The sequence below is a fragment of the Poecile atricapillus genome, chromosome 3, assembly GCF_030490865.1.
Source record: "Poecile atricapillus isolate bPoeAtr1 chromosome 3, bPoeAtr1.hap1, whole genome shotgun sequence".
In the NCBI taxonomy this organism is placed as follows: Eukaryota; Metazoa; Chordata; class Aves; order Passeriformes; family Paridae; genus Poecile; species Poecile atricapillus.
Genome location: NC_081251.1, coordinates 55,525,404 through 55,662,017, shown reverse-complemented (window position 1 = coordinate 55,662,017; position 136,614 = coordinate 55,525,404). Strand labels below are relative to the sequence as shown.

Sequence of the window (136,614 nt, the reverse complement as noted above, 5' to 3'; positions counted from 1 at the left end):
GAGGCTGTGCGGGGCCGGAGGACACCGCGCTGCTCCGAAATAGCGTCCGGGGGAGGGCGCCGGGCCGTGTTTACCAGGGAGCGCGGAGAAAGTTTCCGCTGCCCGATGTCCGGGCGGAGGCGGTGTGTCGGCTGTCCCCGAAGCCGCCCGGCGGCGGTGGCACAGGTGTGCCCGGGGGCGGGGGGCCCGCTCCCACTGCCGGGGCTGCCAGAGGTCCGCGTTTGCACCCAGAGCGCTGCCGGCTGCTGGGCTCCTTCGCAAGGTGCTTCCCTCCGTCCCTACCTGCAGTTCTTCGCCCCTTCCCGAGGAGGTTTTCCGCCCCCGCCCGAGAGTGCCTGCGGGATGCCCCCGGAACCCCCCCACGGGGGACATCACCCAGCCGAGTGCCCGCACACCGGGGGCACAGCGCAGCAGGCGGCTTCATCTCCTGCCCAGGGGACACTGAGACCCCTTTGGGGTGATTTGGGCTGTTCAGCCAGGAGAAGAGGGGACTGAGGGGAGACCTCATCCCAGTTTACAACTTCCTCGTGAGGGGAAGAGGAGAGGCAGGCACTGATCTCTTCTCTCTGCTGACCAGGACTCAGGGAAATGGCCTGAAGATGTGTCAGGGGAGGTTCAAGTTGGGAATCAGGAACAGGTTCTTCACCCAGAGGGTGGCAGGGCACTGGAAAAGGCTCCCCAGGGAAGTGGTTACAGCACCAGCCTGACAGAGTTCGAGAAACTTTTGGTGTGACTGTTGGGGATGGTGCTGCGCCAGGTCAGGAGTTACACTTGATAATCCATGTGGGTCCCTTCCAACTCAGCATATTCTCTGATTCTATGACTTGGGGCTGCCCCCAAGCCAGGCCCTGCTCAGAGGTCGGGTGTTGCTGGGATGAAATCCATGTTTGGTGCCCTTTGGGGTCCTTTTTTGGGACTGGCACAATCTGGCTCCAAGGTGTCACTTCCCACTCATTCCCACTAAATTCAGCCCTGCTTGTTTGGCAAGAGAGAGGTGTTTGTACACAGTCTGACTGTCCATGGGGAAAGGCTGTTCACCTCATGTGTATAGGCACAGTCCTGACTTCAGGGCTGGCTCCAGATGTGGGTCATTCCTCCTTACTGTAATAGATCCGTGAGTGTTGAGTAGCATCAAGACTTGCAAAGTATACCTAAGCTTAAAATTACTAAAAGTATCTCATTCTCCATAATTTGTTAAGTTTTTATACTATATACAGCTATGTATGTTGACATTAGGCTTAGTCTTTCTAGTTCTAGGGCTTCAGGAGTCTTTGTCAGCTTTATTTAAACTGTCAATGTACTCAGAAAGGAGTGGCCCTTGTGTAGTTTCTGATAAAAATCCATATTTTCTAAAAACCCGCTTCTAGTGAAATGAAAATTTCCTTTTGGAAGTGATCTTGATCCCTGTTGAAATGCTGTTGCTCTGCTTTCTGTTTCAGTTGACTTGCAAGAGCAAGCTGTCAGTACAACTTCCCATTAACAACAATTGCAAAGATGCAGCATGTACATTACATGCTGCAGCTCACAGCATGCTGAGGGTCACTGCAGGGCTGCTTCCACGTGCCTGTCATCATCTAATAAGGTTCCATAGGTGCAGTCTTAAGAATTTCTACACTAATGTTTCACTTGCTAGCAAAGGAAAGGCAACAGAAACTGTGAAAACCAAGCCCTTGAGCCTACATTAAAAATCTCCTTTATCCCATTAATGTGGCATTTCAAACGGCTGTCCAGCTGAGCAGTTTATTATACGCTCAAGGATTTTGGCATGTGAAGATTGCAAATCGAATACTGATTGCTCAATAATTTTAAAACTCTCATAAAAACTGACATAGTCAACTTGTTTTGGTTTTGGTTTTAGTTGGGCTTTTTTCAGTGAAAGCAGCTTTAGTAATTAACATAAGTGGCAGTAGAACCCTCACTTTTATTTTTCTTTTCTTTTATAAAAATGAAAGATACTGCAATCATGTGTTTAAGTTCAGATAATTTCTTTCTCCATTTCCAGTCACACTAGCAAGAAAGTAAATGCTTTCTCTCTACAAACAACAATAACAAAAAAGATAAATTAAAAGTTTACAGGGTTCTTTACAAATAACATTTATTTTTTCATTTAATTATTTTTGTATGTAGAAACATATTTTCTCAATTCATTGTTAAGTTAAATAGAAATCTTTCTTGTCCTAAGTGTCACCCACTCTAAAATTTGAATAGCACATATTGTATAATGATGATTTAATGGCAATTATGTGTAACTACATTGCAAACAAAAAGGTATCCTTTTTTTTCCTAAAGAAAGAAAAGATATTCTGCAGCTGGAGCTAACTTCTGATTTTTTCATTCATTAATCATTAACCATTACTCTTCTGTGTACAAATATTCATGAAACAGCATGAATTTTATAATTTCACAATATATTTGACAATATAAATAGTTAAGGTACTTCAGGCTAGGTGTGGGAAATAATTAACCAGCATAGAAAATAATTAACCTAACAGTGAGAAGTTAGCTTATTTCAGCTGACTGACAGGGTGTCAAAGTGATCTAGACAAGAGAGTCTGGAAAACCAAACAGGACCAAGTTTTGATGCTGAATATGTCAAATGTATCTGAATAAATCTATTGAATACTGGGGGAAAAGGCAAAACATTCCCAATATTAAACCTTCAAAAATCCACATCTGCTTGGTCTCCTTGGGGTGAGGTTGTTAAACGGGAGTCAATACCATTTTAACAAATCTGTGACAAAAACATCATTGTGCAGCAAATTAATTGCAGAGATCACTGAGGTTGCAAATCCAAATTCCAAAAATTGGCTGCAACCATTTCAACAGAGACTGAGGAAGCTTTTGAGGAAGCGAGGGCTGCTGCCAGCACAGCTGCCAGCTCCAGCAGTAACTGTATCAAGCTGTCCAACCAAGGGAGAACAGCAGTGACACCAGCTTCATGTTTGCAGGCCTTATCTGTGAAGGGAGCCATCAGGGATTATCAATTTTAATTTGCTGTTCATCTTTTACTGGCTGCAGCAAAGATAAACAGGCATAAACTATGTAGTAGGAGAAAAAATGTAAACACGGGAAGTTTTCCATGCTCCTGCATGTCACAGCTTGTGATGTTTTCTCCTCGCATTTTTTCACCTCGACAAAATCTCCACCAAATATCTGTTTTTGGAAAGACCTGAGCAAACACCAAGTGCTCTCGTCTGGCCCCTGTGTGTGAGGTGGCTGTGGCCCACTTAGGAGTTGTGGTTAGTGACAGGGGTTGTAAATTGCACCATCTTGCATGATTGGACCATCCACCAGCCAGAGTTGGGAGGCCCTTGCTGCTCTCACAGCAGGGGGACAGACTGAGCTTGCAGGCAGAGGAGCATCATCTTGTGAGGTTGCCAGTGATAATCAGCTCCAGGCTGGCTGAGTCTTGACCCTTACATTGCAATAGAAACCAATTTGGTTGGTGGTTGTGGCAAGTATTTCCTGTTGCATTGCCTCTAATCCACAGCAAAATTCCCGTAACTGTGAAAAAGACCAGGAGCCCTAGGAAGGTCTGAAGCTGCTTGTTAAAGTCCATTGCTCATCTGTGTAACACTGGACTACATTATAGGAGCTAATTGAAGCTGCTTCTCCGATTCTGCTATAAGAACTTCTCTGGAACTTCATTGCTGTATGAGTGTTGCATTGTAAACTAGTTTAGAAATCATAGAAAAATTAGCAGTTATGGTAGTTTCTGAAATATCCTTATGGGTACTTTCATTTAGCATTCAAAATGTGTCTAAAACTTTACCAAAATGCAAGAAGTCCTTAATGAAGGGAACAAATGAAACTGGAGGTGTATCTCAAAACTGTTTTATTATGTCTGGGAGTAATGCCTAAGATGAAGTCAGAAATTCCATGGCGTTTTTGGGCATATCAAACTGTGTGGACTGAACAGTTTTCATCAAAGGATGGTATGTAACCAAGCAATGATCCAAGACACAAGGGCAAGGTAGAGTTTCAAGGAACATGTTTCAAGTCACAAGTTCTGAACTTGGCATCAAGATGCCTCTTTGTCAGGAAAAATTAATTAGTCCTTTATAATTACTTGCTTCAAAATCTATTAATTTTACTCCCCAACATTTCCCTTTAAATAAGTACAGAAAGAAAATTGTTTCTGCCAATAATTACCCATTTTTTGGTTGTTTTGCTGGGCTCAAAAAATAAAAAATCTATAGATGATAAACTGATAATCTAGTATTTCCTGTATAATTGAAAAATGGCACAATTGTTCCTCCTTTCAGTCTTGATTTGGCATAAATTATTGGAAATAACTGTTAAGATAACAGTTGTTAGATTGCTGGCAACAGTAGAAGAAAAGTCCTTTAGCAATAGGAAATAATTGCTTTACAGTGATTTCCTGTCTCTCTAAACTGTATAAAAAATGCCTCTATTTGATTTTAGAAAAAATGCCTATAGTCCTTTAAACTGTAAAATCCTGATATGATGACAACATATTGGCAAGATTTGTTGGGAAGCAGACTGTAAGATGTTTGAAGAAGCAAGCAGACATTCATTATGCTCTTCTCAGCATAATCTCTCTAGCAAACACAATTGCAATACCTAACCTGCCAACCATATCTAAGTGGTCTGCACAATCAAGCCTATTATCAGGAAGAATACTTTGGTACCTATGGTGGAAAAATTGTAAGATATTCACAAAAAAAAATAAGCAGGGGTGGGGATGGGGAATACATTATTAGAGTAAACACTCTTGTGGCTCCTTGATGACCTGAAAGGTTAATGCAGTAGTATATTAGTAGTAGTAATATTAAAATCAGTGCTTATCAATCTGGGAGGAGTCCAGAGTGAAGCGATAGTGTAGGTACTGCAACATCCACTGCAGCTAGAGGGTGATTCAAAGAAGATAAGATGTTCTTTCACAAGTTAAATGTTGTCTTACGATTTATGTTAGAGATCCCCTTACCTCTCATTGATTTTTGACATCTTGAAGTGAACATGATTCAACACAAACCAGGATGGGAAGAAAAAAGGCTTTTAAAATAGATTGTCAGTTGGGGGCAGAGATTTGGAAAAAATGCATAAGGAATTTAACAATGGGCATATGGCAGCTCCATACAAATTTATATTCTAAATCCACTTTTATTTCATCCCTAGAAGTACAACTGCTCTATTAAATTGGGATAGACAGTGTCAAAGACCTGCAGCTGAGATTTTTGCACCAGAGGGAAGGTCTCCTGCTAAATACTGTTCAAGATAACTTTTCATCATGTCTAACCACTTTTTGAACACATACATATTTAAGGATCTACTAAATATAGGTCTACTAATACTACTAATACTGTAGTACAAAATCTTGCATTCTAATTTTTGGTGAAGAAATACCTCCTTAAATTTTACTATATTGTTATCACCATGTAAAATATATAGGTCAATGTAATTTGAGGAAGTTCTGTGTCCTGTATAGTAGCTTTACCTTTCAGATGCTGCATGTCTCCTTTTCAACAGCTTACAGGCATTGGCATTCACTACCTTTTTACTGGAAACAAGTGCATGGAATGCCAAGTTTGTATTCCACTGCTGGAACAAAACCTATTTTATATATATGAACCTACTAAAATGTCATGAAAACAAGATTCTGGAAGAAGTCTTTACTTCTAAAAAATCCCTGGAATGAGGCTTTAATTGCATCATTCTAAATTAATGTGAAAAAAATTTGTGCTGCACTGAATTAGTATGGAAAAAAAAAAATTGTGATTTCCACAATGCAAGTTGTTTCTTCCGGTGTTTCAACAAACCACAAATGATCCAGGAACTTGTTGCACATTTAAGGAAACATCTGGTATTTTAAAATATGATATTACTCAGTACACAAAATTATAATACTGCACACAGGGATAATAAGAGAAAAAAACATGTGTTCTTAAAAAAAATAAAAGAAGGCATAAGATGGGAATTTAACATTATTGACATCAATATTAACATTATTATCATCAATACAAAAATTATTAACATTAATGTTACAGTTGATAAGTATAATGTTAAGGCTAACTGGAAAACTCATGAGATAAAACTCAAAGATCTCAAAGAGGGAGGGAGGAGTGGACAGACAGAGGGGAGTACCTGGATGTAAAGGAAGAGGTAAGTTTTATCTTTGTTTTTTAGTGGTGTAGATGCTGTTTCTCATCCCTCTGAATTTTAGTGCCTTGTGTGCAAACATTTTAAGTTTAACAGATGATCCCGTTCAATAGAAAAAAACCCTAATGAAAAAGTTGTGTTATTTGAATCAAATTTCCTCTCCATAAAAAGGACATCCATAAAGCTTCCAAGTAACTTGAATAGTTGTGGTATTTCTGTTCTTCAGAACTGTGACAGCAATAAATACTCCATGTTTCTGAATATTTGACTATCACAGCCTTTACTGGACAGCTGGTTTTATGATCCTGAGAGACCTCTGCACAAACACTTTTGAAAGCTTAAACACTGCTTAAGAGTAACAACTGCATATAAATTTTAAATAAAACATGAATTTCAGAGCTAATAATCTCCAAGAAAGCTGTCTAGAATGATGTTTTCTCAGGGAGACTAATTTTTCCAATGTAATTATGAAACATTGAAGTCTTACATGTTGTTAACTGTCAGAAATTAATGCTTGTGCTTGGACTTCCAAGTCAGTCTGTGCCTGAGCTGCTCGTTGGCACACACCTCTTGCTCACCCCATTCTGCTTTTGTGCTTCTTCTGACTTGATGCACATGTAGAAAAATCCACCAAGAAGGTGAATATGGTCTTGTGATAGGAAAAGTTCACACTCCCCTCTCCAAACAGTGTGAGTGGTTGTGACCAGCACCTTAGCTCACAGTACTCCCTCAAACCTGGAGTCTTCCAAGTTTGCCTTGTCACCCAGCTAACCTGTGCTGCCTCCTTTTGGGATCTCATGACAAAAAAATGCCCAGAGAGATGCTGCGAGAATATTTAAATATTATTATTTTGGGGTCCATTCTCTGTTTACAAAAGCAGATACTAGAAATATATACAAAAGTACAAGAGGATGAAAAATTGTTTCTGGCAAAGCTTCTCTGGTGTAATAAAATGAAACCACTTTTTGGGATATGTCCCAGGAAAGAAGCCCACCAAAGGAAACAATGCATGCTTAAATAATTATTTTTGGAGTCTCCAGCAGGGTGCCTACTGCTGAATCCCTGCTGCCTTATGGCCTGGGCATATTATGCCTGACCCAGGCATCATTAAAAGACTGTCTAGAGATTCACTGGAGCTAGGTGTCAGGAAGTACAGCTACTTCTGACTGTGGAGAATACCAGGAAGTGCATTCTTCCAAGTTTGATACCAGGTCTATGCAACACACCCCAGACAGGATCTTCAGAAGCCAAGAATTTCACAAGGGCAATCAATTCCTTGATGAAATAAAAATGTGCTTTAGCTGAGTGTCAGAAGTCATTGCCCGTATTCTCCTTGCCATTGAAACTCAACTCATTGCTTTGCTTACAGAGCAGAATTTGAGTTTGTTTTTAAGAGTCACGATATTGCTGGTGGACAAAAAGTCTACAGGTGAGGCTGACAGACCCCATCTAGGGAACCTGTGCTAAACCAGTCCTGAAGAGACACGTGGTCAGTACTGACACCACAATTAGTATATAGGAATACTAAAAACATAAACCTTCCAGTCTCTACTCTTCTTCTTTCATACCTTCATGTAGCCCATAAGAGAAGTGGAAGGCAATACTCCTGCATCTATTCAGGAAAACCAGGTTATTAATAAGCAATTATTAATCATTATTATTGTTAATTATGAATTATTATTATTAATTATTAAAAATTAATAAGCATAATCCTCTGCTGACCTGAAGACAGCACTAGCTATTTCAGGCAGCAGGCTCTTGAGCCCATTCACTACTCAATCCACTCTTTGTTTCAGCTTAATATGCAAATGAATCTTCTGAGGACTAGAGTTAAGCACCCTTTATAAAACTCCCAAATCATTTATGTCAAGTGTGTTTTTTGCAGATGTCTACATGAAACTTAATCAGTAATTCCCCTATGTGGACATGCCACAGCCAGATTATATTGAGATGTCAGAGAAAGATTTGCTCATTCCATATTTGCTTCCCTTGGTGAGGCTTGTTTGTCCCCAGTTTCTCAGTAGTCCCTCACTTATGAGAGAGCATCACTCACTGTAGGTAATGCAGACATAGTGTTGCCTTCTCATAGGAGTTCTTCCTGCTAGGACTTAGAAGCTGGAAAAAAGGAAAAATATCTCAAAAGGCAGATGGATGAAATTTACCTGACAAACAACTCCTCCAGAGCAAAGCTTAAAAGCCAGCTTTTATATTAAGTTTTCATGTTTTTGTAAGAAGATACGAAGAAAAAACCCAAACTGATTTCATCATCAGCTTTTGTAGGGTTTCTTAAGACTGTCAGTGTTTAAAAACTAATATGTTCAAGCAAACCAAACTATATATTTGACTTTAGGGAGGTTGAATTGACTCAACCAGGATGTTAGTGGTGTCTAAAAGTCATTTTATCCTCACCCCAAAAAGAAACATGATGTGTTTTTAGTTAATGTTTATTTTTGTCTGGGGTTCCTTTTTCATGGAAAGTTCCAAGAGCTCTACATACCAGATATGTTAAAAACATAGTTTACAAATTGTTGGTAAATCAGTTTGTCTCTGAAGAATTGCTTGTCTTTGGAAGGTACCTTTCTGTAACTCTTTCAGGATGTTAACTAACTGTGGGGTTGCTGAACTTAGTTACCCTGAAGGTTACTCTTATCTTCTGAACTGCAGAATAATTTGCAGAGGAAGCATATGAACAGTGGTGACTGCTGGCATTTTGAACATGGCACAGCACTTGTGCTAAGGTATTTCTCTGTTAGAAATGTTTAGTGTTGGTGATCACAGTAGCGTTCACTGACAGCAAGCTGGCTCATAGTGATGCCCTATAGCACACAGAGCTGCTCAACAAAGAGCTAGATGAGAATTAATGTTTTGAGCTTCAAAATCTGGTTTCAATTTAGCCTATTTAGAAAGAGGTCAAGAGTATATTTTTCATTGCTCTCCATGGAGAAGAGGGATAGGGCAACCAGTTCCTTAAGATGAAGTAACGATGTGATTTAATTGAGAGTCAGAAGTCTTTGCCTGTATTCTTCTGGTTTAGCAATCCACCATGCCCCATGGGCTTTCAGATCATGTACAAAGAATTATGAAACAAGAAAAACTGTGGGCATAGCTCCATGTTCTTCCTGGCATTCTTAGAGAGCAATGGGAGTGTCTAAGAAGATTCAGTAAATGCAGATTAATTTTTCCACAAAAACAACACAGAGAATTTCTCCATGTAGACAAGTCATAGTTTCTTTGCCTGTTACCTCACAGAAGCATTTCCTCTGGCTTTTGTTGCAGCCCTCTTCACTAGCACAATGTATAGTACAGGAGCCCCACAGCTCTCACTTTCCATTCTCTCAAGAGGAAATCCAACTCAACAACCTGATATCAATCAGGAAGACCGACCTGATAAGGAGGCTGACTCACACAAGACCAACACCTGGGGCTCCCACTGTGACCTGATCTCTTATTACAACCACCAGTTTCAAAAAATAATAATCAGGTGGCACCAGGTGATAGTTTTGGGATGAATCCCAAACACAATCCCAGCAGTGCTGTTGCCTTTGTACTCCATTCAACCTGTACTTTGTTTACAAAAGCCTACATGTTAGCAAGTATTTTTATTTTCAGATTCTCCACTAATTATTGGAAGATAGATATTAATGGAATGAATTTTGAGGAAGCAAGGAAGATATTATTATGCTTCTTCCTTTATGTCAGCTTAAGGCCTCAAAGTACATCCCACACATCAATCTTTTTACAAGTTTTATATGAGGAAGTGAGACAAGTAAGCATTTATTGTAGCCTAAGAACAACATAAGTACTGAATCCTTGCGTGGTTTACATGAAAATCATTTGGATTAATAGTTTTAATGTTAAAAGCTAAAATGCCATAAATCTGCTCATTCTTCCCCTTTATGGTATAAAAATACAAAGCCCCATTCTAGCAGTTTACCTCATACATCAGCTCAAGCATATAAAAATTTTTCCCTCTGATCTTTTTTTCTGAGGTCATATATCAGCAATTGGTGTTTATCTCATGCATTGCATATCCCCAAGATTAGTGAAAGGTGGACAGAAAGGTAGAATATTTTTTTCACCTACTCTGGAACTCTGCAAATTATAAAACAGGCCGGTCAAACATATTAGGATAAGAGTTAAGTAGTTTTCTGTCACTAATGAAATCATGATACTGATGAACAGTGATGAACTGCTGCATGCTGCATCCAAAATAACAAAAGGTGTAGGGACCATGCTATTCTGGCAGTTGCCGTACAATCACTGTCATTGTATCTCACACCTAGGAAATTTAATATGTATAATTGCCTTTGGGCTCCTGCAGTTCTTCTGTATCTTCTGACTGCTCTCATTAGATATAAATAGAAATGACCTGCAAGGCAACTTCTCTGACATGAAAGTTTCTGAGCAGACCACATCCTCTGTCATGTGCCTGTTCTCCTTTTAGCCAGACTGCATTGCCCAGTCCCTGCATAAGTTCCAACCAAAATTCATATATCTTTTTCTTATGAGGAACTGGAATAGGATTTGGCAAAGCAAGCAAGGACAACAGCATGAGTTTTGGATATGCTGAAGAGGAGAGTCATGGCAGAAATGCTGCACTGGAAAAAATTTCCTGCCCTCAGGGAATTTTTAAGACTTCAAAACCTCTCACATTCCACACCAGGTCAGAGCCATCTTTCAGGTGTGGGGACCCATCAGACAGAAGAACAGCAAAACAATTAGCAGGTTGGTTATTGAGACACTCACTTAAGTTGTGCAAAATCTGGCATCAAGTTCATGCCTGCAAGCTACTCCAGCTCTGGATTTTGTCACCTCAGCAGGCTGTGGAGCAATATGGCTCTCATCCAGGATTCAATGAGTTCAGGTTGTTTGTCAGCTTGGGAGAAGCCTGAAAGAAAAAGTCATGGAGATGATGTGTTGGCATCTAACCTTGTTCTGAAAATTGTCTGGCTGACACAGCTGTATTGGGACACCACTGAAAGCAAATTCAGACTCTGCAAAATTATTTAATTTCATGGATCTGACTAATTCATCAAAAAAAAAAAAAAAAAAAAAAAAAGCCAACACCAAAAACCACTAAAACCCAAATAAGTTTTATTAGGATTTTTTCTGACCAACTCTATCCATGCCTTTTTCCTCCTAGCTAGTCAAAAGCACTTTGTACAGACATTTTCTGGCCCAGCATGACATCTCCTGTCATTCTTCCCAACCTCACAAACACAGCTGAAAGTAAAGCAAGTAGGCAATATGGTTTTCCTATCCACATGTTCAGTAATATGATTCACAAGCAACCAGAGCAGAGCATGAGCTAGGACTGATGAAATGGCAGCACCAGTAGAGCTCATACAAATCCTGGCCACACAGATGCTTTTTATTTAAATTGCAGTAAACCAAGGCAAGTTCCTCAAGTTACTGGTTGGCAAGGGCTTGAGGTGTTAATTTCATCATTAATCACTGTCTCAATCAAACAGGTCTTGCATTATTAACTTCCTTAAGTAAAAATACCTTCTTTTTCTTTCACTTAATCATTATTCGCTGAGGCAAAGAACCAAGTGAGTCATTGAGGTTCATGGATAGCAGTTGCCTGCTATCGTGGGTAACTCTGCAATTCAGCCTGATTCAGAGGTTGACCAAGCTCTTTACTTTAAAGTATTTTTGTTCAACCCTTGGAATTTTCATAGAATAGCTGTTCCAGAAGCCTACTGGTGAAAATCTGTCTTCTGATTTCCTGCTGGAATCTACAGCTCGCAAATTTATGTATCATTTTTATTATTTGGTGCTAACATTTTTCACTATTATAAATGACTCTCCTTTTTTCTTTCTCTGCTGATCATCACTACTATCACTCCTAGCAATACAGCTAGAAAGAGTAGTTAATCTCCTCTCAGGTTGTGGGTTTGCTCTGCTAAACAAGAGAAGATTTAAAATCTCTTGTTGTTTGTGAAGAGATTAAAGTAGTTAAGCATATAAGGATTTTTTTCCATATGATATCAGAGCCTTCTGTTGCTTTTGCTCCAAAATGAAGTCACCCAATACCTATATGGTATTACAGTGTCCCTTATATTTTGGAGTCTCTTTCTTGTACTAAAAAGCAACAAAAATGTATCATCAGTATGTATTTGCTAGCCTTACATGAGCTCCACTCTGTTTCTACCTCCAACAACAACCTCTGAAAGCCATGTGGGTCACTGTTTGTCAAGCTGTTTAACTGTCAATCTGTCCAATCCAGGACAATGGCAGTCACACCCTTTTTCACTTTGAAGCAACTTTTCTGTCACATAAGAGCTTTCTGAAGCGCTGTGTGCACTCTGTACAGGCTTCAGGATGTCTAAGACCACATTATTGGAAGTTTCACTGCCACTGATGGTCATCCCAGGTCTACACACAATCTTTGTGCTCCCTGGTCTGAGCTGCCCAAACCTACAAGTAGCTATATGTGAAACTCTTCAGAGTTAATATCTGAAGAAGCAATGATACCATTCTTCATTTTCTCCCCTCTCTTTGGCCATTAGGGCATCACCACAGTTCCTCAGCGCAGCCAAGCACCTGTGGCCATAAAAACACCAACGCAGATGGGACACCTCATTTCCATTCAAAGTAATGAGTACAAGTTGACAGTAGTTCAAAAAGGACTTTGACCAGTTAAAAAGCAAATGGGGTATCAGAGACGAGGAGGAAATCACAGTTTTCTTCAGTTTAACCTCAAACCTCAGTAAACAAACCAAGATGTCACACAGGAAAAACCTTGAGCATAAACAGGACACTGATGTGTCATGTCCCATATGTCATTATCCCATGCTATAGCTGTCCAGAATAGCTGTGCAGCTTGGTTGGACAAGAAGTGGATTGTGGATTCAGTGATTCATAAAGCAGAAGCTTCAGCCAGAACAAACTTTGTTCAGTGCTATTTTATGGCGAAGTTATTCTGTATTAATCACAGTAGAGAAACACGTAATAGAGAACAGAAAATCAATTCCTGTGAAAAAAATATAATTTCTCTTACAGTGGGTTTCATAAAGTTCCTGAATTGTTCAGATTTCCTTTTGATTTTATGTCATGTAGCAATTTTGTTTCAAAAGGTGCCATTTTTTACAGCCATCAATTAGCAAATTTGTCAAGTAATATTGCAGCATTATGCCTATGGTTGTATTAGGTTATTCATAGCTGGAAAAGTGGGAACTTTCTATAATTGCACTAACAGCAGATAGTAATTTCTCCCTGCTGCTTTGAAATACATGCTGGTTATTATGCAAGATACAAAAATATTTTTTTCTATTTTTATTTCTCTATAAAGTTTTCACATTGCTTTTATGCACATTTTTGGCAATACTTAGAAACTTTTAATAATAGACAGAATGGTTGGCAGTACTACTGACAACATTTCTGCTGAATTATTTCTCTTAAGCATTTTTCTTGTGAGGAAGACATTAAGAGAAGAACTATGTAAACTTCTGTAATCCATACAGATTTGCAGTATTTCTCATGCAATGGTGTTTACTTAGAAGTTCTCAAATGCAAATTGTTCAGACCAACAGAAATTTTCTATCTAAGGGTCTATATACAAGTACATTAAATTCAATCTGTACCTCGGAGAACAGTTATGATGCCATGTAAGTTATCATAAAATGTAAAAGTTTTTTGGGATGGAAAAATGTTTATTCCTGGGTTTCCCATAGCCCATTCTATTCCTTTGTGTGATTTTAATGACTGAATTCATTACTTCTACATTAAACATTCTGAAAATCCTGAGTTGCAGAAACAATATGAATTTTGGTCAGAGAAAGCATGGGTGGCAGTGGTCATAGTCCCAAAGACTGAGCATGAAATTAGTTCATATAGTGGCTTTATTCCAAAGTAATAGTTTAGGAAGTGTGGTTGGCACTTGAGCAGTGCAACCATATGCTAAGGGCCAAGTTGGAGAAAGGAGCTGAAACTTCTTTCTTTGCAAGTGTCAGCAGCTAGAGAAGAGCAAGATCACACTGAGACACAGATGATGGGGAGAAACGTGACCAAGGCTGGGAAGAGACAAAGACGCACGCTGGAGCAAGAGAATGATGACCAGGAACCATGGGAAAGATGTTGGACAGCAGACACAGCCAGTAATGCATCACACAAAAAAAACCCCAGGAACTTAGGTGGTTTCTTCTTCTGCCCAATATTGTAGGTCAACTACAAAGAGAAGTCACTGACCAGTCCTTGTGCCCTCCACAGCCCTTATTTTCCTAAGCAAACATTACTGCTCCTTTTAGAAACATGCTTCCCTGCCATCTCCCTTCCCATCACACAGCATCCTGTTTGCTGTCACTCTGCCTGACTTTAGGAATCAAGATTACCTTTAGGAATCGAGATTACAGGGAATTATTTGCTGCCAAACCACCAAAGACAAATTTGATACATCAAACAGCACCTACAAATTGTTGGAAATGTTCACAAATTAAAATTTTATGAAACAAAATTAAAATTTTCTGAAACAAATATGAGCTCATATCATGTGTTTCCTCAGCCTATGCACCTAAACTGTTTCCAAAACTTTGTATTACCGGTAAGACTGAGTTGCATATCACATAAAATGTGATCTAACTCATAACTGAGTAAAGGAAATGAGGTTAAGATTTCTCATTCTGTGGAAAGAATTAGAGTAAGCAACAGCTTGAACTCATCTTTCCCATGGGTCTGCATTTAAGCTTTTAAAAACATAAAGAAAAATTTCAATATTTTTGTTTTTTCTGCATTAAGACAGTGGGTTTTTTCTGATCTTTCTCCTCTTTGTAACTGCAGGCTCATTTGCAGCTTAATGATGCTAGGGAGATATCCAGCATCTGTAATATGAACAAAAATTTAAAAATAATATAAACTAATGAGGTGAAAAGATGCAGACAATGACCTTTGGAGAACAGTGGAGAGAAGGGCTGCAAACTGATGTCTTTGGAATATGCTACCTCATGACATGTGTTCACAGATGCAGAAAAGGCATCCTTTTGCCTAAAAGGAAGGAGAAATTCATAATGAGAAATTAAAACTTACTATCATTTCTGAATCATGTTTTGCATTCTTGGCTGATGGAGATATCCTTCAAATGTTCCAGAAATGATAGAAATGGTATTCACAGATGTAGTTTTGGTAGCTAGACACAATTCCATCAGCTAAATAGGAATGAAGAAAAAGTCCAAATCAGCACAGCTGAACAGATGGAAATTACATTCACTAGCCTGCCTGAAAAGCAAACAGCTTTCTTTTTCAAAATGTTTTTTTTCTCAGCAATTCCCCGTAAATCCTCTTTCTTCCCTGGGAAGAACCAGCCTGGGAGAGCTGGTTACTCCTGAGATTCAAGAGAGAATTGTGTGGTATGACCTGTATATGATATAAAGAGAAGGGTAGAAAGATTGTTAGTTCCCATAGTTGTTATGGAAATTTTTTTGGTTGACCAAATTAAGTCTTTTATGTTTACAGTTGACTGACACAGCTTTCAGCTGTGCTGACGAGTGTTAAGTGGCTCATACAAAAAAGTCTGACATATCTGAACTGCAGGACTATAAGAAAACTTTTATCCTGCCTGCAGAATAACAAGCTTGTATTCTGCCACTAACAAAAAAAAAATAAAAATCAGAGCAATATATAAAGTACTTCAAAAAGCATTCCTGAAAAAGCACAAATCTTAGCCTTGGCCCTTTGAGGCATTTCCATTGCTGAGTAGACACTAGAGGTCTATACTGCCTCCACTAGTGTCCAACATATCCGATGGGTCAGAGTGTACCCTCAGCAAGTTTGGGTGGGTTTTATCAAGGTGTACAAATACCTGAAGGGAGGGTGCAAAGAGGATGGAGTCAGGCTATTTTCAGTGGTACTCAGTGACATGATGAGAGGCAATGGACACAAGCTGAAACACAGGAGATTCAACTTAAACATAAGAAAAAAGCTTTGGTGTATTAAGATCCACTATGTTTGCAGTGATCTGTAAAATGCATCTAGACTAGCATTCAAGTTGTATACAGGTCTTTTCAGATTTTGCCTCCTATAACTAGACTTTGTAGGCATTCAGAGATCCTCTTGAATTAATGTGGATATCCTTTCTTGAGCAGACAAACACAGGTTACTGAAGAGGAATAAGGGAGAAAAAAATGGGGGTTTTGATTTAAGGAATTTACAGAACTTTGGTTCATACCCCCACCAAAATGTGGAGCCAGACCTAAAGACCATTTTTATTTCAGCTATGTGGCACCAGACAGTCATGTAACTTTTTAAACTCAGTTGTCTTTTCTGTGTGGTTTGCAAGCACAGTTGGATTTAGTATGGTTGGCAAATCTGTTTGTGAATTGTTGAAGTCACAATGTGGCCAAAATTTACTTATCCGGCCCTGGTCTTCCTGAGAGAATGGTTTCTAAATCATCTCCTACTGCCATTGTAACTGTGATTGTGGGACCTGTTGTTAAGGTACAACCAGGCAGAGAAATGGCATCCTTACTGCCAAATATCAGATTAGTTAAGCCTCTTCTTTGGCAGGAAGGAGAGACTGTGCCCGCCACCTGCCCAGATGAGGTTGCCCTGCCTTTTGGTTTGTACACTCTGTACAGTCCTTCATCTTGTACAAAAACACACATCCCTTTAGGGAGTTGTTCCATCTGTTAGGCAGCAATCTGACTCACTGTTAAGAGGCAAGCTAGATGCCAAACAAAGCTCTGAATTTTTGTCTTTCCTTTAAAAACCTCTGGAAAACCGAAGTACTCTTCCTCCCAGTCATGCTTCTCTCATGTAGGGTTAGACCTGGAGAAATGCGCTTCTTTGCAGCCAGTCTTAGGAAGCACTCGCTCTCCTTCCAACTCCCAGCCATTACAGGCCAAGCAGGCTGTGGCTGAGCTTCCTGGACAGTGGGCAGGTTGCTTTAAGGGACACATCAGTAGCCAAGTCTCCTTGATGTGCATTCATAAGCAACTGGTGTCCTTGGCACTTCTCCTGCTTTAAGTCTAGTTGATGTCAAACCCAATGCTGTCTCAAGTCCTGACCCTGACTAATACCAACTTGAATTCCAGCCAGCACTTTTCATCCTTCAGAGAACACTCCCATTCTTTGGTTCATGCTTCAGGGTCTGGGAAGGATTTGTATTTCCTGCGACTTTCAGACTATGGTAAGGAAAGTCATGCCAGTAGTCTTCACTTCTCCCTCCCCAGGGAAATTGTGGTGGGAGAGGCAAGTGCTGCTCTAAGAGGACACTTCTGAGCCTCCACTTTTCTCAACACTTTGGATCCAGAGGCATGAAAGATTTGCTTGCCCTCCTATTGACAGCCTTTCACCCAGAGGTAGTAACTCCCCCACTTCACATAAATGGCACAGTAAGGATAGGAAAAAATCCGTACTTACAAACACAATTGCACATGTTGCATATGAAAAATGCCATCATCCTGTGTACAAACACTGCAGGACCAGTGCAGGACGTGGTTTTTAAAAGCAGCCTTTTCTATATATATCCACTGACACTACTTCCCTTAAGGGAGGATGTCCAAGGCAAAGGGTATTCTGTGCCACTTCAGTGTCTGCACTCAGCTTTGAAGGTACTTCAGGGAGGTACTGACAAAAAGCCAGCAGTCTCAATAATAAATCTTAAGTGGAAAAGAAAGGTTGACAGTCTCACAGAGCCAGGGTGTGGTGCTGGGGAAACAGTAACCCTTCCTGAAAAAGCATCAGTTAAGCTTTTCTTTGCTCTGCCTTTTCTGGAGCAGGGTAGGCTGCTTCCCTTGCTTACTTTCTTTCATTATTACTCTGCCTTGCTACAGACTGCGTATAGGTAGTGCCAAGATTCTGTATTTGCTTAGAGGTTTGGTTCTAATACTCTAAAAGTTAAAAGCACCCAAGCATAAGAGAGGGAAGCAGCACGTTCTCCAGAGCTCAGATTTTCAATCTCTACAGGAGCACTCAGTTTCTTAGCTTCAATAATGCTCTGTGGAAAATCATGTTTTACAGAATTCACATTTTTAATTCTCACATGGAAGATGGCTCTGAGAGCTGAGACTTGGCAACATCTGCTTTTACAGTCAGCAGATTAATTTGTGGCTATTCCACTTCAGCTTTGGGAGTTTCAGAACTGGCTGAAATACACAGAGAAAAAGGGTTTTCCAGTTTGGGAAAGCTATACTCACATCCCCTAGGAAACAGAAGTTTGAAATATTCAGAAACAGCATAATTTCTTAGATCTTAGGACAAAGCAGAATGATTAACAAAGGAGGATTATGTTTTTAAATTAAATATAGTGTGCTTATTTTGTGTTTTCTATTTGTTGTTACTTTAACTTTTGAATTTCTCAGCATTTCAAAGTAAAATAAACCAAATCTATTTTATACATTTAATCACTGTTCTTTTGTCCCACTCTTCTACAGTAAGAGCATAGATATTTCTTCTTGAGATAGGGTATGATTTACCATGAAGTGAAAAAAACAGTTGTGTTCTTAATTGGGGCAGTTTATCAGAAGTCTCTGATTTAGGTGGGCAGACTTAGATGTCGCAACACTGTAGGGTGGCCAACTATAACTCTGTGATGCTGTAATGGTTTCACTGAGATAAAAATCTTTATGTTCCCTTTGGTCCCATATCATGATTTTAAGATCAGTTTTGCTAAACTCTGGTGTGTGGGCATACACTGATCATCTTGGGGACTTGGGGAAAAAAATGCCCTGTGGTGGGTTTGGATTTTTGTGCAGGAAAGGTTGGAAGTTTAAAGTTTCCTTCTTTAAACAGGCATAGCTCCTTCAGTCCATAGTTAATTTTACATATTGAAACACACTCTGACATGTTTCTTTAAAATGCCACCACTGTGCCTATAAATCAAATGGTCAATTTTCTGCTGTTTTCCTTTCATGAATATCATGTTATTCAAAAATGCACTCAGAAACATTTGTAGCGGAGTAGCTCATCTCAACATTTATTACCGGGTGACATTTTTTATTATTGGGTGTCACTATTACTGGGTGACATTTTTGTGTTAGCATAATCTGGGAATTTCCACTGTCTTGTCCAATTTACCTGTCCTCAGTAATAATCTCTGTACAGCACAGTGTTACAGAGTATCTATGTACAAAGTCTCTACAGAAAGAGTAACTATTTATTTTGGATGTTACTACTAATTCTGTGCTCTAATCTCAAATTTATCTATTTAAAAATAGACACAAACATTTCGTCATCACCAAGCATTTGTAAACCATTGCAAATACAGGCAAATATCAAGACAAAATACTTCTGTGTAGAGAATTTCTTTTACCTCTTCATGTTCAGAATAGTTTAAGATTTCTGAAGGGTACAAGAATATAACTCATTCACTTCACTTGTTACTAGCATAATGAATTAATCCAAGTGGAAAAGACAGGTGATGATCATTTGCACTACATACAAACTTTTTGTGACTCTGAATATGTTTCCATGTGAATTAATGGGTGAGAAAGAGAAATTCAGAACATTTGAGGACATGCTTGTGTTAGAGAACCATAACCTCTCTGATAAACACAAGGGAAAAACCACACACACTCCTCTTAAGCTATTTAATTTTTCAGCTCCATTGTACAAGTATTTTATATACTATTTACAATTCTGGTGTCTCTGTAGTATAAAATATGTTCCTTTTGCATTTTTGTTTAATCATTACTACTAGTATCATGTATATAATATAAAATAACAAATGTCATGTATTTTTATAGTAATATCATATATTAGTTTTTACATAATAAAAATATATTCTGTGTTTTGAAAGCCTGGCTCAACCATGATTCAATTCACTTTGGATAATTTTATGTATAACTTTTATTCAAATTTTGTTGGCACAAAAAACTTGACTGAAAAACACAAATTTAAAAAATACTCCCACATACTTAAGCAAGGAAATAAGTGAAATCACTTAAATTTTCTTTCTTCCAAGCACTGACCCCTTTTTCAAAGATGATCATTCAGTCTGAAATATTGGCAAAAATGTCTTTAGCCGCAAGATCTCAGAGACGGATTCATTTCTTTCCTGGTAAAAGTCAAGCCCAGTTAACAGCTCCACATCCCGAACACGTGCAGAATGAGCCTGAACTCTTTCTTCAACCCATTCGGCCAGTGTCTTATTTTCCTGTCAAAACAAACAAGAACAATGTTCAAACACATAAAAGGCCCTCTGTTGTTTGGTGGCAGTGTAAGGCAATTACCAGTGTTTGACAGACTAAAGGCCTCCAGCGGGTAAAACTTCTTTCAGGCTTTCCTAGGCATTTTTACAGCCTTGCCTTCAGGGTTCTCATTTAAACAGAATCAAGAACTCAGTCTTGATTGCTGGACAGCAACAATAGCTGCTGGTAAGATGGGGAAAACAATGGAAATGTTTTCTAATCAATCAAAAATATTTTCTGATCTTTTACTACAAGGGTTTTTTTTTTTTACAAACAGATGGTAATTTTCTTTTTCATTAACAATATCTGCTTCTGACACAATTGCTCCATTAAATTTATGTTACTGCCAAACATGATTAATATAAACTTCAAAGATATTTAGGGTTTACTTCTAAACTTTAGATATTACACTCAATTTCTAAAGTTTAGTGACTCATTCATTCTAATAATTAGTCAACCCTCAACTACAAAAAAGATCTCACTGGGAAGTTGTGGATTATCCACACTACAAATGGGGAAGCACAGAAGTTGTTTCCAAGTAGGGGAAGCTTGCACCTGTCTGGAGTTATGAGTTCAAAGTTATAAATAAACTAAAGTCTGTGAGGACCAGTTGAAGTCTGTGCAGCCGTACTTGTGCAATATATACACACTGAGTTTAGGAACCTTCTGCAACCCACAGTTTGTGGAATAGAAAAAACTCAAATGCCTCAACAATACATGTTACACTCAGATAATGTATTTTGTTTGCTACAAGGCATAGGAGTTACACTGTTAGTGGTAAGCAGAGATTTTATTTAATTCAAGTATGAATTTTAATTGCAGGACCATCCATCCAAATGCCTGCTGTCTAATTTCTCATAGAGGTGGAATAAGCAACTGAAGGAATTTTCTAGCAACTGAAGGGAATAACACTCCAAGTCCTCTGATACTTCTGGATTAAGTTTATCCTGCAGTCTTCCATAAGATACCTACCTTCCATGAGATACCTATCTCATCTCCCTGCTGCCTGTGCTGCTGTTCTCAGCCCTTCTCAGGTGACAGCATTTCCTAGTCCTCTTATCTCACCTTCCTTTCTTCTTCCTTGCCTCGTATCAGCTCATTAGTTTCCAGCTACCCCTCCTGGAGCTCCTTGCTCTTCTGGTGATTGCTTTAACTCTCAGCTCACTCCCAGCTCATGGGGAGTGAGTTAATTTCACAGGCTGATAAAGATTCCCTGGATGACTAGATCCCAGTGGGAGTCAGTTCACAAAGTTCATTTGCACACAGGAACATAGAATTATACTTACAGCACAGCTTTCAGAGTTGTCAGGTCTATGAGGAATGATGAAAGACAAAGCATCCAAGGACCCTGAGCAGTTCAGTGGAGTATAGGATGTGTTCTTGCAGCTTGTCAGAATCACATAGTAATGGGTTGGGACAGGGATTTTTGTATTGTTTACATACCTACAAAACAAACATTAATTAAGGTATTTACTGAGATAGCAAGTACTAACACCACTGAGGCAATTAGAAACCTATAGAATTTATCTCAGCATATATCTTCCAATACTATATGACTTAAACTTCTTTTGGAATTGAAAAAAAGTATCTGATGGGATAAACAGCCTCACCATTTATTTCATGAACAGTCAAACATACATGGGTTACTCTGTGTGCTACAAGCAGTCCCACTGAAACAGGACTGCTTAATATGGTCAATACTCTATTTTGCCAAAGCCAGAGATCTCTACATCTGGAAGACTGAGAATAGAGCATCATATTTACCCTTCATTATGCTAAGAATTTCAACCACGTGGATTGGAGGAGAGTGATGAGAAAATTAGCTTCTGTCTCCTTGTCATTGAGAAATGCCAGAACAGTGATTTGTGGCCGTGTGCTGTAGAAACCAGTTTAGGATACTCAGTTGAAAATGTCTTTGCTGCCATTTTCTGACTATCCTGCAAACATGGTCACGCTTGTCTATAAGGAGCTGAATATTTCCTAAGTTTTTTAGTTCAAAAAATAAAAAAAAAAACCAAAACAAAATAAAATCACTGAAATTATTATACTGCTTTGTATGACTGCCTAACCATGCTGACTGAAACATGCTTATTCCAAACTGGAGGCAGCATTATGTGGTCAACTGGGTATTACAGCATTCTGCTAGGAAGGAAGTTGTAGTCTCTCCTCCCTTCCACCCTCTTACTACGTGGCAGGCTGATTTTCCCATTCTCAAACCATTTTTAACAGATGTGGTCAAGTCTAGCCTGAATAAAACATCTCCAGTGACAGATTCAGCTGTGCAGATTTCCCAGCACATTTCTACTCCATAAATGCTCTTACTCTCACAAGGTATTTTCCCTAATCTAAGTTGTTCTAATTCTGTTTTTATTTCCTTCTATCCTTATTCACTGACATAAATAATTGGCATTTATAACTGATGCATAAATATGTCAGATGTTGCAGTGAGCTGTGTAAGCCATAGTTATGCAAAAGGTACTGCTCGGGAATGTTACATTTTGCATTTCCAGTCATGTGATTCAGTGAAGGCAAACACACAAATCTGACCTTTGATGAAACACATCAGTTTGAGACAATAGGAAAAAACAACAAACAGGTGAGTGAGCACAACATGAAAGTGAGAAAATTATGCTTAAGCATGTCTCCTGCATGTTTAAATGTCATATATTCTCCCAGCATTTCTGATGCAGAGGCCCAAAATCTAAAATCTAGGCATAATCTTGGTAAAATAGTTACTAGCCTGTACCTGTGTATGTGTGTAGAGATACACATGTAACTGCACAGCTTTTTTACTCTTTACTTGAACTTCAACTTCTATGGCCCTGTATCTGTTTGCAAGAGCATTTCCTGTTGTATGAGTAATAGTGGATGTAGGATTACAAAGAGAATACTGCATTCTCCATGATACTTGTTTCTTGGTCTTCTTAAATAATAGTTTGTGTGGAAACACAGTGATTTAGAGTTTGACTTCTGACTGTTCCATGTACTTACTGCTTAATTTCATCAGGGCTATCAAAATGGCCATCATAATTGTAATCGAACACTGGTCCACTGATAACGTTTACCCCATTCCTTTCTCTAGCATACTTCTGAAGAAGCACATTATGGAAATAGTCCCATATGTCTGTCATAAAAAGAAAATAAAAGCAAAATTAATATCAATTGAAAGTAATTTCACTGCTGAAGAAAAATAGCGTATTTCTATTTTCACCTTGTTTTAAAAAAAATGTTCAGAATTAAACTGCCCATAAAATCAACTTTTTGTTACACAAAACTTGGATTTCATCAGAAGGGACGTACTCCCACCTGCCATTGAAAGAGGTGCTGAAAATGCTATTATAGTCCTGCAAGGAAAATTGCAATACTGGAGTGGACAATGATTCAGTCTAAAGTTGAAGCTACAAACCTACAGATAAGAGGTCTTTCATTTCCACCTGATCTGCCTGTGCCTGCAGTGTGACAAATAGTAGGAACTGACAAAATGGTTTTGTGAGAGGAATACTCACCACCTGAGCGTTAGATTAACTGTACAGAACTCCTACCAAACATCACTAGACAATTTGGCTTATTTCACAGATGTCATTCGAGAAAATACAGTTTGTAGGATATAAACTACTGAGATTATTCAAATATTTTCAACTGGCATGGCAAAAAAACCTGATGGGTTTGGGGCATCGAGGGCATCTCCTATTGATTGTTTATGGTATATAGAATATTCTTGCGGTTTTCCTTGAAAAATTAGATTTTTCAGTCTGTGATTTACTCAGAAGATTAAAAACATTTAAGTCTTCTGTATCCCTGGTTTTTTTCATATGAGTGAATGGATAAATGAGGTCTGAATGTATTAGAAAGGTAGTTACATAATCAGATTGTTTCCAACTTTTTCCTTACATAATTCCTCTTTTTATGCATTTTCTAAGAAAATAAGCCTAGGCCTAAGAGTAAAATGGGATCATAAGCAGTTATAGAGAATTTCTTATCAATGATTACAAACAAATGCGAGTCAGGCTGAATAGGAAGAGCTCACCACACTTGCATAATAAAAACATCTATTATAGAAGTAGTATTGCAAAATTAATATTCTTGAGGTCTTCTCTTCAGATTTCCAAAAAAATAAAAGTGTCATTTTCATTCACCTTAAGCATTTTCCCAAGGGAAATTTTTATGACAGTCTCATAGCTAATGTTTCATATTAGGACAACATAGAGGAGATGAAGAGCAAATTCAAAAGCAAACAGGTAAACAGAGATAAGCAGAAATTAGATGGGACCATATAAAGAAAAAGAAAAGAAAACCCATATAATTGTGTTATAAAATTTCAAATATCTACTTTTAAAATGTTTTAAGCATATTTTCAAAAAATCTGGATATACAGCAGGCCATGCATTAATGTTTCAAATTTTTGTGATAGCTTTATCAAGTCCAGAACAATAATTATAGAAAATTAATCATATTTAATCAAAATTTTGCAACCTACCTTTGAAAGCTCTATACATGGGAACAATATTGCTGGTGAGTAAGGCATCATACTGTTCAAAATCAGATGAATTGTAATCTATATGAAAAGACCAAAATATAAGTGAATGGAATACTATACAAAGACCAAATGGTTCATGTGTCACTATAAATTGTAGGTACATGTAATTCAATTACATTTGAGCATGAGTGTGTGATTCTACTGCAAACATATCTCCAAATTCGTTCAAGAAATCTACTCAATAAATAATAATTATCAAATTTGAAAATAGGAAATAAATATTTATGCAGAGGAAGAGGGACAGCCTTTCCTTCCAAGCCTTTACATCATTCCAACCAGTTTTCACCACATTCAAGTTGTTCCATTTTTTAAAAAAAACCCTTGAATGTCCTAAACCAAAAATATTTAAATACAAGTAGCAGCTGCCCTCCTTTTGGTCAGTCTGTGAACACTGGAAACCTTTTTCTGCCCAACATGCTGATCCAAAGAAGTTTGTTTTGGTGTTTGGGTATATGTTTAAACATAAACCCACATCCAGCTGATTAAGACTTTCTAAGGTCTCTCTATAAAAAGAACCATGCTCACTGGGAGGATAGAGGAAACTGTGGGTCAAGTTCAGCTCTTCTGGGTAGTCAGAACAATTTTGGCTCCAAGCAACGGGGATTCTAACATCAGGCCGCAGACAGTCTGAAACAGTGGGAGGAAGAGGAGATGTGTTTTCCTGTGAAAAGGAAAAAAAATCTTACACCCACGGCTGTGGCTAAGCCAATGCTTTGTATGGTTTTAACTTTCTAGAATGGACTTGATTGAATCTTCCCCTATTTTCATAGTGAATCAGGTCAATGCAAGTAATGGACACTAATGTTTTCTGGGTAGTGTTTTTCTTCTACTTCTGTTTTTAGGTAATTCAGGGAAATCCGTATGCACCATGTAAAATTGTAGCAGCAAAATAAGGTTATACCTTAGACAAAAACAGGTTTCACATTTGACTCATTTGTCACTTTTACATATTTCTGGAAACACAAACTCAATGTCACATCCTCCTGGAAAGCAGCTAGTATATAAAAATGACACCATCACCTCATCTTGACATCTGAGAATGCAGTCTCCATAAGAATCTGTGCTGCTGAAGAGCTACAGATCAAGAAATCCACAGTAAATTTAGTACATTTTACTGCCTTTACTAACTTCACCAAAACATGTTAACATGCTAAGATCTGGCTAAAAGTGATTCTGATGACTATAATTCTTTCTATAACCTTCACTCTTTTTTTTTTTTCTGTAACCTTTTCTACACATTTTTTCATAATTTTACAATAGCACCTGTTTTTTTGTGTTTAACTTTTGTTTTCATGCTCATTTACATGTAACTTATTTTCATTTTGGTAAGACTGGAATATATTTTGCATTATACCTTTGTAAACAGAAGTTAAACATCTAATTTGATTTTCAGTACATTGCTTATTTTGATCAATTAAAACCAAGCAAAAATAAAGAACTGGAATATTCTCCTTATGCCTCTTTGTACTCCTTGATTTAATTTCTTTAGTTACTTTTATCAGAATTCAAGTAGATGTTATATTATGGTCAGGTTGTATATTAATGGAAAACATATATACCACATTGAATGAAATATAAAAACCAAAAGTCTTTCTTTGACTCCTGAGCAGATAATATGTCAGGGGAAAAAAAAAAAATACCTCATCACCAATTTGGATCTTCCTATTGCAGGTCAAAATATCATAATATTTCCTGAAGGAAGCAGTTAAAACTAAAAATTGGCTGTGCCAATTGCATCATGGATTGTCCTTATTGATGTGTATTATTGCTTTTTGATAAGCCAGTAATTAATGTCAGGAAGCATGAGTTATTTGCATTACATAACAGAATTTAAGCATCTGCTGTGATCTCTTATGTCGAATTCAGCCTCCTTCAGAAGTGCTTGTCCTTTTGCAAGAAAATGTGCCCTCCTCCTTGGCAGATGAGTATAAAACCTCAAGAAAACATGTCCTTCAACCTTAAATTTTCCTTATTCCTGAGAATACTAAGTAACCAAAATGCTGAATCTTTTATTTATGATCTGTAAGTGTATGCTATTCATACAGCTTCAAAACTTCTAAAACACACAAAACCAGCAAAAGCCCAGCCTGCATTGCCTAGTTTGGTATTTAAGCCCTTCTTTATAGCTACATAATGATGAGTTATACCTCGTCTTACAATTAGTGTAAAGCCCTGCACAGGCTGCATTCAAACATAATTAACCCAGGGTGCACTAAAAATTCAGTAGAAAGTGCAGCTTTCTGTCATTCCCAAGTATTGCAGCCAAATCTTACAATCAAAGGTGTTAGCTCTATCCTTCTGTCCTTCCACAGGTGTTTTAATTTACAAAGCCTATTTCTCTCGATCAGCACATGCAATAAAAAATCATAATGTCAGCTCACTGTGCAAGGTAAGTCAGTGTGTGAGCTCTTACACTCAGAGCCTTTCACTGTTGTGTCTCTGACTATTAGAGATGGAATTTATTATTTCCTACTCTTTTTACAGAAAATATAGATCATTGTATTAAAGTCTGCTGTCACCTCTATCCTCCAATACTTCAGTCTCAGTCATTCACTGCTTCCCACAATGTCACATAAACTGCTAAAAGAAACTCCTGCAAAATATGCATTTCTCTTAATTTAGATGATAAGCTGAGCAAGAACTTCCTTTATACACTGCCAGTGTCTGAAGGGGACCTACAGGAAAGCCAGAGAGGGACTCTTTGTCAAGAACTGTCATGATAAGACAAGGAATAATGGGTACAAATTGAAAGGGGGAAATTTAGGTTAGATATTAGGGAGGAATTTTTTCATGTGAGAATTGTGAGACACTGGAGCAGGTTGCCCAGGGAGGTTGTGGATGCCCCATCCCTGGCAGTGTTCAAAGCTAGGTTGGGTAAGGCCTTGAGCAACTGGTCTAGCGGGAGGTATCTCTGCCCATGGCAGGGCTGGGTTGAGATTAAATGATTTTTAAGATTGATTCCAACCCCTTAACCTTCTATGATTCTGTGATTCTTTGCTAACTGAGGATTTGTTTTTCAACAAAGGAAAATGTCTGAAAAGTTATTTGGGTTTTTGAGCTTTTTTAAAGCTCAATATATAAAAAAGATTGCATCTCTGGTGGGACTTTTTTATATTTTTAAAGCAAAAGAAGACAAAAATATGCCCACAATTAACTACTTTTCATTTGGGTAATGCACTTTCATAGCAAGGTTTAAGGGCAGATCTTCAAATATGAAATGTAAACAGTCCTTGTTGAAATGGACATTTGTTTAAATGACTTTTAGCCTTCTTAGGATTGGATTCATGATCCTTCAACCAAGATAGTGAAGAATCAGTATAGAGTGAAACTTTATGAAATACTATCATTTTAGCAGCATACATTTGATTAAAATAATTTCCTCATACCTGTACTGATGAAATAAGAAATCACATAGACATCAATAACAGTCCTCTTCAGACAGAAGAGTCAACATAGAAAGTATTTCCCCAAGACAACTTAGAAAAAGGATCAAATTATAAGGGGAAGTAAGCCCATGAATGTCCATTAGTTTACTGACCCTGAAAACTCAAACAATTTATTCTGGGTCCACATACTCTTGAACACTCAGAGGTTCATTCAACTATAATTACATTTTTCAGAAATTGTATCATGCAACAGACAGCAAAGAACATACAGAAATATGCATTAGTGCAAACTGTCATGTAGAACTGCATAAAGGGTATTTAATAGGAAAAAGATCATGTTACTCATAGGAAATCTTAAAATTTCTTATTTGGGAAATCACAGCCTGCTTTTCCACAGGAACTGGCAGGCAAATGGAGAATTGTCTTGACAGCATATCCCTTTTACAGAATAGCCTTAATAGAACCAGCTCACCAGCAGCTCTACTCTCCTATATCTTTTGTGTCCCTAACAAATGATCATTCCCACTTTTCAAAACTCTATTTAAGATAGTTGAAAATTAAATTATATCAAAGACACATTTTCAGATACAAGAGCCTCAGTCACATGACATCCACCAGACATTAAACAAGGTTCCTGATGAATGGACCATATTTTTAATCCATTAGATCCTGTATTTAAGAGTAGTTGATATTGATAACCTACAGGCTTTTTCACAGTGTATGCAGTCCACAGTGGCATCCAGATACCATAGCTGTATCCACTCACATACTGATGATGGAAAAGGAGGCAGTAGACATTTTTCTCCTGAAGAACTCTGGGTCTCCCATATGGCAAATGAGATAAGTTTGCGTTCTTTACTACAATTTAAATAATAATTATTGATTTAGTCTTCTGTAACATTTTGGATGGCACAAGCGGTTAAGAGAGCAGACAAAAATTATTAATTAAAACTTTAGCAAATACAAATAGATCCAACAGTAAACCTAGTCATGTGGTTCTTTAGGCTTATAAGTAGAATAAAAAATGTAGAAAATAGTTTTCATATTATGTTTAATGTACAGAAGTCAATATAATATATCAGATTTGAAAATACTTGTTTCTTTGAAATTTCATACCAATGCAAATATTTTGAATTTATCTTGCTAATGTAGTTAAATTTACATTTTATTTGACTAGGAGGCACTACAATGTTTCCCAAAATTTCCAGAAACCTCAGAAAAAAAAGCAGAAAGAAGTACCTGTGGGAATTTTTGATCAGAGAAAGGTAAAGTTATGGATAGAGGGTAAGAAACAGGAGTTGTGTCACATAGTCTGACAGTGCTCAGATTTTCTTCAAGACCACTGAAATCTGTACATTTTTTTCACAAATTTTAAGGGGTTCAGACCCTATTCCTATAAATACATGTTGCTATAACAGAGTCTCTTACCATTTTTAAAGAAATGTGAAGGAAAAAAAAAATAGGTTTCTGATCTGATTTTCCTCCTTCACTTTCGGTTGTAATTAACATTGCAAAAATTCCCACTGCAACCAGTGACGTAAAATATAAACCAGGTGTAGATTTCAAAACACTGTTGTCCTTTTCATTTTTTGCTACTTACTTTCTTCTGTGGTGAGATTTAACCTCTTGTTTAGTTGTACTTCTTGTGCTGACATCTGTAAAAAATAAGAGAATCATTCAAAATTAGTCCATTGTTCTGAAAAAAACCAAAGAAACAAAACACACTTGACAAAAATGATTAAAAGATGACAGAAACCCCCATTTACATTTTGCATACAATTGCATCCCAGGTCGTCTGCAGGAGTCAGAGTGGAAACTGGACATAAAGAGGGAGACGAGACTTCCTTTGGATGTGAAGGATTGTAGAAAGGTTTCTTTAAGAGGTGATTCAAGCTGCCATGTGTTCCATTGTTTTCTGCTGGTGTTATATGCAGCAAATCTGTTGAAATGTTTGAAATTTGTAAACATGTATTAAACAGTATTTTAATTTAAGTTTTATACATTGTCATAACATTCACAGGATTAGACGGTTTATTGCAAAGTATAAACGTTATTGCAAGTGCATCACATTGTGAAACCTAGTAGCCTATTGCATTTTTGTGTGATGTTGTAGTTCATATTTTCTGAAGCACATGCTTCCTAATTGCACACTGCTAGGACTGTAATGGCACATCCTAAGTTATGAGCAAAAGCAGTTACTCTCTGAAAGATTCTTATCCACAATTCCACAGGCATCAGTTTGACAGCAAACCCACGTGGCAGGTGCTGTTCCCTCTGATTCTTTAGTGGAAATTCTTCTGCACTCAGAAAAAAAATCTTCAAAGCAGAACAACTTCAGGAAGTCAATTTCTTAGCAGTGTAAAGAAGGACTAAGAGTTGGTTTTGAATTAATTCAATATTTAGCTATGCTCCTTTTAGCTCTTACAACACTGGTATTTGAAAGTACTAAAACTTTATCACCTAAAGTACTGGATTGTTTCTACTCACCACACATAAGGTTGTAAACCTCAATGTTTTCAAAAGCATCCACTTCTGTTTTCTCTTTAAAGCTTGGTCCATATGCTAAGAATATAGCCTGAATTGTAAAGGAATCCAAAGTCAAAACCAATTCAGTTGCACTTTATGAAAACTGGGACAATGGAACAAAATATAGTATTTTCACAGTCACAGAAGTTAAAAATACAGGATTATTTTGCTAAGAAAGGCAAATTTCTGCCATTGCACATAATTTGAAGAAAAATGCAAAGCAAAAATTCATTTAGCATGATATTTTAAACTATATTTGAATCTTATTTGGTTTTGGGGTGTTTTTTAAATATCCGTTGCACTCTGAAGTCTTTGGGGCACTTAAGAGCCTACGGCCATGGTTAAAACAAGGAGCAGAAAACTGCAGAGGCCCATTCCAAACTCAGCAGAGACCTGTATCTGTACCACCAATGGCACAAAGTAGTGCTGAGCAGCCCTTCTGGAGTCTGCGAGCCTTGTGGCAGAACACTGATACTATCTACAGTCTCACAGGAGTTTCTACTGCTTTATGCCAGGAGATACAGGAAACATGACTAACAAGACAATGATCTGTTATAAAATAATATTATGTGTCCATAACAGAAAAAGAATTTTCAATTTATTATAGAAAGATGATGCTTTTCTCCTTTCTTAAAAAAACAAGAAAAAAAAAAAACAAAAAAAAAAAAGAAAAAGAAAAAGAAAGCATCAGTTGTGGCACCTGTGTGAGGTTATCTCTTATTAAGGTTTCCATGGTAACCAGGATTTACCTTTTTTCCATACAAGCATTCAGCATAATTCTGATCACTGACATTTGGTTTTAACATAGTTGTAAAGATCTGAAATTATATGATTCTCAAGCTGAGAATATGTGACTTAGAGTGGCATGCTTGACCTTAGTTAAAGGTTCACATCACAGAAGGTACATGAAAAACCAAAAGCTCGCTCATGACCTCAAAGTATTTTCACTATAACCAGAAGTGAAAATGAGATGAAACTGCAACCCAGGCTATAATAGCATATAATATAGCTAATTACTTTTTTTGTTCTGGTGCTATGATTAACTCTTGTAAGATAAGCAGAGACAATGAGATTTAGTTTATTTGAGCATTCAGATGCTCAGATTAACTCCTAGAGCCTATGGAGATTTTTCAGTCATTGTCTACATGGAAGAATGAAAGAACAAAAGAATTCAGTGTCCTGTAGCTAAACATGATACACCTGGTCTACCAGTCTCCAAGCAGGTACGTCCAGACTGTTTTTACTACAGGACCCCAAAGAAACAGGCCTTGCACACATCCATGAAAGGCAATACAAATATTTGGAGCTAGTATTGTATTAACAGTTTATATGTCTTATGGCCAGAAAAGAAAATGCTCACTGTAAAAATTATCATTGTTCTGTATTCCGGTGATGTACCTGGCACATCATGATTTTGTATATAAGAAAGTGCAAGAATAGAATAAAATAGAAATCATCTTACCTCCATACTTTTAAATTCATTGTTATAGCCATGGTCACCTCCACCACAAGAACTGAAACTTTCAGCCCTAAAGAGAAACCATCATAGAGTGTAAGTAAAAATGACACAAAAAGAAGCACTTAGTCATTGTGGCTCACAGACTTGATCAATCCTTGAGAACTGACTCTGCCATCATATTGCAGTATTTATGGTTCATCATAGTGTTCATTCTTTCAAAGACCTCTTTCTCCCTTAACAGAAATTGCTATGGACAGTACTAAATTATCCTAGCTGTCTATGAATGTACAGTGAAACAATATTTACAAATCAAATGGAAAAAAATGGCTATTTTTGAACTGAGGGCTCTACCTAGCTACAGGTTGCAGAGCAAGTGTAATCTGTTTTGGAAGAATTATGAGTTATGTTCTTTGGCATTTTAACAGAAAACTTACAATGGTAGAACTCTGCTGTTAGTCTCCATGGAATAATATAAATAAGACTGCAAGGGATTTTGCCTTACAAGATAGTGCATTTTCATCATGGATTCTGAAGGGTGAAGAGACATGGATAATGTGGGGATGGGTTATAGAATTAACAGCTCAACAGAATATTCTGACAGAGACTAACACTTATTTCTATCTACCTATTGCTACAACACATGGAAAAACAGATAGTCACCCCAGACCAATTCAATCCACAGTTGTCAAGTGTAGGTATCCTGTTTTCAGAGGCCCAAGAAATTTGAACACAGTTTAAATAGGGTGATTTTAAGATTTTTTTTCCAGTACACATTTATTTTTGTATGTCCTGGACAATTATTTGATTACACCAAAAAAAACACGTTTCCTTTTTACACATAGAATGATTTCAACTGTAACAAAAATGGAAATGTAACAAGTCTAAAGCAAAACAGGAAATGAAGCATCTGTGAAGGAAATTAAGGGAACAAGAGTGAGATGAAAAAACCAGCATAACAATCATGCAAATTATGTTACCTCGCTACCAGCCACTGTCGATCCACCAAAAGATGAACTTTGTCAATTCGAATGTTGTTAGCATAATGGAATCGTTTGGGCAAGTCAGGGGTCAGGTAGGGCTTGAAGTGCTGAGGGGATTTTCTGCACTGTACAAGAGGAAAGAGTCCAGTCACAAATTTCACTCAGTTTCAAAAAACTGGCCATCATTCAAAATTATCACAAATATCTTAGTGATAGGAACGCAAGCACAAAGCCCATTATTCCCAGATAGCTTCTTGGATGACCTGCAGATGTCATTTTTGGCCCCAGAAGCAACGCAAGGAAAAGTGACACTTTTTTGGAGCTCTTTGAAAATAGACTGCATACAGTTTGCATATCAAGTCCACAAACACTGTGGTGAAAGTATATCTAAGACTTAAAGACACTCAGCAGAACTGTTTAGTCTATATTTCTATACTAATGTCATTGACATCTAGTTGGTAAGACTACACTCACAAGAGAAAGTTCCCTGGCAGTTTATTTCTGCCACCTTCTGTCACTTTACCATTCAATAAATAACAAAGCAAGCCAAGTATACACAATATAGCACAGTCTAGGGTTTTAGCTGCAAGCCTGAACATGTAAATGCCCATTGCTCAGCTGTTAGCTAAAGGTGTTAGCTTTTATACCCACATTTAATGTGTTCATATAACTGCTGCATTAGCAGGCGTGCCATGGAAGAGCTTGGAATTGTGAGCCTAATCATAACCACATGACATGCTGCAAAGACTTAACTATATATGGCCATTAGAAGCCATTCCAGCTGGCTGCAATCATCATGGCAAAGTTTCAGAAGTGTTGTTCCTGATCAGGAATCCAGCACTGGGATAACCCAGAATATCTAAAATGCAAAGGAAAGAGCTGCTAGGAAGCTGGGTAGGCCACAGAAGTGTTTTACTGTTTACTGTTTTACCACACCATGCTTGGATTCTGGTCTGACATATTCACTTCTAATTACTAGAGTTGTATGCTCTTCAGAGGATACAGATTAAACATGGGACATGACAGAGACTGCGCCTCAGTAGTCATGAAAGAAGAACAGAGGAATCCAGGAACATGAAAAATAAGGATTCAATGTGTTTGCTAGCCTGGAAGAAAAGGTCTAATTAAAAGGAAAAATAGAGGAAATCAGCATATGGCTTATGTCTATTTATTAAAAATTAATAGACAACACACAACTCCCTTCTCTGCAAAAACCCCTCATTCTAATAACCTGACAGGGACAAAATACACCAACCAATTATGAAGAGAAAAGGAAAGAGGACACATCCTGATACCAGGCTGCTACCTTAAGGCACAAGATCCCACATCTCTGTGACTATTAACAGTAGCAGTTTCAGCTGAGGTTGAGAACTTCATGCAAATGGTAATATTCCCCTCATACCAATGATTTTGATGAGACAGACTCCACATCATACAGTGAGGTAGGGGTAGTACTGAGAAAGCTCTTTCAGCTATTTGAAGCCATTGATCCTACTCCTGCATGTCCAGCAGATTACAGGGAGGCCTCTAGCGGTGATTTATCAGAAACCTATCCATTTGGGAAACCAGGATTTTTACAAACTGAGAGCATTTTTCTAAATGTACCACAACACCTGTCCACTGCTTAGCCCAGGACAAGTCACAGAATAGAAAACAAGCTGGCAATGAGGAAAAGAATAGGAAGTGCTGACAGCACACTGAGAGCAAGCAGTTTAAATGTTTGAAACACTGAAAATTGTAAAAGGAAAGAAACACAAAAAAGACAACTGCCCTACAAGTTTTGCAGTTTGTCCAGCACATTCATCCCACACGTATTAATGTATATCTGGAACACTACCAAAAAAAAAAAAAAAAAAAAGGGGGAGGGGGGTAGTGAATTACCTGTCTAATAATAAAGTATAAGGAAAGAACCATGCACTGTCACATCACCTTTCAGTAAAAGAAATGAGTTTGTTTTTCCTTTGGTTTTCACTCTGTTCTGCAGTTCTTTGTTTGCATCCTTCAGAACCCAGGTGTCAAAGTGTACCCCACATGGGAGACACAGGCAAACTTGGATCTGCCCTCAAGTGCTACATCCATTCAGCAAGGCTCAATTCCAAGCTGAGTCACCAGTACGGGGCCCTGTCGTGGTGCATACATAAAAGCACTGCAACTATTTCAGTGATATATCAGAAGACCCTAAGATAGTGCCCATCTTGCCTAACAGTCTGTTTCAAATCAGATCTCTAAAATTTCCAGAATCAGAATCTTGTGTAAGAACAAGCCAGGTATTGAATTAAGTTTCTTTCTAATACCTGCTTAGTTTCTTCTAGGCTTCAGAGGCTTTTTAAGTCAGATGTTCCTTGTGGATCAGGTCTAAAAGCCCTTACAGGTCTGTCCTGCATTAATGTGTCTAAAATCCTCCCCTCCTACTTATATTTCCAGCCTCTACAACACTTCATGGCAATGTGCTCTACAATGTCATTATCTGTTGTGTGGAAGAGTTACTTTAGCCTAGCTGAGTGCACCACTTGTGTTCCAGTGCTAGCAGATGCCTATTGTCTAAAGCATCTCTCTGCTGTATTCTCTTCTATTATGAAGATAAGCCCTAGTTTCTGCCCCTGAAGTCAGCCACTTCGCTTTCAAAATGAAGTAAAGAAAAATTTTCTCTGAACAGAGATCCCCTATGGCAAACCTTTGTGCATCATCTTTGGACAACTTCCAGAACTGCCTCCCATGGCAAACTGGAGTCAGTACACTATTTAAACTGTCACCATAGTCTAATTTCTTTTACAAACTTGTTTTTTTTCTTCAGATTCCTATCAGGAGTAGCTATGAGTAAAAGTTATGAGAATATTTACTCACTGTGAGGTTTTTAACGATTTCTTCTGAGTCAACTGTTAAAAAGAAAAGATGAATTAATGTGCATTAGAATGGCTAAAGGACAAAGCCTCGTGAGAAAAACTCAAACATGCTTTTTGTCTATAAAGTTGATTTTCTTTATTAACTTGTGAAGACTGTGGCAACGATACCCTTCCACGGGTAGGAATGTTATGTTTCCAATGGTCAGTGCCTGTGAGTGTGCCTATGAAAGTAACTAGAACACTACAACTTTGGATAGATCAGGACAGACCATAGAAAACTGCCATGGTGATGAATGCCTACACCTACAGCTGACAGATCATCAGACCTGAGGTTTTTTCTCTTATCTACCCCCTGTTTGAAGTATAACCTTTTTTACATTGAACAGGACCTGGAGCTGTTGTTTTGTATTTTGCTTCCAGCAACAGTCACAATGGAAATTTCAGTCTATCTTGGTATTTTCACCTTGCACATTTTGAAAGAGTGATTTAACCATTTGACATTAACTTTCTAAAAAGCAAATCTGAGCACTTCATGGAAGAAAAATTCCTACAGAAAATCTAAGACTATTAGAGGAAATGAGTCAACAATTTTATTGAGACACAGAAAAACCATGACTATTCTTTCCTCAGCTCATTACTCTACTTTTGTCTGACTTAAATCAATAAAAGTCTGCTTTATGTCATATAAATGTTGTTCCTTCAAGTAGAAGTACAATCAGAAAATATGAATAAAAAGTTCAATGGGATCCCAGGTCTTATTTTTGACCGGCAATACCTATGCCTTTTACAATACTTTACAAATTCTTTGAAGTCAATGCATAGAGCATTTCCTTGATTTTATCTCAATTCTTTTTCCTGATACAGAAGGTTCTGAGATTATTTTTTTCCAGTCTGGTAGCATAGTATCTACTTTAAGTCAGAGTTAGCTCACATGCTTTCAATTTTCTGTTCTTTTGAGATACTAGCTAAAGGGCTTAACCAAGGCTTAGATTCCACTGTGCTAAGGTTCAGATTCTGTAACTTTGTACACACACAAATATTCATTGCTTCAAAAAGACTGACTCTGCCAGTGTTGCACAAGAAATCTGTGAAGTGCAATGCATTTATGAAAGACCTGAATTCCAGTTAAAAAAAAAAAAAAAATGCTACCTTTACTTCATATTTCCAAGAAAATACAAATTAGGGTCTGCAACATTTTTTTGAACCTTCAGTTTCATCTAAAGTGGTCATTCTTGAAAAAAATACCCCAAACAACCTCCATGGATGTTGAAGCCAAGTTAAGGGAAGCGGAAAGCTGCTCATACTTCTGATTACTACTGATCATCCATTTCCTTTTCTTAAATTTCATTTGTTTGGGGTTTTATTTATTTATTTATTTATTTATTTATTTATTTATTTATTGCTATGTTATTGTTTAATCCCAGGGTTGGTCCACACTTACAGGTAAAATAGTCCTGTGGAACATTCTGTGCTCGAATGCGAGCTGCAGGCCCAGCATATAAGTAGAAATCCACCTTTTTGAAGTAATTAGTCATGTATTCAAACTGTTCGCAGTAGGTCTTCTCCATCCCTGAAGGGCAACATAGAAACAGTTCTTTTTCATATGGCAAGATAAAGTGATTTATAAAATGGATTAACACTACTAAACCCACATATTTCACAGAGGAACAAAACAGTGACTTGGCAAAATTAAATTGAAAAAAGAAGTATATACATTACCATGATCAGCTAAAACAATGAGGTTTACACACGTGTGCAGGTTTCTTTGCTTAAGTCCATCCATGAGCATGCCCAGTGCTTGATCTGCTGCTTGTAAGGCTTTGATTACCTGTAAGACAAACCAGTTAAATCTAAGATCCTCAAAAGTTGAACTTTTTGCCTTCATGCAAATAAAAAGGTAACACTTTTAGGTTACAAATTAACAAACATTGAAGTACAGTGTAGGAATAAATAAAAGACAGCTCTGAAGATTTTCCAGGCCGCATGCTTCTAAATATCACATAGTAATATAATTAAAGTTCAGTCTAAATATAAATATTAATATTTTTTCTCATAGTATGATATGAAATTATTTTCTGCAAGTCTGTTTGGTTTATGGTTCCTTTGATTCACACACAGTGTGGGAATCATGACATAGACTCAACCACAAGCAAAAGTTCTTAACAAAAAGTCATAAAGCAGTCAATGGCAATTTTTCATCTACTGTCATTTTCACGTCTATAAACTGGTTAAGTTCATAATACAACAACATTTTTAGTGCAATTAAGTATAAGAAAAATATAGAAACTACTTACACCAGCACTAACTGGTCCAAATGAATGTCCAGAAGAATCTGGTTCCTCAATATATAAAGTGTATATATCAGGCCTTGAGTTAGAAATAAATAAGAATGGAACATAATGAGAATTTAGAGGTAGCATCTAAATCATCACTTTGATTAGAAAAAAAAAAAGCAATATTAAATTATATTAATATTAAATTTTAAAAGGAATTATTAATAACCTCTTTAAACCTTGATAGCAGTCCATAGAGCAAATATAATCATTCAACTTCCTCTGAGTTTTGTAATTAATCAACATGGGGTCTTTGAAGTTACAATTTCAGAAACAATATCCAGTGTCTTTAACAGGTAACCATAAATCACTGGAAAAATTCGAGATCTCAGACACCAGAGCAAACAATTCTTTTTGAGATGTAAATGGAATTACCATCCAAAAGGCCTCTTCCTGACTAAGTAGTGAGAGACTCTGGAGAGCATCTCCTAACTGCAAATGCATTAGGACTTTATTAACAAATTGTCATATTAACTATTTAATTAAAGTTAATTAAAGTTAACAAAAAATTAAAAGTTAAAGTTAAAATTAAAGTAAAAATTAAAAATTAAAGTTAACACCACAATCAGCACTGACATTTACTTTTCATCCTGAATTGCTTACTGCAATTACTTTCATGTGTTTAACCTTTCTTGTACAATAGCCTTCATATAAAATCTTTCATCCATATACTAAGACTAGAAACTGAATATTCAATGTTTCCTACAGGCCACACACCAAGAAAACAGTCACAACAATCAAATAAAACTCATACAACAGTACATCCTGTTCAGATACATGTTCACTTTTTAATCTTTTTAAAAAATCTCACTTTTTTTAAAGACCTACAGTCTTATCATAATTATGATAAGATATAGAACAGGCTTAAATTCAGCAAATAATCATTTGAAATTGTGAGGAAGATTCATGTTTCACGAACACCAGCAGAAATTCCAGTTGCTAGGCATTAAAACCTTTGTATGCTATAGTTTCACAAAGCGGGTAGATATTACAAAGTGTTACCTCTCAGGTTGGGCATTATCAAGCCATTTCAGTATTCCTGAAATCCTCTCTTCGTATGGAAACGAACTGAAAAGAAAAAAAATAAAAGAAGATATGATGTTAATAAGACTTTCTGACTAGCAGTTCTATTTCCTAGATACAGAGAAAGTGTCCATACTCTAGTCGTATATTAAAGTCACAGATCTGGAACAAAGAATTATGCATTTTCACAAGGTATAGCAACTAATTTTATTACTCTTATTTTTAACTGAATGTAAGTCACTTTAAGTGGTAAGTTAGACAGAACCTGATTTTGCAAACACAAACCTGTGCTGGTGGAACTACTCATATATTTAAAAATACATGAAAAAAAAGTTATTTTAAGTACAGGAAATAAACCTGAAATGCAAGTTAGAATAATTTTTGTTCTTTCCAGCATGTATAAGCTTTGGACTTGCATATTTTAAAAGTAAGTAATAATCCCATCAAAGTCCTTGTGAGGTCATGCTTTGTTTCCTATGAAAGAATTCATCCATTAAATAGCTCTGCTTTCCCTCAAAGTCATGCACAAGCTGTATGCTAGTTACTTACAGTTCTCAGGTGTTTTCTGAGTACCAAGCCTACACATCACTGCTAAGTCTGTTATTTATAGAGTCTTATGGTTCTCTGCTTGTTTCAGATTATCTTTCTAAATGTGAAGAATCATGGGAGGTACACTGCAATCATCAAAATCATCAGAAATTTAGAAATAATTTACTAATATCAACACCTTCCTTAGCAAAAGAAAGAAATAAACTGCAAGAAACACAAACAAACAAACAAAAAAACACAACAAAAATAATGCCACCAAAACTATGAAGGCAATTGGTACTTCACATGTGTAACCTTTGAATTACTTAGAAAAAACATACAAGAACTATGATTCAACAGCTGTGTGCACATTATCAAACATGCAAACAAGAGCAGAGGAGATTTAGAGCCCCTCTTCCTTCAGTAGCTTCCCTATCCAGCACTCTCTTCTCAGTAAGTTTTGTCCCCCATAACCTCTTGCCGTGGCTTCTTAGTTTGTGTTTGTTTTCTTAGGGTATAGGTTATCTGTAAACTTATTCTCAAGTGAAAGTATTTTTAAAGTGCTATATAATATCTATTGATATTATGAAAGGTTTTGAAAACTTCAAGTATTTTTAGTGATTCCATGACGTAAATGGGACAATGTCACATGGCACTTATCTGTCAGACTTGTTTAAAAATCTTGTATTTCATTTCTTTCAGCTGTCAAATAGCAGTCTGGATTTTTGGAGTAAACTGCAGGAATTTACTACAAGCCCTATCAAATCTTACCCGTTGTATATGGTGTACAAGGTAGGGTACTTTCCCTCAATTGGAACGTCAGAGCCTGGCCAAAAGAAGGTGCCTGCTTTCAGATTTTGGTACATTGCTGTCAGCCAGACCTTCGGTAAAGATACAAACAAATTGTATTTTGTCACCATTGGAGGACTTCAGATCACAAAAGTAGAAATCTGTGCTGCAAACATAATATTTTCCTTCTCCTTTCACACATCACAGTTACCTAATGACCATATCTGATCTGAAGTTTTGTTTTCTACATGCACATTCTGAAGAAAATTAGTAGATGGAAACCATGGTGTTGTCATTTCTTGAATAGTCCCAGCACAGAAAAAAAACATATATAGGCATTTCCATAAATGGCAATGGGCAATGATCCTTTTTCCAGGAAAAAGGCCACCAGGATCAAAAAGATGGAAGAAGCTCCTTAGGGATACTCAGACTTGAAATTAGGAAACTTTTTATTACCCATCCAGTGTCAAACAACTGGAACTTTAGGCTTCCTAAAGAGGTTGTTGCTACCTTATGCCTGTCAGTGCTTATGAGGCATTTGGACAACAAGCTTAAAAATGTGATCTAATGATTGGCCAGCCCTGAGCTGTTCAGGCAGCTGGGCTAGATGATAACTGTAAGTCTATTCCAACTGAAATATTCTATTCCATTAGTTTCATTTTGTTTTGTATCTGTTTCTACCTCAGATATAGGTTTTAATTATATGATTTTATTATAAAAGGGCATACTTCTATTAATCCTAAAAGTTGTGGTTGTGTTACAAACCTGACGGATTCCTTCATGAAAAAAGAAACAGCACCAAAATCTGGGTACTTGAGTATATTATAAATATTATCACACAGACACACATATATAAGGGTATATTAAGTAAGTATACTACATATTGCATATATCTGGGGTTTATTTCAGTACCATTATTAGAGCTTAATTTTTCTAGGAAATTAATATTAATCATAACCATAAGTACAATTTGGAGTTGCTATGAAATGTGCTATATGTTATATAGAATTGACTTTTTTTTTTTTCAGAAATTAAGCTCTTTGCTACTCCCTTCCTTGCTTTCAAATGCCTGGACATTTGCAAATAGGTATGTGTAAATAGAGGTAATTTGGAAACCATTTTCATTTTGTAGCAAGTCATCAAAAGACAAGCAAAAAAGTACCCCAAAATCATACCATACTGATAATTTACTGTGGCTTCCTGTGGCAAGAAATCCTGTCCAGGACTAGATTAAATATTTCAGTCTTTTTTTATTAGCTGCCATATTAAGTGAAAATTAACATTTTAAGAGAACTTTTACTTTCATAACAAGCAAACTATTTTGTAGGCAGACTATAATATGAAGCCTACATGTTATCTAGTACTTTCTGCAAATATATCAGACCGTTTTTAATTTTATTCCCTTTTTGTTTTATGTATGACACAAAGCACTCTGGACTTAAATAGCATATGACAAACAAACCTACTGGTTGCCCTTTCCACCATTCAGGTTTGAATTTTTCCTCCCCTGAAAGTGAGAAATGAGCATTCAAGTTTACATCATACATGTTGTTATCAATGATACCGTGAGACTCTGGATACAATCCCTGTAAAATGAGAATAAACAAAATAAAATGCTTAGTCCTGAAATCAAATGGAACCTAATGTTTCAATGCACACCTGTACAGTGTGCAATTTTGAAAGAACTGTTTTATCTTAGAAACGCTTTCTCAATGCACACAGATCATCTTCCTGCCAACGAATTCAGCATGCCCATCAAATTCCCTTTTCCTTTCCAGCCCAATATTTCCTTGCCAACCCAATTAAAACCTGATGTGCTATAGATTAAGTACTCTGTATGTCACGTGGCTGCATGTCAGCTGCCAAACCCACCCTAACAAACACTATCATCAAAAGGCTGTGTCCTCACCCATGCTCACCCGTATCCAATTAAACTGACAAGGATCAGGAATAACAGGCTCACAGGCCAGGGACAGATAGCACAACATGTCACATGTACACACAGATCACGCCTGTATGTACCATCTCAGCATCTCTATCTCTCTCTTATATCTAAAGCTTGAGTTCCCATGTCCGACAAAAAGACAAGCACCACAAAATCCTTTCTGTGTTATCCAGATAATGAAAAGGAAAAACAAAAATTCTTACTTACTGTGACAATAGTGTAGTGGTTTGGGAAGGTTTTTGTGGGGTAAACAGCTCTCATGTATTTTGAATGTGTGCCACATGTTTCTGCAACAGATCAGGGTATTAATATATATTTTCTAACATTTCTTTGTAATTGAAAACTAACAGTCTTAAAAACAAACAAAAATCACCACCATCAGTTGCTGTGATTTTAGATGGAGAAATGTCACTCCAAAACAAGACTCATCCAGTCCTGGTGTCTCCTTGTGAGCTAAGCCTACTGTCCCATTGCAGTCAGTGGACCTGGACACCCAAATCAGCTGCCTAAAACCTAGAGGCCTAAGGTTCTTTGAGAAATCTTTAATGATCCTGTCTGGCCTTCAGATGTTCCTCCTCCATCCTGTCTGCCAATCCAAATAAATTTCTCAGATACTTCTGAGATCCGAAATGGTCTTGCTATGCACGTTTATGCAATGAGACTGAAGCCTGAGGTCAGAACAAACAAGATATCCTGCAGAGCTGATGGGTGACAAACAGGGAAGGACTCAGTTGCTTAAACACTGGAGTCGGGTGCTGTTTGAGAAACCCTCTGATGTCTGTGACATCTGCATGGAAGCTGGCAGTTTTGATGCAAATCATTTTGAGATCTGTGTTCTCTTGACACAGCTGCTGAAGGCCTTGGCACTCTGAAGCATACCAAAAACACAGATTAGCGCAACAATTTGTCCTGTGGCACCCTCTGTCTGTTGATTGAGCTGACTTGCTCTCTAGGCTCTTGCACTGTGCTGTGTAGACTATATTAAATATAAAGGCACTGACTTCAATGAGCATATAATCATCTCACATGCAGATATCGCCAAGAATATGTCTAAATGCGGGTGTTCTGCCCTGGAGTGAATCCACCCCGGGTGTCCTACCTGTATCTCCAAACATTGTGTGATTTTTCATTTATCAAAAGGACTCAGCACACAAACATCTGTAATGTCTAAAACCACTGTAACATTCAATTTATTTACCCACAAAACAAATATGTGAAGACTGGAAGATGTCTTAAAGATGTTTTTACATCTAACTGACATGGACAAAGTTCTATATTAAGATGATTATTTGATTCATGCTCAAACACACTTTATTCACTGATGTAGTGTATTTCAGTCAAAGAACAGAAAAGCCGATTTTAACTAAGCAACCGAAACAATGAAAAAGAGAAATATTTCAACTGTTCCAATGTCATACAGAAAAAACACCAAAAAGGTTTAAAGAGTGTTTGAAGAATGGAAGAATAATTGAAAGATAGGAGAAAATTGGCAAAATTTTCTGTGGATTTCTCTTGCACAATAAAGGATCTATATTCATAGTGTACATATTCTATAGGCTTGATTACCTTTACTGAAAGTTCTAGGTTAAAGGAGTTAATAGAAAGGAAATATTTTATGCTACAAATCAACATTACATTTTTATTTTTGCAAAGACAGAAATTTCCCTTTCCTGTAGATTTCTGAGAAATATAAGCATGAATGAGCATAAACAATTGCTCAAATTGACCACAAATATGAGCAATGTCGAATTAGATCGGTTCTTGTTTCAAAGCATTTCTTGTAAACATAGACATAGAATGGTATTTGTTCACTTTGCCAGTTTGGCATTCCCTTTTCACCTTGTTTCAAAATACTGGACCTGACTACTGACTTTAGCATTCATGACTCCTTCACTGATTCAAGTTCCTTCCAGTCAGAATGACATCAGAGAATAAACAATTAGCCTGAGAAGTCAGGTTTGCACATTAGTTCAAGTTCAGGTTTCAGGATATTCTCATTATTCACGAACGAGATTGTTAACTATTCAGTAAAATGTAGTACTTCATAACATACAGGTGAAATTTTCAAATGATCACAATAGAAACATAATGTAATATTCTCAGGACTGATACAAATACTGTCGATTTAGACTATTGCTGATGAGAAGAAATTACTAAATATGGAGACATTTTGTCCAGGCATGAAGTGTCTGGAGACCTGAGTTCTAAAATATTCAAGAATTTTAACCAAATGTGCACTAATGGTCTCACTTTTTAGAGCACTTTAAAGCACAAGCAAAAGATCTTCAACTAACTCTTCCTCACAATATACAGAAATACTGGAAAATGGTTACTAGAGCCTTACTGCAATAATATCAACATACTAACATCTTAAGATATCTGACTTGAAAAAAAAGAAAAATTTCCCAATAACTCAATGTATTTTACTTTATACATTAATGTTCAACTCCTTTTCAGCTATTTAGCTACTTTTTAATGCAGTACTAAGAGTGCAGGAAATCCTGATCTGGAACTTTTTCTCAGTTATAAATTGTATTTTAATGTGTATTTCAAACTGTGTATTTAATAAATAGCTGCTGATCAATATTAGAGGCTTCATTGAAAAAAAAATAGTCATGTTTTCTGTGCAAATTCAAGAAGTAATGCAGAACATATAAGGATGAAAATATACAACTGATGAGAGAGACCTGATTTGTGATTTTTTTTATTGCTGAGCAACACATATGCATGACACTAGCAAAAGGGACTAGAGAGGTTGCATGCAGACTTTTAAAGAAAGCAGTCAAAGCACATTTGGTAACTTACTGAGTTTTTTAATATTTGGCAGCAAAGAAATCCAAGTTTCCAAATATTCTGCTCTAAACCCATCCATTGAAAAAAGGATAAGCGGTGGGAGAGTAAATCTACAAGAAAATATAAGTTTATAATCATAAATAAGTTTGAACAGTTATTAATAAATAAATCTTATATTATAATAATATTAATAAATATTATTAAGATTTTTAACAATATAAATTCAGCTTTTATAAGCAGGATCTAGAATATTCATGTGCATTCCAGAATTAATAACACATTGTGAGATAAATAAATAGTTCAATATTGAGAACAAATGTACAATCCTTCTGGTAAGAAACACTGGAAAAAATAAAAATAATCCTTTCAATCATAATACTAAAAAAAAGTTACATATTGACATCAGGCAGTAAACACTATCCCAGTTTGTTTCTTATTAACAATGGTCTTTCCAAAACACAGAAGCACACTAGCATCCATAGTTTGTATAAAAACAATCTGCATAAAAACAGCTTGTGGATTTGAATCTGAAATTAAATGTATATTTATATTGCAGTGCTGTTTATAGTACTTAAAGGAGTCCCCTCCATTGCTTTCCAAACTTCAGCCTATGAAACTGTGTTAACTCAGCAAGTTATTTGTTAACCTAAAAATAGGTTCATTTTATACCCATGTTGGGAGGTGCATGCAGGAACCCACAAAGAAGTCACAATGCTAATGGTCTTCCTGTTATAATTAAACTAAATTGGCAGTGAAATAAAATAATGGATAACATCACAAATACCATAACTGAACCAGAAATTAATTCGTCTTTCTTCAAGGACAACTTTTAAATGGTTTTTCTGCCTAGCCTCTACCTATGATTTTGAAATACTGCACAAATAGAAAAATTTTTTCAGCATTTGTAGAAATACAGCTGCTTCAAAGCTCTCTTTTAAATATATCTCTCTTCCTGAAAAAAAAACCCTCAAACAACCCTGTTGCCTAAAGAGTTGTAATCACAGATTCTAAGTGTTATTACAAACTGCATAAGGTGACTTATCTGAATTGTCAAAGATACAATATGGTATCATAAAATGGACTATGAACAATTTGTGATAAATGAACCTTGAGATAATTCTAACAATTTTTCCAGGTCTTTTCCAATTGAATTTCAATCTGAATTTGAACTCCTGTACTCTGCTCTAAACTATAAATGATCAACGAATGTGCAACAAGATGACAAAGGTTTTAAAAAGAACAAACATTCCTAGCCACAAACCATTTCTACAGAATATTCCCCAGAGCAGAGACTTCACTCTCCATAAATATGAAAACCTGTTTCAGAACAGTGGAGTATTTCTGACCATCACAAAGATTTTATTTGCTAAGAAGACAAGTTGCTTTATCCTACCCGACTGGACACTGAGGAGTTTCAGTTGACACACATGGCTCTTCTACCCAAGATGTTTCACCTAAAAGGTAAAAAGAATACTGAGTTAGCACTGAAAACCCACCACCACCACCAAAAAAAAGCAGCTACCTGATCTTTTTAAAGCTCTCCTTGTAACATTTTCTGCTTCAATGGAAAGGTAGGGCTAAAGCCACCTTTACTTTAGAAACAATTTGGTGCAACTCATTAGGCCCTCAAACCCTAAAAGGGCTACTGCTCACAACTGTAAGTTAAAAACAAAGCAGAGATACTACACAGAAAAGCAAACAAATTAAAAGCAAAATTAAGAAGAAAACACCATGAAAGTTTAGCCTTTTATTGGGTTTTAATGTAAAATATTCAAACTCTATCCTGTCCATACTGGGCTACTTATTTCTCATTTCTTTTCTGGGTACCACTGACACACTCAAGAGACCGGGGCTCCCTTCAGCACTTCTTTTCTTTCTGTATGTTGTGGCTTAACTCCTTTTAGCTTTAATCTACATTTAGGTAACAAATTAAATTTTGCAGGAGTTGCCCTAAATTCATCCCCTTCCATAGCATAAAGGAATTCTGATAACAGATACCACGTCACCAGCATACTCCTCAAGTGTTATTCCTGTAACTGAGTTATACCTGTGCTATTCTTTGTGTTTAGCTGGAGCCAGTATGAAACAATTAGCCATGGAAAAAGATATTAAAAAAGAAGTAAAAATAAGAAATCCAATCTAAAGCTAGATTTGTAATAAAAAGGATGGGATATTTAAATTAGTGATGACTACTACAACATATATTTCAGGTTGTCTCCAACTATTTTTGGGGGAAAAAAAGGAAAAATAAAAAGAAAAAAAGGAAACAACCTACAGCCCCCACGTATGGTATACTCGGCAGTATCCAAATCATTCTGTCTTTCCCATGAATTACACAATTCATAGTGTTCTGCAGAAACAATCTTTCTCACAGTCAAAATACCAAATGCTTCACCACAAAAGATATTAATTTTGCAAGATGTCAGTCAGACTCTGGTCTTGAGGAACAAATTTTTCTACCTTTATATTTTCAATGTTTGCCCATCTATTTCATAGAATAATTTATATATAAAACTTTTTGACTTTTGATTTACCTTTGCAAATGCTGTAATAATTTACACAGCAGTCTTTTTTCTGCAAGCAGTCATCAGAACAAGAACAGTAACTTCCAAGTATTCTTGTCTCACCACAACGGAAATTAGTGCACTTCCAAGATCGGGCTGGAAATTCAAAGAAAAAAAAATTCTGATTCAATTCACAGAACCTCATGTGAACTTCTTTGCATGGAAAACAGGTAAAGCAAAAAAAAAATGTTATTTATATGTACTGTTTGAGTTGCTTTAGAAGTTTGCTCCGGAAAGAAAACTCAAGTTTTCATTTAACGCAAAAAAGCCTATTTCTTTGGCCATTGAACAGTAACACAATGTCATAAAATAATTTATTTTACAAAGGTGTCCCCACAGTCATCTCCCTCAATGCCTTCCATATTTCCCAAAAGATCTAGGGAAAAAAAAAAACAAAACAGAAAACCACCACCACTCCATGTTTCTTTTACAGAGGAGAAAGAGAAGCAAATTGATCTTTTCATGCTCTTGTACACAAGTTCCAGCAGAGAGCAAAAAGAAAGAGAAACAAGGGTTGAAGTGGACAGAAAAAGCAATAAGGATGAAGAAATATCTGAGCAGCTGCTGGGAAAACAGAGACAGTAACTGGAGAGGAGCCTGGCCTTAATGCAGAATCAGGCTACTCCCCTAGAAGACAAATGGACTCCTCCAGTCTCAGGCGCCCACCAAGGTCTACATGAGGCTGGAGAGCACAGCTGACTGGGAAACACCCCCTTATTTTCAAATGTGCAAGCGGGACTGGCAGCTGGAACAAGGTTGCTTCAGATAGGATCCCTGCTTAAAGATAACCCATTATTTCTGATCATGCTTATCTTCAGCTTTATATGTGCCATGGAAAATGCTTTGGTTACCCATAAGGGACAAAAACACAGGGGGTCTGATTTGAGAAATATGCAGGAAGATTTTTTGTCCTGCCAGGTTACCAAGTTACAGCTCTCTAGCCACCTGACTACAGAGGCAGCTTGACTTTGCCGCATCCAACTGAACAGGAAGAATAACTTTGCTGTGAGGGTGACAGAGCACTGGAAAGGTTGCCCAAAGAGGTTGTAGAATCTCCTTTCCTGGAGACATTCAAAAGCCATCTGGACACAAGTCTCAGCAGCATGCTCTAGGATCTTGCTTGGGCAGGGAAGTTGGACCAGATGACCTCCAGTGGTCCATTCCAACCTTAACAATTCTGTGATTTTGTGATTTTTGTCACATTTCCCTCCCTAGGAAATGTGACATGACTTCTGTGTATCTGCATAAACATGAGAATTACCATTTTCTATTACAATCACATGAAGAAACAAATTCAAAATAAAATGGACACCGGTGAGCACAGCCTAGAGGGGAACTTACTTGGCTCCACACAGGTGTCCTCATAGTCCCAGCAGCAGTCCTGACGCTCCTTGCAGCCGCTGTCGCACTGGCAGCCGGGCACGCCTTTCCTGTGTGGCTCACCGCACTTGTGTCTGCAGCTGACTGTAGGGAGAAGGCAGAAAAGCTGAGTGCTCAGATAACCCTGTCCCAGGTAGGTCAGTTAAACAGATCATGGATATGGGCTGGACAGAGAGATGTGCTGAATAATTCCCCAGATCTGACTCCCTATCCATTTTCCAATATGGTCACTAGCACACGGGCCAATGCGGTGGAAGCAAGCCTGTCTCTTGCTTCCCTCTGGGAAGCCGAAGGTCTGACAGCTGTTGGGACCATGCTGGCCCACAGACTGGGGCAGGGCTATTTCTGCAACAGGTCTGTGCAGGAGCACTGGCACAGGAGGCAACACCAGGGTGTCCCACACTGCCAGCATGAGGGAGACCGGTATCTCCCCTGCTCATTTCTCAGTCTGAAATAAAAGAGGAAGAGTGATTCCCACTTTGGATGTTCTGTAATATACCTGCGTGGGATGGAAGCTCCCTCAGGGCTGGGTACCAGAGCCATGGGGGCTTCCCAGGGACAGCTGGGCAGGGACCAGCAATCAGGACCCATCCCACCACTCCAGCCTGGAGCGGGGCAGCTGAGGCAGCACGAGGCAGCCCCACACCAGGCACTGGGCACTTCCCTGACAGCAGGGACAGGCCAAGGCCAGGCTGCTGGCCTGTGGGTGTGCCTGGCCCAGCAGGACTCATGGCCCGGCAGGGCGAGACTGTGAGGAGCTGGAGGCCATCCCTGCTGGGTCAGTGCTGGGCCCTGGACAGGGTGGGGACAGCCTGGGGCAATCTCCTTTCCTGGAGACATTCAAAAGCTGTCTGGACAAAATCCATAAAGTTTATTGGTGCACTCAGGACTCGGCAATATTTCTGCTACTTAATGGTTACAATGTCCCTTAAAAATCACTAGGTTTGGCTGCTTTAATTAAAACAAAGAGTCCAAATGAGGCACCTGGCATTGGAAGTTGAGATGGATTCCTCAGCTCTGACACCTCAGAGCCAGGTGAAGGGACAGCTCTGAGTCTCCTGAGGACTCCTGAAGACAGCCCCAAATGTCCAAAGATCACTTGCAGTTCCTCACCAGCCTCTACATGGTCAAGCCTTGTATCCACATTCTCTGTACTCCAGATGTACTCTTTGAACCCTGCTGAGCTCCTGCATTTCCAGCTTTCTTCTCCAGTCACACAGTTAAACAAGAATAGGTGTAACTATCTACTCAGATTTGATAGGGCAATTCATAGGTTCATGCTTTTGCTGGATGCACTGCTTACAGATTTGGGCTATAGGATCCACTTTGTAGAGTGGATATTTAGCTCTATGTGGAGCTAAAATAACTTCCAAGTGATCAAAACTCAATGACGGTTCCATTTCATTTTATTTACTAGGGCCCATGCTATTGAAAGTCTTGAGAATCTTGAAAAGGGTCTAAGACTTGATGAGCTACCAGGTAAACAAGTACAATATGTGTTGATTAGCAGTGAAAAAGAGACTGTGCTTCCTTGAACTCCTCCAGTGTGGGATTACTATTGTTTTGATTCTAAAGGAAGTGTTTTATTTAGTTCACAGTGTGTTGTGCTTGTTTGTTCTCACATAGATTGACCCCTTGACATCAAACCATTTGTTTTTCTAACTAAAAAATACCATTCCACCAAATCAAGCCACTTCCCCCTTTTTATTGTAGCTTTACAGAAACTCATGTTTGCAAAGAATATTCATAATCAGTTTTAGCATCAGCTACCTGAACTATGCCAAATATATTCAAAGCACAAGACCTGAAGATGATCCAATGATATTTCTTTCACAAAATATTGTTTAAGTAATTGCAATAATTACATGTAATAAGGTAACACATATCTCAAATTTTCTGGAAGAGTTAATGTAATAAAACTTCCAAAAGTACTGTGAAGTAGGTTTCACACTTTTGGAAAGATTCAGCAAGGAACTTGGTGGTTTAGGATAGGTTTTTCAATTATAGATTTTGAGTGTTCAGTTTTTATACAATCAAACTTGGAAAATGCAAGAACTTTATTTAATTTATATTTATATATATATTTATATGTAATTATATGTGTTTATATAATATACTTAAACATATACATATATTTTTTATGTATTTAATTATTTATTTTATCATATTTATTTTATCATAGGTGGTGACTTTCCACAGATCATTTACTTTACACCATAAAAGAGCCTTTGCTGAAAGCCTTTACCAGATCCAGATCATTGGCAATTATGCTGAAAATGTCATAAACATACCTTGCTCCTGGTTTCCATGGTTGAGTCCTAGTCCTAAACCTAGTCCCAGAGATACAACCACAAAAGCACACAGCAGAACCTGTCACACAGACACAGGGAAACCAACATTAACAACTGTGATAAATTGCTATGTTTAGTAGAAATTTACTCTCTTACTAATATTTCTATGAATGCATGATTTCTTAAGAACTAATTATTTCTCTGAAGTTATCAAAAATTGAGCCTGAAGATAGGAGAGGCACAATAATTATAACCTTCGAAGCTGAGGTTCTAATGGTTCACTTTTAACCTCTGGCCAGTTTAATGTTGCAACTGGGGAAATCTTTGCTGGAGAAAAGATAGCAGGAAGTAATCAGTGTGTTTATCTGTTTTGCATATGCTTTATCTGTACTAATAAAGGCAATTACTTTCATTTATCTTCTGTATTTACTTGATATGGTCACAAGGATTTCTTAAGACATTTAGCTGGATTGAGGCTGCAAGTGTAAAATTTTTACTCAAGTGCCAGTTTCTTATAATAAGTCACCCAGTCAGTAAGGTTAGAGGAAATTGAAACGTGACTAACAGCCCAAGGAAGCTCCCTAACAGAAAACAGCATAACTTTCAGGAGACTGAGGGAAAGCTAAGGAAGCCTCTATCAGCACAATAGACACCAAAGACAAATGGCAATTCTTACTGGCTGAAAGGTATAATGAAAAGTGACAACCCTCTCACAGTATTTTGTGATGTATGCACTTTCCTCTTCACTAAGATAATCATGGGAAAGAAAATGCATATCACAGAAAAAATCACCATGAACCACCCCAGTTTATGTCCCATTTTTGCCTCAGAGCTTTCTTTTGTCTTCTGCCATTTCCAGGAACCAGCTGACTGATTCCTGGAAATACTAAGGTTAAAAATAAAGTAGAACTGTGAGACGGCTGTTCTCAAGCTCAGTGTTATTGTAATGGTCTTATCTGAGACTACAGCAACTTTAAGGAACTGAGAACAGCTGCACGTGCATCCCCTGATCTTTGCTGCTGCTTGTCCTGCCTGGCAGGTGTTGGGCAGAAGTGTGGCAGCAGGGAGGCCTGCTCAGTTCTCAGGTGTGGGTGTACAGGTGATTTATTTCTCAGGCAACACCAAACACTAGCAATGCCATAGTTACTTCCTTCACACTTTCTCCTTCTCACCTTTACTTTCTTCCTGCTATTTACTCACGGGTTTTTGTACAGATGTATCTCAAAAGTAGTGGAAATGGAGTAGGTGAGAAAACTGGATGAGAGACAAGTGAAGTAAGGATGTGTGAAAAGATTGCTCTAACTGGCAGAAATGCTAAAGTCCCTTGAAAAGAGGCCTCAGGTGTGAAGGCAGCAGTTTACTCCTACATCCAGTCGTCAGAGTCTGAGAATAAGGGTATTAGGGTGCTCTTTTGGGCTAGACCAGCAGCCACGTTTTCTGGGCAGGGAGGATAACACTGCCAAGTTAACCTAACAGGTCTTGCTTTACGTACCACAGATAAGCCTAATCACCAGGGCATGTACTTTTCACCTTAAAGACACCTTTAAGTTTTACCCTTCATTTTGATTAAAACTCACATTTGTAATTGAAATAAATAGATGATACAAAATTGAAGTACAAAAACTCCTATCAGGTTTGCAGATAAGATGCTGCATTTATTATAACATTATATTATAACATTATACACAAACACCCTTAATTTTAGATATTCATTCTTAAGGTGACATAACATTGGTAGCAACTATTGAAATCCTCAGTTTTCCACAGCTAACTTGTATGACTAAACTCAGGATTACAACTATTTATTCATAAAAAAGTTGTTCCTAGCACATATGCTTCGTTCGCTAGAGGACTTACTGGACAGTGTGACTCCTATTTGTGAGTATACAATTCTCTGCCTAAACTTCCAGGAAAAAAGTTGTCAAGAAAGTGTTTAATATATTGGATTTATCAAAAATATAAATTGTGTGGAATATTAACAGTTTACACCTCCAATATGTAGATTTTAAGTTTTGTACAGGCAGGCATTTGAAAACCAGTGCATCTGAAAAAACATGTTTCAAGTTACTCAAATTTCTCACTTTTCACTTGAAGTATAATTTCCACAAGTACCACTTGAAGGTATAATTTACTTTATAGTTACACAATTTTCCCAAATTGTTTCTCATTACTCATTTTTAGCTGACTTGTCTGCTATTTCATCTTTTTTTCACCATTTCCAGTATTTTCCTCATATTTTATGCAATCCTTGCACAATGCAGCATTAAATAGGAAATTGTACTATGTGAAATTGTTCTGATGATGTAGAGCTGAGAAGTACAGTAGCTTGACTCTCTTTTTCATAAGGCTGTTTTCAAAATTAAGTTGCAAGCCTTTCTAAAATCAGTGTCTGTAGTTTTCTCTAAATTTCAATTAAACTGGGACACAAATTCAATAGCTTGTGCAAACATATACAATATTTAATGTTTGTTTCTATTGTGGTCACAAACAGAAGACATAACAAAAGATTTTAAAAAATTAACAAAAAGCCTATACTTTATTATTTAGAAGGCAGCTGCATAGCTCTTAGAGCCTCAGGGAAGAGGTAGAGAGTTGAAATTATATTTGAGGTCTGGGACTGACACTATTACAAAACGTTTCAGTAGGCTTTTCCTATGCCTTGCTTCCTGAGTGTTTTTTTGCCGACGACTTCTCTATAGGTTCCGTTTCGTTAATGACAGATGTAGAGATACAAAAGTAAGCAAAAAGAAAGTGTGGTTACTTTGGCCACAAACACATCTGTTTTAAGACAATATCTAAAATAAAGTATCAAAGCAATGTCTTCACTATGCAAAAGAACTGTCAGGTTAATGAAGTACAACAAAAACTGCCAGTAAAAAAAATTGCTTCAGAGGTACCAGAAGAACTTTAAAAATGCGCCAGTGAAGTTAGTGCAGCTTCGGTGACACACTCAGGCAGTAAAATTTTAACTACCAATTACTAAGCTACCCTGAATGGCTATACTGATACAATGAAACTTCAAAAAATCCTGAAGATTTGAGAATTGTTAAACTAGCAGCCCTGAAGAGCAGCAGCTACTTACAGCACAGATGACTTTGTATTTCCAGACGGTCTTTTTCTTCACGTATTCTTCTGGTTTTAAAGATACCTCCTCTGAATATCCTCTGTGGTCCTCAAGCTCCATTTTGTCAAGATCTGCCTCTCGTCTGCGTCTTTTGCCGTCCTCAGTCTCCCCAGCTGTGTTAGCTGTGAGATGCTTCTCCTTCCTCAAGAGTTCTAGTACTTTGCTCCTAGGTCTTTTTATGAGATCTCAGCTTTTGCATCAGTGTTAGGTTTACAAGAAGCCAAAGCGAGCAGGAAAAATACTCTGAAAGGTCAAAGGCTGAAAAACATTATCTGTGTTCAGGAGACCGGGCTATTCAAGATAAGAATGGCCTTAGGCAAACTCTTAATGGAGATTAGAATTAAAATGTTGCTAAGCAATAAAATGCAAAAATACTCAAGTACTCGACTATTTGGTTAAAGGCTTGTCATCCAGAGAATTTATCCTCAAAGGAAGTGTTAAATATACGAAACCAATATGAAAGGAGAGGGTTTCTTACTTCTTATTCTGTCACGCCTCTGTTTTCAGATTCGTTTCCTTATTTAGCATCAGAGGATTCCTCGCTGTTAGTTTCAATCCATCTTTGTCTCAACTTTTTTCCCCCACTTCTAACAGGGTTTTTTTTTTCAGTAGTTATAACTGTGCTAATTAAAAACAAATGGCATACAGCCAAATAAAATTCAAGAAAAAAATAAAAAGTTTTTGTTTAAGTACAATTTAAAATCTATTTGTTTTTCAACTTGCTGCTTAGGATTAGCTGTTATGAAAATGTACCTTCATTGCCTACTAGGACTATGAATGTGTAACTATTCAGATGTTGATCTGATTCTAAATTTGAGCATTGCATGAGCTGCAACTAATAATAATTAAATTTATGTCTATAATTATATTAAAAAAATCCAAACCATGATACTGTACAAACTGATATGAAGAAAAAATAACTCCACTGCAACCCAAATTAGTACAATCTCCTTATTCTGTACAATTTGTCATGCTCAAGTCCCACATTATCCAGTATATCCCCATTAAGCATACACACACATGTACATATCATCCTTTAATTCACAGACAGATATCACTCCTTTCCTCTACAGGACACCCCTGTAAAATGCCCATTGAGTTCCCTTCTTCCATGACCAGGGTTCCATCTCTTATGGTGACTGCTCAGGAGAGGAGGTGTTGTGTGTGGAGCTACTGGCTGCCAAAACCTTCTCAGGTTGGGTAAACCAGTAGGGATTCTTGCAAGGCTTGCCTTCTGTTCAGGTGGCTTCTGCTATAGTGTTTCCCATATAAACACACAGCTCAAGCAATGAGGTACACTTAAACATTGTATCCACTCAAATTTCCACACCTGGGCACCTTGAAGGAGGCGATAAGGTTCCTTAATTAACCCTCCTCCTACCATGCTGGTATGGACTCGCTCCCAGGTTGCAGGCTTTCCTACGGATGGAAAGCTGCTCTGCAGGAGAGGACCTTAGGATGTTGGTCAACAGCAGCTGGACATGACCCAGCTGTGCCCAGGTGACCAAGAAGGCCAAGGTGATCCTGGCCTGTATCAACAATAGTGTGGCCAGCAGGAGCAGGGCAGGGATTGTCCCCCTGAACTTGGCACTGGTGGCCACATCTCGAGTGCCGTGCCCAGTTCTGGGCCCCTCGCTGTAAGAAAGACGTTGAGGTGCTGGAGCCTGTCCAGAGAAGGGTGACGGAGCTGGGGAAGGGTGGAAACACAAGTCCTGTGAGAAATGGCTGTAGGAGCAGAGGGTGTTTAATCCAGAGAAAAGGAGACTTAGGAAGGAACTTTATCTCTGCAGCTACTGAAAGGAGGTTGTAGCCAGGTGGGCCTTCCAGGTAACAAGTAACAGGACAAGAGGAAAAGGCTCAAGTTGCTCTTAGGACAACTTTCTTCCTCAAAAGTATTGTCAAGAGCTGGGGCACAGCTGAGTCACCATCCTTGCAGGTGTTTTAAAGACAAGTAGATGGGGTGCTTAGGGACATAATTTAGTGGTGGGCTTAGCAGTCTTTTCCAACCTAAATGATTCTATGATTCTATTATTCAGGGGTGTAACTGCTCCACTATGGACATATCCACAGCCACATACACTTTAGGGTATAACTGCTCCAGCTTGGTGTTATTCAGAGTTCACAGACCTTTCAGCCTGAGTTCAGACTTGTTATAAATACATATTGTGATATTGGCTTTTCTCAAGTATGAAGATATATGTATAATGTATATGTATATGTTATATGTATAATGTCAGATAGCTTTTGCTATGTCTTTTTCTCCTGCTAAAATTTAGGTGTATGTCAAGAAGAATTTTGGACGTTAGGGTTAGGTCCTGCCTGAACAAATCAAGATAACCTCCACTGAACAGATGATGGGGCCCAGACTGCTATCAATACTGACCACCTGTAAAAGAAAGAACCCCAGCCCAAATAAAAAGATGATAAAAGGGAGATTAAACCTGAAAAGTGCATGCTCTAAAAAGGCAGACCCAAGGAGTGGCCATGCAAAGCAGTTCCTGGAAAAGCTTGAATATGCATGAATCCATGTAGCAGGAATGGTATATAAAGGGTGTTTCCAAGACACCAAGTGTGCTCTTGGCAGAGAGCCAAGCACCGGACCATTTTAACCCTTTGCTTTATTATCTTTGTCTCCTATTGTCTGTTTGTTTATATTAAACCTTTTAAAATTTATCAAGTGAGTGAACCTTATTTTTCACAGACTTACAACATGCCTACAGAAGTACAGGAACAGCAGCATTGACCAGGCCATCTGTCAGCCTAGGCACGTGGCCAGTTCCTGTTATCAAAATGTTCCCAGGAACAGGAAAGTGAGATGATAAGCACTACAGCATATGGCAATCCCGAACAATCACTCCGTTCTAATATAGAGCAAAGCAAGCAGGTACTCCGGTGAGAGCAGCAGCCTGCCAATTAATAGTTCAAACAGCTGTAACAGCTGTAAATGCAGTGGACCGCATTCCTAGCAAAGCTATCATTATCTTTAACCCCTCTGGCTCCACACTAGGTGCCAAAAAGCACACTTGGGAGTTAATATGACCAGGCAGTTCAGTGCCACAGAGCCACTCACACTGTCCCCTGCTGCAGGAAGCAGGGAAGAACAAGAAGGGTAAAAATGAAAAAACTTGTAAATTGATGTGAGGTGCTTCCGCCCAGGGAGGCAAAGATTTAGTTTCAGATAAGCATTGTTAATCTGAGAGGAGCGGCTTTAAAGCCCAGGAAGAGTGGATCCCATCCCGGACCCTCGTGGGGTGGCAGCCCAGGGAGCTCTGGTTGGGTTTGAGCCACTGGGGTTTCTCCCTTGCTGTGTTCCTATTAGACCCTGACCTTAAACTCCACCCTGGTTTTGTCCCATAAAACCCACCACCATGCCTTTGTTCAGGGTTCTCTGTCTCTGGATCTAAGCTGAGTTTGTTCCTCTGTTGAATAAGTGGTTTCCTGAGCTTAACCAAACAGAAGCCCATCTCGTTGGGTCCCATGTCAGTCACCAGAATCCATAACTTCCCTGGACATGATCCTACAATTACGGAACACAGCAGGTTGAGATAAAGACAGCTTAATAGGTAAAGCAAAGCCACTCACACAAACAAAGCAAAATCTTCTTGGCTGCTTGGCTTCATGGCTACTTCACATCCGCAGGCCACATCAGCAATTCAGCCATGTCCAGGAAGGCAGAATTCCACCACATGTCATGATTACTTGGGAAGGCAGACACCATCACTCTGACCATTCCCTATGCCTTCCTTTCTTTTCCCCTCAAAATTTTATTGCTGAGCACAGCATCATATGGTGTGGGGTATCTGTTTGGTCAGCTGGGCTCTGATGTCCCAGCTGTGCCCCCTCCCAGACTCTTGTGCATGCCACGCTACTCAGAGAGAAGGCCTCAGTCTGTTTAAGCACTGCTCAGCAAGAGCTAAAATGAACAGGATGTGATCTCACATACCTGATTTTGCTACTTTTTTTTTTGTTTGAACAACAAAAAACATTGCTCTAACTTGACATAATTTACTGTCCACATGATGAATTATTACATTCTAGAACATTTCTCACTCATAAAATTTGATCATAAAGCTTAATATTGACCAAGAACCCAACCTTTTCTGTTTCAAGGGTCTCATATGTTAAAAATACTCATTTTCATCCCCATCAAAAGAAAATTCACATTAAAAAATCCCAAAACAATCCATATGATCAATACATAAGACTAAAAAAAGAAAACAACAGGAAGAAGGAAATAGTTATCCTTTCTGCTTTCAATTACTAAATCATAACTTTGAGTGACCATTCTGCATACAGAATGACACTATACAAATGCAGGGTGAGGGTACAAAAAAACCCGTTACCCCATTGAAGTTACACTTCAGTCCTCAGTTCATCTGACACTTTCAGGAAGATGTTTTCAAAGAACACAGGCAGGACATCTGCTATATATGTGTTAACAAGCATGTCAGGAAAATGGGGAGAGTAATTTCTGAATAGCATTGTGCTGTAGACACTTTCAATTTTCACTACTAAGAAGCCACAGGTCCTCTAAGGCCATGAAGTACTAGACAAGCCCTATACACCATGAATTCTAAGATGCCTTTTGTACTCATTTGTCATCTATCTTCTAAAATGAATGGCACTCACTCAGGAAAAAACATTTCAAAGTTTAACCATTTTTCTCACAAATGTTTCCTGTCACACACAAGCATTAAAATGGTCATTTTGATGAAGGTGTTTTTGCTAGAGTAATATGATATTTACAATCATTTTGAGTGCATTTCTTTTCCTGTGTCTGGATGAGGAGCGTCATTTCATCCTCACCCAAATGCTGTTTTTCTGCCTTGTTTGGTGAGGTGTGTGGCTCTGTTTGTACAGTCTCACAGTGGTTCCTGCCTTGGCAGACACGCCCGGGTGCAGTTGCTCCAGGGTTAACAGCAGTACTGTATCTCCTCCTGGATACTTGGCTCCCTAAGGCAGAGCAGGATGACCTTTGCTCGGGCCTGACCTGCCCAGCACCCCTTGCTCCCAGCCCCATCCCAATGAGGAAATTCTCTGCCCAAGTGTGACTGAGACAAGTTAGTCAGGTCCTCAGGTGTGCCCTTTCCCATACACACAGCCCTCTCCTTTACAATTGTCTCTGATGGGAAATCTGATTTGTCCTAAGATAAAAATACCAAGTGAGAATGGTGCTAAGATAAGAACACCCAGTGAGCATTCCAGGAGGAACTATCTGGATGTTCCCAATAACGACGAATTTCAGAGACAGAGAGCTGTAATGGTTTCGACTGACTTTGGCCCACATCAGCCTGAAAAAGTGTTTAAAATACTGCTTTGGCTGAGCCAAATGTGCAAACTGGTCTCCCAGGCTGCAAGCAGCCTCCAGGCAGATCCCCCTGTCCTGGAAGGGATGCCTGCAGGGTAATTCCAGCCCAAAGATGAGGAACACTCACTTTTGGGCAGGTGAGTAAAAGCACCAAAGTCCAATCACATAAAGAGATAAAATCCTAAAGTAGCTCCACAGAACAGTGCTTTGATGCTTTGCCATTGTGCATTCTGTAAGGCCAAAGCCTGTAACCCTGTACATTTCTAGCTAGTTATAATATGTTTATATATTATAACATGCTTATATTATATACTGCTTTGGTAATATTTAGATACTATATTAGGAATAAATCTAATCATAATCATCTACATAACGTGTCATAGTTCTTGTGCCTGACCAAGACCCTTCTTTCTACTACTATTCTACACAAAGGTAGAGATCTGGTAAAATGAGATCTGGTTAGACAAGATGTTCATTCAGGACAGAAGTCACCATTTGAACCTCTTTGGGGGTTCAAGGCTATGACATGGTTGAGTGGTTCAGTTTTAAAATTCAAAATTTGGTATAGTATTTGGGACAAGTTGTGAACCAGAGCTAGGATTAGACCAAGTCTACCAAATATGACCAGCTAAATTTAGGCTTGTGTGCCAAGTTCTGCTTAGAATGTATGTTGGCTAATGACTTAAAATCAAGGTAAAGCTGTATTAAACACAAAGTAGTGGGCAAATTGTATGTGCGTACGTATGAGGGTTGGATAGGAATGGCTGCTAGCCCAGGAGTGTGAGAGAGCAGTATGACACAAAATACGTAAAACCAGCTCCGGGCGGCGCGGCCCGGAACGGCCGGGCCGAGCAGGCGTTTCCCGGGGAGCGGCATCCGGAACGGAGCTTCCGGCGGGCCGGGGAAGGAGGGCTGGGCGCCGCCGCCCGCGCCTGACAAAGGGCCCGGCGGGGCCCGGCGCGGCCCCATGGCGATCCCCATGGTGCCTATGGAGACGCAGCTGCAGAGCATCTTCGAGGAGGTGGTGGTGAGTCCGTCCCCGCAGCGCCGCCGCTGCCGGGGCAGCGCTGTGGGCAGGCCCGCCGTGCCCCCTCTGGGGAGAGCGGGCATCCTGAAGGAGATGAGAAGCGGGTGGGAGAGGTGCTTTTGGTTTTCATGTGCTGTGGAGCCCCGCTGCCGTCCCCGGCTGTGTTTCGCGCTGTTCTCGGTGGCGGGAGAGCCGTGAGGGAAGGAGAATCCCCAGGGCTGGCATCTGCCCCCCCTGGGCTTTGTAGGAAAGCTGGGACTGAGTAGGACTGGGCGTAAAACAGCTTGCTTAGCCGATACCGAATTACAGAGCGCTGACATTGCTGTAAAATAAGCAGTTTAAGGAGTTTTGAAGGAGACTAGGAGAAGATGGATGTCCCGCGTAGGCGAGCCAGCATAATGGCATGGTCAGATTGTGGAAATACAGACGCACAATGCTGCCTGCAGAACGAAGCACAGTTAGCCCAAAGGCCTCCTCCATGTCCATAGGACAGTCCTTCCAACACTTTAGACGGCTTTGCTGCCTATCGGTGGATGCATTCGAGGCGCCAGAACTGCTCGCAGTACTCGAGGTGTGGCCATGCCAAAGCTGAGTGCAGCAGGATAATCACCTCTTTTGTCTGGATGGTTGAACACGGGGTTTGCTGCACCCCAGGGTGGGGTTTGCCCTCCTGGCTGCCCGGGCTCTCTCTGCTGGCTCACACTGAGCTGCTGCTGGCCAGCACTCCCAGATCCATTTCTGCAGGGCTGGTCTCCAGTCACCTCTCTCACAGTTTATACCTGTGCCCAGTATTATTCTGTCCCAGGTACAGAATCTGGCATTGGCTAAATCTCATGTCACTGAGTGACACTGTAGCTCAGTGCTCCAGTCCATCCACATCTTTTTCTAAGGTCTCTCATCTCTCAAGAGAGTCAACAGCACTTGTTTGTTTGGTATCATCAGCAGATTTGTTAATGTGGCATTCAACTCTTGCACCATAATATAAATATATTGAACTCTAGAACTGAGCCCAGAGGAACACCACTGGTGACCCATCACCAGCCAGATGCAGCCTCACTGACTGCACCCCTTTGAGCTCTGCCCTCCAGCCAGCTCTTTACCTAGCACACTGTGAACCTCCTTATCCCACAGTTCAACAACTTGTCCAGAAGGATGCTGTGAGGGGTAGTATTAAAAGTGTTATCCAGGAAAAGTACTTCCACTGCCTTCTCTTTGTCCCCTCTAGGTGGGTGACCTTATGATAGAAAGATATTAAATTAGTTAAACAGGACTTTCCCTTTGTGAAGTCAAGTCAGTGGGTCATTAATCACACTTGTGTGGAGCACAAATGAATGAGCTTCTTGGTGGATGTGAGATGTTCACAGCTGGAAACACTGGGGTGACAGGAGCTGATCCTGAACAGGAGCCTGACCGATATTTCAGACAAAAAGAAGCTGGTTGAAATGTCTGAAGTGGAAAGAGTATGTAGGTCTCAGAGCAATTAAAAATTATTTCCACATGATGAATTTCAATAAGGGAAAGAAAAGCCCAACCTTTCTGTTTTAAGTTGGCATTATAAAATGCATGATGTACTTTTCTTTGTGTGGTGTTGCTTGTAGCATATTAATTGCCTACATGTGACTGAGTCCACTTTTGGCACTGCCATTCAGACTGCTTTTGCATTTTTAACATTGTCATTTGCCTGTGTTGTCACATTTCCCGTTTTTATACACTGTTATTTGCCTAAGATTGATAAGGAACGACAACAAAATAGTTCCTGAGAAAATTTCCCTGTATTTTTGGAGCAATAACCAATAAAGTAGCAACTTACTGCTTTTCCTGCTGCTGGTACCATCTTGGTGGACAGCAGCAAACCTTACCTTTCTTTTTGTGCAGGGCAGATGAGTGTCAGTTTCTCCTTTGCTTCTTGAGTGTCAGTGACAGGCAGTTCTGGGCCAGATGATGGAAAAGGAACACCAGAAAGTTGATTTTGTTACATGCTCTTATGTCTGTCAGTGTTAGGTCACACCTCAGTAGAATATCAAATCCTTACAAGATGTAGGAAAAGCTTTAGGATAATATTTTCCAAAACCTATTTGTTTAAGTTTTAGAATAATAATGTAGAAGTCTTTGAGCAAAATGGAGTTGAAGAAGAAAAGGGAAGAGGGGGGTAAAGGAAGGTCTTAGAGGAGGTAAATTGGATATTCATGTTTAGTTTTTTACCTAGCACAAGACCATTACATCATTCAGCCAAATTTAAAGAGCAATGGATCTCTCTAGGTGTTTAGAAGACAAAAAAAAAAAAAAAAAAAAAAAAAAAAAATCCAAAACAAAGAAACAAAGCCTTAATCTGGATCTGCAACGTTTATATGTCTATATGAAAACAAAGCATTCTCATCCTTGCAGTAGTGTGATTTAGCAGAAGATACCTATCATTCTCTGGTACAGTCCCATAACAATGTCACTTTGTCTTTTGTGCTTCATCTTGGGGCCATGATAGTCATAGAAAACCTTCTAGCAGTAGCTTACTTGGGGTTTTTCTTTTACAGAAAACAGAAGTAATTGAAGAAGCCTTTCCTGGGTAAGTGGAATACTGCTTTATTTGTGCAAGGTTTTATGTATAAATGTATTTTTCTACTTGTTTCATTGGGTACTGCTAAAAACTGATGTTCTTATTTGCATTAGGATGTTTATGGACACTCCAGAAGATGAGAGAACCAAACTGATCAGCTGCCTGGGAGCTTTTAGACAGTTCTGGAGCAGTCTTTCCCAGGTTAACATTTGATTTGTTGCTTACATCTTTGTACTTCATATACTTTTTTAATACAAAGATATCTTTCCTAGTAGATAAACAGTTAAGCTATAACGTGTGTGTCCAGTTATTCAGAATCTCGTTCCAGACATGGCACAGTAAAGAATATAGGAAGACTTTGCTAGAAAAGAAAAGCAGTTTTGAGATTTGTAAGGTTATATAGCTGTTCAGCAGAGGTTGGTATGCAGTGCAAATAAAGATAAGCAAATAGAAGTATAACAGTAAAGAAATAAAAAATAAAAGGTAGTTTGTTACAGAATTTTTAGTAGAAGTGAATAAGTATATAGAAGAGAAAAATATAAAATGAGATGGTTAGGTTAAAAAAATCACCTTCCAAAAGCTAGGTACCTCCAGACATTGCTCCATAGTTGGAGACCTGTTCATCTTTATTTTCACTGAATTTGATTATAATTGTGAAAGAGGAAAAATAATTTGGTCTGTGCTAACTTAGTTGTGAAAACCAAAGCTGACTACAGAAATCAGTGGTTAAGCTAGGAAATTATTCCTGTTTTGGCCAGTAACTGGTCAGTACAGCTGGCCAACTTCTGCTGGACAAATGAGCTTCTTCAAAATAATATCAGAAGACTTGTAGGAAAAACTATATGTTGAGCAACTGGATCGCTTCTACTGATGGATAGATCTGTTCTGGTGTTAGTTTCATTTTTTTCATAGTAGAGTACTATATGAATTTTATAGTTTGTTTCACTACCTGCAAATACATTCTTTCTCTCTCTCTGTTGTTTTTTCAGGAGTCTCATGAACAGTGTGTCCAGTGGATTGTAAGATTCATTCATAGCCAACATAGTCCTAAAAGAATTTCTTTTCTTTATGACTGCCTAGCAATGGCAGTAGAAACTGGACTTTTGCCACCCAGGTGAGCCGTGTTGGAATAATTGATTAGATACATGGAAAATGTTGTATTTGAGGTATTTTTGCAATGACATTGTACAGTTACTGCTGGAAAACATGTGCTTAGTATCTGCCATTCAGTCTTGCATTGTCTTCTTCTGCTAGGATGGTTTGTGAATCTCTGATAAACTCCGATACACTCGAGTGGGAAAGGACTCAGCTGTGGGCATTAACATTTAAATTGGTTCGGAAGATTATTGGAGGTGTAGACTACAAGGTATCTTCCACTCATTCCTTTCTCTTTGCAAAAACACATTATTTGCTACCTTTGGTTTTATGATTTTATCTCAGAGACATCCAATTTTTCAAAGTCTGATTTTCTTAGAAAAGAAAATTCAATGAGCACTTTTAATGCTTTTTGAACTTTACCCTAAGAGATAATTTTGTATTTACAGTGTAACTCTTAGTACTCTTTTTTTGTTACAGTCCTTTCCCTCTGCTTTCAGTTACAAGCTAAATAACCCTAATGCAGTTGCAGAGGTGGTGAACACTGGAAAATAAAAACTATCAAGCATTAAGGCTGGAATTCTGTCATCTGCTTTAACCTTTGTTACTACGAGCAAAAAGCTCCTGAAAGCTTGAGTCCATGAAAGCTATGACTCCAACAGAAGGAACAGGAAACCATGCATGTCGTTCAGAGAATCACCTCGCTGCATTGTTGATCATGTTAGGTCAGAAAACATAAAATACAACATTGTGCTCTGCTCAGGCTGCAAAAGGCTTTGTAGGTTGGATGTCTTTGGATGCACATCAAAATACCAACTTTATCTTCTGGAGAGTCCTAGGAGTGAGAAGTTCCATAAGGAATTTAATGTAATTAGTGTTAAATTTTAATGTAATCAGTATTAATATTCTCAGTAGCAGTTTGTCTTCTGACACTTAGCAGCAAGAACTAATTTTTCTGTCAAAATACTGTCTGACCATATTGATTATGTAATCTTTCTGCCAGAAATAAAGACTCTCTAGGAACATTAACTTCATGGGTTTTCTTTCAGGGTGTGCGGGATCTGCTGAAAGTGATCCTAGAGAAAATCCTAACAATTCCAAACACCGTGAGCTCAGCTGTTGTGCAGCAGCTTTTAGCAGCAAGAGAGGTAATTATATGGATTTTATACCACTATAGAGGAAGATAGGCCTCATTCTCTTGTTATGAGTTTCTGATTGTTGGTATACTTCAACAGGAAAGTCTTACTCTTTGTGTTCTAATTCTCTACTGTAATTGCAGTTTATGCAGTAAACAAAGAGCTTTTGTGGGGTATTATAAGTAAGTGTTAGAATCCCTAATAAGAGAGTCAGTCCCAGTGCTTGACTTCCCTAAGGTAAGATGTATAGGATGTAATAATGATTAATAGTTTTTTCTTAGTGAATAAAAATAGCAGTTGTTTTCAGTACTTTGTGGGCAGACATAGAGACGTGGTCTTAATTAGACTCAAACAGTCTAACAAATACAACTTAAGAAAAAGTATTTTAATTCTTGTATATATTTTAGTGGGCTGTCTCAGACTAGTAGACAGATGACACATGCATTTATCCTATCCAGGTTCTTGTACACTGATGTATTTTTTCATTTATAGGTGGTAGCTTACATCTTGGAAAGAAATGCTTGTTTGCTGCCTGCCTACTTTGCAGTTACAGAAATCAGAAAACTGTATCCTGAAGGAAAACTTCCCCATTGGGTAATTATAGACGTAAAATAATGTACCCTGGAATTTTGCACACAATGCCTGTATTTTAAAACCAAGTTTATGTGAAAATTTAAAATCTGCTCAACAGTAAGCTCTGTATTTAGTCACATAAATTAAGATACAGGCTTGATATATTGCAGCAGCAGCTCCCTGTGTTCTTGCATGAAACTGATGACATGATTTTGACCTATGGTCTGATGTTCAAAACTTTTGAAGCACTGAGTTGGTTTTCTTGAATACATTTGGAAATGCAGGTCATGCATACCTACTACTTTGTGCTTTCTCAGGATAAGAAAAATCACTTTATGTAGTTGACCAGTGTTTTCTGTGTTTATTATGCAGAGATCTGGGGCTCTGGTGGGACGAAAATTGTCATTGTTTCCAAAACAGAATGTAATATCAATCCAGTTTTTAATTTTGCATTCTGTTAAAATAACCAGGTGTTTGGAAAAGGGTAAAATCCCAACTCCCTTGTATTAATGGGAAAACTGTTACTGTCTTTTGAGAGAAGATTTAAAGTAGATTGTACTGATCTGGATCATTTTTCTATGTGGAATTGTTATTCAGCAGCAGAGATTTTTTTATGAACAGAAGTTTTAAGTGCTATACATTCAAATAACAGTTTGCATAGGAGACAGTTCTTATATAAGCTCCTACTTGAGTGCAAGTGGGGAAGAGTGCTTGCTGCACCTCCTTTCTCATGCCACATTTTTAATTTTTTATTTTATGTTCCAGATGATTTTTTTCAACTTTTTGAAATAGGAAGCTAGCTATTTTAGTAGGTTTCTGCATATTTTATTAAAATGCATACACGTATATGTTTTAAAGTCTTAAATATTCCTTATCAGTGTCTGGAACTTAAACCTAATTTTTTTCTCCTCTTCTCACCCAGTTACTAGGTAATTTAGTATCAGATTTTGTGGATACCTTCAGACCTACAGCGAGAATAAATTCTATTTGTGGTAAGAGAATGACTTAATGAATGACTTTAAAATAAATTAATTTATTTAGAACTATTTTTTTCTTAGAACCTTTTGGGCCCTATGTCATTGAAGCCAAATATCTTATGTTTCATCTAGTACCTCTACTCTTGTCAGTTTGTATTCAGACTTGATCCCTTCAGTTTTTGTTTTGAAGGGGAAAATTCATTGACGAGATCAAAATAATTTTTTGCCACCTGTTGTAGTGGAAGTGTGCTACTTGTTATATGGTCATATGGTTTGTAACTACAGGTCACTAGCAGATGCTTTCTAACTATAGGTCACTAGCAGAATAGGGAAATTACAGGTTTTCTGTGCCCAAGGATTTTGAGTTAATACATATCCACTGGGATGCTAGTCTTGGAGTGTTTTGACATCAGTTTCTGTTGGAGCTTTTGTAGGTGCTCAGCCTCTTCTCGGTTGTTGTAGGATTCTGGGTGAATGTTTCCTAGCTCAGATAGGTACTTGTTCTACTTTTCTGTGAAAGAAGTGCTCATCTTCATTTATTGTTAGAAGTCTGATGATCAAAATTTGGCTGTTTTAATGTGATGCCTTCTGCATTTTTTTTCAAAAGATAGAAATGTCTTCTGTTTGCTTTATGTAGTTTAAGTTTAGTAAGAGCTGCATTAGTTCTGAGCAAGGTTTATTGAGATGGAGCTTCTTTAGTGCAGAGATGAAAAATGTAAATTCATCGGTAATGCTCCCGAAGCGTTTTGTTTCAGAAGCATCTAGTTATTTTTGTACTGAAAGTGTGGCATAGCTTTTATTTATATGACTTTTATTTATATGACTGACAGGGATCACATTCCAAATGTTGTATGTGCAAATGACCTATACAGATATGATTGAAGGGAAGAAATAAATATTTATTTACTTCTTGCTCTATCTGATAATAATGTGGCCAGTTTGGATAATAGAAGTCATGGAATTTGCACTGAGAGAGGTCAAAATTGAGCACCTAAATTTTCATTCTGCTATGCAGGTTTGATTGGAGCTCAGTTCAGATGCTTATGTTTAAGCAGCTAAAATAAAGGCTAGTTGGCTAGCTACTAGCTACACTGGCTAGCTGTTAGACTACACTGACTAACAAATGTAAATTTAGCCTACCAAACACATGTCATGTGTTTTGGTCTCACTGGATTCACTGGATCTTCACTGACTTATTGAAATACACATGCTTGCATTTGACTGCTTTACTGAACACAATCTTTCTCACAGGGTCAATGAAGGGAAATTGAAAGACTAGATTCTACTTAGGTTTATAAGGCTATTTTCTTTGTGGAAAGGGTCACTCTGCTGAAATCAAATCCCTAGGTCAAGCAATGGCAGGGGAACCAGTATTCTGGTAATCTATAAGGATACTTTTAGGTTGATATTTGCAAGTAGTTTTATTTTTGGCATACCCAGTGTGAATAAATGGGGCCTTTACTGCTTAGATATTTTATTAGTTGAAAATTAGTTAGAAAAATAAAATCAGTTTGAAGCAATCCTGTGGTAAAAGTGTTTAAACAGTGGAAATTTAAGGAGAGCATAAAAGTGGCCAAGGCCAGTTTTTGCATCAAAATGATTAGGCAATAGGCCAGTTTCACTGGTTGAGAATTTGTTTCATTGCATGTAGGTCGCTGTAGTCTCCTTCCTGTGGTAAATAACTCGGGTGCCATGTGTAACTCATGGAAGCTGGATCCTACAACCCTTCGTTTTCCTTTGAAAGGTCTCTTACCATATGATAAGGTATGCCTTATTAAACTTCTTAAACCGGTTATATTCAGTAAAACAAAGCTTTTATGTCATTAACGTGGGGAAAAGTTTCAACCATGAACATCCATCTCTTCCAGTTAGGCTAGTTTTGAAGGTGTAGGTATTTTATATTTCAGTGATTTCAAGCTACATACAGAGGACTTGGAATAATGTTTGATATAACTGCTGTCCAGGATGCTGAAGAACATGAGACATAATTTAATGTGCTATGTGAGTGTCTACATGTGAGAGAGCAAGTGAGAGCAGAGAATTGATTGGAAAATTGGCCAGATGAAAGAGAATGGGAAAGTAATTTCTTCTTTTCTGTGCTCTTCATTATTCTACAGGAAAGATAATTTACAATTCAAACTTACAGTTTGCATATTTAAACTTAAAACTCTGAATGTGAGGTAGTGGTATACTTGAAGAATTCAAAGGATCACGACAAAAATCCATGTTGTCCTGCATCCCATTCCCATACCCTAGATGTCTAAGAAAGGAAATAAATACAGTATGTCTAGTGCCATATATAGTGCTCACAATCTACAGCCATTATAATTTTGTGTTTCCTGATACAGACGTGGTTTCTCTGTATTTAGTAAACCTTCATCTCCCAAATACCTCTGCAGACTCTTCTTGAGTCCCTGTAAGCTTTTACTATCATCAACGTTCCTTTGACAAGGAGTCCACATTTCAGTATGTTGCATGAGAAATCATCTCCTTCTGTTTGTTTTGAACCCACCTCCGGATAAGATTTTTATTTAAAGTGATTCAGGTTGTTGGAAGATGCAGTGAGCAGCTGTTTCATACCTAATTTCTTCATATCAGTCATGATTTCTATGCATTTTGGTGCATTTCCTCTGTTTTCTCACCTTGTTTCCTTTGAGTTCAAGGCTATTCCAAGAAGTATACCATCCTTTTCTTGGATGAAGAATGTTCTTCTTGGACCTCATAAAATCTGCAACATCTTAAGAGCTATGGTTATCTGCTCATTTCTTTTACTTACCAGAAAGACGATTTCCCAGATAATACATAACTGCATAAATTAAACATTTATTCTTACATTGTTTATTCAGTTCAGAATTAAACATGATGAGGCAATATATGTTTGTATGTGATTGCTTGTTTCTTTTTCAAGGATCTGTTTGAGCCACAGACTGCTTTGTTGAGATACGTGCTGGAACAACCGTATTCAAGGGATATGGTCTGCAATATGCTAGGTCTGAATAAGCAGGTACTGTACAGTGCTGTAACACGTGATTTAATTCTGCATAGAATCTGCACTATTCTTTTTCTCTTTTCTTTGCTATAGCTAACTAAGCAAAACAGTTTAGGTACGGAGAGTGATTTTTTTTTTATGGGATCATATTAGGTTAATTGGACACTGTTATTCCTATCATTTGTATATTGCTTTACGAATGTTAAATTAAAAAGTAGAGATTTAAAATATGATTTTTTTTTGCATTGCTTTTTTTTCCTATAAGGCCAGCCTCAAGTACACCTTTGACAGACAGTAGGAGACTGGTTATTGTTTGTTGGTTTTTAAAGCATTGCTGTACTCTGTTATACTGGAATGTTATAGTACTAGAATAGTTGAAAGCTGGGCTTTGTTTTGTTACATTTTTTCTTTTGAAACCTTAGAATGGGGGGCTTAGTCTGACTTGGGGATCCTTGAGGCTGGCCTCATAGTCACTGTTTTGTCTTTTCTTTTTTTCTTCCTTTATTTTTGTTCTGTCCTGTCTTGTCCTGCCCATCCTCCAATGCTCTAGACCTTGAACATTGCTCAGGTATGTTCACAACCTTACTGTTGTATTGTGACTAACGATACGCTGGCCGCTTTGTAGCCACTGATTCTAGGTAGAGAATACTTGTACAGTCAGGGCTTGAAATTGGCAGGACCATTAGTCAAGGACAAATTCTCCCTACAATTCTCTAGAGATATGAGAGATGTAGCATAAAGCTGACAGTCAGTGGTCCTTTGATACTAAAATTTTTATTGGAATGGACTGCTACCATTTCCGTTACCAGTCATAACTTTTACTTTGCTGGAATTTTCAGATGAGGAGAGATTTTAGTTCAAAATTTCTTTCCTTAAGCCGGTGGAAAAAACATCCACAGGACTTAATTGTCAAAATATAAGGCTGTAAATACATAATTTAAAAAAAATACGATTTACTAGTGGAATATTCTTACCATTAGGAAGCCTCTGTAAAGAACTTCCCAACAGGCAATTATAATATTCTCCAATCTAGGTGAAAAAATAGTAGTGCAGAATACCACACAAAAAGTAGTTCCTTAAAATTTTGACTACTTGTTTAAATAAATAAACACCTGAGCAAGTCAAGCAAGTGGACTTCTGCTTGAAATTTGAAATGATGGGTGTTATATTTATAGTTCATCCCTCATTACACTAATAATTGCCACACCTACTTTAAAAAAACAGTGTTTAAGACTGATAAAATAGCGTTGCTGTTTGCAATACTATAGTGAAGGTTGTGTCAGTGTTTCCATTTAAGAAACTTTTTTCAGGTTTGTAACTTGACTATAAAATCTACATGATCCTGAAACCTTGTGTACATTTCCCAATGTAATGGAATACACCAGTGCATTTCCTGAACTGGTACAATGTTTTTGAATGCACAGATTCCTACATCTTGGCTGACGGTACTCTGTGTTGTTCATGATGATCTTTCGTACCTGAGATTTAAAAGCAGCTGAAATGTTAAACCTTGGAATTGAGCTGCTAGGTTTACTGTTTAAATGAGTAGTATTTGTGTGTCTTTCTGTGTCTGCATTGAGTTGATAAACCAAACTATTCCTTTATCCATCTTGTAGCTGGTAAATAATGCAAGATATAGACAAAAATTATGTTGAACCCAATTTATTCTTCTAACTATGGATGGTCTGTCCTTTTGTGTAAAAAAAAAAAAAAAAAAGTTAAAAATGCTGGGTTTTAACTCCTGCTTCACCATCCTCTAAAAGTAATTGAAGAAATAAATTGTATTAAATTATACTTTTTTTGAAATTTGTTTGCTAGTATAGGAATTCCTACACAAAGTTTCATCCTGGCATGTACTTTTATGGCCAAGGAACAAACGTGAAGAATGTAGCTTATAAAGGAAATGCTGACAGAACATGAACTATAGCTGTGCTACTAGTTACACCAACATAAAGACATTGAAAATTTGTGAGTTGAAAATACAGACGTAGAGGTGGGTGGTACAGCGGTATAAAACAGGAAATATGTTCCATTTAAATGTTAATATTCTCTGCATAAAACTGTGGGAAACATTAAAATTTTACTTGTTTTTAGGTACAAATTACCTTTGTGTTATATTTCAATTTGTTAATGTTGCCACCTGACAAAAAATAGTAGCATGCTTTTCAGAAGTTGTGTAACTGTATCAATGCTTACAGTAAAATGGCTGATAATTTTGTATTTTATTATTAGTGAAATAACCTGCAGAAATTTAACTGTCACTATAATAGAAGACACTTAGAAATGCAAATAGTGCCAAGTTTGTTTCAGAATAAATAAACACCTCAACGCAATGATCATTATTTATTTATGATCATTAATTATTTATGTGGAGTTGCTTGTATGCCCTGTCAACTATTTACACAGATCCAGTTGCAGGATTGGAGCCTTCATTTGAATCTTTTGGCATCACAATCTCTAGGTATGGTTCAGCCAGATTTGTCCTAGTTCTCAAATATTCTTGAAGATGAACAATGAAATTTTGTGGTTCAGTCTTAACTAAGCATATCTGTGTTAGAAAACCATTCACTCAAGCCATCTCTGAGTTATGTAAAAAATATACAAATCCAGCTGTCCTGTTAACCTTGCAGGGAGAAAAATGAAGGTAAAATTTCATATGTTTATAGATTCATGTGTTCCTTTCAGGACCTGTGGGGTGAGGTTTTCCAATACCCTTATCAAGTATATGGTTTTAAGTCCAAATGTAATAATATGGACTTCAAAATGTTTCTTTTGTTGGTGTCTGGGGATTCTTGAGTTTTTGCTACTGTGTACTTCTGTGTGGGACAGTACATGCTCTTGTATATCTGTTTGAATTGGTCTATAGGAAATACAGGTTTAAATTGTACTTTATCCTTTATATTATCATGGCTTGCTGTTGAAATCTTAAGGGTCTTTTCCAACCTAAATGACTCAATTCTATGTCAGTTTATATTCTCCTGCTAGGTGGGGTGACAATTTAAATTCTTACTTATTTTTTAAAATAATTTTTTGAACTATATAACAATTTGTTTTTTTGGAAAATGTTAACAATTCATGTGTCTTAATGCACTGATACCACATTAAGATTTGGTTTAGGGATCTTAGTTGTTTCTTAAAACAGAACTAAAGTAATGTCTTCAGGACATGAACTCACTTCAGAGGTTTTGGTTTATATCTTTACCTCCTCTGTATGTACAGACTTATGTGAAGAATAAAATGCCATTTTTGCTTGCATAGCAAGTTAGGATCTTGTTGCAGTCCTCTAAATAATCAAAAAAACTGTTGTTTTTGATTTCTCTGGTTTGGAGAATATTTGAGAGAGAAGGTAATTTTCAGGGGTCTTGTTTCTGTAATCTAAAAATGTTATTAATGATTTTGCTCTAAATAGTGGAATTGGCTGGTCAGCTGTTCAGCCAGCAGTGGTGATTTACAGTTTATCTATGCCTTACTCTGTGCAGGTGAATGTATAATTATGTTCTCTGCTAGCTACAAACCAGGATAATTAGCATGGGGAAGCTGTTGTAAGCAGAACTGTTAAGTGAAAGGAATGGCATAATGCGATATTTAAAAATTGACTTTCACTTTTATTTTTAAAATTTCAGTTGATGCTGGGATCTTACTACCCGGTTTTACTGGTGATAGTGTCATGGCAAAGTACTTAGTTTAAAAGGAGTATGATTATTTTTATATGCTTCTGATTGTAAGGGTGTGCATTGAGAACACTCAAGTATATGTTCCTTTTTTAAACTTACTCCGTTTTTTTAATGAGGGAAACTTGAGAATGGCTGCCAAACCTGGAAGAGATGATAGAATCAGGTATAAACAATAAGCTTGAAGGTTTTGTGTCCTCGTAGCATACAGTTCTGGAAAGTGGAAGTGTTGGAGCTGTTCTGTTATGTTTTAACTAGTTTAGGCATTTTGAATTGGACTTTTGGAGACACCATTTACTCTTGTAGGGATCTCGACCTCTGTGATTTGGTCTTCTGAGTCTATTTCTTAAGTGTAGATATTTACTAAATGTTGCTTAAAATACTCAAAGGCTATCATAGCCATCAGCCAGCCTTGCTGACTACTTAAAATGTTTTTCTTGTAGGAAATGCTAACAATGCCCCTGCCACACCTTTTAATACCCACCCTGTCTCAACACCCGAAAAAAAGAAGGAATTAAAAACTCAAAGCCAAATTCTTCAAATAAGAACAACAAGCCACCATACAAGTGAATCTCTGATCCACTTAAATACCACTAGTCCATTAGAGGGCTGGTCTCGAGAAATTTTAGTGTCAAGTTGTCATGGAAGTACTTTTCCCCCCCCCCGTATTTCTTCATGCTTTAATAATGTTTTCAATGAAATTATGTATTTTCAGATCTTGAAATATTATTTACAGAACAAAATGGAGAATGTGTTTGTTACAGTCAAATTGTAAAAATTAGAGTCATGTTTACTTTAGGGGAAAAGCATAGTGATTTTGAATGCTAAATTTTTTCATACATAATCCAGAATAGTGTTTGGAGATTTTTTTGTTGTTCGTTTTTGTTTTACTTAAGCCATGCCAAAACATAAATTCCTACTTATCTGTGAGGGTAATCAGTTCTCCCCTATAATTTTATTCATCTCAGTTTATACTGAGATTTTCTTTCACTTTTGAGCTATTAATAAAACAAGGGCCCAATCCTGCAAAATCCTGTGCAGTACAGTATTTTATTTCCAAGAGTTCTGAAATTATAGATACAAGATCTTTGCAGAAGTGTATATTCACTGAAAATACAGAAGAAAGAAATTGCCAGAAAATTAAACTGATGAATGAAGATAGAGTAGTACTGCTATTTTTCTGATGGAAAATTGTCTTTAAAGCAATGAAAGTGTGGTCTGCAGAATAAAAGCTTGAATTAATTTTTTTAATTTCCTGGCTCTTAAACTTTTCCCAGACTTAGAATTATTCAGAATAATAAAAATTCCTACTGGAAATTCTGGCTCTCTTTTTTAACAGTAATATTTTTCATGTTGTGTTCTTTGAATAACTTTATTCCAAATTAAAAGTGGCCTAACATGATTAGGCTTTTGGACGTTAACCCAGTGCTTAGCAAACGATTAAATTTCAAGCCCTGTACACAGTAGTTTTGCATGCTGGATTATAAACTAGTCTGTAGTGTTGTCTGTTGCACCCTGCTCTGCTTCATAATTAGTTGCTTTCGGAGGGGGAGAAAAACAAGCCACAAAAGACCCAAAGTGTTCTGAACTGATGGTGCCAATACTGCTATCTGTAAACCTGTACCGTGGTTGGTCTGTGATAATGACATTGCGTACTGGGAGAAAAGGTATCATCGGTGCTTTCTGTCTTAGCTAGAGGTTTGTGTTAAGCATGCTTCAAGAAGGCACAGCTGGAATTGTAGCTTTCTGCAGTTTTGAGCTGGCAAAGAGCATGCAACAGGGGATGCTGTTCACTGTATTTTGTCAACTTTTCCAATTCTTGCATTCTATTTTTAATTGAAGAGAATCTCTTTTTTTTTCGTAGCAAAAGACTACCATCAATGAAGGTAGAACAAGCATCTCCTTTCAGCATCTCTCTTTATTTTTATTATATCTTTATATTAGCCTTTTTTTAGACTGCCTGGCTAGTAAGTCAAAGAATTCATCTAAGGCATCCCTAAAATGTTTTATGAGTATTGGGGTGATCTTTTAAAACTTTTTTACATACACCTTTTTGCCTCTAGAAAGGGATAATGCATTTTCATGATTAGTGTTTGAGCAGCTCAGTTCCTTTTCTTTTGTATCATAAAGTAATATTTTTTCTTTAAGGCTGCATTATGTTACAGGCATCAGGCCAAATAAAAAAAATGAATAAATGTGACCGTTCCTGAGTACAGGTTGCATTGAAACAAACAGGTTAGATTATTTCCAAGATGCTAGCACTTTCTGAGAAGTTAAGCTCTCTGTGTTTTTTTTTCCTTAGTTATAATACATTATGTCAGTGTAACAATACAAATGCAGGATAATAAAGAAAAGTTGTTGCACTGCAGATCTTGTAACATGGGACATTACACTTTGTAGTCTTGAACAGCAGATTTATAGTCTGAGTGCCAAATTACTGGTAGTGGATCTCTATTATAGACATCTGTACTAACAGAATATGTCTGAATATATAATGCATTCCCTACTTGATAATTATTAAAAATTATCAGAGGTGGTGTGTATTTTAAATTATTTCTGGGTTTGCATAGCTCAGTGTGAAGACTGTGGCAAACTAACATCTGAGGGGCTCCTCACTCTGATTTGTAGTTTTTCTGTTTACAGTATGTAGAACGCACCACTGATTAATTTTCAAGCCTTTTGGGTGGTGTAACCTGCGGTGCTGTGTCAGTAGGACAGCATCTAGTTATAGGGTTATTAACCAGATATTAATTCTGCTGCTACTTGCAGGTGATAGGTGAACCCAATATGAGAGTGAAAAAGAGAATAGTCATCAAATACTTTTGTCATGTATTGGGATGTTTGCTCTGAATTTGATGGTACAATTGATACATTTTGTTTATGGTGATCCCTACTTTTAAAATGGACTTAATAGAGAAAAGAAGAAAAAAAAACAGCAAAAAAACCCAAACCAAATAAAAAACCCCACCTGTTTGTTTAAAGAATGGGCTTTGTTTTCTGTCTGTGACTGTGAGATCAGAGAAATAACATTCTGCCTGAATTTACTATAAAATAGCAAAAAATCTTTGAGATGTTATCTGTCCTTTGATGAAGTGTGTTTTGGAACTGAGTAGGGAATTATGGAATATATGATAAAATGTAAAAATCATTGTGACCTGTAACATAGTGCAGCTTTAATATACTGGCTTATCCTTAACTTAAGTTCAGACTTCATCTCATGCTTCCCAGCCTTCTGTCAAAAAACTGTACTGTAACTGCAACTGTGCAAGTTCTGGAGTTAATGGCAAGGCTTTTGGAATACTGTATCTGATCTCTGCCTTACAGCACAAGCAGCGTTGCCCTGTGCTGGAGGACCAGCTGGTGGATCTTGTGGTGTATGCCATGGAACGGTCTGAGACTGAAGAGAAGTTTGATGATGGTGGAACCAGTCAGCTTCTGTGGCAGCATCTCTCCAGCCAGCTCATTTTCTTTGTGCTCTTTCAGTTTGCAAGTTTTCCTCATATGGTGCTGTCACTCCATCAAAAGGTAAATTGTTTGTAACGCTCCCACACGGTAAGAGGGATTTAAAAAACAGAACCAATATTTTTTAAAAAAATGTCACTTATCCCTACAAGAAGTACCTTATGTGTAAGAGTTAATTAAATTTTTAATCACTGTTCTCTCTAGAAGTCAAATTCACAAGTTATGGTGCTGTGAGATAGGTGTGTTTTTAGTGTATTCAGTTACAGGATGTTGCATTTTATTTGGATTCAAAGTGTGCTAATAACTAGAATAAAGAGATAAACTGTCATAATTCAGAAGATCAAAGTACTGTGCTGTTGCATGCAGTTTACAAATGAGTTTTGAGCAAAGTGAATGCCCTGTTCTGTTTGTGGACTAAAAAAATACGCCATGCAAATGGAGGTAGTAAGTTGCTGATTGTCTAATCAATCAATCAATCAACAATCAAAGGTAATTTGTGCAATTATGGTGACACTGGTAATCACAGTCCCAAGTTATTATTACATTCTAGTAATAATTGCATTAAAACTGATAATAGTATTTGCCCTTTCCTCTGGTGCTGAGGGTTATAGTTCTAAGGGTGGTGATGCCAGTCCTCCATAAGAAGGGAGAGGAGGAGTTACAGTCAGCCAGCAACATCCTGAGCTCTTTGTTGAGAGAGCTGTATGCTGTTGATGGTGGGGTAGGGATGTTCTTTCTCCTTGCTGTAGGATCAGCTTCTGGCTATATGATAGATGCAGTTTCCAACACACACAACACATTGCTCTGTCTTCATTTGTCCACAGTTCCATGTTACATGAAAATGTACTATGTATGTTGTGTTCCACTTGTGATGGATTGTGGTTCTCTGCTCTTTTTGTTTTCCCTGAAATCAGTTTTACCAGGGCTGTATTCCTGTAATTACTGTTAATAAACAGTTGAAACAATGGGCATTATACAACACAATTGCACAAATCTAGTATAAAACTACAGCAAGCAAGATAAGAATAGAATATTAGTTATTAGAGAGTTGCTGTTGCAGGTAAAGAAGTTCATTGACAAAAACAAACCCAGGTGAATCCAGATGAAGCAAGCCAAAGTTGTTCTGGCTTAGGGACTTCCTTTGTAGGAGTTTTAAAAACCTGTGGCCTGATGGCAATACTGTACTTTACTAAAGGCCTACAAAGTGACAATTTAAGACCAGTATTTAAGTGTTGCTAGTTTTCCAAAACAGTGATCCTCAGGAGTTAAATGCATTTTAAATCTTACCATTAATTGTTGTGGCCCTCACCGAGTCCGTTCATGTGTTACAACTAATGTACCTATTTTCTTTCTTTCTGAAAACAATGTATGTTTCTGCCTAAGTCCTGCTATAAAATTCTCTGCTGAAACTGTTTTAGTCTGCCCTTCTACTTTTATAAGAATCTTTGCAGTGATTTTTATTCTGCACGCAGTATTTGTCTGTTACTGAGTGTTCTTGACAGTTGGCAGGCCGTGGTCTTATTAAGGGGAGAGACCACCTGATGTGGGTGCTACTCCAGTTCATCTCTGGCAGCATCCAGAAGAATGCACTGGCTGACTTCCTCCCAGTCATGAAGCTGTTTGACCTCCTGTATCCTGAGAAAGAAGTAAGTCTCTGATATTAAAAGTTTTATTTTTAATTCCACTTGGGACCTTCATATGTTGATATTACTATCCTTCCTGAGTCATTAGAACAGTGTGCTGCATAGTTGGAGGGAGATGTTCCATTAGTTTTTTTTGAGGATTTCATATCTATGAAATTTGCAACCACATTTGTTTTTAGGGGCAAGTTAGACTTGTGTTAACTCCTCTCTTCCTTGGCTTTGGTTTGACTAAGGTTTTGAGGAGTTTCTTAAAGCACTGAGGAGACTGTAAAGGAAAAATGTGTAATTCTATTGTAACATCTGGGCTGAAACAGAATAGTACTTGAAATAAATTTTGCAGGGGCAAATCAAATCATATCCATGCTTCGTACATTCCTCTAGAATTAAAATTGCTGTGGAAGGGTCACTTAGAAGTCTAAGTTCTTAAACTGTAATTCTGATAGTTCTTAAACTGTAATTCTGTCATTGTGAAGTCCTGAGTGCTTACTCTTTTCCTAGTGCTTTTTAATTTGGGTGAACGGATAGACAAATACAAGTGTGTGATGTATCAAACTCATATGTAACAATTTTCCCCCCTGCTACATTAGTTTTGACCCACAGAAATTCTTCAGTGCAATTTGTGTCAGATTTCAATTGCTTTTGTCAGCATCAAATATGGGAAGAGTAATAGAAGAACTGTTTACTTCAGCTATAGTGATGGCTCCAAGTTACACTTACTGAAAGTCTTTCTTGACTAGTGCTTTTTAAGTGTTGCATTTTAAGTGCTTGTGAAACTGAATCCTAGGAAGCATTTTTTAAGATGCAGTTTGACAAGCACTAAAAATGTTATCTCTGGCTATTGTTCTTAAGAAGATCTGCCTTGCTGTCCTGTTGATCATGTTTTGGTGCTGTCCCACTTGTGCCCTCAGTGGTATTTGTGCAGCAGTAACTGTATCAAAGGGAAAGAAATGTGGGTGTTGGCAAGAGTTCCTTTTCCAATGGCAGTACTGTAGTTAAGTCTGGATCCAAAACTTTTTAATTTTGGGTTGTATCTGTACCTTTTCATGAGAAGCGTACTAATGTTTAAGTATTAACTGTGACACTGAACAATTCAGATTTTTCAGAAAATACTGTTGAACCACTGAGTACCTACTATGAAAGTAGATACCATAACTGGTTTCTGAATAATGTGTAAGTGTGAGGCTGAAAGAAAAAGTATATGCTTTGTAACTACATGTGTCTGGAAACTATATACTCCTAAACATGAATTTCCTTTTGCCAAGGTCTTAGATAATTTGTTTGGTGTGGGTGTTTTTCAGAAAAACTACTGAGGTGCAGATCTCTCCCATAGCTCTTGATTTAAAGTTACAAACAATGATGAGGGTAGAATCTGTTCTTTAAAAATGTTTCTTATGGTGTAGCAAGTCAGAAAAAAAGAAAAAACCTGATTTTGTGAATACTGGCTGTCTAAGTTGTTTTTCTGCACATTAATCCATGTGGTGTGTCACATTCATGTGTTTTTTCTTTAGTATATTCCTGTACCTGATATTAACAAACCCCAGTCAACTCATGCTTTTGCAATGACCTGCATTTGGATTCATCTGAACCGGAAGGCACATAGTGACAACTCCAAGTTGCAGATTCCCATTCCTCATTCTCTTAAACTTCACCATGAGTGAGTGTGGGGGTTTTGTTATGTTTTGATTTATGTTTAGTTCTAATGAATTAGGCAGTTCCAAGTCTGTATTCAAAATGTATTGTATGATGGGATGCTGTATAAAGGTTTTCAATAGAGTGACTTCAAAATAATTCAAAAGACAGAACTCAGAATATTTCATAAAAAGTGAAATGTTGTTATCCAGCTAGTGGAAATGATGTATTTTATAGTATATTGTATATAAATATATATTTGTGTGTGTATATATTTAAAATATATTAAAATATATTTTATAGAATAGCAAGTCTTTTTTACTGATAGAGAATCTGAAAGCAAATGGACAATTTTGTTTTGTTATGCTGTGGTTTGGAAAGTGTGGATAAGCAGTACATTGGGTTAAGTTTTTGTCTGGAAAGGTGATTTTAACTGTGTTTTTTTTCCTGAGGTATTTCTCCAATATAGAAAAATTGTAACATGGTGAAACTGTGGCTTAAGAAGTAGTTGTTTTGATGTGATGCAATTATAACTATTTTGATTTTTTCTACTGTTTTATAATGGGGTTTTTGACTGACATTGTTGTAGTTGTATTCCTGGAATGCATGTGTATTCTTCTTTCAGCTTAACCTTTAATCTTTTTGCACACAGGTTTTTGCAACAGAGCTTAAGAAATAAAAGCTTACAGATGAATGACTACAAAATTGCCTTGCTGTGCAATGCTTACTCAACCAATTCAGAGTGTTTCACTTTGCCAATGGGTGTACTAGTAGAGACTATTTATGGAAATGGCAACATGAGGACACCTCTTCCCGGGACTAATTGCATGGCATCAGGGTCAATCACCCCACTGCCAATGAACCTCTTGGACTCACTCACAGTTCATGCCAAAATGAGGTAGAGTACACGCAACTAGCTTTTTCTTTTTAACCCATAAATCTGTGTGTAACTAATTATCATCAGAAAGGCTTTCTGTGGCTGGACGCGTCATATATAGATCTATTCATTTACTTTAATAATGTGTTAAATTTCAAGTCCATGTTTTTGATTCAAAAACACTTTCTCTCTCTCTTCAGTCTGATTCACAGCATAGCTACAAGGGTAATTAAGCTGGCTCATGCAAAATCTAGTGTGGCCTTGGCTCCTGCTCTTGTGGAAACCTATAGTCGCCTATTGGTTTATATGGAAATAGAATCCTTGGGCATCAAAGGCTTTATCAGTAAGAAAGAAAACCTTCTTATTTTTTTCCCCTTTCTTTCTGTTAAGTGGTATTTTAATTTAATGGCAACTGGAGACCATAGTAAAACTGCAAATATAATGGTGCAGTGTGTATAAATTAGTTTAATATAAAAGAAGCCATGAAAGTTGTCCTAGTGTTGCAGTAAATTCCAGACTAGTTGTGCTACTGTCCCTTTATGCCATCGCTTTCATGGCCAGGACCTTTACAGTTGTGCTGTGTTGTGTAAAAACATGCATAATGGAAAAACATAAGAAAAGTTACTTTGAGACACACAGGATACTTTATTGCTCTTGTTGAAATAATTTGCATGTCTCCTCTATGTGTTCATTCAAAAGATTATTAAACTATACATTTACAGCATCTTCAGACAGCACTTGCACATATGCTGTTTGGAAGTAATACACTTTTCAAATCCAAAGTCTGACTTACAGCCTAATAAAACCAGTGTACTCTGTAGTTGTATTTCAGGGTGTGATCAATTGTAAAACTTACTTTACAAACTTTTTTTCTTAAGGTCAGCTCCTGCCAACTGTGTTCAAATCTCATGCATGGGGAATTTTGCATACTCTGCTGGAAATGTTTAGCTATCGGATGCATCACATCCAGCCTCATTACAGAGTCCAGCTCCTCAGCCATCTTCATTCCTTGGCTGCTGTGCCACAGACCAATCAGAACCAGCTTCATCTCTGGTGGGTGACATTTGCTGTATTTGTCCATAATCTCAGATTCCTTCCTGTTGAAAGCTGCATGAGAACTGTTTAAATGGCACTCCCCAGTCTTAGTTCTGTGGCTAACTTGTTTTGGGGTGTCTCAGCAGAGCATGTTTCAGCAGTAAGTTGGATGTTAGCAGTAGTGCTCTACAGAGATGCACAAGGCAGCGTCTTGCACAGCCATGGCAGCGGTGTAATGCATCAGCACAATAGGATGTGCAGTGGAACTGTCATGTCCAGAAGTGCTTCTTGCATTGTAGATAAAGGGCAATGCCTGCTACTTGTAATCAGTGCTTGGCTTTTCTGTTAACACTGTGCTTGTTTCCTTCTGTAGAGGGCGTTTAATTCCTTTACAAGAGTTAAGTTGGGTCCACTTAATTCTTTTATGAGGTTGATTTTCAGTCAAATCGGAGAATTAATTGGGTTCATGTTGCAGCTGAAAAAGAGTCTGCAAAGCTATGGAGACTGAACGTGAACCTGAGTGGGGTCCCTCATAGGGTGTGTAGGGGGTATGATAGTCTGAAACAGTGGCCAATTTGAATACAAGTTGACAAAGCTGGTTAGAGAAGGTCTAAAGAGGTTATGCAGGTAATTCCAGGCAGAAGCTTTGCGTTTACCTTACTGTTACTGAATTTGAAGAGCATGAGATGCAGTTTCTATGCAGAATCTGGGGCTTGTTTCAGAAAGTTGGGGAAAATAGTGTCCTTTCACTCTTAGAGAACAAAAAAATTTGTGGGAGTATGTGAGACAGAGTAACTTCATTATTACCAGTTCATATAGAGAAAGTCTAATTATACAGTCGATTCATAGATTCATAGAATGTTTGGGCTGAAAGGGACCTTAAAGTCATCTAGTTTCAAATCTTTTGCCATGGGCAGGGAAATCTTCCACTGGATCAGGTTTCTCAATTTCATAGTCCAAATTCAAATTGCCTAGTTGCTTATCCTTTACCAAGCATAAAGAAAACAAGACAAGTTTCTCCTTAAACTCAAGGCCTTGATCTCTTTATTGATCTCAATGTTGTTTTGTCATCTTAGTCTGTAAAATACAGATGTTAGTCGATTTTAATGAGCACTGCATGCAACTAGAATAAACTAAACTGTGGCTTTGGCATTTCAAAGACACAATGTTATAAAAATCTTTCTAATGACTTCAAACTACCTGGTGTGAAAAGTGCTTCCAGCTAAATCACTGGAAATTAAAGTGCTTTTAATCAAAAGTTATACTTCCTCAACTTCCTAATTTCTTTAATAAGGACAATTTAGTGCTGTCTACTTGAAGATGGTAGTTAGCTTTGAAGCTTCCTATGTATTATTCATGCCTTTTGATTTTGGTTTTGCATATATTTATTTATATTATCTTCTTTAGATGAAGATGTGCAAAAAATAATAATGTGGGGCTCTAAATTGCAGAGACCTGAGGTTCTTTTTTCAGGGTCTCTGCACTTGGAATTTTTGCTAAATCTACTTTTGAGTGCTTTATTTGAAAATAAGATACTGAAATAGTTGATAAATTTATTAAGCAGTAGAAAAGTGAGCTTTTTCAAAAGGTTAAGAAAATAATTTTTAAAACAAAATGTTTCTGTATTATTTGAAACAGTAAATGGAGGAAAAAGTAGGTATTTTTGGAATCTTAGAAGCATCAGCGTAAGTGTTACTTGCTAACTGGACTGTTTCCTTCCTTCAGTGTTGAGAGTACTGCTCTAAGGCTAATCACAGCTTTGGGCAGCTCGGAAGTCCAACCACAGTTCACACGGTTCCTCAATGATCCCAAAACAGTTCTTTCAGCAGAATCAGAAGAACTCAACAGGGCTTTGATCTTAACTCTGGCAAGGGCAACACATGTGACAGGTAATAGCAGTACATCCCAGAAAAAGCTGCAGTCAAACAATTTCTCTAAACTACTGGGCAAAAGAGTGTCATGGAAATGACCTAGTCATAAAATATATCCCATGCACTTCTGGTTTTGAAAAAAGTGTAATTTTAATTTTCAACTACTTGTATTTAGGCAAAAAGCTATAATTAAAGCAGTAGTATAATGAAACATTCTTTAAAAGTTTAGTCAAAGGTACATTGTGACTAGGATTTAGAGTTTTTTAGTGTCTTATTTGGAGTTTCGTTATTTTAAATCTAACTGTTTGGGTTGATTATTGACATATATTATTTAAATAGCATGAAATACAGCAACTGTGCTGCTCATGTGAAAGCCGCCCCCTCTATAGCTTGCATTTAAGAAAAAGTAGTCTAAATTTTGGGTTTCTTTTGTTTGGGAAGGTGTGGTAGTTTGGCATAAAAAGGAAGCTTTCATTGTGCTTTTAATGTTTTAACAGTGTACAGTGACATGGATCAGGTTTTTGTTGGCTTTGAGGGAGATGTTTTCCCTCTCCTTTTTTATGGTTCTAGTCTGCAGACTCACTGAAGAGTTAGAACAACTGATTCACAAAGACTGGTGGAGGTGATTTGAAGGGGAAAGGACTTCCATGTGTTGGTTTCTGTATTTTTTAGCCATTTCTCAGTCTTTGATGAAATCAGCCCAGGGGTTGGGGGAATGAGGCTTTCATTTATTTCTACAGCTTAATTTGGGCAGGTACTTCTAAACGGCCTTTTTTAAGCAATATAAAACGGTATCTGACAATTTCATCATCATTTTCTTCCTCAGGATTTTTTTCTAAAAGTCTAATCAGTTAATCAGCAGAAGCTTGTTTTAGTGACATTACAGGAAATTAAATATGAAATATGAAAATCATGATTGCTTTATTTCTAGCTCAAACTGCATAAATAGCTTTCTTATTGTTAGTAGCATAGAAAGGTAATATCTAGCATCTTCTCTAAAGCAAATAAAGTCAAAGAAAGGGACTGGGAGAAGTTGGACAAAAAAAGGAAACTGCATTGGAATAGAAAAGCCTTGATGTGTACAATGACAAAATGAATACCAATAAGAAATGGTTTTGTGTGAAATTCTAATACCATCAATCCATTTTCTAGACTTTTTCACAGGCTCTGATTCAATTCAGGGAACTTGGTGCAAGGACATACTGCAGACTATCATGAGTTTCACTCCACATAACTGGGCATCACATACACTAAGCTGTTTTCCAGCTCCTCTGCAGGTAATAGTTTAAACCTGAAGGCTTTACAATTGGAAATAAAAGTGAATTCATTCTCTTAACAAGATCCTTTGCCTTTTGTGGTTTGGTGAGATTCGTCCCCAGTCTAGACTGCATTAATCTCAAGTCCCTAAAGAATGCAGCATGATTATAACATTGCTATTTCTTTAGAAATGTGTTAGCCATATTCCCATGGAGTATTCTAAGGTCAGATTTGGTCAAAGTGATCACAAAGAAGTGATACTTCTGGTGCAAGGTAGATCAGATGATTTAAAAATCAAAAAATAAAATAAAAAGTTGGAAAAGCCATTTTTTCTCTGGCAGTTTGTCATGTAGCTTTGTTAGTGATAAAAGTCACTGTGGTATCACAGTGAAATAATAACCATCCCTAGTAGGTTGTATGGTACAAGGAAGTAGGAGCCCAGACAGTGCTAAATCAGGCAAAATTTTTCTGTTCAAATATTTTACTGTAGGCTCTCAGTCACAGCAAAGCCTTCTTTTTTCAGGTGTTCTTCAAGCAGAACAACGTGCCTCAGGAAAGCCGTTTTAATCTGAAGAAGAACGTGGAAGAAGAGTACCGGAAGTGGAAGTCGATGACCAGCGAGAATGAAATAATCACACACTTCTCTGCTCAAGGTTCATCCCCGCTTTTTCTTTGTCTCCTGTGGAAGATGTTGTTAGACACTGATCACATTAATCAAATCGGTTACAGGTGAGCTTAAAAACATGCTATTTCAAAGTTATTAAGCAATATTCTCAGTTCTGAGGACATAGGCCTTGTGCATTAACAGCTTGTTCTTTAAATTAATTTGGAGCATGCATAGCATGGAAAAAGAGAGTAGAGCTAGGTAGTAGCCAGCATGCCATAATAATTGTGCAGTGTTTAAGATTGATTCCACCCTGCAGTGGTCTGCAGTGCACATGTTTCCTGGTGAGAAACAAGGATGTTAGGTGTTTGAATTAAGCAGTTTACTTGTAATAGCAATGTTTCAGGCAGTCTGAAGGAGTAAGCAGAAAATCTAAAGCATTCATTTACTTAGCCTTTATACATGAATAAAGGCCAAATATTTCTTTAAGAAACAAATGTTGGATTAAGATGAAAATTCATTACAGAAGTAGCAATCATCTCATTTTTAAAATTTGTTCCTGGTTGAAACAGCCTCATTTCCAGCTGTGAAAAATAGATTTATTTCTTTTCAGTCCTTCCTAGGTCTGCTGAAACAGTGTTTATGATAGCATGTGTTACTCTTGTGTGCAATGAGGAAATTGTTTATAATGCTATGGTTGTATTAAAGTGCATGGCGCAGGAAAATGAAGTTGAGTTGCAGAAGGTTGTTCTCAGAGGTGTATAACTAAAATTGAATAAGTAAAGCATGAGTTCTGGGCAGAATACTGCAGATGAAATTAGTGAACTTGAAGTATTTCTCCTGATTCGTATTTGGACTTTAGAATTCTCTTGCTCTAAAGTTGGGGTGTTTTGCTTTGCTTTGGCATTTCCTAGAGTTAATAAGAGGGAGGGAATTTTGTCTTTTTGTTGTTGTTGTTTAAGGCAATTGTGTTAAAATCCGCTTATTCGTGTCAAATAGATGTACATTAGAAATGCGTTAGGAACTGTAACAATTTCTTGTTGCTTTTTTTTTCCCTCCCTGATAGAGTGTTAGAAAGAATTGGGGCCAGAGCTCTGGTGGCACATGTCAGGACATTTGCAGATTTCTTGGTGTATGAATTCTCTACATCTGCAGGAGGACAGCAGCTCAATAAATGTATTGAGATTCTCAATGACATGGTGTGGAAATACAATATTGTAACACTGGATAGGTTGATACTCTGTTTGGTAAGTATCTCTTCAGAAGATAAGATGACAGTTCATGCAGTCTGCTTTCTGACTCATTTTTTAGGAGCAGTCTTTTAAAAATGAATTGGCCTTAAATAGTGACTATTTTGCTAAGTCAGTAACCAAGTAAAATAATAGAGTCTTTATTTAAGCAGCATAAAATCCCAACTCTTACAGTTCTCTTAAGTCTTCAGGGAAGCATTTCTTAGTTATTTTATGGCAACCATTGAACTGGTATTAGTAATGTTGTGATTGTTGGTTTGGGTCTCTGACCTCAGAGCCGTGCAGTTATTTAGGCTCTGCAGAGAGGCCTGGACAGGCTGGATCAATGGGCTGAGGCCAGTTGTTTGAAGTTCAGCAAGGCCGGGTACTGGATCCTGAGCTTGAGTCACAGCCCCATGCAGTGCTACAGGCTGGCCAGTTCTGGGCCCCTCACTACAAGACAGACATTGAGCATGTCCGGAGAAGGGCAGCAGAGCTGGTGAAGGGTCTGGACCACAAGTCTTACAAGGAGCAGCAGAGGGAGCTGGGGATGTTTAACCTGGAGAAAAGGAGGCTCGGGGTGACCTTATCGCCCACTACAGCTGCCTGAACGGAGGGTGTAGCCAGGTGGGAGTCAGCCTCTTCTGCCATAGAGGTGATAGGCAATAGGACAAGAAGAAACAGCATCAAGTTCTGCTGGATTGTATATTAAGTATCTCCACTGAAAGGGTTTTTAAGTGGTGGGACAGGCTGCCCAAGGATGTGGTTGCATCACCATCCCTGGAGATATTTAAAAGATGTGTAGGTGTGGCACTTCAGGACATGGTTTAGTGGCACTGCTCAATTAATGGTTGCACTCAATGATCTTGAAGGTCTTTTCTACCCTAAATGATTCTATGGTTGTATGATTCCTGCAGCCTTAAAAGATAGGTAGGATATGGCATGCTATTCATTCATTCACAAGCATATGAAAATCTTGTACCCATTAGAGTATGCTTTCTTTCCATAGAAATTCGTCTTTCATCACAGTAGTAAGACAGAAATTGCATTCTCTTGCTTTTTGTGTTATCCTATAAAATAAAGCAGTATTCACCTAGAGAGAACTACATTTGCATTCAGTAATTGTCTTTTAATTTTAAATCTCATTTTAATGTAAAGCTGGTTGTTTGAATTCTAATTTGGTTTTCAGACGGAAGTCCAGTCATGTCAGAGTGGACAGAGGTTAAAAGCAATCTCAAATTCATTGTTATTTAATTGGTTATTTTCGATAAGACATCTGACAGATAAAAGAGAGCTAGAATTCCTGGAGAAAGTGCTACCACTGGGGACTTTGTAAGACCTTCTGCCCATAGAACAAAAAATGGATAGGGATTGAACCTGCCTCTTTTTTATGTTTTCTCTTGAAAAACAGAGTTGAAAGACCCTATATTCAGTGTGAATTTATATGCAGATGTAGCAAATTTGGCTGCCATGTTTTGCGGCTATAGAGCAGACAGCAGTGTCAACTCTAATTTCATGTTATCTGATCTGTTTCATTTAAGGCAATGCGTAGTCATGAAGGAAACGAAGCTCAAGTTTGTTACTTCATAATCCAATTACTCTTACTGAAGCCTAATGATTTCAGAAACAGAGTGAGTGATTTTGTGAAGGAGAATTCTCCCGAACACTGGCTGCAGAATGACTGGCATACAAAGCATATGAGTTACCACAAGGTATCACAGCTAATAATGTGTTGGGTTTTTTTTTTATTGTAATAATTAATGTTGAATTGATATCAGCCATCATTTACAGGACAGCTTTATAAATTTTTGGACTTGCCTAATAAGCCATGTCATTGAAATTGTAATTGAAATTGAAATTATAATACGGCAATGTTCAAAAATAGATGTAGCTTGAGAATTGGGTGGATGTTCATTCTTTCTCATCTAAATCAAATAATTTTAAAATCTTGTTTACACTGAAATTCACTTAGAACAGAGTTTTGTGCATCAGGGAGGAGGCGTTTTGTCTGGTGTTTTATGATTATACCAATCATTAAACCTACATTTTCTTGTAATTACTGAAACTTCCTCTGTCTTCTGTGTGACAAGAACATGCATGGTAGCCTGATCTGGAAGAGAATTGCTGAGAATTTAATGCTCCTGTAAACATACTAGTTTCTGCTGGCTATGAAAGGATGTGCCAAGGAGCTGTTCTATCAGAAAATAAACACTGAGATGGAACAGATACAAACAAGCTGTCATGTAGCTCTGTACATGCCATCGAGATTGACCCAGGAGCTGTTTGGTCTGTATTAGCCCCCTGACTTTGCTGTACAGTGTTTTGACAGTGCCTAAAAGTGTAATGGTAGCAGGGAAGCAAATGGGCCTGGGAAGTGCTCTCACATGGCTGTACAGTCACTACACCCAACCTAGTATATTGAAATTTCCGTCACAAGTAAAATATGAGTTCAGCCCTCAGCAGTACCCATCTGTTATTTGAGTACACTACAGTTCTTTCCCAGGGCATTATTTCATTCATGCTATTTCTGGTGTTCTAATTTAGTATATGATGCAGAAACTTCCAGTAGTGCTGATTTCCCCTAGGTTTTTCTCTTCAAGTACACAACAGAGGACACTTTAGCGCTGGCTGCTTTCAGCTTTGCTTTGGGATTCTTAATGTTCTTTTATGCCCATTTTCAGAGGTGGTGGAACTTTGTTCTGGGTTTTTTTTTGAAGATACTATTCTAATAGCCAATTTAAGTCAGTTTCCTTCAGTAAGCTTACAGTAAGGTTCACTGAATTCAAATGTGATAAAGAGGATTCTGAAGTGTCTTTTTAAAGCAATGTAAGTGCTGAATGTTTAATCCATTACTTGTAAAGAAAGATCTTGATTTTGGTGGATTTCTGTTTTTCCAGAAATACCCTGAAAAGCTGTATTTTGAAGGCTTGGCAGAACAAGTGAATCCCCCAGTTCAGATCCAGCCCCAGTATTTACCAATTTATTTTGGAAATGTGTGCCTGCGCTTTCTGCCAGTTTTTGATATTGTAATTCATAGATTTCTGGAATTGCTTCCAGTGTCCAAATCACTAGAAACTTTATTGGATCATCTGGGAGGCTTATACAAATTCCATGGTAAGTATTCCATGAATACAGTCGGATATATTCCTGTTGTGATCGTTATGTCCTCTTCACCTCTTTCCTTCATGATGTTCATGTATTAGCACAGCATTGCCTTCTTCCTTTCTTGTTCTCTAAACCCTGTGTACATTTACACAGAGAAGTGCATTTCCTGTTTAGTAAATTTCAGCTTACTAACACTGAACTTGTTTTTACTCAGGTATCTCTTCCTAATTCATGCTTCCTTCACACCTTTCCCTTCCATTCCCTTCTAGCAGTAAATACTTGGATCTGTGTCCTAATAAACTCTTTGTTACCAAGACTGAAACAATGGAAAAGCAGTTCCTCTATCCTTACTTACGATTCAAATAACTTGACCTGATACTTGAATGCTTTTAGAAATGCACTTTTATAATAATTTTATTATAGGTGTCATTGCTATATTATGCTTAGACAATTTACAGTACCCTTTCTTTACTGTGACTTCTTAGCTGGAGTCTTCTTACCTAATACCTTCTATATGAAGAGATGATTTAGTCAGTTTACTTACAGATATATTAATATTACCATTAAGTTGTGAACTGTTACTAATACTGACCTCCTTTGTCCTTCACAAACACTAAAGTATGTACAAGACAAAGGAAAATCAGCTTTGTAGAATATATTGAAATAAAGAACATGAATCAATTCCTTATGTGCTGTTTTTAAATAAATGCAACTTAGTCCTGCAGAGCTCTTAATTTTAGTTTAATTTGCCACAAATAGTGATGCTGGAAGTTATTTCTGGCTTTTATTGTTTTCCCTTTTTCCTTGGCAGACCGACCAGTGACCTACCTGTACAACACCCTTCACTATTATGAGGGGCATCTGAGAGAGCGCACAAACCTCAAGAGAAAACTCGTTCATGCCATAATTGGCTCTCTCAAAGATAATCGTCCACTAGGCTGGTGTCTGAGTGATACTTACCTCAAATGTGCCATGAATCCCCGAGAAGAGAATCCATGGGTTCCTGATGATGCTTACTATTGCAAGCTCATTGGAAGACTAGTAGACAATATCCTTTTGAAAGTTTGCTTTAAGTAAGCTGTGACAATGTCTTACAGCTTCATTTCATCAAAATACAAAGTTCAGTTTCTTTGTTAGTCTAAGCAGGGATGTGCTTAACATATTAAAAGATGCGGTGAAAGTGAAGTACAGTGCAGATATATAAATATTTCACTGTTTAAGCATCAGTTAGAAATGCAATTTCTGATGTTTATGCTTTCTGAATTGAATTTTGATTGTCAAAAAAAACCAGCTTGATGCGAAGTGTGAATATTTGAAGAATTTTTCAAAAATTAGATTACTATTATTGTCTTCTAATGCCATTTATTAGTATTACTGAGAATAAAATACTGAGAGCAGTGCCACATTTAAGATGTGGGAATAGCTGGCAAATTAGAGAAAGGGAATCTTCTTGGACTTCGGCTTCTTTCTGGAGGAGCTTTACAAGAGTTGACCAATTTTCAGGATGTTACAAGTTCTTTCACTCCTTCTCCTGAACTTCCCTTTCTTAAATGTGTAACTTGAAAGAAGTCTACTCAGTGTCTCCAAAGAAAGCTAAAATTATATAAACCTCTGCTTTTATGCAAATGTTAACTCTGGAGAACCTCTCTGTATCTATTTCAAATAAGTTAGTCTTGTTTGGGAAAGTGGAATATTTTCAGAGACTAAGCAGGTACTCCTTTTGCATAAACTGTCACCCTAGAAGTCTGCTAGAAGATCTTACAGAGAGGCAAATGAATGGTTTCTGAATATGTGAGTATGAAAATTCCTATTATTTATATTTTCTCCTCTTGGAAGCAGACAGTGAATGAGATGGTTGGTGTTTTTTCCAACCACTTAATCAGGGAAGTTTATCCTTTTGTGTGTGTAATGGATTTATAGCTATGTATTCATGCAGTCCTTCAATGATTATCAGCATCTTACATTCACACTTCTGTATGTCTTGTTTTTTAATGAAATGTTGTTGTTCTACTTGTTTTCAGCAATTTTCAGTTCAGTTTAGTATGTGGTATATGCATTGATTTTTTTAATCACTGTGCTGCTTATACTTGTCTGTGCTGGGGCAGCTTTTTTTCCTTAACCATTGTCACCTATGGCAGGCAAATCACCTGGTCCATTTCCAAATTGTGACTGGAGATTCAATGAGTTTCCTAACCCAGCTGCCCATGCTCTGCACGTTACCTGTGTTGAGCTCATGGCTCTGGCTGTTCCAGGGAAGGAGGTGGGCAATGCTCTGCTGAATGTTGTGCTGAAGAGGTATGTTGGCTTTCTGAAATGGTTTTCTGCAATATATCATGCATAATTAGAGATTACTAAGGTACTCTGTGATACTAATTTTCTTGGTTTTTTAAAAAAAAGTGTATATAGATAACATTTTATATATAAAGTATTTCTGGATGACAAACAAGGTGACAGGGATCAAGCAAAAAAATCGCATTAGACCCCTGTGTTGTAGTGGATTGTGTGCTTCAGGACCAGCTTATGTGGCATGATGCCCATAAGAGTTAGAGGTAAAACCTTGCACAGACAGAGATCTTACCCATTGGGTTCAGCCAGAAATCCTGGAGAAAGTCTGTTGTCCTTTCAACTATGCTGAGAGGAGGACATCTCATCAGCAGATACCACAGCTTTTTTCAGTGTAAAGGGACAGGAATCCTTGGCAGGACTCTGAATCCTCCTGATGTAGATCCGAGGTACTTCGAAACAGTGGTGTGCCAAGGCTGACCTTTTGTCATGATGCGTTAAATTCGACCCAAAGCTGTTTCTTGGGCAACCACTGAAAAAAACTGCAGTGAGAGACAGGACCTGATATTCTTGTAGCCATTCAGTTGACATCACTGAGCAATGGCAAACCTGGAATTATTTGGGTACAGCCTCATTCAGCTTAGTAATATATTATTGCTATCTCTGCTTGGGAATATGGAGGGAAGGAGTCAATAAAGAGACAAACAAACCTTAGGCATTAAAGCTTAAGGAAAAAAGTTTGAAGCCTTTGATGGAAATCTGCTACGAATGCAAAACACACCCAAATAAAGTTTTGCAAGCATCCCAATAGCATTTATACCATCTTTTGGCTCTTGTAAATACCTGTATGTGTTTTTGTAGTTCTCTCAGCTTGACAAATATTCTTGGTGTAAGTACACCTAGTCTGTAGATGCACAAGAAGTGCAAATTGCAGTTGTGTACTTCAGAGCAATAGTTTTCTTTTTCTTTGTCTCTAGTCAGCCCCTAGTGCCAAGAGAGAACATCACAGCTTGGATGAATGCGATTGGACTGATTATCACAGCCTTACCAGTGAGTCAATATGTTGTGTTTTAAAATGAAAAAAACTATTCTTCCATTAAACATTTATCATCTTTCTAGAGTACATTGTAAAAACTTACAGCTAACATCTGTAGATTCCACAGCAAGCTATTCAGAAGATTGTGTGCACGTTTGAGAAAAATCTACTCCTCCAGCATAGAAAAAATTGACCAGGTGTTTTGTTTTGAGGCTAGGATATAAACAAGTAAATGACTCCAGTTTAAATATATAGTTAAATGGCATGTGTGTAGTATTGAGAATGTGAGCTATGTAATAGGAAGTTCTATAAAGGTTCTCATGCAAAGTTACTTTTTGATTAATGTTTGCACTTTCACATCCTGTAGTTCTTAAACCATGTAAATGAGATGTGTCTAAGATTGCAGAAGGAAATGTCTGCAGTACTGCAGTTTGTGTATCATTAGAAACTTTGATCTTCTGAATATCATGACTCTTAGTACTTAACAAAGACTGCCTGAGTAATTTTGATCTTGCCATATGTGTTGCTTATGTGTGTCACAGCTGTCCTTCCCTTGTGACCTCTCTTCCCCAATAAAATGGTTCCTCTTCTTGGAGGGAAGCCAACATGGATTTATTCTCTTATTATTTTTATAATGGCTCTTATTCTTCCTGTTCCCTCTCCTTGAATCTTCATCTATATTCATTGTCATTTGTACCTTTTTTTTTACTTCCTGTTTCCACCTTAGTTTTTTGGTTTGTTTGTGCCTGCACTCAGAAGAGTAGAAAATTCTCAGACCTCTTTCACTAAGGCTTCTTGCCTTGTCTTTGCTTCTTTTAGAGACCTTTATATCAGGTGATTAAATAATTAAATTAATGAGATACGTCTTGGTAAGTCTTGAGTGTGCCATACTCACTAACGTGGATGCTTTCTGTATCATGAGTCTTAAATTTTCATCTTCATCAGAGATGGTTATCAACTACCATTTATATACCATGTCATTTATAACAGATTTATACATGCATATACATATATATTTATATATACACATTTTAGAAATGCAATAATAGTAGAAAGAGCTGAGGAAGCATTGTCCTAGGTGATATTTTTCTTACAAACAATTCTGAATTTTTGGGCTTGTTCTGTTGTTTTTTTCCCCAGGAGCCCTACTGGATTGTTCTCCATGATTGCATTGTGAATGTCATCAACAGTCCCAGCTTGACATCAGAGACAGAGTGGGTTGGTTACCCATTCCAGCTGTTTGACTTCACAGCATGTCACCAGTCTTACTCTGAGATGAGTTGTAGCTACACTTTGGCTTTGGCACATGCAGTCTGGCATCATTCCAGCATTGGACAGCTTTCTCTCATTCCTAAGTAGGTGTAGCACTTAATGAGAATGTAATTTGTCTTTTAAATTCCACACATAATGTAGATAACAAAGCTCCACCTATAGCATTTATACCAGTGAATAAATATGTACAGGGGAGCTCCAAGACTTGCCAGATGGATCACAGCTTTTTCCAGCTCCTTATTCCATTGACATAACTCTGGTTGTCTGTAGGCTTTAGGGCTGTCATGTGGTGTGAATGCCTTTAATCAGCCTTTTTAAATCTAGATTAGCTTTTATTAAATATAAATTTTTCTTGAAGCATGAACTGTAGCACATTCCTAAAGCATCAATTGTAACAGTAAATATTATTCTTAATTCTAGAGCTGCCCTGAAATAATATTTGGAATAGCTCATATTTTCAGAGGCATACTGTTTTTTTCTAAAATAAAAGTCTGAATCTGTGAGAGAGACTGTAATGTTTTGGCTAGAATTTGGTACAGGTGAAAGAAGTAAAGAACCCCAAATAACCAAGCAGTTGATGTAGTACATGTCTTGACATACTACAGGTTCCTCACGGAAGCATTGATACCCATTGTGAAAACAGAGTTCCAGTTACTCTATGTTTACCACCTCGTTGGTCCTTTCCTGCAACGTTTCCAGCAGGAGAGGACACGGTGCATGATAGAGGTAAAGTCTGGCTCATGGTTTGCTTTATACTGTATGCACTTTTTTTTTTTTTTTTTTTTTTTTTAATTAACTCATTAATTAGATTGGGGTAGAAATCTTTAATAAGTACTCAGAATTAAATTCTGTACAAATTTAACAGTAATTGCAGGGATCTGAGTTGCTGAGCTGGTATTCATCTTACCCTGTTAACTGAAATCTTGTTGGGTAAAACACCTGGTACATTTCTTTTTAAGCAAGAAAAGAAATAAACCCCCAGAAGTATCAAGCAATACACGCTTTCTTTGGCTCTCAAACTACTTGCAAAATATGTATCAGACTTACTGCCTGAAAGGGAGTATGCAAGAGGTGAATTGTGAGGGTGGAGGAACATGAACTGTTTCTTGTCAGTGTGAGTAAGGTTAGGGGAGGAAAAAAGAGATGGAGCTTGCCAGAAGGCAGATGAGCTGAAAAATGTCAGATATCAGAGACCCTGCTAGAAAGAAGAGCTTAACTTGGGAATCATTTAGTGAAGCTTAGTGGGATGACTTAGACCTTCCCATTCATCCCTGTAAGAAGGTAAATTGTTAGGAGTCACAGCTACTCAAAAAGCAGTACGTATTTATTATATTGTTAATCTAAAACATTTTAAAACCTGTTTTCATTTGGGCTGTTCTTTGTGTCTGTGGAAACAGATTGGAGTGGCATTTTATGAAATGCTCCTGAATGCAGATCGGTACAGCTCCCATCTGAACTACATGGATCCCATTTGTGATTTCTTGTATCATATGAAATATATGTTTACAGGTGACAGTGTGAAAGACCAAGTAAGTAAACAGTAGATATTGATACCTTAGCTACCTTTCTTCCCATACAGTAATTGAATCTTTTTGTGGACTATTTTTCATAGGTAGCAGTATAACAAGTTGCTTGACAATTGATTTGTCTCTATGTACAAAGTAGGAAATTGGTGTAGGAAAAGCTTCAGATGGAGTAGATTAGATATCTCAGATTGCAAGATTAATTTATATAGTCTGAAATACAGCCTCAGAGTGCTTTAAATACCATTATTAGAGCTATTGCTAGAAATAAAGCTTTTGGATATTTCATAACTTGAATTCATTTAAATCTGTTTCTCTAAAGTTTTACATAGTTTCTGATTCAGTAGTACAGCTTGGCATGTGACAAAAGGAAGATTTCATTCATGTTCAGTGAAAATTCAATCACTCAATTTATCTCTAGTTTATAACAGTATACACTTTTTAATAAAATATTAATATAAATACCTCTATACACTAAAATCTTTTTCCATTTTCTCTGCTGCTAATGTGATGTTTGTGTACAGTAGTGGCATGTAAAAATACTCCTGTTTGCAGGAGTATTTTTACTGAATGCATTGTTTTCCTTTTTAAAACAGGTTGAGAAGATAATTTGTAATCTAAGACCAGCTTTGAAACTTCGGCTACGCTTCATAACACACATCAGCAAAATGGAGCCAGCTGCTGTTTCACAGCAGCCTCTCAGCAATGGGTCCCCAGCACAACAGCCCAGCCAAGTGCCTGTCAATGTGGCTTTGCCAGTAACCCAGTGAAATGAAGTGCTGGACTGACCTTGCTGTGAAGGCTTCCTCCTCTTACTGACCAAGGTGAAACAGCATCTGACCTGAAATCTGGGATGCTTTATGAAAGGACAGAGAACCATGTACAGACTACCATTTCATTTCTTTTGCATCATGAAGCTGCCTAGCTCTGTGCATGCTGGTCTTCTTGGCTATTTATGCTAGACGCTAGATAAAGGGATATGTTGCCTTTCTCTGAAAGCACTGAGTAAAGGTCCTCTGCAAGCAAATAGATGGAATTCTGATGAGTGTACCATATTCTGCTCCCTATCCTGGGTGAAGTCATCTGGATTTTTCTTTTTTCTCCCTGTGTCATGAAAGGACTCTGTGTGTGTAAAACAGCCTTTTAAAATTTGGGTTCTGCCTTATTAAAAATTTCTATTTTTTCATCCAGCAGAAAAATTTAAATCCTTTTTGTCTGTTGGGCAGACAGTTTAAGCCCTTATACAGATATACTCCTAGACAGAGAGATTGCATTAATTTTATTGAGTTAATTATGGCATCTTTCCAAAGACTAAGAATGAACCTTTGAAAATTTGTAAATTTTGTGTGTACAGATTTCATTAAACACACATCAATGGGTTTGATGTAGTGTCAGTTACTAGACTGTTGGATTACACCCCAGAGGCTGTCTCAAATGAATTTGGTGGAAGTCTGCATATTCACTTCAAGCTGGGCGAGTTCATATTTGATCTATCCTATTTGGGAAATGATGCAGTTTTTATTAAGTTAATCACATCAATTTTTGTGATCTTACTATATTTTGGATAATATTCTGCTTTAGGGTTTATGTGTGCTGGGCTCAGCAGATTTTGATAACAGAATTGAAAGGCTCAATGTTTTGTAAATACTCATCTTTTTGAACAAATTTTTAATTAAAAAAACCCACAGTTTAAAAGTCCATTTTAGTATTGTTAAGTTTCTTTTCTATACTCATTACCTTAAAAATAAGGATTAACCATAGCAAGGATACTTCCATGTCCCAAGTTCTCTATCAGCTTTCCATTAATGACAGTTTTAACATGTTACAAATAGAGTCCAGATTAATAAGCTCAGGTCTGATCTGATTTATATCTCTCTAAAAATTTAACAGTTATGGAAAGAGGTTGCTGACTCAGTGGGTGGAAGTTCTTTAGTTTGGTTTTTTGCTGTTCTTGTACTTGGATCCTAAATTCTGCCAAGTATAACTTGGGTAACAGACTGTGGGTGCTCTTTAATGAACTTGTAGTCTGACAGAAAACCACACTTGTATATTTATGCTGGCAGCTGGTCACAGGTGGCGTTCCTCAGGGCTCAGTCCTGCTTAATGTCTGTATTGGTAATGTGGACAAAGGGAATGAGGCCACCCTGAGTCAGATGGCACCCATGTTAGGGAGGAATGTTGACCTTCTGGAGGGCAGGAAGGCTCTGCAGGGGCGGTCTCTACAAGCTGAATCCATGGTCTGAACCCAGCTGTACGAGGTTCAGGAAGGCCAAGTATCAGGTCCTGCACTTGGGTCACAACCACCCTTGCTGTGCTACAGGCTGGAGGCAGAGTGGCTGGAAAGTTGCTCTGCAGGAAAGGACCTGGGGGTGCTGGTGACAGCAACTGAACATGAGCCAGCTGTGCCCAGGTGCCCAAGGAAGCCAATGGCATCCTGGCCTGGATCAGCAGTGGTGTATCCTGCCCAGGACTCAGCAGGATACTGGGATACTACAGTGCCAGCAGTACTCGGCACTCGGGAGGCCACACTTCATATCGTGTGTTTGGTTCGGGGCCCCTCACTACAAGACAGACTTTGAGGTGCTGGAGCGTGTCCAGAGAAGGGCAGTGGAGCTGGTGAAGGGTCTGGAGTCTTGCAAAGAGCAGCTGAGGGAGCTGGGGTTGTTAGCTTGGACAAGAGGAAACTCAGGAGAGACTTCATATCTATCTGCAAGTGCCTGAAAGGAGGATGTAGGGTGGTGGGAATTGGTCTCTTCTCCCAAGTGAAAGGAGGAAATGGTATCAAGTTGTGCCAGGAGAGGTTTCAAGTTTGAGATTTGATATTAGGAAAAACTCCTTCACTGGAGGGTTGTTCATGCACTGAAATACACTGCTGAGATGGAATCACCATCACTGGAAGTGTTCAATAAATGCATGGATGTGTCACTTGGGGATGTGGTTTAGTGGTGAACACAAAGGCGCTTGATCTTAAAGATCTTTTCACCCCTTAATAATTCTATGATTTTGTATTTGTTTTTAAACATCTTTTATTCCATTCCAGAGTCAAGTCACTAGTGCCATTGGACTCTGTTTTGATAACAAGACAAAGAAATAATAATTGGTCAAACTCCTAAAATCAAGTGAACTGTTCTGTGCAGGCCTTCCCATAGGCTTTCTGGGCAGACCCAAGCAGCAAAATTTTGGTTGTGGATTTGCAGACTTCTGTTGGCAGTGAGACTTCTCCTCCTAAGCACTTCTGCAGCATGTGAATAGAAAAGCCTGTAGAATAGAAAATCCTGTTTCATTGCTGTTCTGCATTCTGACTGTTCTTCTGAGCTTCTTTCTAAATTGTCTTATTTCATATTGAAATAGTTGTGGCACTTTATGTGGCACCCAGAGTATCCCTTTTAATATTTAAACTAGCACCTGTTTTCATTCACAGGGATTTCAGAGGGTGTACTGGGTGGGAAGTTGGGTAACTGTCATCAGCAGCAAGTCCTGAAACCTGTTGGAATTCTTTAGAGCTCCCTCATTGTGCTCTGTGTCTTTGCCACACGTGTTATTTTAAGCTGATTTTGGAACACTGGTCTGGCACTATGGGGGTGGGATTTGCCTCAGCTGGACTGGCAAATCAATGAAAAACCTGGATTTTGTCAATACTGGACTAGTTCTGAACTTTTGTCCCAGAGCTTAAAGGCCGTGCATCCCACTTAGAGTGCTATGAATTGGTCATGCTTGCTCACCTAGTAGGATTTACAGGTTCTGTATGTTGCAAAACGCAAAGGAAGACCATCTGTTCTTCCCAGCATGCACACTCTTCCTCTGGAAAACTCACCAAGTTTCTGAAGGTGTTAACTGTCACTAGTCAGAATAAGGTATCTCCTCTGCAATAATCTAGATTTGCATTTTCAGCAGCAGTACTGGTTTAAAAATCAATTCTTATTGACACTTGCTTTGAGTTAAACATCTTGCACTTTAAAATCCAGCTATCCAAATTCGCTTTCTAAAGCACTAGCACAGCAAGACAGAATTCTAGTGTAATTTCAGATGTATGTTTGTTATTGATTATGGCTGTCATAGGGCTGGGTTCTGCTGGAACTCAGAATGATTGAGAGTAGTGAGGAGTAACAGTAGTCTGAGGTTTGGGGTTTGACTTTTTGTTTTGTATTTCAAATTGCAGGTAGTCAGTATGGAAGAGACACAATAGTACCATACTTCCTCCATCCTATCTGAGTCTCACAGAGAGTATTGATTAATAGACTTGAATGTCTACTAAAATGTGACTGGCTGAGTCAACAGATTCCTAAACCTAAAAAAAAAAAAAAACAAAACCAAAAAAAGCCACTAGGTCAGGAAAAATTTGAATTCCCTTTTTATCCACCAGAGGGAGATTTCTTCACAAAATATAATCTGGTCTTAAACTGTTTCTGAGTATAATGCAATATTCTGAACACCCAGATCTTCCTTGCATCTACCAACATTTTTATCCAAGATTTTACGACATAGAGGCCACATTACACTGTTGTCCTTGATGTTTGAAATATGTTTTATCTTCCTCAAAATCTTGCTGGAGGATTCCAGAGAGCAATGGGATTTGCAAAATCTCCCAAACAAATGCAAAAATTTTTAGTCTTTCAGAATTGTCTCAGATGATTTTTTTTTTTATAAAAGCCAATCACTTGATTCATGCAATAGCTACCAGATTTGATGACAGAATTTTGTACTAGATTACCTATTAAAAAAAAAAAAAAGGCAGTAGATAAGAACCATGTATTTGTGTTTGATTTTTGGCATGAATGCTTTTTAGGAGATAAATGGATGCCTGTGGCTTGGCAGGCTGTACCTGAAATGCAACCTTTTCTGAAGGTGAACCAAACAGGAGTAATATCTCTGCAGCTCTAAAAGGTGGTGAATATTTTTGGTTTTCCCTGTGCCTTTGTTCCTTCAGCCAATACAAGCACAGTAGGGATTCTTTTTCTGGTTCAGGATCTAGAAAGCCAATATGCAGAGGTTCCCATCCAACTGCCCTATTTATTCACTTGTGCACCTGCTGTTACCCACAATCAGAGAGATACCACTGTGCTTCTCCATCCATTCTTAGAATCATTTCAATTAAAAGAAAGGTCTTTGTTCTGGGGGTTGAGTGTGGTCTTTTTTTGGTTTCTTTTTCTTTTTTTTTTCCTTGTTTCCTTCCCTCCCCCATATATCTGTTCTGTATAAGCTCTCGTGAGCTGTGTTGCTGTTCAGGTCTGGTCCTTTACCTCATTAGTGTTTCACACAGAGACCACTCTGTGACTTGGTGGTGTATATCTGATGTCATATTCTATAGGATTGAGTTGTTTCAAAGGTAAGTGGGCACCTTCTAATATCTTCTCATGAAATGTGAGGGAATCCTGTGTTGTGGTGAGAGCAACGCAGTCGGTTCCTGTCAGCTATCAAAGGCCAGAGGATCTATAGTTCTGTCCCAACCCAGCTCCAGCCCTGAGCAGTCCCAGGCTGCTTTACAGTTTCATTTTTAATTAAAAAGCTGAAAAGTTCCTGCATCTAATTGCCCCCACATCAGTAGTACATGGGAAATTCTTAAACTACCCAGATACCTTTGAAGCAAAAGGTTTCAAAGTGCTGCATGAAGGAGGAGAGACTGAGGGATGCCATGTAGGCAAAGGAAAAATCCCCAACATTATTAAATATTTCCTAGGTATATAATTTACATGTTGTGTGAGGCTCTGATGATATTGTTCTAAAAATAAATTGAAAGTTTGAAGTTCCGGACTTAAGGTCGGATTCCGTTATAGATTTAGCTCAGCTCAGCCTACAGTGAAATCAGCCTGCACATCCAGAAGAGCCATTGTCACAATTACTGTCTCTCAGGTGCAATTTCTTCATCACATGTACAAAACAACTTTCACATGCTTCATATTTTTGTGGTTGTGCTGATGGGATATAATATCTAATGACCTCTAGGGCATGTTAAGTACTGCAAAACAAGCAAGGAGAGGACATGCAAGTGTCAGTGAGTTATGTCTCACACCATTATAAACAGATGATGGGTGGCTACAAACAGTGAAAAATGAGCAGACATCAGTCTGACAGTCCTGTGTAACATTTGTACTGAGGTGATTGAACTGAGGTTCCATGCTGATTTGAAGACTATATATGTCATGACATCAACAGCAGGTATATTTAAAATAAGTAAAGTTCTACTGAAAGTTGTATAAAATACAATTAGCATGTTCTGTGTGAAATGACAGCATAGCATTATCTGTATGATTTGAGAGGAGTTGAGAAATTCAGCATCAATTCCCACTGCAGCTATAACTCAAGGCATACAATTATTTAGCAAATATGTCAAAGTCAAGAGCACAAAACAAGGTCCTGAATAAGCCAGTGCCTGCCCTGGAGAACTTTCAACCTATAAATGACAGTGTGCAGAAAGAGAAAAATGACATCGTTGAGGAAGAAAAAATTAGTTGGGTTTTCTTAATAGAGTATCAGTTTTCCTGTGAGTGCTGCAAAAGCGGGATCTATGTGTAATACTTTTGAATGAATTTATGGAGGTGTTTGGCAAATGAATAAAGGCCTTAGGAGGTGAGGATGAGATGAACGTGTGAATGGAAAACTGTTAATGTTCTTTGAGGTGTTGTGAGGTTGAATTCTCCAAGAAAAATCCTCATAGGTTCTTTCCTTCCTTGATGCTGTTTCTGCTAAGATATAGTTTAGGAGGAGTCCTGACTGTTAGTTATCACATCAGTATCTTTTCTGTTGTATGTTCATATTACCAAGCCCCAACTGAACCAGCCTTTAAGGGCCCTTACAGGAGTAACTCCCCTTTATTTTGCTGTCTTTCTTTAAAAGGTTAGATAAAATGATTAGAGGAGTGTAGATTAACTCCATGCATGATAGCAGAGCAGATTGTCATGGGCCCTTGGCAGACACTGAGCCTCTTAAGCAGCAGCAGTGCTCTGACTACAGATAGAAAGAGGAAAATCAGAAAGCATAATCTCTGCCACTGCAGAACTAGCACTGTTCTGTGGGTGAAACCATGTTAAACTACATGTAAAAAATAGTTCAGCAGCAGAACTCTCTTCTGCTTCTCCCTTCCCACCTATTCTATTAATTTGTGGCCCCAGTGACTCCTCTCCTCCCTAATTGCAGAGCTACCCTGTGAAAATTAAAATTGCTTTTATGTTTTGGGAGTGAGTCCTGTCTGGGATCCGGCGTGGGAGAGGCTGGAAGAGCACCAGGGCCTGGGGGAAGAACAGCATTGTGAGCATCTCCCAGCCTCCATGCTGCAGGAGGCACAAGATGTGGTGAACGTGCTGCTGGAGGATCACATCCTGAGTGTGGTCCAGGAATGTCTGGGCTACTTAGGAGCTTTAGAAGGGATGGGGAAGAAGAAGAAGCCTTGTGAGGTTGGAAAGGAAGTGTGGGTGCAGTGCTGATCTACCTGAGCCACAGCACAGACTGCTGCTGGTGGAATTGCAGAGGACAAAGCCCAGGTACGTAATGGGTTCCTCAGCCTGCATGAGCCCACGCTTTGGAAGTGCGGGTCACACATCAGCCATGTCAGCTCCTCTTCTCTGATGGCTTTGTGCCTGTTTTCCCTATGAGAGCTTGCCTGGTGAATCAGATTTTTCCAGAGAAATTCTAGAAGCTGAAAACAGTCTGTCATCTCTTTCCTTCCTATGATCTCAGATTGAAACTTGTGATGCCTTAGAAGTATCATGGCCTTCCCAAGTACAGGACAGGATGGATTTCACGTCTCCTGCAACCTCCTAGCTGTTGGCCCATTCCCTGCTTGTCTCTCAGAGGAGCCTGGCTGTAGGTGAAGGGAAGAGGGAGCTCACATGTTGCAGGTCAAGCTGAATTTTGATAGTGCACTACAAAGCCTTTCTGAGCCTTCCATCTCTAGAATTAAAGGAGCAACTGAGAGAAGCCTGAACAGCACCCAGATGTTGTCTGGAATCCTGGGCCTCAAATTTAATATGTCAGAAGCACTGTATATGGTGTACCTAGCTGAAGAAGCAGCCTCAGGTAAGATTATTTTATTATGTTATGGCACACAGCTCCATTCTTCAAGTGGAGAATGTTAAACTATCTTTATTCACTAAGATGAGTAAAACTTCCACTCTACAGATGGGAGAGAACAGCCACCATAGTAATTTCATTTTAACTTCCTCTTTTTTCTTAGTAAAATGCATTCTCTGATATTTAGAGTCAGTTTTATGTATTTTAATAGCTGATTTTGACCTCTTCAAGGTTTGAGGTTTGGAGAAACAAGCCAAAAGAAAGGAGTAAGATTGGATACTGCTGAGGGGCCCAATTGTCCTGAACACTGGGCAAAACTAACTTCTCATTTTCTCCACAGGTCAACCCCTGTGTTAAGTTCAAAGCAAAGACAACCCTGAAAGTTAAAAAAAATGTCAATCCTGAAAGAAATATTTACAAAAACTCCTTCTTCTCCCACTATAAAAAAAATGTGCCTGAGAGCTTTCTGTATTTTCCATGAAGCTCTGGGGGTTTTTTTGTGCAAAAGGAATGAACAGCCTTGAGGACAGGTCACAGGCAGTGGCAACTGAATCATTTGCAGCCTCACACACTCTGAGCAAGAGCGTTTCTAGATTGGTCTGACAAAAGCTGGAGATGCTGTTTGCCTGTCCCTTGGAAAGAGGAGCTCCAATTACACCAGCTCACTGCTTCAGCTTGACACTCATTATGACACCTGCAGAAGAGGTGAAGTTGTTCTAAGAAGGAATATGTTTTTCTTTCCATCCACAGGAAAAACAAAAGCCTAAACCCAGCAGCAGCTGTTACTGCTTTCTTGTCCTTGAGTTTTTTTGCAGGGCAGCAATTGTTCTACTGTTTTCTTAGACTGACCTTTTGCAGTCTGTTATGTGACTGAAATGCCACTTTAGGAGATTTTAAGAAATACCTGTTTCCAAGACATACAATGCTGGGCAGCACCTCTTGAGTATCTTTGAAGGAAAAATGCATTCACAGATTATGATTCATGTTGCTATTTATAATTTAGGTCAAATTTTTTTTTCTTCTCATTTCTTTCTTTTTTCCCCCCTCAACAACATCATTTTACAGTAGATTTAGGCATTTGCTTTAATAAGATGGATAACCCTTGACAGATAACAACTCTGTCACCTCTGCACTCTGGCAACTATTTTGGATTCCCTTTGAGGTTTCCTTGGGGGTTTTCCTCTCTTTTTCTCTTTTTTTTCACGCAGCATTTTCTGTAGGAAAAGACTCACAAAACCAAGAGGACTTCCATGATTCCCCACAGCATTGCTACATATCAGAGAAAAACTCCTGTGCTCCACTGTTTGTGAGAAGCTCCGCCCCAGACGTGGGGCACAACGGTGCAACACACCTGGGCAGGGCTCTGCAGAGCAGGGACATGCGGCACCTTTCCGTGCCCGCCTTCCCATCCTGCACCCCTGAGCTTTCTCCTCTCTCACCCAGTGAGCAACTGGAGAGATTCCAGACCAGTCCATGAAGGGTGGCCCTATCATGCATCAGCCACTGCAATGCAGTCTCTTGGTTTTCCGCAGCCTCCATGCAGCATTGTCCCATTTCTTCCACTTTTCCATGCTCCCACTCTCATCACAGCTTTCCTCTGCAGAGCCTCAGTGGCCAGCAACCACAACTTCCACTGGATTCAGCCGCCCCCAGCTCTGAGCTGCTCACCCCTGTGTTGCATGGGAAGCAGCCAAGAGCTGAGTGTACGTACTGCAAATAGTAGTGTCCCTTTGGTAAAGACTTGGGACTTTCTGTCTTTAAAAGCAGGCAAGAGATATTATAACAATCAAGAAACTAATAAATGCATTAACTATTATTTCTCATTATTATTTGCAAAGAAAATACAAAAATGCCTTGAGAGTTTTGGAAAAATGCAGTGAGCCATATTTGCTATAGAACTTTAATAGAAATAATTTATTTAGTTGTTTTTTCCTCTCTCAGTCACCATAGCACATGAGTAGGATCAGGATATTTTCCACCTGCAAAGGAATGTCACTATTTAATTTTATTTTCCATAACTTTCTGAGAGATGTGCCATCACATGAGCTGTGGCAGCAGTCCAACCTCCCAGCCTGCAAGGAGTTTTATTGAGCACGCTGATGGTGCTCTCACCTCTCTCAGAGGCAGTTTGGGCCACCTCTTTCTTCTCTTCAAAATGAACACTTTTCACCAAAATATAAGTAACAGAGTACTATAATTACATTCTCTTTTTTTTCTCAGTATGTGGAGTTAACACTGGAGAAGATGTTGGCTTGAGCACATTTCCAGCCAGTGTGCAAGCAGAAGCTGCAGCTCTGCAAGCTGTGAAACAGATTTATATATGAACATTCCTGGTCTGGGCCTTACATTGGAAACTGTATGCAGGGTGTTCAAGCTGTCCTGCACAGGAGGCTTTTCTAGTATTCCAAGTATTCTAGTATTTTCTAGCTGTATTCTAAAATACCAGTACAGCCCTTAGGATAGTCCTTGCTCTAGGCACCTCCCCAGTGTTTGGGCTCAAGAAAGTCTTGGAGTGAAGAGATTGATCAGATGGCTGCTCCTTTGGGTCTTCTGTCAGACTTTGGTGAAGCCCAGGGAAACCTTGTCATCACTTCACTGGGATCTGGATCTGGGATTTGCCCTTCTCAGACTGACACACACAGCTGAGTCACAAGGTTTGCCTGCTGGGGTTGCTCAGCAGCAAATAGCTCAGCAGCTATTGCTCTGCAATTGAGTGAGGGCCCAAAGCACATTATGTGGCATAAATGATTGATTTGAAGCTTTCCAAGTGTGCATTACATCAGCTTTAAACATTTAACCTGTGTTTCTATAGACCTATTTTTTCCAGATTAAGGTGTTGGAACATAGTGTTCAGCTAACTCAAGGAAAATGCAGGATGAGTTGTTGTATGAATTAAAAACCGAGATGGTCCCCTCGAGCACATGCAATGCTTCTGAAGTAGCATCCTGTGTCAACCATGTGAGAGAAACGAAAACCCTTTGAAGTGGATGAGGGACCATAAAAATCCAATTTCTATGATCTGTCAGCAAAGTATTTATTCTACTTGAGTAGATGACATGCTAACAAAGCTTGTTTTAGAAAACACTTCAGCTTGCTTAATAAATTATAAAAGGCAGCTTGCAAATGGTACATTTCATTCGCAGCGACATAAATCCCAAACAGGTTTTTCAGTAGTGTTACAAATTATATAAAGTGATTTATAGGTTTCCTTGGCATCAGTTGTCTATATTTTTCCCTGAAATTAGACAAACTAAAAGACAGAAAAGTAGGACAGCATTAAAAAAGCATTAGGATGAAACACTACAGAGTGGGAGTATTTGAGAAATTCAAGTATAAAATGCTGACAACCAAGGCTCCTGGCTGAGGTATGGGAAGGAGCTGCAGGTTTGTTCTTCTCTGACACAGTCTTCCCAAAAGATCTTAGACAAAGCTTTGGAATTCACTATTAAAACTTGGCAAATGATGCTTCCCTACCTCCTGGTTGGACCATGGAGGCTGTAAAGTACTCACATATATACAGTGATTTGGGCCATGTGATAGCCATAAGGAAATAACAGGAAAAAATAATGAAATAACTGCTAAATGCGTCCTTCCCCTTGAGTCTGGTACTGTCCCTTTTTGGCTTCTGCAGAGGCTCCTATGCTGTCACCACTGTCACTGTCAGCTGCTGCCCTGGCTTTCTGCCTGTTATAGAAAATTTTCAGTTGGGTGTACTATCTGAAATCATCCTTAAGTACCCCACATTGAATCTACCACAGTTCAGGTAGGTTAAAACTTAAAATGATCATCAAGATGGAGGTGGGTTTTGTTTTCCTCTGAGGAAGAAGGGTAGAAAAAGAAGTTTCATGTAGGGACATAATTATTCAAAGAACAGGATCATATTTCTTCTATGTATTTTTCCCACACCCTTTGGTCATCAATGAGATACATTTCCTACTGAAATCACTGTCCACAGTCCTATTTATCACCCACAGGGCATGTCCCACCCTTTGTAGCCTCAGGACATGACAAGGAACCCCACTAAGCCAGGGGAGATAATTGATGGATCCTTCATTCTCGAGCTTTTCATCCTGCAGCCAGGTGACCAAGAGAAGACAAAAAAAATTAATGACAGTATGTAATGGGAAGACTGTTGACAACCTCTCTACAACCAAGCAATTAAATTCATCCCCTGTATTAACTTAGTCAAGCACAACCATTTGAAACTGTCAGAAATAATTTGTCCAGAGCAGAACTAAGAGCTTGTGCTGCTCAGCCAGGCTGGTGTGTTAGAGTGGTGCAACTCCACAGCTCATGTAGTTGATGATATATGATGCCCCTTGTTAAGCTCTTCCACCTTGCAGCATGGTTGCTGTCCTTGTCCTTCCACTGTCCTTGTCCTTCCATGTACTGTGCCAAGGTGCTTTTAAGCTTCCTTAACCTCCTTGTTTACAAAGTGGTAATGCACCAACACAGCTACAAATGAGGAAAAGTTGGACTCTCATAATTTGCTCAGCTCTGTATTGAGCTGTTTCTCTTGTGAATAGCACTTCTGTGTTACTACCAGGGGTCCAGTGAACAGGATGAACAAGCAGGCAGACATCAGCTGGGAGCATGAGCAGACTGTGACTTAACACCACTCTGTAGCCCCTGCCTGGTGTCAGGCTGGGGACAGTTTGATGGCCCTGGCTGCTGCCAAATGAGTCATGACTGGGCAACATAGATAATCTTTCAACACAGTAATGGGGATTTTTTTCATGGTTAACAGTAGTTCTTGTTTTCTCATCATGCATGATGGTGAAGAAGCAATTCAGGGAAGGATTGCTCCACCTGAGCCTAAGAGGTAGCAGGGATCGTGCTTCAGGTTGCACTATCCCTGTTTCTCAAACCAGTGTTTTTTTCTGGGCAAATATTTCCTAGCTGAGCCCTGGAGGGAAAAATAAGTTAAACCTAACAATTACCCCCTCAAGTGAAAGGTGGGATGAAGACATTTATCTTCCCCTTTTCCCTTCTTTTTCTCCTTTTTCTTCCCCTTACCCTTTACACAGCTAGAGCTCGTTTTTCCCACATGCAGATACGCATGCATGATTTGAAAATCATCACTTCTGATCCCATGAAGAGCTGAGACTTGATTTCCCCAGAGTCTGTCATCTCACTGTTTCCATTTGTTTAGGAACAGGTATCAATGGGAATTTGTTGTCAGAAACTCTGGTGCAGAGAAACTTTCTAATCCATCAGCTCTCCTCCTCCTTCTTTCCTCCTCTCCCTTTCATAACAAAAATATTTCCATTACTTTTCTGAACATTCAGAAGAGTTCATTTACAGAGTACTGTAGAGCCTTGCCAAAGTTGCAGCTTCCAAAATAGCAGCTGCTCATATCAGCAGGTAGGGGAGGAGAAAAAGTTTTGAGTGATGACATATGAACATTGTGTGAAGGCTCAGGAGCATGTGAAGGAAGACAGGTAACATACTGATGCTTTAGAAGTCCCAGTAGTCACATGGAAATATTATGCTCAACTTTGCTATTCCCCTCAGTTTACAAGTGAGATATTAAACTCTCTTTCAACTGCAACTGATGCTCAGACTAAATTATCATTTTACATTGGCCAAATTCCCTACATATTTAGTGTATTTGTCCATTGTGTCTCATCATGTACGAAGTCTGAAGTTCCCTGGGACAGAAATTCTATTTCTTATTGCATCTCTTCTCAGTAACTTGTAAAGGAGAGCTTTAACTCCCCTCAGCAGGGTTTTTAGGCACAGTTGTGCTGTAGCATTAGGTGCTTGAAAACCCCAGACCTTCAAAGATGTAGAAATATGCAGATTCTGACATTTCCCTTTCCTTGGGATATCTGCACAGCACCTCTCAAAAGCTTTGCTTGTCTCATTGAGAATGCTATGAAATATTCTTCTGCTGTTCATGCTTTTGGCTAAGAGCCTCAAAACCAAGTCAATAAATTGTAATTTAGAAGGATCTTTTATAGCTTCCTGAAGTGGGGGAACTAAATCCAGGTATTTATTCTGGCAAAGCAACCTTTATCATAAAGATAATGCTGCCACTTCAATAAAAATCCTGATTTCCAGGGCAACTGGATTTTGCCTAAGAATATTTTAGAAGAATGAAACTTAGTACATGCTCCATTTCAAAAAGCATGCTCTTCAAAGGTGTTATGTCCTTGTCATATAAACTCCCAGCAAATTATAGATGTCAATTTAGTCATGCTTTCATCTTATCTATTCCAAAGATCACTCATCCAGTTTTGGTTGTTCATTTTTACATCAAGTAGTGCTGTGGACATAAAAAATCTTGATGTCACACTGCTTCAAAACCATGTGGAATTTGTTTTAGCAAAGTAGAAAGTTGCAAGTATTCCGTAACATGCAGAATTGTAAATTACAATGAATTTGCAGTGCATTACAGTAATTTTTTTTAATACTTACGAAAGTTGCAAATGAAAACCTGGAATTTATTCAAACAGCACAGTTCTCACAGTTTTCCTGCAGAAAGGCGGAAAGTCAGACACGTGTTGAACAGTAGTCAAACTGTGACACAAATGCAAATCCCACATTAAGGTAAGGAAGTATATGACATGCAAAATTTTATACTCATCAGTTTATTTTCTTGGGTTTATTTTAGCAATAAAGATCAAAGATGTTCCTTCATTATTTCTCAGCTAGGGAAAGACTATTACATTTTTTCCAACTCATAAACACTGTGATAGCACAGTGGGGGGTTCATGAGTGCTTTGATTAGGACTTAGAGTTGCAAGGAAATGAAAAGGAAAGCAGAAGCTGGTTCTTTGTCAGTGTGGTTTAAAACAAAACAGAAAGGAAGATAAGATGTACTGCTGTGTTTTCTTGCTCAGCAGAGAGTTTCCCCGTGGTGGCTGCGGGTCAGGAGAGCAAGGTGTAGAGCAAACCTAGCAGAGATTCTCTGGGATAGTCTGTGGTCACCTGAGCACTGGCTGGTCTGCCTAAAGGATTTCTCAGGCTGAATGGGCTGTCAGTGGGCAGGACTTTGTCTCTGAGTGGCACAGGGAGAGGGACAGGTAATGCCCACCAGTGTCCCCAGGCTAACACAAGCATGGTGAGATGGCTCCAGGAGAACTTCAATGAGAGGCCAACAAAGAGCAAAGACTGGTGCTGGTGGCCCATGCTGCTGTTCCTTGCAGCCTAAATATGATGTCAGAAGCGGCAGAGCAGGGAGGGCAAACCTGCATTGCAGCAAACACTGTGGCCATGTCTAGTCACATCCCTGTGACCTGCCACACTTTGGGCTGGTCAGAGACCACAGAGGCCATTGCCCTGTCCTGCCCAGCGGTAAGGTCACAGTGCTCCGCACAGTCAAACTGTGTGAGCTTAACCAGCACACCTTAACCTTCCTCATATGAACAAAGAACATTTACCTTTTGCCCTGATAAATGCAGTATGGCTTTACCAGGAGCCTTTTCTGCTACACTGCTACTGCACATTTCCCATTTCTGTAAACACTTCGCTTTCCTTGTCAATAGAAAAGCTGTGGAAAGCAGATTACAGAAAAGCTATTGGAGGGCAAGTGAAATTTCTGGACCATGTGGTAATTAGGCAGGTCACAAGCCAGTGCCAGAATCTCAAAAGTCATTTCTGGATGGATATTTTTTTCTCTACCAACAGATGGATCAAAGTCAGGGTTTTTGACATAGTTTTCTATCAGACTGGGGAGAAAAAATCATGATCTTAGTGGAATTAAAATCCTGTTAAAATATTTTGTATTTGTATTTAGATAATTCAATAAATGCATATTTAATATGCACTATTTAATACCTCAATGTAAAAATACAATAAATCTATAAAACCATAATCCTCAATTTAATAATTTGCTGCTGAAAGTGGTGGGTTTGGGGTCCTGTACAATAATGATTAATGAATTTTTGTCCAATTCCTCTAAATCTATATCATACATATACAATTTTATATAGCCCTCAGTGCTATAGCATACTTGTACCTCAGAAAACTCATCTATCTATCTATCTATCTATCTATCTATCTATCTATCTATCTATCTATCTACATATATAGGTCAGTTCTGCTTGTACTCGCTCTACTCACAGCATAGACCTGTAAAATCCCTCAGCATAATACAAGGGGATATGGAAACAAAATATGGGTATGAAAATGTCAGTGTTTCATGTTAATGCTGTTGGACTACAAGGGTTTGATGTTTCATTCAAAGCAACAGTTTCTGATATAGAAAGGAAGCAAAATTAAAAAACAAAATTGAAAGGAGTTTAATTATGCACAACGTATTTTGTTTTATTTGAATGAATTGTCAGCTTGTTTAGGTTTTTTCATCTGAGAGGGAAATACTTGTTTTGGTGTATTTAAAGATGTTTGTTTCAGAGTGTGGGGCAGGACAGTAGTCTCTACAGTTCACATGAGGACCTAAACCCTTGCATTTATACACCTAACACACCCTCACTCCTTATCCTTTCTTAAAAACTCCAAAAAAGCCTGGTTTGGGTCTCCTGGCCCTCTGGATCTCAATACCTCCCTGTGGCTTGTCCCTGCGCTTTGGCTCTGCCATGATTCCCCATGAGTCCTTTGTCTCACCAGCACTTAACTAAGGCACCATTAAAAATGCACCAAGTGCCCTTGACTAATCAATTGTTACTATCTATGCAGCTTGAGAGCACACTGAAGAGTTTATTTGAACACGTTTGTTTGCACAAAACTCATGCTTTAACAGTGGTTCTGTGCATTTTTCCTCACCAGGATCAGCCCCTCCTAAACCTGCCTGGCGAGGTCATTTTACCAAACAATGTCTTCTATGATGAAATATTTTTTCAGTAGGAGCCTTTGTTTGGCTTTGGAGACATAGAGGAACAGCAACACTGCTGCAAATCCAGCTTTAAAAAAAATTATAGATAAGCTCTGCCTCATTTTTATCATTAAAAAATTTTGATCACAAGTAGAGCAAATTATGTAACAAGCAGCTACCAAGTGAGTTAATTAGCAGTGAATTTTCTGGCTTGTATTCATCAGTAGCCATATCACTGGAAGCCAAAATCAGGAAGAAACCTTTTATGTTATTGTTCTAATAATCACAGCTTATGCCCTAAGAGAGAGAGACGGAGAGAGGGAGAGAGAGGGAGGTGTCCTGACTGACCAACTGATTGAACACAGTCTGATGGTGGAGGAAAGCTATAAGCTTTTATGGCTTCTTGGGAGATGGCAACAAATGCTCTGATGGTGTAACTCCTGTTTGAGCTGGAACATGCAGTCATTCCATGCAAAGCTACAGAGGGGCAGAATTCCACCTCTTTGTTTATAAGGTCCAGCAAAGGCAGGTGGTGTTGAAAGTGAGAGTGTGAAAACATACTTGTGCTAGGGAGACAAAGCTTTTGTGGCCCAAATGCTCCCACAGATACTGCATCCTGATAAAGAAAAAGGAATTGATGACAAATGTGTCCCACACAATCCTCATAATAGCTCTTCTTTCTAAATAGATACTTTTGACTATTCTAAAGGGACACAATAATGTATAAGACTTTCTTTGTTCCAGGGGACATATATGTATTTTTAAAGACTGTTCAAAAGGCTCTGCTTGTTCAAGTGGATGCTCTGTCAAAAATCCCCTTGGTTGCTTTATTTTTTTTATTTTGCAAGTTTCAATAAGAACAAAGGCTACTTGTGAAAAAGATTTTCTGTGGAAGTTCAGACAGGACTGAGTAATAAAAAGTGTTTTCTTGAAAACAATAACTACAAATATATTTATTTACTCAGTACCCTCGAGCTTGGTGAGATCAATTTTAAATTGCCTTTTTTACTGAAGAACTTTAGTTATCTGTTGCTCCTGGTTCACATGAGTCTTTCCACTGGCTCTGGTAGGAGATAATGATTGGAATTAAAAACATCCTCAAATGTTTCTGTACCCTCCAGTCTAGTCCTTACTCATGGGGAATCTGTCTGGCTTCCTCAGCCTGAGGTCAGGTAAGGGGATTTTAATGGAAGAAGACACAAGTGAGGAGTCTAGCATGAGGTGTCGAAATTACAGCAGTAGAGGGTAAAATCTAAAATAAAATCTGAAATCAGCAACCACTAATCAGCAGTACTCAGTACACAAAATGGCAAATTCATAGGGGCAAAGTAGAAGAGACTGAAATTAATCCAGCCTGATATAAAATGCAAGGTTGACTTTTCAAGCTAGAAATACTTTTCTAATTTTGGGGTTCAATTTTGGATGACTCAGAAAACACAAGAAAAGGAAAACACTACCAGTCAGCATTTGTACCTGGTGTGCTTTGTGATCACATAGGAGCCAGAAACACACTTGTCTGAAATTCTTGTGTATGTCTTTCTTACAAGAGCAAAAGCTCTTTTTGTGTATTGTGAGTGTGTGTATATATGGGTGTGTTTCTCAAACTGTGTTTGTGGACTCCTTCCAGAGGAACAGCAGCTTGGAGTCCTTCCTCTGAGGCACCTCTGAGGTCTGGGGTTGCAAAGACAGTGATTCCTGCCCTCTCAAGCATCCCTCTTCCTTCCCCTCCAGCTAATCCTTTCCCTTGCAGGGCACAGCACACAGCTTGGGGAGCACCAGAGCAGTGTTATGGCTACCTCTTAATTTCATTTTCTCCCTGATGCAGGGTGTCTGTACATTCAGCATTGAATGCAAGTCCTGCTAGCAACAATTTCTTGCCAATCTACCAATAGAAGTAATGACAAGAAAACCAAATGGTCAAATTCAGTCCACTCCACAATTATTCATGTTTTTGCTTCATATTCTCTGTCTACCTTGATAGTGAGACAAGGAGTCTATACTGCCAACAGTCCTCACCATATTCTGCCAGTGTTACCTAAGCCTTTTTTAATCTGAAACCAGTATTCTTCTCATCTTTATAAAAGATAAAATATTGTAAAAATGAATACCTAAACTATAATAAAACCCTGAGGGTATCAAGTTGATGGTGTCAGGGAGCAGAATGGTCCCCCTGCTATCCAGGAGGAGGCAGTCAGAGAACTGCTGAACCACTTGGATATTCATAAATCCATGGGAACTGATGAGATCCATCCTAGGGTGATGAGGGAGCTGGCAGAGGAGTTTGCAAAGCCACTCTCCATCATTTACCAAGAGTCCTGGCTCACTGGTGAGGTTCCAGATGACTGGAAGCTGGCCAATGTGACACCCATTCACAAAAAGGGGGGGAAGGAGGATCCTGGTAATTATAGACCAGTTAATCTGACCTCAGTACCTGGTAAAGTAATGGAGCAGTTTACACTGAGTGTCATCACACAGCACACACAGGATGGCCAGGGGATCAGACCCAGCCAGCATGGGTTTAGGAGGGGTAGGTGATGTTTGACCAACCTGATCCTTTTATGACCAGTGACCTGCCTGGTGGATGTGGGAAGGGCTGTGGATGTTGTCTGACTTCAGCAAGGCCTTTGACATTGTCTCCCTCAGCACTCCCTGGAAAAGCTGCAGCCCAGGCTTGGACAGGAGCACTCTGGGCTGGGTTAGGAACTGGCTGGATGGCCGGGCCCAGGGAGTGGTGGTGAATGGTGCTGCATCCAGCTGGGGGCTGGGCACCAGTGGTGTCCCTCAGGGGTCTGTGCTGGGGCCAGTCCTGTTCAATATTTTTATTGATGACATGGATGAAGGTATTGAGTCTTTCATTAGTAAATTTGCAGATGACACTAAGCTGGGAGCATGTGCTGATCTGTTGGAAGGTAGGAGGGCTCTGCAGAGAGACCTGGAACTGTGGGGTGGATGGATGGAATCCATTGGGATGAAGTTTCATAGGTCCAAGTGCTGAGTCCTGCATTTTGGTCACAATAACCCCCTGCAATGTCACAGGCTGGGGATGGTGTGGCTGGACAGAGCCCAGGCAGAAAGGGACCTGGGGGTGCTGGTGACAGCAGCTGAACATGAGCCAGCAGAGTGCCCTGGGGGCCAAGAAGGCCAATGGCCCCTGGCCTGTGTCAGGAATGGTGTGGCCAGCAGGAGCAGGGAGGTCATTCTCCCCCTGCACTGGGCACTGGTGAGGCCACACCTGGAGTGCTGTGTCCAGTTCTGGGCCCTCAGTTTGGGAAGGACATTGAGACCCTTGAGCACGTCCAGAGGAGGCAACGAGGCTGGTGAGGGTCCTGGAACACAAACCCTGTGAGGAACAGCTGAGGGAGCTGGGGTTGTTTAGCCTGGAGAAAAGGAGACTCAGAGTGACCTCATCACTCTCTACAACTCCCTGAAAGGCGGCTGTGGTCAGGTGGGGTCGGTCTCTTTCTCCAGGCAGGAACTGACAGAATGAGAGGACACAGCCTGAAGCTGTGCGAAGGGAAATACAGGTTGGATATCAGGAAAAAGTTTTTAGGGAAAGGGTGATAAAGTACTGGAATGATCTGGCCAGGGAGGTGGTGGAGTCACCATCCTTGGATGTGTTTAAAAAAAGATTGGATGTGACACTCAGTGCCACGGTTTAGTTGAGGTGTTAGGGCATGGGTTGGACTTGATGGTCTTGGAAGTCTCTTCCAACCTAGTCATTCTGTAATTCTACAGTTCTCTGATTAAGTGAAGTTCTTTATCCCTAGTTCCAGCTGTCAAAATTTGACAATGCTGACATGTAAATGCATAATTCTTCAAAAGTTCCTACTGCTGTCTGTTTCCTTGCATGCATTAAATAATCTTTAGATAAATTATTCAACTGAAAACTTTTTGTTTCCATTTTATAGAGGGATTGGCTCCTTTCTATTTGTGTAAATGTTTCTCCTTACAGCTTAGAAGAAAATGCAGGAATATGAGGAATATATTCTTACTGAGAACAAATATTAATAGTTCAGGATGAGTTTGGTGTGATAATTGCAACAGAAAAGTATCTGGTAAAAGCTACCTTACAACACACCTTTTGTTGCGTATGTTTTCACCTCTTAACATTCACAGTGTGAATTGTACTCAATGGGAGGCAGGGAGGTTGGTTTCCTTTTGACACAGGCAGTGACTGCTAATGCACTGATTAACTAAAAGCAATGGCATGGTTGCTGAGTGAGTCATTAGCATCGTCAGTGAAAAGCATTAATGAGGAGGGGAAAAAAACCCAATTGCTTAGAAAAAAGCACAAAGCACATGATGGAGTATTTTAATTTGTTCAAAAATAGTTTCTGTTCCTGTGCTGGTATAATTAAGGCTTTATTAATTTAGAATGGGAACAGATGAGAACATGAAGCTTTGTGTGTCTGCATCAGCTCAGGCACAGCTCATAAGCTTGAAGAGAGACCACCAGGAACCACAAGCTTTCAGGGGCAAAGGTTTTTTTCATGGTACAGGCTGTGGGAGAAATGAATATCAGCCCTCTCTGAACTGATGTCTACTTTTGTATCAGATTTTTGCAGCATGCCTGTATGGACAATGAGCAGACTTCAAAAGTGTGACTATTTAATCATATTCAGTATAATTTATTTTCTGTAGACTTCCAATAAGAACCTACAAGTAATATGCAAAAGAGGCAAAATCCTACACCTCTTCATGTAAATGGCAGTGGGCATGGGATTATACCCAGGAGTTCATCCATTATGTATTAATGTTCCAATAACAAATTTGGTATATCTGTGTAGAAATTACCTCCAGAAATTCCTCAGACAAAAAGCCATTGGAAACTATGGTAAAGTCATGTTTTGGAATTACTGAGGTCTCTACAAGGCTGTCCATGTCTAGATCTTGGAAATCAAGACTTGGAATCTAATTTTAATTTTTTAACCTTCAAGTAGTCTTGACCAATATTCTACTGTTATCTGCAGAAGTTCAGAATTTTTTTTTAATTTTGATTGAGTCCACAAAACATATTCAAAGAAAATTAAAAATGACCTCGTCTAGATTGTCCACTTGTATGTGTGGACACTGAAAGTGACTTGTGTGTTCAACACATCAAGGAATCATAGAATCCTAGAATGGTTTGGATTGGACAGGACCTTGAAGATCACCTTTTCAACCCCCTGCCATGGGCAGGGACATTGGCTAGACTAGATCAAAGCAATTTGTGACCAAAGAATGAAGGTTTATCCCTGACAGATGCTGTGTGTCTTTGAACACAGATTCAGAAATAATTTAGGTGGAAAGGGATCTCCTAAGGTCCCTTCTACTCTGACCTTGTGCTTGAAGTCTAGTCAGATTACCTTTTCCAAGGGTTGTGTCCAGTCAGGTCATCCAAGGATGGAGGTTCTCCAGCATCCCTGGGCTCTGTTCTAGTATTGGACCACTCTCATGCCAAAAAAGTTTTTACTGACATCTAACAGGAATTTTTCATGTCTTCTGTCTTCTCAGATCAGGCAGTGGCAGACAGTGAGAACATCTTCCTTGAGCCTTGTCTTCTTCATAGGCTCTTAAACAAGTACAGTGCACTCGACTCCTACGGATCTGTACTGCTTCCTAATATCAGGCAGAGTTCCTTGCTGTGGGTAGCCAGACTGTGACATTACTCATTTCTACCCACTTTTCTCCTCTGTTTGTTACAGGTACCCTGTGTCTCTCAAAAATGCTATTTTAAGGGAATCATGACTTTTAATCTCGTTGCTGGCATACCTCGCTCCACCCACAGGAAAGCACGGCAGCCACTGAGACAGGCACAGAAAAGCTGTGCCTGCCCTTCTCCCTCTGTATCCACCTGTGTGTGATGGTGCTCCACTCCTGTGCACATGGGGTTAACCTCTGCAGAAAGGCCCATCTGAGCAGAAGTGGGATTTGAGCCCAGCACTAGGTCCAGATTTAAGAAGCCAAAATTTCTGTATATTAACTACCATACTATGTGAATCCAGACTTATTGAAATCTCAGCACCCAGATATTACATTTCTTGAGGATACAATACAAAACAAAAATGAGATAAAAATGGGAACAACAAAATGTAGATGGAGGCTCGCATCTGTGGAACCCATTCTTGATTTTGCATTTCTTTACCAAACAGCAGCTGGAAATAAAAGGTTGGCTAGCCCAACTATTTTCCCATTGATCTTCAATAGAAATACATTTTTTTACTCGCGACTATAGAATCATAGACTCTAAGGTTGGAAAAGACCTGCAAGATCATCAAGTCCAACCTTTGATCTAAGTTTAATACTTTAATACTGATTTCAAGGATATTTGCAGGTGAGTCCAGGCAGAGGTCTTTTTAGGACCTGTGTAGGCTTGGTTTTCAAAGGTAGTAGAGTAACATGGCAAACAGGATTCATGCAGACTCCCCAGTGGGGCCTTTGAGCAGCACTGCTGATGCTAGAATGACAGACAATTCAAGCATCTGTTCAATGCTTCAGCTCTGGACCCACACAGCTGAACTGGATGTCTGGTTCATGAAAGTATGGAAGTCACTGGGAAACCTCCAGACTTCACTGCATAGGTTGAGTTTGCCTCAGGATCTTGTTCTCAGTGCAGGTGTTGCAGTTGCATGACATGTAGATAAACTTAGTTTAGGAGCTTGGACTGGGTGGCCTCTACCCTAAATTTTACTGTGATTCTGTGAATTGCCAGATTAAATGTTAAGACCTTTCCCCTCCCTCTGAGGTTTTCCATAACTTGGTATTGCTAAGGCTGATGATTCAAGGATGTTGAAGGAATGTTTTAGGTCTAACCTTCCCTGAAGTTCTTGAAGTTTTCATATCTGATCCAAAATTCAGGTCCAAGTGGCCCTCATGGGAACTTTTGGAAAGCAGCAGTATCAATATTTTAAGAATAGCTCTGTGTAAGAACCCAGGTGGAAATAGCTAATGAGTGATACTTGCAATTCCTCTCTCCATGCAAAATGGTGTAGTTCAAAGCAGAAGGCTTGAGGAGCTCTCTGGTAAACCACAGAGCATCTCACAACTGTTATCCACAGCTACATAGGAGATGTGCGTCTAACATGATGCAAGCAACAAGAGAATAACCTTGTTCTTCCCCTCTCAGGTGAGACTTCTAGTAAGTGATTAAGGCAGAAAATAGGACAGGATCCCGGCTCTGCAATTGCTCTTGTTCACCAGATGTGACAGAGGGATTATACAAACCCCAGCAGGTGCCAGAGCAGGAACAAGGAGGGAAAGGATCTGCCTGGGACGGGGGACTTGTGGCGCTTTGATTCCCCAGGCAGGAATCCAAGGAGCTTGTTAGAGGCAGTGTCAAAACTCAGGAATGGGTGATGCTCGGAAGGTTGTAGTGATCAAGGTTTTGAAGACCATATACATTTTAGCAGGCAATTAATCCATCTATGGAATCAGTCTCCTTGTTCAGAATTGACTCTGGTTATTATATAAATCAATAGATAAATAAAAAGAATATTTTTTTAGATTATACTACACAGCACACAGAGCTTCAGGGAAGAAAATATTCTATTTCACAGTCTTTAAATCTTGCATAATTTTAGGTAAATCATATTTAAAGTCCATTTATCATTTCACTGCGAGCTCATCTTTTAAACTGATGGATATTTTCCAAAATGTAGTAGTTTCTTAATATTTTTCATACTAAACCTCTCAATCTCAAATACTAAAATCAATGATTTTAGAGAGTGAAAGAAAAAGAAATGTCATTGCTTCTCTGCCTGATCAGGAGAGTATTCGTATTGATTAACTTTTTTTTCTGGAAGTGTTGCAGACTTCTGGTTACCAGGAGCCCTGGAAGCCCTGTGCATTTGCACTTTTTGGCAAACGGAAGCCTTGCTGTTCCCTTTGTTTAGAAAGGTTTAGACCAACATTAGCAAGCTGATAAAATACTTTGTTCTAAATTTTTAGAAGAGTCTATGATAGGTCACATTGCTATGTTGTCATGGTGATGAGAAGTGCAGATGTCAAGTGGAAATTAGAAAGTAGTGGTATATATGATAGTTTGATTATTAAAAGTCTTGATTAAAGCAGCATTCAGAGGGCTCAGATGTTCATTCTTCCGACAGATTACTCAGACTTCAGTAGCTGGAGGCCCAATGCAGAGACCACCACACCCAGCAACCCTCAGGCTTTTGGTTTCAGTGGACTGTGGATATGGCCATTAGTAAGGTATTGATGTGAAACAAAAGCATTAGTTTCCTTTTTGCACAGAGACAAAACCCTTGTACAGACCGAGGTCCTGCAGCTGACTGAAGTACCTGTAAATTTAATAAGGACTATTTTTAGATGGTTGTGTTTGATACATGTTAAATGGAGTGTTATTCTTGGTAAGGCCTCTAAAGGAATTTCAGAATTAAATTAGAATTAAAATTATAATTTACTTAACCAAAAAGTGAATGAAAAATATAAGTTCACACACAAATTGCCAACATATAGTACAAAAATAGGGTAAGTGGCAATTTACCTGCTGCAGGGAAGTAGTGGCAGTGATCAGGGTCCTTAACAAGGATGAATACACTGAAGCCATTCTTGTTTTTCTGTTCTGCCTTTGTTGACATTTTTAGTACCTTCTTGATATTGCCTCTGTGCTCACACCACAGAGAGATGCTCTCACACATGAGCTTTATATGTGTTCTTGGTTTGGAACAGGAATATATTTTTGGTTTGAGTCAGGAATACGTGGGCATGTGGAATAGGAGGAGAGATGGGCTTGTTCAGCCAGGAGAAGAGATGCTTTGGAGGGAGATGTGTCCTTCAAGAAGCCACCTTAGGGGTAGTGTTAGGAACCTCACAGCCATACTCCCCTTAGAGGTGTACACTGAGAGGACAGGAGACAACCAACACAAGATGCAACAAGGAAAATTATAATTGAACATAGGGAGAAAGAAGTTTCACAGCAAGTTTGGTCAGGTAATGGGACAGATGCCAATGAGGCTGTGCATCCTCAGAGGTACTGAAACTCAGATGGATGTAACCCTGAGATATCTGCTCTAGCTTTAAAGATAGCTCTTCTCTGAGTGGAAATTAGGAACAAATTACTTCCAAATTAAGTTATTTTACAATTATGTTTTTCTGATTTAAATTAGAGATACAAATCAGTGTTGTGATGAGAGAACCCAGACTTTTATGCAATGCAAATGCCCAACAAACGTCCTGTTTTTCTGTTCTGTTTAGATTTAGTGACATTTTTAAGCCTTTTTATGTTGGCTGGTCATTAACTCCAAGACCACACTTCACAGAAATGTCAGTGCATTTAGTTTTAGGTATTACAGCCTGTTCTCTTCTTTATGTCTGTGAATCTGTTGCTCAGCCAGAGACCCCTGAAATCTGCAACACAGACATTTCTGCTATAGATAAGGCCAGGGACTTCTATGGAGGACCACTAGCTTAATGATAAATTCATTTGCACAGCTTAAAAAGAGCAGTGGGGAAATGGTGGAAAAAACACTCCTCATTCCCTTCCCTTTCCCTCCTCCTCAGCTGTTGGCTACTTTCTTTTCCCAATCGGATCCACCTTTCCAAAAGGCCAAAACCTAGGGACAGCTCCAAGAACAGCAGCAGGTGTATCTATCTACATGTCACAGAACTGTTTGATTCTTCAAGCAAGAGTGCCTGTCTTCCCCATCCTGCAGCCCATATTCCCTGCCCAAACAAACCATGTTTTCACCCCTTGGCTACAGCTGAAACATCCCCTATCCCTGTTTCTGACTGCAGCCACCATGAGCCTTCTCACTTTCTGCAGCACCTTTTCTGGCTCTTGGATTGTAATTTCCTAGGTACAAAAAAATTCCTGGGATCATCTGCTTCATGTACAGTTAGAGAGAGTTTGGGCTACTCTCAGTGTAGCAAGGATGCCACTCACAGGCATCTTACAGGCAAGGAGAGGGGAGTGTGGAGTCACATTAACATGGGCTACACTTTTGAGCTTCAATCTACTGAGAATTCATTGGGATAATTTTTTGTTCCTGCTCAAGAGAAGAGTCCACAGATGTGACACAAATAAATCTGCATGGCTGGTTGTGTGAACAGTGATCCCATCATCAGATCTTATGTATTGATGGACAACGAATCAAGTGTAATGGTAAGAGAGAGAGGAGTCAAGACCAGAGGGATTTAGTTGAAGTACAAGCTAATGTCTAAGTGTCTAATTAATTTTATTATCCTGCAGTCCTCAAGGTTCCCCAGAGTTTTCAGGTGGTTTTGTCTGAGAATGCATCCAATTGTATGACAGTTCAAAATGGTATGTTCTGGAGGTGGACATTTCCTTCGCCCAACAACACCACCATTTTATGTGGGCTGCATTGCCCTGTTGCAGCACACAGCATGGAGATCTGAGTTTCTTCTCCAGGGCTGTTTCCAAAAATAATGATGATCACTGAGAATGGAAGAGAGGAAATATGTATTTCTCAGCAGAAATCTTGGAGGTGAAGAGTGGGGTCAAAAAGCTCTTACAACAGACTGTATGAGCCAAAGGAACATGTTCTTCATTAGTCTGTGCAGCTGTGAAAAAAACAAGTAGCCTGGCCCTTCCCAGAAGCCCACAGAGACACCTGCAGGGACAGCTCAGATCCAGCCAGGCTGATGCTTGGACAAAAACCCAGTGACTAAAAATAATCTGATTGGGCAGGTGCACCAAAAGGAACTGAAAAGGGCTTCAGAGGTCAGAGGCAATAAGTGGAAATCTCATACATTAATTCAAGTATGTTGACCTCTGCCACATTATTTCCAGATAAGTAGAAATCTGACTCATTTCCAAGATGTAAAATTCATTTGATAGAATAGCAAAGGGAATTTTCGAAACATAACTTGACTCTAAGTGCTCTGAGGACATTATTTAAAACATAGTTAGCTGACAATCTGAATGAGCTCCTCTGTATATACAATGACATTTTGCTTCATTCAAATGCTACCTTTGGTAACCAGGATTTTTGCCTAGCCCTTTCAGATGACATTTGTTCAAAAGCCTGAAATGAAACAAAGATCACAGAGATTTCAGTTTAAATCATTTCACTGTGTAGCGAATAGTAGTAAAGCTGTAATTATTCACTGGGTGATGCTCAGCTTCTGAAATGAAGGGAAACCTCCAACTGAGAGTACAGACACTGCAGTGGAATTAGCAATGATGCATTGTGACCTCCATTTTCTGAAATTGTCACAGCTGCTATCACAATTGGGATCATTATTCCATCAGGAGGTAATGCTCCTGATATAGAAGGAAAGAGGGAATATTTGTCTAATCATTTGGTGGTGACTTGTTCAGAGGTCACAAGTTCTTTTGCAGCTTTGATGCTTCTGCCTCTGGGTGAAGATTGCTATTCAATCACCCATGTCTGTTAATGGTTTGTGTGAAAGAGTTGCTGTTCAAAATCTGTTCTATAATGGCTTTTTGGATCCATATTTTGGGATTCACCACTTTAGTTAGGGAGACTGGCAGAAAGGAAACTGAAGACCTGCTAAGGGTCATACTATGGAAGGTGCAAAAGACTCTCACTCATGTCAATGTACATTTAAAGGAGCAAATCCTTCAATTTCATTAAGACTTTTGTTCTTAAAAAACAGCTGGAGTTTTACATTCAATGAAACACAACAAGAAATCAGTACTTTAGAGCAGTATTCTACACTGAATAGTAGCATCCAGCTCACCCATAATGATGTGTTTCATGAACGACAAAAGATAGCTCTCAAGACAGCACTAGAAAACGATTAATGTCAAGTTCCTGGGTAACTGAACTACCAGCTTCAGTTGTACATGATCTCATTTTGAAGTGATGGAGGTTAATTTTCTCACAAACAGGATGGGACTGCCGGGTGACACGTCATGAGCTTTTAATTCGGGCACCAGTCTCAGCTACAGACACAGGAGATGGCACAAGCTCACGTCTACCATGAGCAGCCAAAGATCTCTTTGTTACAGAACATTTTATAAGTTTTTCAGCCAACAGCATATTGCTAAAGCTTACAGACAATTGTTCTAGCCAATCAGTAAAAGCACATGTACACCTGCTTCAAACAATGCTGGCTTGTTTGCTTTCTATTAACAAAACACAATACTCCATTAGTAAGCTTAAAACCTTCTACTCTCTTGATAAGCATACTTTTCTGCATCTTAGCCAAGCCTAAAAACTCAACTATTGTTTCATGTCCTTGCATTTTGTATTATTGTATCTTCTTTACTTTCAGGCTTTGCACTTGAAACTAGCTTTAAGTTCTCTGCTTTTTCTTTTCTGAGGCACATTTTCACAGCTTCTGAAAGCTTTCTTACTTTTATTGTTTCCCACATATTTCTATATGTTTTTTTGATTTTAAACTGACTGTGTCACAAGGGGAAGATGCTAAAGCAAAGTATCTGTTGTACCTATCAATTACCATCCTCTTAGTGGTAATAGAGGGTAATAGACCCTCTTCCTATGTCTTTTCTCACCTAGTATACACTTCTATCCGCATAGACTAATTTCTGCCTATTCTGAGATACAATGGTGAAGGCATTCCCTCATTTTCCAGTCTTTGGTTCCAAAGGTGTTAATTTTCTTTACAGAGTAATCAATTTATTCACTTCACTGACTTGTTTTTGGCAATCACCTTTAAGAAGAGTGGCAACATTTAGCAGTTAGGTGCCATATGTGTCTGTGTCTGGCTGGTCTTTGGATGCATGTGTAACAGAATCTGCATTGGCAGTGTGCAGTAAGAAGAACATCTTCCTGTAAGGTTTTTTTGCTGTGATGTAGCTTCACCCTGTAACATGGTGAAGAGCAGCACTAACTCCTCTGAAACAGATGACCATTTGCTTTAGCTTCATGATCAATCTCTCAGTGCACCTGCCAGTAGAATGGATGGGAAGTAATCTTGCAGAAGAAATTTCAACAGAGACCTTCTGTGCCTGTAAATAAGGGTACACAGTATAGATATGAGTGAGAAATATTAAGATATAAATTTCAGAGCTTCAGCATTCTCCTTTGATATTCTAATGTTGATCTTTTGTCTCCTTGAGACAGTTTACTACTTGCCTTCTCTGTAGTGAATGTTGTGAGCAAATTACTGCCTTTCTCTTAGCATGATTTGTTTCAGATAATTTCTGCTTCTTTTATTATCTAGGACAGACAATTTGCATTGCTTCCAACTTTCTTTGTAGTTCGTGCTTTCTAGACTGTTGGTAATTCCTGTTGCTTTTTGGCTGACTTTCTTCCATTGATCAGTTGCTTCCCTGAAGTACCAAAACCAGGATTGTTTCTACAGTCAGGTCTCACCAGTACTGAGTAAACCAAAGGAATTATGTGTTACTATAGGTAACAGATACTCCTTTTTTTGCATTCTGGAATGAAGTTCCTTTTTTTTTCCTAAGGATGATGATAGCTTTTTAACTTGCTCTCAGGCTGCGATCAACTATAGGATGTTGTGTTTCCTGCAGGGCACCTGCTAACCATTGTCCCCTACTCTGTACTTGGGAAATTGTTTTCTTGTGTATACTTTTTCACTTGTTAGATTGAAGTTGGCTCTTTTTCTCTATAAATTTCTTAAACTTGTAGAGTTCTTTCCTATTCCTAGCCTTTTGTAAACCAGGGTGTTTCAGCTCTCCCTGTGCTAGGGTTGCTGTCTCTATCCAGTCTCAGAGTCAGGATTTCTACTCACCTGAAGTTTCCTGTGAGGGTGGAGGGTATGTGAGCACCTTGCAGGTATCTGGAAGATACAGAAGCAGCTGAGTTTTCTGGGAAGACATCTGCTTAGCTTTCCACAAGTGAAGAAAATTGGTGCAGATACCTACACAGAAAGGTCATCTTCAATAGGAGCAAGTTTATCACCCTCCTTTCCCATGTTGGGGAAACCAGAATACCACAAATATTTGTCTCTGTCCTCTGAGTGAAACCATCAAGGCCGTGGGCCATTACCCTCTCAGAGGTGGAACTGAGCTAGTTGCCAAGTCCCACATTGGGAGCTGGCTGTCATTTCTAGCCACGAGTGTTACCAGTGACACCAGCCAGAGTTCAGTGCAGTTAACGAAATGGTTAAATGCAAAGTGACTCAGAGGCCTTACCACAGGAAGAATGCAATGGTCTTCCAGCATCATAGGTTACAAAGCATAGGTTATCCATTCTTCTGCCTCCACATATCGTTACTGAGAAACACCAAACTGCCACATTAGATACTTGGACAACTGATGGTCTTAATGCAGTTCATCAGTTTTCAGAAGGCCATGTCAGAAGAGGTGTCGACATGTCCATCATGGCATTCTGCAGATCATAGTCCACAAGAATCACTCAATTTCTTTTCAAGGGATTCAGAACCCTGACCTGACACTTCAATCTTTCAAAAGTAGAATGGTATGTGCTAAGCTGGGAGCCAGAAACACCAGATGGTACAAGTGCCCAAAGGCACCTACAGCTGCAGGGCTTTGCTGTGTCCAGAGATCCCACAGACAGAGTGCCATGTGAGATTGTGTCAGTCCAATATGGAGAAAAACGTGACTCTAGAGCCATTGGCAGCAGTTTGTAGGTAAGGATGGGTTCTGTGTATCACTGCATTGAGCCCACACAAAGACCTTCCCCAACAGTCAGTGCATGTTTGCTGTCAGCTTGACAGTAGAATTGCTCTGTGTGAGGCACATCTTACCCAGCAGGACATGAGCAGGGAGATCAGAGGCAATTGCAGTCAGATGGCTCTGAGGAACTTTGTTTCTCTGTCAGAAGCCTTGAAAGTATCTTGCACTGCATTGATTTCAACAGAAAAAATAGACATGTTTCACCATATTTTTTCTTTCCCTTTCAAAATGAGGATTTGGTATTTTTAAAATGTTGCATACCTGTTATACAAAATAAAATTGGAATACATTGTTGAAAACAAAACAATCACTGATAACCTTATGGGTTTTTTTGATTAATGTTTTTTCTAAATTTTGATGGTTTGAAGTTTCTTTTCATCTCTGGTCAGACTTGTATTCTGATTTTGTGGCAATCTTTTTGAAATGAGAAATTAATTTACAGTACATCATTGAACAGACCAGCTCATCAGGCTTTGTTCCTGATTTGCCTATAAAGCTTAACCTGAAAGTTTCTGTACTTCTTAAAAAATTACATTAATTATATTTCTGAAAGGTAGAACATTGATATGATCCTACTCTTCATTCCTGCTTTGTCTTATATTTGCAAATCTAACAAAAACATCTTTCTGGCAATTCTTTAGTGTAGTTTAAAAATTGCTTTCAAGTAAAAGAAGAAAAATTATATTACCATGTCATGTATTGATTTCATTTGGATCATGGAGTAAGTGAATCAGATGTCACAATATAATTTTGCTAAAATGTTTAGTGAAATACCAGAAGCTAAGGAAGCATGCAGGTGGGGCTTTTTATGTGATTGTGCTGTCTTTAGCAATGATTGTGTTGTGGAGATCAGTACTTTACACTGTGCAAGTAATACATACAGCCCAGATTTTTTAAATACAATGGCTGCATCTCCAGTTTGAGACCTGTTATTCTTTTTTCCAGAGCTGGTAATACCGTGCTTGTTGAGCTGACCAGAATTTGGAAGATAATCTTTAAAAAGGTTATATCTTTCAAAAATTGAATCCAAAAGGTGAGATTATCCTGAATTTCCTTGTAAAGGGCCAATGTTTTCAAAATACATGGTGATGTGAACATGCAGTTTGTGCTGCGTACAGATCAGAACACTCAAGAGTGTCTTCCCATTTTTCTTTGTACCTCTTCTTTTCCTCTTTAATCTATTTTAGCTGCTTCAGTTCCCACCCCGTGACAGCAAAGAAGTCTTTATGTGGTGTAGGCTAGAACAGACTGCAGTGTGGGAGGATGGTGGATTACTGTAGCTTCATATTACAAGCAAATTTAGCAAGTGCTTTAAAAAGCCAAACTATGAAATAACATAAACTCATGATCAAAAAAAGTCTCGAAATGTAAATCTGAGCCTCATTTTATTCTAAGAACATCTTTCAGTGGAGAGCAAAGGACTGATGATAGGTGGAAGAGCACACTACTGCAATAGTAGGAAAGGTCAACCCAAGTGAGTGATTTCTTGGCTGACTCACAATCCATTACATTAATAGTATTATTGATTAATCTTTAACTAAATACCCTTTTAGCCTTTTCTTATTTTAAAATATTTTAAAAGTATAATGAGTTAGGTTAGCTAGAGATTAGCTCGGTTGGTTAGAGCATGGTGCTAATAACACCAGGCTGGATCCCTGTTTGGGCCTTTGGGCCTTTCACTTAAGAGTTGGGCTTGATGATCCTTCTGGGTCCCTTCCAACACAGAATATTTTGTGATTTTGGTAAAAGCAGAGTGAAGACAGGATTCAGACATTATGGCTACTGTGAATGTCAGAGTTCTATGAATGTCTTAAGCATTTGAGAGGGATGTAACCCCTTCTTCTCCCTGATATGATCCAGCCAATTGTTAATACAGGTTAAGTAACTTCCCCATACAGTCTCCAGTACCTGCTGGTTTGTCTGTGAATGAGCACCCACTACTGAAAGTGTCCAGTTTTGTGCCCCTCAATACAAGACAGGTGCTGGAGCGAGCCCAGAGAAGGGCAAAGGGTCTGGTAAAAAGTCTGGGGCTCTAGTCTGATGAGGAGTGGCTGAGGGAGCTGCGGTTGTTTAGCCTGGAGAAAAGGATCTCAGGGGATATCTTATCATTCTCTACAACTGCCTGAAAGGAGGGTATAATATGGTGGGGGTCAGCCCCTTCTCCCAGGTGACAAGAGACAGGACAGGAGGAAATGGTGTCAAATTGCATAGGGGGAGGCTTTGATTGCATATAAGGAAAAATGTCTTCATTGAAAGGGCTGTCAGACATTGGAAAAGGCTGCCCAGGAAGGCTGAGTCACCATCCCTGGCGGTATTTAAGAGAAGAATGGATGTGGCATTTGGGGACATAGTCTAGTGGTGGGCTTGGCAGGGCTGGATTAACGGTGTAACTGTTGATCTCAATGGTCTTAGAGGTCTTTTCCAATGATTCCATGAGAGTAAGAAAAGCAATAACTGCCTTTGTCATTCAGTAGATGGTGCTCTTCCCTTCTCCTGAAGTTATGGCTCATATTGCTGATGAACTAGGTGTCTCACTTCAGAAGTGATTTAGGTCAACAGTTATTCTATCTTTTATGCCACTCCAGCTTACTGAATGTTTTTGCCAAGACTGTTAACCCCTGTGCCTGGGCCAAGTCAGATTTTATTGTGTTTACTTCATTTATCTTCTCACCTGACAAGGACGAGTTGACAATATACAAGGTTTCTGCCTACCAACATTTTACTGTCAGTCCCCAGGAAAGAAACAATATGTGCCTGGTGAATGGACTTGGTGTCTCTCCAGAAGTGGACCTGCTGATTTTATGTTTGGGTGCATCATTGCTCTGAAATATCTCTCTCACTCAGGCACCAACACAGACTTTTCTCATCTCTATGGCTTTTCAGGACCTATGTCTAAGCTGGTGGACTCCGAAGGGTCCAAAGGGTAAGTTCATATGTACTGAGGCACCCAACCTGATCAGCCTTATTCCTGACCTGTGCTGGAGAAAGAACTGGCCATTCTCCAGCTTCTACCTGCCATGCTGCACCTTGGCTCGTACCAGAAGAAACCAGAAGTTCCTGTCATGTCCTTCGTTTGGATTTGGTAGAAATCCTGTATGAAGGCAGACAGAAGCATCTCTCTTCTGCTCAAGCTGGAGACAATCTGAGTGATGAGGTTTGAGAGAAAATGGGCATGTGCTGAAAACAGTTTTCACCATGAGGACAGTCATGCAGGTCACTCAGAAAGGCTGGACCAAAGACCTCCTGCAGCCCCTTCCAGCCCAATTGTCCTGGGATACCACAATTCCCTGTTACATTACAGTTTGCTTTAAAAGCAGAAGCAATCCTGAAAGATTAAAAATTGCTGTGGTTATTATTGACGTGAGGCAGGATTTTATTCCAGTCAGCTTTAGAGAATTAAGAGATGTTCAGAGAAATGTATACATGGGTTCATTTGCTCCTCTCTGGAGCAGGAAGAGCTTGGAGACCTGAATTTGGGCTGGGCATGAGCCCTGCATGAAGACTGAACCTGAGTTACTTCCAAGAGTGAGCCAAGTTACTTCCTTTGCTCACAGGTTGGGCCTGGCTTCATTTACTTGGTTGTCCTACTCACAGATGTAAGGATCCAGCAGTGAATTTCATGAAGTTGGAAGAGTTGTGCATCAGGGAAAAGACAAAGATCAGTCTAGGCTGATGCCAACTTCAGCAGTAGATCCTGGGTTTTCCTCTGAGAAGACATTGCATGGAATTCACTGGTGGATCCTTACATCTATGAGCAGGACCCCCACCCTGCAGATGACAGACAGTGGATCTGCCTTTCCTGTAGCATAGCACACTCCTGGTGAAAAGGCCACCATGCAAGAAGAGGGGTGGATCTAATTTATATGAGGACTAAACCAGAAGATCCCATGGATGCCGAAGTTCAGACTCTCAGGCTGGAGGCAGTCAGGGTTTCATCCTCTAAATGAATAAGGATTCAGAGAATGCCCGGAACAGAAAATACATTTTTTTCCAAGCTGGTTTGGCCATCCCTATTCAATGGTAAGCATTTAATACAGTTCCTAGTCTAGCCAAAATAGTAAAAGTAGTCATCAAAATCAATATTCCTTATGAACAATTCCTTACTGAGAACAAAATGCGGAATTGATTTTCAAATGATTATTTAAATGAATCAGCTTTTATTTTGATTTTCTCTTTGCCTGTTATTTGACATGTGGTCTACCATTCTTTACTAGTTAGATTTAACTGAACAGGATTTTTATAAGCTCTGACTAATCTTTGTAATATGGGAAAAAATTCTACTGTGAACAAGGGGAAAGCAGGCAGCACTAATTATTTCCAGCACAGAAGAACTCTATGTCAAAAAAATCCAACCCTTGAAATACATTTTCTTGTCAAAGCCTGGTTGATAATTATGCTCATCAGTCATGTAAATATTCCAAGTATGTGTCATATAATATGAATGTGTCGGTGTCATGTGGATGAAATATACAATCCTTTTTTTTTTTTTTTTAATTAAGAGCCTTTTCAGAAGTGCATTTATGTTGCTGTATTGTTGTTGTTCCCTCTCCTGCTAAGCCAGCAGGTGGGGGAGGGCTCCCTGTGCACTGCAATGTTCTGCTCCTTCTAGTAGGAAAACTTGAGCAATCAATAATTTTCTTGATCCTGAGCTTAGAACTCAGCAAGACCTTATGACATCTATGTTGTCAAAAAGCCTTGACATTAAAATGTTTTCCCTTGTTTTCCTTCCCTTCCCATGTCTTTTCATGTAAATATTCAAAAATCAGACACCATAAACCATCTCAGAAGACCGGTCATTTGAAACAACTATTTTCTCAATGTGTATATTCTGCCAGCTGGGTGCCCCCTCAGGCAGAGCCTTTGCTGAGGGCTGCACCAGGACCACCTCCATGGTCCCTGAAGCACATCAGGGATGAGTGTCTTGCCCACAGGTCTCTGTCTTTCATCTCCTGTTCCCCTCCCTGCCCCAGACAGGGAGGGCTGATGTAGCTGAGGGATGTGAGGGTGGCTAGCAAGCTGTCCCATCACCAGGTGGGCAGGCATGCACGTGTCTGAGACACGTCCTGTGCACACTGAAGGGATGGATGGCCTCAAGCCTTGGCAACTGGGAGTGCCAACTGGCTCTTGGACATCTGGGAGTGCTCCCCCTTAGTTCTGATCTGCTACCAGCACCTCCACAGGCACACCTGGGACAGCACATACATAGGGAGCCTTCCCCTGTCCATGCGGAGAAGATCAACCAGCCAGGTTCCCACCACCATCAGAAAGTGTTTGGGCAGGTTAAGGGCACTGGTTCCTCTTCAAGAGATGAAGGAAAAGAGCGGGTCTGCTTGGTGGCTTTTTATGGACACTTTTTTTCATGTCCTCTCTTTGCCAGCCCCTGTAAAACAATGGCTATCTAAATGCTCTATGTTATGGCATCTGGTCAGTTTGAATAAAAAGAAGGGATGATGCCACCATTTGACTGATGCCACCAAGATTCATCCAGCTGGTCTTGCAGCAGTAAATCAGCAAGTACATCTGGCAAAGGCACCAAACAGGGAATACAGGTGAGTGGAGCCCAAGTCATGTCTGTGCCAGAGGAAAGAGGGCAGAAGTAGCAGTTTTCCCTGAAACCTCCTGCTCCTGGAGCACTTCTTTGTATTTGGGGAGTGAACATATTTTGAAGAAGAATGAAAAATAGCAAATGTGGTTTTCCCATACATGCTTTCATGACATCATTGAAAGCTATCTGACGAACTTAGGACAAGATTGCTTGAAATTATGTGAACTTCTGCAGATACTTCAGATTTTGCATAGATTTAGTGATAAGGTGATTAAAATCATGCTCATATAAACAGCCGTAGTTTAGTCCCCTCTTCTCTGGTTTCTTATAGTGAAGGAGTAGTCAATATGGAAAACACTGTGGGGATTTCCTTTTTAACAAAGGTGCATCAAACTAGACAACCTTATTTCAATATTACATGCTCTGTCCAAATTCATAACATTTTGTCACTGGGAAGCAATTTATATCTCTGATGAAAGAAGAAGGCTTGGTAGTTTGGGCCTACATTTCTGTAAATCTATGATTGTATCTTCTAACTTGCAGCTCCTTGGTTTTAGACTCCATAGTCCAGCTAAGGTGATCCTGGTAAAAAAAACAACCTGGAGATGTCCATCTGCATTGCTCTCTGTTCAAGGCCTCAAACTCAAAGCAGACTAATTTGTTGCCCTGACAATTTATTTATGGCTTAAGGTTTTTTTTTTTTGTCCTCCTTGTTGTTATAGTTACTCACCAGAACATATATGTACTTCTTGCTCTACCTGCTGTCTGAAAAGGTATAATTTCCTCTCAAGGGCAGTGTCTACTCTGAGAGTAGAAGGGCTTCATGTTTTTAATGAAATGCTATTTAAAAAGCTTGTTTTCAGCCACCAAAGCCAGATGTTACAGTACCAATAAAATACAATACTAATACAATTTGTTGATTATGGTCACCCCCATGGACTACGTGTCTGATGTCCTTTCTGATGTTTTAGGTGGCTAACATTAAAAGCTAAGACAACTTACTTAAAATGTATAAAAATTCATTTATCTGATTTAAGCAATAATACATAGGGCTTTGTATATTGTATTAAGCAATACATAGGGCTTCATGTTGAGAATTGTTCTTCCATCACTCCTGGTTCTGAATATGCCATTTCCAGATTACTTGAAGTTGAAATCTCCTGATAGGCTTTCAAGACAAAACGACATCATCATTAATGTTATTTTTAGCTGGATAAATTAGCTACAAGGGACATACTCATAGATGCACTTCCTCTTCCCTCCTAAATTCCTGACTTGTCAGTATAACATGAATCTGGCTGAACATTTTGTTTGAATTAAGAGATTGACATATCCATGCTGTGTATTTTTCACACTTGTCTTTCATACAGGCTTCAAGGGGGCCTTCAATAATCTAGCCCTATTTTCTCTGAATTCCCTGGATATGTTCAGAAGGAAACCCCTTCTCTCACATTAGACTAAACACTGGCAGTGTGGGTCAGGTTCCTGGATTACTTCTTTTATTTATGTCAAGCTTTCACTGAACCACTAGCTTGTCTGGGAGGCAAAAGTGGGGAATATTCTGCCAGCAGCACTCAAATGTCAGCCACTGACAAATCTGAGCCCTGGAGTGAGTTGCCCAAAATGGCCCAGTGCCCCAGAAAGGAGTCACAGCTGTGACCCTGCTGCTTCCTTGGCCAGCCTGTGTGCAGGGACCAGGAGGTGATCCCATTCCACACCAGGCTGTCCTCACCGCTCCACAGCGAGTCAGGAGATGCTGTCAGGTGCCGCTTTGCTGTCCTTGCCATAAAGTGATTTTACCATCACTTGGGCTGCTTCAACCTTTAATTACTCCCAGTAATAAGAAGTGGAGGATATTTACCACATTGGAATAGAGTTCTCTGAGTCTGAAGAATGGAATAGCTATAAAGAGCAGGGGCCCTTAGGAGCAATGAAGTGCCTTAGGTCTCTAGAGATGAAAGGGATTTATGTCTTTATTGATTACTGTCTAAAATTTTGTAATCAATAAACTAACTGAGCAGAGCCAGTTTGATCTTCCATCCTTTTATTTCTAATTAGAACTAATGAATAGTCAAGGGAACAAGACAGAGGAGTTATTGACTGAGTCATACAACAGATCTCTAAATAAATAGGCTATTTGCTTCCCTATGGGAAAGAAGTCAGCAGCATGTCAATCATGGATAGTGTTACACTGACAGGTACAGGGATTGTTTTCTTATATAATATTTAATCCTAAAAATGTTTCTTAAGGCACAGTCAGAGCTGAAGTTGAAATGTGTGTAATGTTATATTCCCTTTGAATTCAGAGTAAGAAAACTTTGCAGCCATCTCAGTTCCCAGTTTGAAGCCTAGGAATGATAGACTTTGCTCAAGAACGATATGTAACTTTTCCACAGAAAGGTACATTGTTTCAGAATATCCCAGAGAAGCTTTGTACTTGTGACTGGTTTGGATGATGTAGAGACTGCTTTTGAATTCAGGTTCTTTCATTTGTTTGGGTTTGGGTTGGTTTCTTTTTGATACCCTTTGGCTTATGCTCATCTTGCAGAATCCAGTCCCATGACCTACTAAGTTAAACTGCTCATCCTTCAGAAGGAGAAAACTGTATTAATAGCTGTCAAGAGGGCAGGATAGGTAAGTGTGCTATCTGGAATCCCACAAATCCTAATGTCAGGCCAATCCTGAGGCACTGATTCAAGGGAAAAAAATCCTATTTATGTCAAAATGATTTTTTACTCAGGCCAAATCTGACTGTATTTTCAAATCTATGACATACACATAATGGTCATAAAGGGACAAAAAAAGCAAAACAATATAGCCCACCCATCTTCAAAGACT

At 38.7% G+C, this 136,614-nt stretch overlaps 2 protein-coding genes across 3 annotated transcripts; one reads left to right on the top strand and one right to left on the bottom strand.

Moving 5' to 3' along the window:
* Positions 1-18,390: 18,390 nt before the first annotated feature.
* On the bottom strand, positions 18,391-55,167 carry ENPP3 (ectonucleotide pyrophosphatase/phosphodiesterase 3). Its single transcript, XM_058836920.1, has 25 exons — positions 54,703-55,167; positions 51,621-51,699; positions 49,291-49,413; positions 47,920-48,045; positions 46,779-46,839; positions 45,398-45,495; positions 42,800-42,879; positions 42,114-42,233; positions 40,630-40,739; positions 39,310-39,375; positions 38,269-38,341; positions 37,694-37,802; positions 37,416-37,544; positions 35,976-36,007; positions 33,129-33,256; positions 32,155-32,221; positions 30,654-30,741; positions 29,933-30,105; positions 29,767-29,821; positions 28,870-29,024; positions 25,306-25,441; positions 24,721-24,798; positions 23,235-23,367; positions 21,530-21,686; positions 18,391-20,209 (listed from the first exon to the last, which is right to left on the bottom strand). The coding sequence occupies exons 1-25, from the start codon at positions 54,802-54,804 to the stop codon at positions 20,042-20,044; spliced, it is 2,646 nt and encodes an 881-aa protein (XP_058692903.1). The 5' UTR covers positions 54,805-55,167; the 3' UTR covers positions 18,391-20,041.
* Positions 55,168-60,940: 5,773 nt separating this feature from the next.
* MED23 (mediator complex subunit 23) lies at positions 60,941-98,763 on the top strand. 2 transcript variants are annotated; one of them, XM_058835079.1, is made up of 30 exons: positions 60,941-61,079; positions 63,608-63,639; positions 63,744-63,831; positions 64,620-64,744; positions 64,885-64,996; positions 65,775-65,873; positions 66,354-66,455; positions 67,357-67,426; positions 69,063-69,175; positions 70,320-70,415; positions 70,951-70,968; positions 77,396-77,596; positions 79,036-79,179; positions 80,685-80,830; positions 81,458-81,703; positions 81,883-82,025; positions 82,561-82,735; positions 84,443-84,606; positions 85,741-85,865; positions 86,369-86,574; positions 87,516-87,696; positions 89,220-89,390; positions 90,576-90,792; positions 91,595-91,831; positions 92,913-93,078; positions 94,044-94,116; positions 95,243-95,457; positions 95,980-96,100; positions 96,772-96,903; positions 97,494-98,763. In XM_058835079.1, the coding sequence occupies exons 1-30, from the start codon at positions 61,020-61,022 to the stop codon at positions 97,665-97,667; spliced, it is 4,152 nt and encodes a 1,383-aa protein (XP_058691062.1). In that variant the 5' UTR covers positions 60,941-61,019; the 3' UTR covers positions 97,668-98,763. The 2 variants fall into 2 exon arrangements, with proteins under 2 accessions (XP_058691062.1, XP_058691063.1); XM_058835080.1 differs by lacking the exon at positions 70,951-70,968.
* Positions 98,764-136,614: the final 37,851 nt, after the last annotated feature.

Coding starts and splice junctions, on each gene's coding strand:
- ENPP3 (XM_058836920.1), bottom strand. CDS start 54,804: ATGGAGCTTGAGGACCACAGAGGATATTCAGAGGAGGTATCTTTAAAA. Junction 51,700..54,702: donor AATACAAAGTCATCTGTGCT/GTAAGTAGCTGC, acceptor TCTGTGTGACAG/GTTCTGCTGTGTGCTTTTGT. Junction 25,442..28,869: donor CATACACTGTGAAAAAGCCT/GTAGGTTATCAA, acceptor TCCTTTTCACAG/GAAAACACATCTCCTCTTCC.
- MED23 (XM_058835079.1), top strand. CDS start 61,020: ATGGCGATCCCCATGGTGCCTATGGAGACGCAGCTGCAGAGCATCTTC. Junction 86,575..87,515: donor ATTAATCAAATCGGTTACAG/GTGAGCTTAAAA, acceptor CCTCCCTGATAG/AGTGTTAGAAAGAATTGGGG. Junction 87,697..89,219: donor ATAGGTTGATACTCTGTTTG/GTAAGTATCTCT, acceptor GTTTCATTTAAG/GCAATGCGTAGTCATGAAGG.